At 43.5% G+C, this 144,179-nt stretch overlaps 2 protein-coding genes across 4 annotated transcripts in view; both read right to left on the reverse strand.

The window, feature by feature from the left end:
• GALNT16 (polypeptide N-acetylgalactosaminyltransferase 16) overlaps nt 1-33,960 on the reverse strand; it is a 107,402-nt gene extending 73,442 nt beyond the window's left edge. For 2 of the 3 annotated variants that reach the window (XM_040226208.1, XM_040226206.1), the window contains exon 1: nt 32,973-33,589. In XM_040226208.1, the coding sequence (XP_040082142.1) occupies nt 32,973-33,149 (177 nt within the window). In that variant the 5' untranslated portion in view covers nt 33,150-33,589. Of the gene's footprint in view, nt 1-32,972; nt 33,590-33,613 lie in introns of those variants that run through there. The other variant, XM_040226207.1, reaches the window with a different exon arrangement.
• Nucleotides 33,961-51,133: 17,173 nt separating this feature from the next.
• EXD2 (exonuclease 3'-5' domain containing 2) lies at nt 51,134-111,124 on the reverse strand. The gene is made up of 9 exons (XM_040226212.1): nt 110,931-111,124; nt 89,497-89,879; nt 74,173-74,429; nt 67,212-67,338; nt 61,985-62,316; nt 60,700-60,806; nt 60,309-60,444; nt 58,837-59,193; nt 51,134-54,519 (listed from the first exon to the last, which is right to left on the reverse strand). Exons 2-9 carry the CDS (start codon nt 89,830-89,832, stop codon nt 54,303-54,305), a joined length of 1,869 nt encoding a protein of 622 aa, XP_040082146.1. The 5' UTR covers nt 89,833-89,879; nt 110,931-111,124; the 3' UTR covers nt 51,134-54,302.
• Nucleotides 111,125-144,179: the final 33,055 nt, after the last annotated feature.

Genomic DNA, 144,179 nt, shown 5'->3' on the forward strand with positions numbered 1-144,179 from the left:
GGAATACTAATCATTATCAAAATGCAACGATCAACTGATAAGCAAATTGCAAACTGGATGAACCTCAAAAACATCACACAAAGGGAAAGAAGCCAGACACATGACCACATATAGTATGTGTATACTATATATATATATAGTATAGTATATCTACTGTATAGTATAAAGTATGATTCCATTTCTATGAAATGTTCCCAAAGGGCAAATCCATAGAGACAGAGAGAAGATGAGTGGTTTCCTGGGGCTGGGAGTGAGAAGGTGAAAGTGAAAGTCGCTCAGACTCTTTGCAGTCCCAAGGAACAGCCCATGAAATTCTCCAGGCCAGAATACTGGACTGGGTAGCTGTTCCCTTGTCCAGGGGATCTTCCCAACTCAGGGATCGAACCCAGCAGATTTTTCACCAGCTGAGCCACAAGGGAACTACAGTATTCTTGGGCTTCCCTTGTGGCCCAGCTGGTAAAGAGTCTGCCTTCAATGAGGGAGACCTGGGTTCCATCCCTGGGTTTGGAAGATCCCCTGGAGAAGGGAAAGACCACCCACTCCAGTATTCTGGCCTGGAGAATTCCATGGATTATACAGTCCATGGGGTTGCAAAGAATGGAAAGGGAAATAAATGCAAATGGGCAGAAGGGATCTTTCTGTGATAATAGAGATATTCTAAACTTGATTGTGGTGATCTGTGCAACTCTATACATCAAGGAAAAGTCATTGAATGAATTTCATCGTGTGTAAATTATACCTCATTTAAGCAGCTTTAAAAAGTGAAGGGATTGGGGCTACTAAGGGGTGGTAGTGGTTCGAAGAAAGGGTCCTGGCATTCGACTCACTGGGTTAAAATATCAGCTCTCCCAGTTCAGCTGGGCAAGCTACCTCCTTCCAGTGTCCATACCATAGAGTGGGTCTGTAGTAACTAATGCTTATTATGAATGCCAGGCATTATTCCAAATACTTTACATATGTTTTTCCCATTAATAAGCCTTACAACTCTCCCTCGGTGATCATTTAAATCATTTTACAAGTGAGGAAACTGGGCACAGAGGGGTTAAGTGACTAGCCTGCCCAGTCACACAGCTAACCAGCAGGAGAGCAGGTCACCTGATTTTAAGAATCAAGTGCTCTAACCATCGGACTGCACTACCCCACAATGACACTGCCTAACTCAGCTTCTTATGAGAAATAAATAAAAACAATTAATACAAAGTGCCTGACCTAAATTAAGTGCCCAGTAAATGCTAGCCAGGGAAGAAACCACCATCTAATTGACTCAAATGGTATGGGTTTGTCCAGCTGTATTTTGAAATGTTCAGACAATAAAAAGCCAACCCTCTTTAAGAAGTAGTCTGAAAGGAAAGTGCTAAACCCTACAGAGTAGCCATAAAGAAATCTCTTTTCTATCTGGTTTAGATATTAACGGATGGAGAGAGTAGAGAGAAGCCAGTGCTATTCCTAACGTGTATTTAAGTGCTTGAGTTTCTGGCAAGGCAATGGGACAGTGTGCTGAGGAGTTTGGAGCCCAGTCTTTGGGGCAAAACAGAACCAGTTTGACCTCAGCTCCTCAACAAATTTAGCCATCCAGTGACAAGATATTTAACTTCTATTATGTCTCATCTTCCTCATCTGTAAAACAGGTTTTAAAAAAAAGGTCCAGCTTGGGGGATGTGAGGATTACATACTGTAACATGTATAAAGTGATCAGCCCAAGTTCATGACATGTACTTAGTACTTAGTAAATGGAAGTGCTTGTCTTCCATCTAATTTTCTTATCACCTACAGGTATATTTCTCATTGTAGATCATTAAGGAAGCATCACACTTGTTGTTTGGTCGCTAATCGTGTCTGAGTCTTTGCAACCTCACGGACTGTAGCATACCAGGCTCCATTCTTCGCTACCTCCCAGGGTTTGCTCAAATCCATGCCCACTGAGTTGGTGATGCTATAAAGGAAGATTGACCAAACATCTTGTGCTCCTAGCACTGTGATCTGACCCTCTTCATTGGGACAAGGCTGCTCCGTAGGCCAGTCCTGTCCTTAACCTGCAGGGGAGCCAGGAACTACAGCCAGTCCCCAGGAGGCATCTGCCAGCCTCTCCATAGGGCCTGCAAACCAGATGGGTGATGGGAAGCCAAGCCCTCTAAAGAGCAAAGGAGGAGTGGCTTTAAGTAGGCCTGTGAATTTGGCAGAAGGAAGATTATCATGATTAAGACAGAATAATTCTCCGTCTCCCCAGAGAGCAGAGACAGAGCAGCTGGGTCTAGGCTGGGCCAAGAGGCTGGCCAAGTTAGGCACAAAGAAGGACTTCCTGTGACCTTAATACCAGTGAAGGGTGTGGAAGGAGCTCTGCCTTGGTGTCTTCAGGGGACAGGGGACAGTTGAGGGGAAAATACTCTCCCCTGGGTTCTGGAATGGTGCTCCCACTCTCTGCCCTGCCTGCTTCGGTTTCCGTCTTCCCTCCCAGGAGGAGCAGTGGTGGTGGTTTAGGCGCTAAGTCGTGTCCAACTCTTGCGACCCCATGGACTGTAGCCCGCCAGGCTCCTCTGTCTGTGGGATTCTCCAGGCAAGAATACTGCAGTGGGTTGCCAGGCCCTTCTCCAAGGAGGAGCAGAGGCATGGGCAGTACCATCAAGCAGCTGACCCACTTCTTCCCTCTGTCTTAGGACACAGATCATAATGGGAATCAAAGAGGTGCTCTAGCCAACGGGCTAAGAGCACTACCTTAAGAATGAGATAAGCTGTGTGGGAACCCCAGCTCTGCCACTGACTAAGCTGTGCAGCCTTGGGCAAGTTACTTAATTTCTCTTTTGTTGTTTAGTTGCTCAGTTGTGTCCAAATCTTTAAGACCCATGGACTCAGTCCATCAGGCTTCTCTGTCCATGGGATTTCCCAGGCAAGAATACTGGGGTGAGTTGCCATTTCTTTTTCCAGGGGATCTTCCCAACCCAGGAATCAAACTCCTGCTTTGGCTGCCAGACTCTTTACCACCGAGCCACCAGGGAAGCCCTAACCTCTCTGTAAGCATAATACCTATCCCACAGAGATGCTGGGAGAAGAAAAGGAGATCGTGTGTGTAAAATGCTCAGGCCGGTGCTGGGCACAGGGTTACTGCTCCACAAATAGCTCTGTTATTAAGCTAGTGTTGAGGCTGAGACAAAGGCAATCATGTGTCCCCTTCCCTGTCTTAAAGACGAAGCCGGCAGGATACCATCTGGGCCCTGCCCGGGAGAGCATCCAAACCCCTTCCCAAGTCTGCAGTGCCTGTGGGGTTCCGCCCACCAAACCCACCACAGTGCTGACTCTGGTTCTTTATGCTTTTACAGCACTTGGACAGTTGGTGAAGCCGTTTCATATACACTGTCTCATCTGATAAGCCCATGTATATTATAATTGCAATTCTACAGATTAAAATTGGAGAGATTTAAGGTGTGGGTGGATTCCACAGCCAGTGAAGGGAGACTGAAGCTCAGGGCACTGAACTTGTGTTCCATATCATTCTGGGTCTTCCTGGCAGAGGTGAGGGCTTGTCCTGCCCTGGCATGCATTCCTTCTCCCGCCTGAGCTTCAGGACCCAGTGGTCTGTGAGCTCAGGCCTGGAGGCCAGGGTCAAGGTTAGGGCTTGGTGTATGTCTGTGGGAGGTGTGTTCCCTCTCACTGCCCTGACCAAGAGCAGGAGAGGTGGGGACAGGCCCTGTCTCACTGGGTTGTTTCTCACCAAGCCAGTGGTCCACACAGCTGGTCACCTGGGATCATCCAGTGTAGAGATATGGGAAATGGAGTTGAGTCCTCTCAGGAGATTTGGGGAACAAACCTCAAACATTTCTATGAAAAAAAAAAATTTTTTGGACAGAATTTTAGGTGATTTTTATTTTCCTTATATCGTCTGTATTTTAAACTATTTACAGAGACTATAATTTTTTTTACTGAAGTATATATGATTTACAGTGTTGTTAGTTTCTAGTGTATAGCAAAGTAATTCAGTTTTATATATACATATATATATATTCTTTTTCAGATTCCTTTCCATTGTAAGTTATTGCAAGGTATTGATCTATGTAAATTTTCAAAATATTAAGTCTTATAAAAAAACAACAACAACAACAAAGACCAACCCTTCCTTTAACCACTGAAGTTGAGAATTTAAACATGAAAACAGGGTCACTGAGCCCCCATGGGTCTGGAAGTCCCTCTCTCCCTCCCTGTGGGCACAAGCCCCTCCTCTGAGAATCACAGGTATCCTTGGGCCCCGAGAGCTGCGCAGAGCCTTCCCAGTTGAGGCTTGCATCTCTAACACAGTTTAACTGTCATCAGTAACGGAAGTGGGGGGAGTTCCCTGGTGGTCCAGTGGAAAGGACTCCACACTTCCACGGCATGGGGTTGGATCCCTGGTCAGGAACTAGGATCCTGCATGCCTAGTTCAGCCTAGTACAGCCATAAATAAATGAATAAATAATAACATAAATAATGGTACTGGGATGGAAGGTTTGGGCAATTAATTCTTTCCAGATAGGGCTGAAACAGCATTTTCATCCTCCATCATCATTTACAAGGGCTGGTCATTTTCTGAGACCATCACCTCTGGGGTTGAAATTTTGTTCCCGGCCCAGAGGGAAAGTGTACAGAGAATTGCCCTCCGCAGGTCTGCCTGAAGGCAGGTGCTCTTGGGAGCCACATTCTTAACGTGAATCTTTCAATCACTCTCCACCGCAGCATCTGGAGGTCAATGAGAGCCTTACTATTTTTATAATCTTTTCATTTGGTTCTGTCAGTTGAAAATCATCAACAGTGAAACTAGAGGGTAAAGCCCACGTCAATGTCCGGGCTTCTCTGGGGAAGCACCAAGGACAGATGTTTCTGGGAGCCCGCCCCTGGAGAGCTGTTCCCAGTGCACGTGGCTTGGGTTCAATTCTCATATCTTGAGACAATTTTCTCTTCCCCCGCCTTCCTGTTTGCCTGCAAGGCCATCCAAGATGTTGGCTTCCTGAAGCAAAAGGTCCTTCTCCTGGGAGCACTGAATTCAGTAAAACTGCCTCTCAGGGACCTTGCCAAGATCAAGCAGGATGATGTGGATCAAAGTGCAAACGAGAGTATCTACAGATATGACTTCCGAGGATAAAGATGCACATGCGGGTGCGTAGCCATAGCTAGCACTGTGGCACTGTCTCTTGCTTCTAAGAGTCCTACACTTACATCATTGACGATGACCAACAGCACATATGCTCATATTAAATTAATTAACAAAAACAGCTCAGAACGATTTCTACATCGGGTATGGAAGACAGCTTTTGTTTTGGGAAGCCCAGCATTCATTTCCCCTTCTGAGAATCACTCTGGTTTCCTCTTAGGGAATGGCCTCTTATTTCTGAAGGCAACCTCACTGGGAAGGTAAACTATCCAAGGGTCTCCCCCGACCCACCAACATCACTATGGAGGCAAGAGGGGTCCCTGCAGGCCTCTTTGGAGACATCTCACTTCTTCCCACAAAAGGGCAACCACAGAACTTAAGTGGGCCAACAAGGCCTTTCCAGGCCTCAGGCTTGAGACCAGCATCAGAGAAGTATAAATGGTGGGGGGGAAAAAGTGAAAGTGTTAGTTGCATCTGACTTTGCAATCCCATGAATTGTAGCCCACCAGGCTCCTCTGTCCATGGAATTCTCCAGGCAAGAACACTGGAGTGGGTTGCCATTCCCTTCTCCAGATAAATCTTCCTGATCCAGGGATGGAGCCCAGGTCCCTTGCATCACAGGCGGATTCTTTACCACCTAAGCTACCAGCGAAGTTGTAGATAGTGAGCCTTCTAGCAAAGTAAAGCCTTCAGAGGTTTTGATCACCTGAAGCAGCTGGCTCCCAGCCTCTCAGGTATCATTGTAGTAGTATATTCACCTACAACTGAGGTCCACCATGCTAACAACCAGAAACTCTAAAATGGAGATCCCATCAAAGTGATGACTTCCACATGGGCTTAGCCACTCAGCTTCTCCAAGGCCTCCAGCACCTCAGCATCCCTCAGGTGCTCCAGAGAGAAGATAATTAAGGGCCTCTATCCACTGGCCAAAAACAAAGCCATGTCATTGTCAGACCCGAACATGAGCCTGGACCACATGTACTCTTTCTCTAGGTGCTGACTTCTCCAGACCTTGGGTTGAGTTTTTAAGTTTCTGAGGCTGTGAAGACCAACTGTTTTCCAACCCACAGAGTTCTGGGCTGATGGAAACCTGCTGGAACCTCCTGGTCCTTGAGGATGTACCCTGCCAAAGGCCCATGAATCTCGTCTCCAAGTGATTCCAGGTGGGAAACTAGTGAGGTCTGGGGCCACAATTCTCTAGGCCAGCTAGGTGCTCACTCAGCTTAGGAATAAAGGCAATGCCACTGGCCTCTCTGGGCCTTGGGGACGCACTGGTGCTGGGGTTACTGGTTGGAGCGCTGGGGTCTCTGGGGCCTGACATGATGGTGTAGGAGCAATTTAGTAGCATCTCCACTAAACTTACCCACCACCAATTGCATCAGAGGGTTCTTGACAGCCGGCTATCAACCCATTCAGACTGCTTTCTGGTTCACCCTAATGCAGAACAACTGCCCTGTGGCTTTGAGAAAAGGTAGCATGGTAAAGGCAGTGCGGTGTAGGGTGAAGAGTTGTGGCCAGGAGATTGGAAGCCTGCATCCCAGCCCTCGTCTGCACAAACAAGCTGTGTGGCTTTTAATCAGGGGACACCCTCTCCAACCTTCACTTCCTCCCTGTAAATCAGCGCACCAGGTGGCCTTCCAGGTCCTTTCCTCAGATCTGACTGGCTGTTCTTCTAGGTGTGGCTAGAAAGCAGGTGTGGGGACCCGAGTAAGGCAGTAGCACTTTTCCTAGTTTGTTGTGGACATGCAGGGTCACTGATTCCAAGAAACATTTCGGAGTCTTAGCAACACAGTCTCCCAGGACACAGGAGACTTCAGGGACAATCCAGAGCTCCTGGTGCTATGGAGGCTTTTCTGTGAGTCCTCAGATTTATCTTGGAAGGAAAGCTATGACAAACCTAGACAGTGTATTAAAAAGCAAAGACATCACTTTGCCAATAAAGGTCAGTATAGTCAAAGCTATGGTCTTTCCAGTGGTCATGTACAGATGTGAGAGCTGGACCATAAAGAAGGCTGAGTGCCAAGGAATTGATGCTTTCAAATGGTGGTGCTGGAGAAGACTCTTGAGAGTCCCTTGGATAGCAAGGAGATCAAACCAGTCAATCCTAAAGGAAATCAACCCAGAAAATTCACTGGAAGGACTGATGCCAAAGCTGAAGCTCCAATACTTTGACCACCTGATGTGAAAAACTGACTCATTGGAAAAGACCCTGATGCTGGTAAAGACTGAAGGCAGAAGGGGAAGAGGGTAACAGAGGATGAGATGGTTGGATGGCATCACCAATTCAATGGACATGAACTTGGGCAAATTCCCAGAGATGGTGACGGACAGGGAGGCCTGGCGTGCTATAGTCCATGGGGTCGCAAAGAGTCGGACACAACTTGGTGACTGAACAACAACCCAGAAGAGGATCAAGTGGAGAATTTTCTACCGTATTTGGACCCTACAATTAGGATTTTCAGTTAGTGTATCTCACTTAGAGTTGCATCATTTCCAAGCTATAGTTTCGCTTCTGTCCGAACACAAGAGGCAGTGTGATCCAAGAGAAAGAACTGTGGCAGCAGAAAAGGCCGGGTCTGTGTGTCAGCTCTGCCACCCAGTAGATTGCTGTTTGCCTTCAGACAAGTCACTTCACCTCTCTGAGTTGTTTCCCTCGACAGCAAAATGAAAGAATTGGACTTGACTTTATTCATTTATTTATTATGTATTCCCTATAGCACTAGACACAGGAAAACAAAAACTCAGGGGCTGTAAAAGGGAGGAAGCAAGTCACTTTCCTGCTCCTGGTTCGGGAACAGTTGTCATTACTATGCTAAATTTCTAGCTGAAACAAAAGGGAAGTACTGTGCACTGCTTCATTCTCAGTTTGCTTAAAGAAAGCTTACCCATCAGTTAGGAGACACTTCTTTCCTTCACTGAATTCTGCAATTCACTCAGTCTTCCATTTAACCAGTAAACATGTACTGAGCAGCTAGGAGAGGCCTACTGAGCTGGGCCTACAAGAACAAGCACACCTGAGGGGATTTTACCTTGGGGATTCTCCCACAGTGGAAATACAACAATGATGCCAGTGCTGACGGTACCAAAGATGCCAAAAGGGGCTCTATAAAAGTGAGGGTGGGATAGTCACTAAGTCGTGTCTGACTCCTTGCCACCGCATGGATTGTAGCCTGCCAGGCTCCTCTGTCCATGCGATTCTCCAGGCAAGAATACTGGAGTGGGTAGCCCTTTCCTTCTCCAGGGGATCTTCTGGACCCAGCAATCAAACCTGCTTCTCCTGCACTAGCAGACAGATTCTTTACCACTAAGCCACCAGGCGCAGTTGTAATTCTACAAAGATCAAAAGTGAGCAAGATCACAAATCCTGGCCAGGTATACCCCTTCCGGGGGACCTGGCTTGATAAGGGGACTTGATCTCAAAACCAGGAGTGGTGAGCGACTCACACATCCTGGAGACTCTCAATTATTCATCAGTTCATTTCAGCTTTTGACAAGAGTTAGGGGCTGGATAAGAGATGCTCAGCATTCTGTAGCAGCCCCAGGGCACTGGTCTCCTGTGTCTCTGACTGGAGAGAAAAAATTATGCCAGGCAGAGCCTGCCCGCTCACATACCTTTTCTTTTTTTTATTAAGACTTGCATTTTATTGTAAAATTTTTCAAACATACTGAGAAGTTGAAGGAATTATATAACACTCGGGGAATTATATAGTGAACATTCAGCTCGATTCTACAACATTTTGCTATAGTTGTTTATGTCTAGCCCTCCATCTATCCTTTCATTTGTCAATCAATCCTCCTTAACTTTTTGATATATTTCAAACCAAGCTGTAGACTTCAGTTTACTCCACCCTCTCAACACTTCAGCATGCATATTATTAACTAGAGTTCAAAATATATTTAAGGTTTTGGGTGCAGATGAAAAATGCACAAATCTTAGGCATAACTTAGATAAATTTTGATAAATGCATACACCTGTTCATTCAAATCCCTTACCAAGAAATATAACATCAATACCACTCCAAGAGAGTGCCCTTGTCCACCTCGTTTTTAAGAGACCCACTGCCCACCTCATCCCCGTAGTCCCTGCTGCCCTAACCTATGTAACCTGTGCCCCATGACTCTGGGTGCTTTGCCACAGTCCAGGGTGGGCACTGAGCCCAAGGCAGCCCATCTAAGTGCTAGCTAGTGACCTTTGACCTCTGTGGTCAGGCTCAGGGGGATAAGCTGGGTCAATTTGAGGCTCTCACGGAAGGTAGTAAGGTAGGAGACAACTGGGCTCTTGGGCTGGACAACTAGTGTTTGTCAAGTGGGGTAAAACTGAAGCTTTGTTTTTCCCCAGACACCCCAAGGACAAACGGGTTCTGCTAAAGTGAAGAGGTAAGATGACCACTTCTGAGGTCAAGGAAAACTTCCCTGTCAGCACATGTGCAGGAAGGCTCCTTGGAGATCAAAAACGGAGGGGGCACCACCCCATAATAAGTATGGACATCCCCCTACCGCCTCGAGGGTGGGATCCATCTTAGTAAAAATTTGCATGCATGTATTGGGGAGGGTCCTAGGGAAGGTCAGGTGTAAAAAAAGAAATGAGGTAATTGGTCCAAGGCCAACAAAGACAGCAAAGTCTGTCGTATGTAAGTGATTTAAATCACCTCTTCACTGCAGTCCTCCTCATTAGAGAGGCCGCCCATACCCTTTCTCTCCCAGTGTGTACTTCTGCTTTCTCTTTTAAATAAGCAAACTGCTTCTCTGTGTGTCCTCTCACTTGTTCTACCGTGTCTCTAATAACAAACTTTGTACCTGTTTTTATAGTTTTTGCCTCCTTGAAACATCTTGCTTTCAAACAAGGGGCAAGAGTCAGGGCCATTTTGCTTCTAGTCTCTGGTGGCTCAGTCGGTAAGGAGCCTGGTGGGCTATGGTCCATGGGGTCACAAAGAGTCAGACACAACTGAGTGACTAACACTTTCATTTTCACTTCTAGATCCTAGTGAACTAGTGGCTAGGATTCCTGGTTTTCATCCAGGCTGTGTGTGTGTGTGCTAAGTCACTTCAGTTGTGTCTGACTCCTTGCGATCCCATAGACTGTTAGCCCACCAGGCTCCTCTGTCCATGGGATTCTTTAGGAAAGAATACTGGAGTGGATTGCCATGCCCTCTTCCAGAGGATCTTCCCAACCCAAGGATTGAACCCATATCTCTTATGTCTCCTGCACTGGCAGGTGGCCTCTTTACCACTAGGGCCACCTGGGAAGCCCTCTCATCCAGGCAACCCAGGTCCTAGACAGGGAACTAAGATCCTGCTCCAAGCCACCACTCACTGCAGTCTCTGAGACCAGCGGAACACTGAGAGACCACACTGGTTGGGCAAAGACACTGAGCTGCAGGCCACAAGGCAGATCTGAGGCTGGGTAAGCAGGATCCTGGGCCACATGCCCGTAGAAGTACAGAGAAGCCAGGGCTAGCAAGGAACACAAGTGTGTATCCAGGAGAACAAGCCTCAGTGTGAGGACAACCCAGTCCCTGAGGGAGGAGGAGAGAGAGTGCCTAGCTCCCTTCAGCTGCAGCTGCAATTCCAGGTGTCCAGGGCCTGTGGAACTTGGGGGCCTCTCCTCAACGCAACTACAACAACCCCCCAGGAATGGAAATGCAGACAATGGTGTGTCAGACAGTTAGGAAAATGAAAGGATCTTTCTTACATGAGATCCTGCTTCTGTGTGGGATGGGCTGTAGTCATGACCTAAATGTCCTGGAAAATGATGACAAGAGTAAATGACACCTGCATAATACGTGATAACAAAGCCGAGCCCATACTGCACAGTCTAACGCATCATCTCACCTGATCCCCACAACCGTCTTCTCCTATGTGAAGAAAGCACTTTACTTTCATTGTCCCCATTTTGCAGTAGAGGAGACAGCCGCGAGACAGAGATGTAATCTGCCCAAGGTCACGGTCAACCAAGGAACCTGAGCTGTGGTACAGAGCAGGGGTCCCGGCGTGTGCTCACGTGCCTGCTCAGAGGAGGCCCCTGCATTGTGTGCAAGGCTGGTGGCAAGTTTTCCACCCTGGAGCATTTGTCACGAGCGCACAGGTGTGTAAAGGGCCTCCCTGCTCTAGCTCGCAACCATCCCCTCCTCAGAACACGCCAGACAGGGCGAATCACCTGAAGTGCAGCCCAGGAGCTGACCCAGGGTTTGGGGTTTCTTAGGTATATGCATCCATGTGGCAGCATCCATCTAACCCTGCTCCCTGACAGCTGTGGTCCTCTGTCCTTGCTGACAGTGACAACCTGGGGGACTCTTGAAGCTGGAAGGGGGCAGGATGGCCCACCACCAGCATCAAGAAACTGACTCTGTGTTCCTTGTGGCTGAAGAGGGGGCAGCTCTTCCTAGAGGAACTGCAGTGGGGTTGAGCAGGAGAAGAAAGAGATATAGGTCTCCACAGCCCCTGCCAGCCCTGGGAAGTCAGGATGATTCTAGCCCCAGGAGAGGGTCAGAAAGATATTCAGCAGGGCAGGTGTGAGCGCCCCAAGACAGGAATCTATTTTTCCCAACAGGACGGAGCACAGCTGAGCCGAATCATTCTTCTTAGGTCCATCCTCCCCTGGCATGTCTACGCCTCTGCCAGCATCTATTCTCCCGCCTGCCTGGAAGCACCTTGAGGACAGGGGTCAGGATACCGGTTCACCTTTGATTCCTTGGTACCCTGCACAGTTCCTGATGCATTGTAGGTGCTCAGTGAATATGTACGTGAGCGAAGACACAACACAGTGAAGCGGAGAAAACAGGGGGATAATAATGATAACAGACTTAACATAGCACTTACTAAGTGCCAGGCACCACTCTAAGAGCCCCACTTATAGTAAACAGTCAGATCTTCATGACCAGCCTGTGACAAAGGGACCGAGGCACGACAGGTTAAGTAACCTGCCCAAGATCACACAGCTAATGAGCAGTGAAGCTAGATTTAAGGGCTTCCCTGACAGCTCAGCTGGTTTAGAATTTGCCTGCAATTCTTTACCAAGAGACTTCAGCTCGATTTCTGGATCTGGAAGATCCCCTGGAGAAGGGATAGGCTACCCACTCCAGTATTCATGGGCTTCCCTGGTGGCTCAGACAGTAAATAATCCACCTGTGATGTGGGAGACCTGGGTTCGATCCCTGGCTTGGGCAGATCCCCTGAGGAAGGCATGGCAACCCACTCCCGTATTCTTGCCTGGAGAATCCCCATGGACAGAGGAGCCTGGCGGGCTACAGTCCACGGGGTTGCAAAAAGTCAGACACTACTAAAGAACAAAGCACAGCAGCTAGATTTGAATCCAAGGCAGTTAGACTTCAGGGTCTATGGTCTTAACTCTTTTGATGACCATCACCCTGTCTATCCTATCCTGGAAAAGCTTCCTGGAGTATTATACCAAGCTTCTTAGTGCCTGAGTCCAAGAATCAGGACCTGTAAGAGGCCCGGCGTGAATCTCCCAGACACATCAATTTCCTAACAGCCAAGACATGGGTGATACAGCCCACAAAGGGCCGAGTTGTAAGCAAAGAAACAGCAGCCTTATAAATAATGGTCAGCTTCCCGCTGATTCGGTCAATGTTTACTGGTAGGTTCCAGGCACTCTCTTGCATGATGACACAGACATGCTCTCTCCACTCAAGGATCTCAAGAGAATGATATTAGTGATCCATCATTTGTGATGTGCCTGAGCTTTGCCACGTGTGTATAGTATAGCTCTTTTTAAAAAGTTTTTTAAATTTATTCATTCTTGGTTGTGCCTATTTATAATCAATAATTTATTGTAAGATAATGCTTTGCTCGGGCTTTCTCTAGTTGTGGCCAGCGGGGGCTACTCTTTGCTGCCGTGCATGGGCTTCTCATTGCGGTGGCTTCTTTTGTTGCGGAGCACCGGCTCCAGGGTGCACAGGCTCAGTGGTCATGGTGCACAAGCTTAGTTGCTCCGTGGTATGTGTGCAATCTTCTTGGACCAGGGACTGAACCCGTGTCCCCTGCACTGGTGGGCAGATTCTTATCCACCGCACCACCTGGGAAGTCGGGTGTATCTCTTTTAGTGTAACCCTCCTGACTAATTACACCACTGCACAGATGAAGAAACAGAGAATTAGAGAGGTCCAGTCACCTGCCCCCATGGTAACTACACATATTTACAGGTAGCTGCATGGCAGGCCATACTCTGGTGGTACAAAAGGGGGCTCTCAGGTAAAGAGGATGAGCTGGAGAGCAGGAAAGAACACATAAACAAAACTATTTCCAGGAGTGATAAGTGTGGGGGAGGCAATAAGGCAAGGTAAAAAACCCTGGAGAGAGGAGCTGTCATGGTCAGCTCTGGGCTGGGGATATGGGCTCTAGGCCAAGAGATCACCTGTGCAGGGGACCTGGAGCAAGGCAACTTGACGTGCTAATGCAAAGACAGGAGGGCAGTGTGGCTGTGGCACAGTGAACAGAGGCAACAATAAGAGGTCAGTAAAGTGGAAGGATCAGCCCTGGCATGGCCGACTGCAGGCCTGGGGCATGCTCCAACACGCACCATGTCCAAGTAGATGGTATACAGAGGAACAGTGCAAGGAATCGCCTTCAGAGGACGGGGGGGGGGGCCAGGATCCAAGCCCCTGTGGAGGGTACTGACCTCACTATGCAGCTTGAATTTTCTGCGCGTGAAGTAAAACCCAGCTAGCAAGTGAAAACATCATCTTTGTCAATTCTGACGTCTCTCTGAGGTCCTCTGGGGCAAATCCCCCCACGTAACTTATGGAAAATTAATAGTCCTAACACCTGGTCTTTGACACACTGTGTATGCAAGTGCTCACCAGACCAGCAGGAAGTGATTTCAGAAGGAATATCATTTCTCTAATAACTATCTTGGTGTCTTGGGGTTTAGATGGGCCCTTGGGGACAGGCTCAGCAGCAACACCCGTATGCTGGGACAGAAGACTTGAGTGATGGGGGGCTGAGTTGATGGCTCCCTAGGACTGTGAAGGGCTTCCCTGGTGGCTCAGAGGTTAAAGCGTCTGCCTCCAATGCGGGAGACCCGGGTTCGATCCCTGGGTCGGGAAGATCCCCTGGAGAAGGAAATGGTAACCCACTCCAGTATTCTTGCCTGGAGAATCCCATGGATGGAGAAGCCTGGTAGGCTACAGTCCACGGGGTCGCAGAGTCGGACACGACTGAGCGACTTCACTCACTAGGAGTGTGAAAAATCAAGTCTCAGAAATGCCACAGCAATGCATCCCAGGAGAAGAGAAGGATGTCAGTGTCTTGAGCTGCCAGGGTGCCCCAGGTCACACAAACATGTGGAGCCCAGAAGGATGGAGAGCTAGGCTGGTGTGAAGACCGCACAGCCCTGTTTGCAACAGAGCTTTTCCCACCGCCAGAGCTCACAGAACCCTGCACAGTGGGGAGGGAAGACCAGCAAGGAACTGGGGTCCAACAGCTTTGGAATCACCCCTCTTTTCCTCCCTCTTACTCTAGGGATTTAAGTGGGGGCTTCAGGTGAGACCTCCCAAACCTAACAAGCCTGGAGCTGAAAAGGATTTCCCTTTCCTATATGAGTCCGCCGTGAGAAGCCCAGATGCCTGCTGCAAGTCCCAGTATCGCAAAGGATTGGCTGGAACAGCAAACAGGTCACTCGCTCTCTGAGCCTAGCTTCTTCTTCTGTCAAATGGAGACGCTAACAGTCCCTAGCTCACAGAGTCAAGTCAGAGAACATGAGTCAAGTTCTTTACCCTGGGCCCAGCACCCAGGAGGCCCTGTAGGTTTACAGTGCTCACCATAAGCAGGTGCGATGGAGGTCTGGTACAAATGCTAACCTGGTCCACCCAGGCATGCAGGATCAGCTAAGAAGAAGCAGTCTCTAGCTAGGCTGGGTTGATGACACAGCGGCAGGTTCCCCGGGCACTTGGGGAGTGGGATGGGCATAGGACAAAGGCTCTGAGTTTTTATTAGTCATAAGCAGCCCAAGCTGATTTCTACATTTGCAGACAATTCAAGTTGCATAGTGAGGTCAGCACACTTCAGAGGAGCTTCCCTCGTGGCTCAGTTGGTAAAGAATCCACCTACAATGCGGGAGACCTGGGTTCGATCCCTGGGTTGGGAAGATCTCCTGGAGAAGGGAACGGCTACCCACGCCAGTACCCTGGCCGAAGAATTCCGGGGTCTTAAAGAGCTGGACACGACTGAGCGACTTTCACTTTCAGCCCAAGCTGATGTTTTTCTCCTGATCTTGGGTGATGGAAGCTGGACCTGCCAGCTCCTTTTTTCCTAAGAGTCACAACTATCATTGGGAACTTTGCAAATAATTGGTGCACAGGATTGGGGGTCTCCATAAAGGCCATATCCTCTGCTTCCGCCCCAAAGGGAGGGAAGGGGGAAGACAGGGTGAGACTCCTCCCAGAATGATGAGAGCCAGGCCTCTCAGGAGCAGGAATAGCCTGGAGATAAAGAGCCTTCGGCCTCTGGGTTTGAATTTGTTCTGACCTCACCCTCTCATCACCTCCAGTTGTGGAGCCTGGGGCAAGTCACTCAACCTCAATGAGTCCCATTCAGTCAAGGAGCTTCTCTAGAGGTAGGCAATGTTCTGGGGGCCTCAGCTCTCTTATCTGGTGAAAATAGTAAGAATAGGAGAACAGGATGGCAGTTCTTCAAAATATTAAACATAGAATTACCATATGATCCAGCAATTCCATTTCTGGGTATGTGCATGGAAGAACTGAGGGCAAGGTCTTGAAGAGATATTTGCACACCCATGTTCACCGCTGCGTCTCCATATTCCCCATAGCCCAAAGCTGGGAACAACCCAAGCATCCGTCAATAAATGAATGGAAAAGCAAAATGTGGTATATGCATATAATAGAAAATATTCAGCTTCAAAAAGAAGGGAAATTCTGACATATGCTATAAAATGGAGGAACCTTGAGGAAACTATTTTAAGTGAAATAAGGCAGTCACAAAAAGATAAAGATGGTATGACTCCACATATGAAGAGCTATCTAGAATGGGCACATTCACTGACACAGAAAGTAGAATGGTGGTTTTCCAGGGCTGGGGAAGGAATGGAGATTTAGGGTTTAATGGTGTTGAGTTTAGGATGATGAAAAGGTTCTGGAGATGGATGGTAGCGACAGTTGCGCAACAACGTGAATGTACTTAATGCCACTGGGTACATTTTTAAACGGCTTATATGGTGAAGTTTCTGTTATGTGTATTTTACTACAATTGAACGTAAGAAAATAAGAAGTCAATATAAAAGCATCAGTATTGCCATTATTTGTTAGCTAGGGAAGGCGGCATCCCTGGAAGCACCAGTGGACCATTCCACGCCGGGCGCTCCTGCAGTCAGTGTGGCTTGGGGACAGAATCAATATTTGGCTCAGGGCGGAATCCCAGGGTCTGCCCCCATCCACCCAGTCTCATTCTTGACCTACTCCCCTGCATTCCAGGCTAAAACCTTAGAAAATGACAGAAATGCTGTGCCTTTGCTCAGGCCACACCTCCTGTCTAATGTCCCCTTTCTCTCCATGTCCAGCCAAGACATGCTCATCTTTCAAGTCTCCGCCACCAGAAGCCCTCAATAGACATTTCCCCACAAAAGACACACAGATGGCCAATAGGCATATGAAAGGATGCTCAGCATGGCTAATTATTAGAGAGAGGCAAATCAAAACTACGACAAGGCATCACCTCACACCAGTCAGAATGGCCATCATTAAAAAGTCTACAAATAACAAATGCTGGAAAGGGTGTAGAGAAAAGGGAGCCCTCCTACACTCTTGGTGAGAATGTAAACCGGTGCAGCCACAGTACGGAGGTTCCTCAAAAAAATCCAAAATAGAATTACCGTATGACCCAGCAATCCGGAACATACATCCAGACAAAACTATAATTCAAATAGATACGTGCACCCCTGTGTTCACAGCAGCACTATTCACAGTAGCCAAGACATGGAAACAACCTGAATGTCCATGGACAGATGAATGGGTAGAGATGGGCGTACACATACAATGGAGTACTACCAAGCCATAAAAAGGATGAAATCATGGCATTTGCAGCAACACGGATAGACCTATTATCACCCTAAGTGAAGTAAGTCAGAAAGAAAAAGACAAACACCATATGATATCACCTAGATGTGAAATCTAAAATGTGACACAAGTGAGTCTATGTACTAAGCAGAAAGAGACTCACAGACTTGTGGTTGTCAAGGGTGGAGGGGAGTGGCGAAGAGATGGATTGGGAGTTTGGGATTAGCAGGCACAAACTATTACACATAGAATGGATGAATATACACAGAATGGATAACCCTTGTTTGTCCAAGGTCCTACTGTAGAGCACGGAGATCTTTAACCAATATCTTGTGATAAACCATAATGGAAAAAAATTTTTAAAAGAATGTATATATTTGTAAAAAAATTTTTTTTTCATTGAAATTGTCTTGTGGAAAGAATGAAGCCTTAGCCACATCATCGTACCCTCAGTAAGGGCTGCAGAGACTTTGCTCTGCTTAGTGCATGCCTTGTGATGGCACTCACAACCTTCCCCACCCTCACCATTGTCCTTCCAAGCCCAAGCAACCGGAGGGCAGGAGGTGGGGCTCACTCACTCCTGCACCCTAGATTCTAGCTTTCTGAATGGAATTGGACATAACATCTGCTGAGCTCACTTGCCATGAATGTTGTTTGAGAGGTTTATATGCAGTCACTCATAACAACTCAAAAAGGCAAACATTACTATTATCCAGGGCTGGGATTAAGGTAAGGGAAGTGAGGCACTCAGCCTAGGTGCAAAAAATGTAAAAGGGCACCAAAAAAAAAAAAACAAAACAAAAAACAAACCTTAGGTATCAACATAGATAATATTTTACTGAAACATTTTCTTAATTCAAATATCAAAATTTTAAAGACAGGATATCCCAGCCCTATCTGATTATGTCTTTATTTTCCTATATTTTATTTAACAACTCCATTTCTAGGTATTTATCTAAGGAATTCATCAAGGCTATGTGTAAAGAGTTACCTACAAGGATATTATTCATTGTCATGCTGTTTACAAAAATAAAAAACAGGAGAACATTTGGTTGAACCATATGAGACTGCCAACATTTGATTATTTTGGACCTAAGAAAAACAATTCCATATTGTTCAATCTAATCTAAGTATCTGTCATCTATGAACTGTGATTATATAATCTATGGACCATTAACCCTCTGGAATTTCTAGGCAGCCATTAAAAATATTTGGAAGAAGACAATGACATAGAAAGGTGACAGAGATAAAGTGTTATATGAAAAGAACCAGGTACAAAACAGGATAAAGATGTTTGATTTCACTAAGAAAAAGCCACCAAAAAAGATCTGAATTGATTATTCACCAAAATGTTGATAGTGGCAAGCCTGAACGATGGGTTTGGGGGTGATTTCCATGTCCTTTCTGATTTCCCATCTCTTGTATATTAAACATGTACCATGTCCAAAGGGAGAAAAAAGAACAATAAAAAATAATCTGAAGGTCTTTGATCTCATACTTTTCTCTCAAAAGAATTTGTCATCCCCTCACCCTGAGAGAGGGGTAGGCACATCCATTTTTATTTATTTATTATTTATTTTGGCTGCTTTGGGTCTTCGTTGCTTTGCACTGGCTTTCTCTAATCTTCCTAGACCAGAAATCAAACCCACGTCTCCTGCATTGGCAGGTGGATTCTTATCTGCTAGGTAGGCCACCAGGGAAGTCCGACACATACATTGTTACTATTCCTGTCCTTTCACAGATGGGACTCCCAGTTTCTAGCATCTGATCCTTTGCTGACCCTTCTTTTCCTCCAGTCCATTGCAAACCAAAACTTAGATCTTGCTGAAGAAAGTGCTTTCTCTACCACCGCCGTCTCCCACTCAGCACCCCCACCCCCAGCCCCCACCCTCCAGATCCCCATGCCTGTCTTGGGGCTGGTCTTCAGGTACAGCATCCATCACAGAGAATGGAGAATCACTTTGCTGCCCCCCAAGACAAGTGAAAACAGTGCTGTGTGGGTGACAGGCTTCGGTGGTGGTGGGGAGGAGGAAGTCTTGCCGTCCACCACCCTCCTTCTCCATCTTCATGCAGTTGAGACCCATCAGTCCTGAGGTGCCAGTTTTTCCTTCTCCTTTTAAAATGTTTTTAGAATTAAGAGGGGTTATTTAATTCCAAAACATACAAAGATTAAGAATCACCTACATCGCCCCCCAAATTAACAACTCAACATATTATCAGATTGGCTTTAAGTTTCTCTCTCTAAGTTAATTTTTATTGGAGTATAGTTGCTTTACAATGTTGTGTTAATTTCTGCTGTATACAGCAAAATGAATCAGCTATATGTTTACATATATCCCAGCTTTTTTGGATTTCCTTCCCATTTAAGTCACCACAGAGCACTGAATAGAGTTCCTATGCTCTACAGTAGGTTCTCACTAGTTATCTGTCTCACACATGGTATCAACAGTGTATATATGTCAATAACAATCTCCCAACTCATCCCACCACCCACTCTTTCCCCCTTGGTGCCCATTTGTTTGTTCTCTATCTCTGTCTCCATTTCTGCTTTGCAAATAAGATCATCTAAGCTTCTCTCTTCTATTAATATTTTAAAAACCTGAAATAACACTACAAAGATAGTCAGAACTCTCTGTTGGTCCCCTCCCCCATCTCCTCCGGGAATGTGCTGTGTATCTTCTTTGGTCCATTGTTATACTTTGAGATATACAGGCATACATACACATACACTTTCAGGAACAATAGGCGGAATTGTTTTATATTACTCAAATTTGCATAAATGTATCATACTATGCCATCTGCAATCTGGTTCTCTTTTCCCTTCTAACATCATATTTTTAAGCCTCTTTCATGCTGATATGTAGTGATCAAGTTCATTTATTTTACTACCACAAGCAGTCCATCCCAGCTGGGTGGGTCTGATGCCTTGGCATGGTACTCTCTGGGGCACAGGTAATACCAAGGCTCTCCCTGACTTCAAAGGTTCTGCTAATTTGGAGAGACTAAGGCAGTCACAGGGAGTCTCCCCAGCCCTCATCTTTCTAGTCCATAAAACCTTTCACACTCGCCCAGCCCCTCGTCTTTTCTCCAGCTCCAACAGATGCCAAGATCACCAGGCCCCATCCCACTCCTCTGTCTGATCTGTATCTCTTGGCCTTCTTAGGTTCCCCATCCTGATTTCAAGAAATGAGGGAATTAAGATGCTTCACAAATTCTGCTTTCCCCTTGAATGCCATGCCGTCAGGCAGTGGGCATCCTGAGAAGTCAGTGTTTCCTCAGGTTTGTGTTGCCAGGCTAACCTGGCCACATCCTGGCTCTGTCGGCCGGTAACCCACCCTCTCCAAGTCAGGTTCCTTGTCTGTAGAATGCGGACAGTAATACTCAGCTCACCAGCCTGCTAAGAGGGGAAATATATGAAACACAATTGGCAGGCTCCTGGCATGTTGAAGGCAGAAGAAAAAAGGTTTCTGTCTCTGCCCTTTTTGTGTCTCTTCTCAGACCAGCAGTCACAGAGGTCTCTCAAAACGTAAGTCAGACCTCATCACTCTGCTGCTTATGTGAATCCCTGGGTTAGGCCAAGAAGGCTTTGCAGTATGCATCTTGGGCTCCTGGTTTGCTTGCTCTGGGGAAAGCCAGACACCACCCCCTGCAGACTCTCAAGCAGCCCTATAGAGAGGCCCACGTGGGGAAAAACTGAGGCCTCCTGCTAACAGCCAGTAGTAACCTCACTGAAAAACCCCAAGCTAGAACCACCCAGGCCAAGCCACTTCCAAATACCTGACCCACAGAGACAGTGAGAGACAATAAATAACTGTTGCTGTCTTAAGTCATTACATTTTATGGTGATTTGTGATGCATGCAGCCTTAAGTAAATAACACAGAAATGAACTTATAATAACTTGTATTGTTAACCTCAGTACTTACTATGTGCTTGACACTAATCCAAACACTTTACGTCTCTGCAATTGAGTGCATATTTTATACTTATAGCACATTTCAGAGCAACCATCTGAAATGGAGACTATGCGTATCCCCATTTTACAGATAAGAAAATAGAGGCACAGAACTTGGCTTAAATAACTTGCTAGGGAACAGCAGGGCTTGGAACATGCAGCTTGACAGTGGGTCCTGTGGCTGTGCCTCACGCTGCATCCCGAACAAAGCCGTAACCAGAACTGTGGTACCAAGCAGCCGGGAGTGTTCTCAGATTCACAGAGCCTGCTTTAAAGGAGGGAAGATGAAGAAGAGAAAAGGAAAAGAGGCAACCCTCTTCTCTTTGCCCAGACTCCCCAGGTTTTACCCTTCTCCAAGATGGTTTTAAACATCTCCAACGCTGCCACTACTATGGTCCGACTCACCTCCACTGAATAAGTGAAAAATGTTACTAAAGTTCTTATCACATCTTCTTAGTTAGGGTTCGAATCCCTGGCGATGACCAGTTTCTCCTCTGCACAAGTATGCAAGCCTCATTCTTGCTTCTTCAAAGTGGCCAATATTTTTAACGCATATCTTTCAAGTGGAGCAAAACTGCTCAAAGAAGGCAGCTTTGTGGATGTAGGATCAGTTAACACAATGCACATTTCTACAGGCCCTTTCCTTGCCCTTTACAGACATGGCTAATCAACTGCCTCTTTCCTACTCAGTCTGGATGCAGCTTCAGAATCCTTCTCCCCACAGTGCTCCAGGATGCCACTTCCACAGGTTCTGAGTTGCCAAGTAGAGCTGAGACCTATTTGTCATTCTGGCTCTAACAGGACAAAGACGAAACACCAAAAGCAACAGACTGGAACTAATCCCTCTGGTTTCCGAAGGAGTGAAAGGCTCCCTGCCTCCACTGCTCTTACCCCGCCTCCGAAACCCATTGTCATCACAGCGAGAGCTCAGAAGGGATTTTTAAAAAGAGAAGACACGGCAAGAAACATTGACCTTGGTTTTAATGATGGTATAAAGACGAGGGTCCAGGCTGGGAGGTGTCCGTGCCCATAGATGATGGTGAATTAGGAACTAAAGACTCAGCAGCAGCTGGACCAGAAGGGACACATCCTGAAGTCAAGGTAAACTAGGAATGTAACCATGTCCTTTACACATAACCTTCTGCTGACAATCTCCTAGCACTTCAGTAAGGAGTCATGAACACATGTAACGAGAAGCGTGGTCCAAAGAAACAGAATACAAGCCACATAAAGTAAAAAGAAACAGGTACAACTAATCTTAATAATATATTTTATTTAGCCCATTATATCCAAATATTAGCATTTCAACACATAATACAAGAAATATGAGTGAGGTATTTTCTTTTTTTTTTTTTTTTTGGTACTAAGTCTCTGAAATACAGTGTGTATGTTACACTTACAGCACATTTCAATTTAGATACTAAACTTTCACCAGAAATACTTTATCTATATTGAGATTTCATAAAATTTACAGCTGAAAATGTAGATTCCCTATACTGAAATGCTTCTAAACACTCTTAGACATTTTCCAATAGCTGACATGAGTGTCTGCTTTTATATTTAGATCAATTAAAATTAAAGAACATTTAAAATCTAATTTTTCCACATTTCGAGCATGCAGTAGCCACATGGCTACTCTAATGGTTAGCCCAGGTCTGCACCCTGCAGGGCTCTCCCTACCTGTGGGCCACTGTCATCTCCCATCAGCACCCCTGTGACCATGCTCAGGGAACTTGGCCTGGCTCTTCTGAATACTCTTGCTCAGGCTGGGCCTCACAACAGGTTTCATTTTCTGATCAGGCCCTTTATTACTCTCTCTGCTTGGCTTGCCAAGCAGCTTTGTCCCCAGGCTTTCAGATCTCCCCAACCTGGCTCTGAACCCTGGCCCAGGTGTGGATCAGGGACCCTGCTTGACTGGAAGGGCTGTCTAGGTGATGCCGTGTTCTCTGCTTTGCAAAAAACCAGGAGTGGGCAATTTGGGGGTATATCCAGGGGCAAGTTCATTTCTGCTCAGTGTTTTAAAAGAAGGCCCTTGTCATTTCCCTGCTCCTATAAAGTGGCACCAAGCCTGTACTAAAGGTTTACTGTAGGCAGCTCTGCTCTCTACCTGGAACCACTCTTGGCTTATGATCCAAAAGGCCCATCGCCTTCCCTGGGCCCTGCAGTATGTGTGCTCTGTCCCTTGGTTCCTTTTCTCCCTGTGGACTCATGGGTTGTTTGGCTGTCGTTCAGTCCTATCACTTTATCCCTTCAAGGCACCAACACCAGAGCAGACATCACTAATCGATCACAGGTTCTTTCTCCCTGAGTCTCAGGCTGGGCTCTACCCCAAACCCTGACATGATGCCTCTAGCCTCCCACACTCCTCCCAGCTTCCCCCAAACACCCAGTAAGGGATTTCACAGGAAGGGGAAAAGATGGCTTCCAAGCCAAGAATCTGGTCACAGACTTGTGAGGTGCCAGAAGCTAAGGGCCTGGAAGTGACTTGGCAACTTTGGAAGGCAACATGCGTTCCCTCTGGCAGTGGCATCAAGGCCAGACTCCCTTGAAATGAAAGACCTTGAAATGTCAGAAGCTCTCCCCAACAGTTTGTTTAAAGAAGCTAAAAGCCAGAGCCACTGTGAGAAGATAAAGGGATGGAAATCTGAAGTCGGAAAAGCAGTGTCTAAATGGACATGACTGACAGGGGTCTCGGACTGTGGGTGACCTGGACCACAAAAACAGAACACCTGCAGGTTGCCGGGCACACGAAGCTGCATCACACCTGGGCACTGGGGAGGCACTGAAATCAGGGCACGCAGCCCCGGGCCCAGGCAGAGCCCACTTCCAGAAAGCAACACCTTCATCCACCTCCTGCCTGGAAAAAAAAACAGCCGTGCAGGCTTGTTGACTCTGCCAGGGCTCAGGTCTCTACCCTCCATGTCTGAGGGAAGGCTCTGGATGCTTCAGCCTCCAGGATCTGTTTGTACAGAAGTGGGCAGGAAAATGCAAGAATTCCAAGTTCCCGCATTGCCAGAAAACATCCTCTCCAGAGTCCCAATGCACCTGAAGAGAACACGATGAACCAGATGAAGAAACAAAGGGGTGTCTGATCAGGTACCACTTCACAGCAGAATTCTCCTTCCCACACAAAACTCTCCCCCAGAGTCCTCCCCCGTCCTCCCCCACTCCAATGTTTCAACAAGGGCCCCATTATCTTTTGTTTTTTAAATCTCTTCAGGCACTAGCACCCTCTGTTCCCCCCAACCAGCCTCACCACGCACACATACGCCCACACACACACACACACACACTCAGGACACACAAGTACCTCACTGATCTCACATTGTAGAGAAACGAAGTGTTCCAGCCACAGCACATCTTTCAAAAAACCTAGGTTTATCTCTTTAAGAACTAACACTTACTAATATATTTGACCACACTGCTGGAAATTTTTCTGAACTGAATGACATAAGCTCCCTGACATCCCAAGCCGGTACACTGAATGTAATTGATCACTTCCTGATGACTCAGGGTCATGTTTCCGAGCCCATCTTTGCCATGGTCTAGAGGGCTTAATGAGCTGGACTTTCACCTTGGGCCACTTTCCCCCTCGCTTACCCTGCAGACATACTGCCCTGGGCTTTGGCTGTCTGGAACACTCACTCCTGAGATGTCTGCCTGGCTTACTCTTTCCATTCATGCTGTAGCTATAGCTCAAACACCATCTTATCCAGCAGGCCCTTCCTGGCCATCGTTCTCTTATCTTTCCATCCCCTTTGCCGCTTTATTTTGTTACAGTATTTCCCATCACCTAACACATAGTAAGGACTTCCCTGGTGGCTCAGATAGTAAAGCGTCTGTCTACAATGCGGGAGACCTGGGTCGGGAAGATTCCCTGGAGAAGGAAATGGCAACCCAACCCACTCCAGTACTCTTGCCTAGAAAATCCCATGGACGGAGGAGGCCGGTGCATGCTACTGTTCATGGGGTCGCAAAGAGTCAGACATGACTGAGTGACTTCACTTTCTTTTCTTTCTTTAACACATAGTATATTTATCTGTTTATGGTCTGTCTCCTCCACTAGGGTGTAAGCTCCTTTAGAGGAGGGACCTTGCCTGTTTTGCTTTTCCCAGAGCCTGTAACCGTCCTGGCACACAGTACGTGCCCAGTAAATAATTGTCCAGTGAAGGAATAAACGATGCCTGCAGCGTTTCTGACCAATGTGAACCTGGTCAGAAGGCGGAAGGGGATGGCTTCATCTTCACACAGCTGGTTGGTCCTTTGCTGTCAACTGTCACTTCTCAGTGTATCAGCAGCTCCTAACAAGGCCCCAGCTTGCTTGCTCTAATCTGCTGTATAGGTAACCTATGAAAAGCTGAAGGTTACCAAGAGACAGACCACCTTCTGAACTCCTTAAACTGATTTTTACAAACAATCTGGGTTTCTAAGGCTGTGGCCAAATTCCAAGCCTGTCTTCTGAATAAAGTCCAAGAGCTTGAAGCTATGAATTCTTCGCTCAGGGGTCTTTGCAGCCTCATTACGCATTGTTGAGAGTCTGAAGTCCTCCTACAGACGTGTCTGTGTGCCTCCCAGAAACACACATGAATAACACAGGCTTCTCCTTCGCAGAAGGCAAGCTGCGCCATCCCATCAGTGTTTTGAGAGAAGAGAACACGATGAGTTTGGTCCAGTTTATTCCTTGTGAGAACTGGTTTCACGCTCTTCTGAACACAAGTGGCCTGGTTTTTGTATGCCTCACCCCCTGGTCTTATTCTTTTTAATGCCAGCACCATCAGATCATGAGTCCTGGCTTGGGGCCATCTCACTCTGGCAGGAACGATCAACAGGGTCAAAGATGGTTTGAGCTGAGAGCGACCTCAGAGATCCCGTAGTCCAAGTCTCATCTGACAGATGAGGAAACTAAGGGCCCAGAGATTGGAAGTGACTCACCTAAGGACACACAGCCCCCTGGGAGCAGAGCTGAGCCTAGGAGAGAAGGTCATCTGTCCTTTATTCTGCATCTTCTCTCCATCCCCTCACCCTCTCATCCCTGGCAGCCAACATCTGCTTCCATCCTGGGCCATCCTGTTCTGCCTGGACCTGACCCAGCTACGGCCCGGGGGAAATCCCACAACAGCAGGGCTCACAATTCTGAGCATGTTAAGAGATGTCCCCTCCTCTCCGAGCTCTGAGACGATGCTGTCCCTGATCTTCATGGAGCCATACCTCACTTTCTGGACTGGCAGGAAAGTGGCACTGGTGCCTTTAAGCTAAACCTGGAGCTCTTCCTAATGGGTCCAGAAAAGCAGAAAGGCTATACCTGAGGCAGACTTGCCTCCGTGTCTCCCCAGACAAGGCCTGAGCCTTATCTTGCCTACAGAGTATAATGATCCCCTAACTGTCCCCAGATGTCCTCGGTCTGCAACGCCTGCGTGTTCTGAAATGTTCACAGAAGTCCTCCCATGGCCTTCCTGTCTCTAACCAGATACTGACAAAGGGTGTGGCTGAAATTCATGGTGAGGGGAGCCAGGCCTCCTCCATAAACATAGCTCAGGGCACTGCCAGCCGGCACCACCCTGGAAAGCAATGGTCAGGGCCCCCAGGGGACAGCCCAGGCCATCTGGAAACTCTCCCCAGGTGGGATGAGGGAAATAGAAGTGGTATATGCGAAGATCAGATTCAAGGGGCCTCAGGTGGGTGGAAAACCTCTGCGGACCTTGTTCTGGGGAGCAGGAAAGATCCTGAAGACCAGCACTTCCGACTCTGTGGCCTTGCCTCTGACCAGCCTCGGCCTCCTTTCCTTTCCTTCTTGGCAACTCCAAAGGGACAGGGAGGGGACAGCACAGTGGCAGTTATGGCTTTCTTTTTGTCACTCTCTTCCCTGGCCTTGGGGGTTCGGCCAGCCCTGCTTCCCTGGGCGCCAGGTCTCTGGTGGTATAATAATTGGGCCCTATTTCCAACTCAGTTACAGAGCCGCCTGACACCTTTGGAGACAGTCAGGACCACGAGCCTTTTTCTCCTCCTCCAACTGCTGCTGGAAGCAAGCACTGACCTGACAACAGGGAGCGTGAAGAGAAACCCTGGCCAGCTTTCAGACTGTTCCAGGGACGGTCAGCTCAACAAGAAAGTTCCTTCTGGTAAAAAGAAATCTCGCTCTCTCTGCAACTTTCACCCACTAGCGTGTTAGCTGCTCAGTCATGTCCAGCTCTTTGCAACCCCATGGACTGTAGCCCACCAGGCTCCTCTGTCCATGGAATTCTCCAGGTAAGAATACTGGAGTGGGCTGCCATTTCCTTCTCCAGAGGATTTTCCTGACCCAGGGATTGAACCCAGGCCTCCTGCACTGCAGGCAGATTCTTTACTGTCTGAGCCACCAGGGAACCCACTAAACCCAGTTCTATTCCTTGGAGGCCTACAGAATAATTCAAATAAGTCTCTAGCCTTTTCTGTTGGCTCAGTGCTAAGCATTGATGTGGGACTCAGAAGCATGAGACGTGGTTAAGAAGTTTACACTTTAATCAAGGAGTCAAGAGTGATTTTATTCAGTCCTTGAATATTTTAAAAATAATTATCTTGATTGGCTTTATCATTATAATGTTAATAGATGTTTATTACAGAAAATGCTGGAGAAAGCCAAAAGTTGGACAGGAAGATCATCCATAATCCTACTTTTCCTCCTGCCAACATTTTGTTCTATATGGCTTTTGCATTTTTTCCCCCAACAAATGTTTATGGAGTGAATGCAAAACAAGGTGCTGACCTAGGTGCTCTCCAGGAAAGACATGCTAATGTATCAGACTTGGATCTTACCCTGAGGATGCTTCAGAGAAAAGACAAGAGCATGGGCTTCAGAGGCAGACACACCTTCAGATCCAGCACTTAACTTGGTGCTAGATCACGGGCAAGTCACCGGCTCCGTCTGAGCTTCAGTTTACTCATGTTAACTGGGCATGATAATGGCGCTGACCTCGTTAGGTTACTGAAGGGATTCTAGGAGGTTCAGGCCTGGAAAACACCTAACACAGCACTGACGTGTCCCACAAATGCCGCCACCAGAAACATAACACAGAGGCAGCAGTGATTACGGAGGCTACGGGCATAGGTCAAAGACTACAGAGTTCAGGGAAGAGAAGCTGAGGCCGGTTCCAAAGCAAGCTGCACACCGCCTGGGGCGGCACCAAGCACGCTGTCTGGCTCAGTGAACCAAACTTCCGCCCTCGTGGACTCATCACTGACCTGAGTCTCACAACTCTGCCCCCTGCTCCTTCCCGAAACCCTTGGGTCTCCTGTCTGTTTAACCTCACTGTGTCTTTGCCCCTCCTGTTCACGTGGTTGGGGGGAGGTGCTTCAGGTCTCTTCAAGAAGGCACAGGGATAGATCTGCAATCTTGTAACTGTAATGAACTGCTCGGCTCCAGGCTCCCCTCTGAGCCCAGGGGGGTTTCTTCCATTACAGCAAGACAGTCCTGGGGCCCAGCCAGGCCCATCAGTGCCCTTGCACGCCCACTTCAATGGCACTTCCAGACCCCAGGGCTTCCTGTGCCCACAGAGATGACAAACACAGTCACCAAAGAGGAAAGCCAGGCCCAACACCCTCAGAGCAGCTGGTGCAGGAACTGCTGTTACAACAGCAGCAGGAGGACGACCAGAACCCTAAAACGGATCCTGTGTCTTCGGCACTCGGGTCTCCCAGGAAAGGGACTCTTGGGCCGTGAGGGCCCTTACCAGTCCTATGGCCTCAGTGTGGTCCCCAGGTCCTACAGACAGGTCTCAACATGATCCAGGCCGGGAGTCCAATAAGAAGAAATTGGGTCCTTTCAATTCAAACATTTTGGCAAAAGGAATTGGGGATTCTCCCTCCCCACCCTCTATCTTGTGTGGTACCTACACAAATTAAATATAACATCATTTTCTGTCATTTAGGCAAATCATAATTCCCACAGTTCTGAAATGCACACATTATAAATAAAATATAAACCTATCCAGACTGAACTGAAGCCTCTGCTCTCAGAGAACAGTGCTGGAAAAGTCATCATCTATATTCCCTTCTGCTAGGTAAGCAGGGATCCCTGTGCAGGCTCTAAGGTTACCAGGGGAACTACTCTGGACAGGGGTAGCCCCTCAGTTAGCCATAAATCTTACAACTTTGTTCAAAAGAACTCCCTTAAAGCCATTTATCTGCTTCTAGAAATGAAACTATCATCAACGTACCCAAGGGTCCACACACATTATATATCATTTCACCCAAATTTATTTATTTAAATAAATCCCAAACATAGAAGGGCTTGTGAGATCTTAGTTCCTGGACCAGGGATCAAACCCATGCCCTTGGTATGGAAAGCACAAAATCTTAACCACTGGGAATTCCCTCACTCAAATTTAACACACAAAATAACTAAGGTCCAGAGATACAAGTTTTTGTCCATGATCACTGAGCAGTACCCCACCGGTAGGATAAAAAACTCCAGCTTGGGAACACTCTTGCCTAAAACTTCCATGGTTTCAAATAGGAGACCTTGCAAAGGAGTACACCTATCCTAAAAACACCCACAATGGACAGTCTTTTAAAAATATGTCTGTAAAGTGAAATTCGTGTAACACCTTAGTATCCCACCCCCCTCTCCATGCCTAATAGAGACTTCACATATGGAAAACCAAACCAATCACAAATGTTCTTCCCGGCTGTGAGGCCCGAAAACTGAAGGCCAGCTGTGTCTGCTCCACCTCCTGCTTTGGCTGCTGTCCAGAGCTAGCGAGCATCAGTGTGGGTTCAAGTAGATATCCTCAAATCCACTGCCTTGCCCATAAAGCACAGCATGAAGAAAATCACAGACCCTGCCATCTCGCAAGCAGCCATTTACTGATGAAGTCAGTATCTCTCTTTCTTTAGTTTGACAGATTCCATAACTAGTTTTGCACATCAAAATTTATGACACATGGGCTGACAGCAGGACAGAATATTAAAAATCAGGACCTCCCCGAGAAATCTGGGCCATCTGGTTGCCATGCCGACACCCCACAATGCCAAACAAGTGTCTCCAAGGTCCAGAAGCAACTTGGCTGGCTTCGGATCACCCAGACACTGTGAAGCCAGAGCTGCCTCCTGGCCCAGGCTGTTATGCAGACCCTCCCTTTCTCAGCTCAGCTCTCTGATCCCCCAGGGGAGGGATGATGACGCCTGTCTGAATTTTCTTAGCCTCTGTCAGCAGAGCTGGCTGCATCATTCCCTAATAATCTGAAAATCCACGTGCGGCACGTTCTGGCCCAACTAGACAGGGGCATGTTTTGAAATGGCAAGAAGACCAGTGAGAGGTTAACCACGGATTTCAGACAGAAAGCAAATCTTCAGCTGCACCTGCCCCTTTTAAGCTAAACAAAGGGTTTATCTCCTGGAGAAGCTGAACATACATTCCCCTAGCTCTCTAGTTAAGAGTCAGGCTGGAGCTGGAATAAAGTATTAGTGGGATATGACACTTGGATCATTGATGGCTCCCAGAGATGAGCAGAAATCCTTCTTCACTCATTTAACAGTACTTCTTAAGTCTTGCTGTGCTCATCAAAGTGGGGTTGCATGAAGCTTCCTGCACAGTCCCTGAGTGATAGCTGCCACTCAATGAAGAGACAGGCCGATAGCTGAGAATCCCAATGAAGTGAAATACCCCAGAAGATGGGAATGCAAGGCTGTGTCAAAGGCAGGGTGTGACTGGGGATCAACGCCCAGGGAACAGACATCCTGGGCTTAAAGCCTAAGAACAGTGAGGGAGCGGGCTATGCCTGGAGTGGCCGGAGAAGGCTCTGCTGCTCACTGCCAGGAACTTCCACTCTCCCTCTCTTCCTGCACCTCTGTTCCTGGCTCCCCGATTCTTCTTCATACTTGAAACCCGGCTTCCAGTTCACAGCCCTCTTCTAATCTGCCGCAAGTCCGACCACAAGGGAACAAGGAGAGGACGTTCACTGCAGCCCCCATGACGTCCAATTTCTACCCCCTCAAAATGAGTGCCACCCACATTCAGCAGTGCCCCCCAAGCCCCCGGCACCCTCGGGGGCTCTCAGTCTGAGTGGCCTGGCCCGGATTTTGAAGCACAGGCACCTGTGATGAGACCAGCCTGGAGCTCTGAGCAGCAGTTAGCTTCTCTGTGCTCTTCCCTTCCATTCCCCCTCATCCCCTCCCTCTCTTCCTTGAGCTCAGACCCTCCTCCCATCACGTCACCACAGAGAAGGACAGAACATCTGGGCAGTCTGCGTCTCCCCTGCCACTCCAGGCCCGCCTACTCTGGACCAGAGCTGGCCCTCTTGGAGAGCAGGAACGCAGCAGCTTGGATGAGTCCTTGCTGTGGAAGCTCCCCCAGGGTCAGTCAGGGGCCGCTCCTGGTTTGCCCAGTTCTGACTCTGATCTATCTGTCCACCCAGATCCCAACTCTCCGGGATCTTGACCCAGGAGGCTTTCTGCCTCATCAGCCTGTCTGTCCAAACGTCCACAAGTGCTTTGGAAACGTTGTGCTAGTGGTAGGCACCGTCAGCCCAGAGCAGAGCGTTTCACCTAATCAGGGCGCAGTCCCAGAGAGCTCCACCAGAGGGGGAGCTGGGATGGGGGAGTGGGGCTGGGGGAAAACCCGGGGGCCCCAAGGTCTCCTCAGGCACAGCCTGGAAATGCTCTGTTGCAGGGGATAGCTACTTCTTTCCTGGTAGGTAACAAGACACGGAATCTGGGACAGGATGGGAACACGAGAGCCCTTCCACACAACGACAACCTCCCTACAGACAACACTCCGTTTTCCTGGGATTCGGCTGCCTTGGCACGAAGACCTCAGATTCTCCTCCACAAAAGCCTTCGCCCTCCTGACCCTGCGCCTCCCTGGGGGGAGGGGGGGCTCCTCAAGGCCAGGCCTTTCAGAATGGCCACGCTCAGCCCCACACTCCGCTCCCCCAGGCGGCCCCGCCCCTTAGCCCAGACCCGAGGGTCGCCCAAGGGTCTCGCCCACCATCCGCCCCCATCGGAAGGACGCGGCCCGCCCGAGCGCGCCTCTCGCGGGTCCCGGAACCTCCCGTCTCAACAGGTGCCCCTGCCACACACAGCTGTCACCCGGGGCCCAGGAGGAGGCGGTGACAGGCACGCCCCAGTCCAGGCCCCCAGAGCGTCGGGAGGGCACCCTTGCACCTCCATCGACTCCCCAGCCATGCCCCGCCGTTCGCACTGACGTCGCGGGGCCAGACACTGCTAGTTCACCCGTGGTGATGGACTGGTGTTGGGGCGAGGGACGCCTTCAGGACGAGACCTTTCCCCGATCCAGAGAACCCTGGGGGTAGCCGTAGGGAGTCCTCATCACAAGCAGGTTCAAGTCGACCGGGTCTGAGAAGGGGGCTCGAAGTCCAGCACAGGCCCTAGTGACCGTGCCTCACCCAGCGTCCTCACCCCACGTCTTTTGCCCCCAAGAGGCTGGAGAGGGGGAGAGCACGGCCACCCACGCGCTTAGCAGCGTGAGGTTCCCACTGCCGGCTCGCCGTGCGCAAGGTCCAGCTGCCTTCGCGGACGCATGAGGCGGGGGTAACCCCTAACCCCCAACTCCCGGCCCCTGCGCCCTGGGCCCCGCGGCGCAGTGCCGAGAGCGCCGCCACGTTCCCAGTCGTGTGCGCACGCCGGGCCCACCAAACTTGCAGTACTTTCTCCCAGCCCCCACCCGCTGTCACCCTCCCTCCATCCCTGCGCCCTGGCCCCGCTAGCCCGACAGAGGTTGCCATAACAACGGACAGGAATGCTCCAACGTATACAAAGCCGGAGGAGCGCGGCGGGCACGCAGCCCCCGGCCCGGCCCCGCGCCCTCTGCAGCCGCGCGGGGCTAGGACGCGCGCCGCGGCTCCCCGGCCGCCCACCCCGCGCGCAGCGCGTACTCACAATGAGCGGGATGGTGCGGTCCTCTCGGAGCTGCTCTGGCCTCCCGCCCGCCCTCTTTGCGCCCCGGCCGCCGGAGGATGCTGCGTGGGCTCGGTTGTCCTGCCATAAGTAGTAGAAAGTGCCCAGGATCCAGGCTACGGTCAGAATGGCGATGGCATTGGCGCGGATCTTCCTCATGGTGGGCGGGCGGACGCCCGGAGTAGGGGCCCGGGCCGGCGTGCTCTCGGGGCCGGGGCAGGGGCCACTCTCAGCCCCAGCTGTTTGTTTTCGCTCGCGCGGGGCTGCTCGGTCCTGCAGAGCAGAAAAAGGAGAGAGGTGGGGGGTGGGGGGGTGATAGGGAGAGACAGGAGCGCGGAGCGATCCTCACGGTCCTAATGCCCTTCAGCCCCAGGCGCGCGCCTCCCCCGGGCGCCCATTCATTCGCTCGCAGAGCCCGCCCAGCGCTCCAGCCCCGGCGGGTTGCCGAGCCGCTGCGCCCCGGGAAAGGAGCGCAGCGGCTGCGAAGCGGCGCGAGAGGAAGGCCAGGCGAGGCAGACGCCCGCGGCGGAATGGCGACGGGCCAGAGCCAGTCTCGACTCCAACTGCTCCGCGACCGAGCTCCCGGCGCCTGCCCCCGCGCGGCCCGGGTCTGTCCCGCCTACCTCCACCCACTCCCGGACCGAGCGGCCCTGAGTCACCGGCTGGAGATGCGCGACCCCGGCCGCGGCCCGCGCCGCGGAGCTGCAGTTCTGGGGCTGCGCTCTGAACAGGGTTTAAGGTGTGTTCGGCGAGTCCTTGGGAAGGGGCAGCTGGGTGCGAGGAGAGTCTGGAGTTTGCACCGGGATCCTCCGCAGCCTAGGATGCCGAGCCGCCAGAGGGCCCGCCCCGAGGAGGGATTGGAAGCCGGTGCACTTGACATTCGAAGAGAGCGAAGGGAAGAGACGCGGCTTCGCAGCCAGTGAAAGGAGATTGTGGGTACAACCACCTCACCTCTTCCGTTGGCCTGGGGCTCCCAGCGTTCACGATGCTTCCCTCCACCCCGCCTCGTTGTCTGCTGGACAACTCTGGGGTATCGTCGTCACCGTTTCATCAGGAAGGGAGGAGGCCAGAGAGGCTGGAAGATTCGCCTGAGGCCACACGACTAATTAGTGGCAGAGCCCAGTCTAGAAACTACCTCTCTGTCTGACACTTAAAGCAAAGTTCAAAACACGGACACAGAAACCAGTGAGATTATGCCCCGGCTCTATGTGAACTACTCTCACTTCCAAGCAGAAAGCAAGGTGGGCTAAGTTAGTTCCAGAAGACCAGCGCAGGATCAGGCATGAAACAGACACTCAGGGAATAGATATTAGATATTAAATAGATATTAAATTAACTAACCAAGCAGAGGTCACAGAGGAAGAAATACTGTACCGCAAGGCAGCCTTAAGGAAAGGCTTTTCAAAGAGAGTGGATAAATTCTTCGAATAAAGTCTTAAGAGGCAGGAAAGGGGAGGACAGGGCAGGGTGTGAGCTCCATGAACAGCCTGAGCAAAGGTCCAGAGGATGAAAGTACTTGATATTTTCAAAGAAGAGAGGTACCTGGTGGTGCTGAGTACCAGGATCTGGAAAGTTCTCAGTGGGAGTTGAGGTTGGCCAGGCTGAGGCAGTCTGGACCCAGGAGGCCCTTGCATGTGAGAGGCAGGGTTGTCAAGGAGTTTGTGTCCTCCTGGTGCTCCTGGACACTGGCTGGTATGAAAGACCACCTCGGGTCCTGACCTCTAAATGAAGCTGGCAGATGGTGAGGTCACAGCTCATGCTTTATCCTACCACCTCCATCAGCACCCCTCCTTCCCTGTTTCTCCAGCAGCAGGACTGAAATGTGCATGTAGTAGAAGCTCCATACATTTCCATTGGAGTGAAGTAAATTGAAGGAAGAAAACCTGAGTGGGTTCTCTGGCTGCAGAAAAGTCATCGTTATAACTGCAATATCCTTTCCTCACTCTGAAGTCTCACCTCAAGGACAAATCCAAAAATGACCCTCGCAAGAATGTGACCCTAAGAAGGGTCATGGACAAAAAAGGATCTCACCAAGAGTTCTGTAAGAGTAGCAGGGAATCTGAGGCAGGAGGAGATGGTAACAGGAGCAATAGAAGAAGGTGTAGGGATTCCTGCCAGCCTTGCTGTCCCCTGTCTGCCTTGCCTGGAGAGTTTAATTAGACTGCAGCAGGGACCAGGATTCGTTTCCACAGACCAAGAAAACCACTGTCCAGCCGCTCTCTGGTTTCTGCAGGAATCATGGGGCAGATCCAGGGGTCATGTTCTGTCTGGGAAGCCAGGGAGACCTTGCTCCTTAGGAATCAGGCCCCACAGGCATCTCCAGACAACGAGAAAATGTAAGGGAACTGCTATCCTGGTGTCCCCACCTCCATACAGGCTCTCAGGTCAGCCAGATGGGAAGACTCGGAAAATGGCCCTCTGTTGCTATAGGCTGCTCCCTCCATCAGCCTGGTCTTTGCATGTCTAGTTGCCTTTGGTCATGAAGAACCGGGTAAGAGGATGTGGAATCCAAAGACATCCCTTCAGCATGGGGGATGAAGCTGGATCAGGCCAAACCGAAATCAGGCTGATGGGTTTCTGATGGCTCCAGAAGGAAGGCTCCATGAGGAGAGGGAGGGAAGGAGGATCTGGAATTTGTCAGGATTTCTGCGAGTCTCACCCTTTATTTCCCAGGGCTCAGTGGGGAGGATGCCATACATCTGCCCCAAATTGTCACTGCCTGTTAACTCTGTCCCGAAGACAAACTTCCCCACTCAGTTCAGTTCAGTTCAGTTGCTCAGTCATATTTGACTCTTTGAGACCCCATGGACTGCAGCACGCCAGGCCTCCCTGTCCATCACCAACTCCCGGAGCTTACTCAAACTCATGCCCATTGAGTCAGTGATGCCATCCAACCATCTCTTCCTCTGTTGTCCCCTTCTCCTCCCGCCTTCAATCTTTCCCAGCATCAGGGTCTTTTCAAATGAGTCAGCTCTTTGCATCAGGTAGCCAAAGTATTGGAGTTTCAGCTTCAACATCAGTCCTTCCAATGAATATTCAGGACTGATTTCCTTTAGGATGGACTGGTTGGATCTCCTTGCAGTCCAAGGGACTCTCAAGAGTCTTCTCCAACACCACAGTTCAAAAACATTAATTGTTCGGCGCTTACCTTTCTTTGTAGTCCTACTCTCACATCCATACATGACTACTGGGAAAACCATAGCCTTGACGAGACAGACCTTTGTTGGCAAAGTAATGTCTCTGCTTTTAATATGCTGTCTAGGTTGGTCCCCACTCACTCCTCACCAAAAAAGAAAAAAAAAAAAAAAACCACAGGAGTGTAGCCGCGCGGCGGGGGGTTAGACTTCACAGGCAGCCCCCCTTCAAAAACAAGCCCCCGACACGCCCCATGGGGCGGGGGGTGGGGCTAAGGGGGCAAGTGATTTCACGCTCATTTGACCCCCAGAAATTTGATATAGACAGAGGTTGAGTGATGAGTTGTTAGTCAGAGGCACACTGGAAGAGTTGGGAACGCGCAGCTGCCACCGTGGCTACAGCGCATGGTCATTCTTCCAGATTCTAATCCCAAATAGATGCAGAACTGAAGCTCAGCCCTCCCTGAGATGGATTTCAGTGTTCAGAGGTGACCGGGAGCATCGTTCCCTCTCTGGGCCTAGCTAGGAATGACTCCAGCAGAACTGTAGAAGCAAAGCAACACCTAAGAGACTTCTTGGTGCCTAGCAGTAGCAGCAGCAGCGGCAGCAGTGAACTTTGAAACCAACAACGGTTATAATAATAGCTATAGTTCGCTGAGTTCCTAGCAGGTGCCAGCTGTCGGGCCGGGATCTCACACGAATTATCTCTAAAGGCCCTGAAACTTGCAGGTGGCTCAGGGAAGCTCTCAACTGCAGAGAGTCACACAACAGGTGGGCGGAGGGGCTGGGTTCAGTCCCATTTTCCATACGAGTGTCTGGGCACCAGTGCCCGGCTTCTGAGGCCACTGGGCAGTCTGCAGGGTGGTCAGAAGTTCTATGTGCAGCGACCTCACTTCCCGCTCTGGGCCTCCATTTTCTTTTCTGGAAAAGAAGGGATGTAAAGAGATGACCTCCAGGTCATCCATTCTGGACTCCAGCTGTGCCATTTTGGACTTGCAGTTCCTTGGGCATTGTTTCTCTTGTGACATTCCTCTTGGACACAGTCCCCTCCTCTTTAAAAGTGCTGAAGCCAGTACTCATGTAAGCTGGGCAAAGTGCCGCATGCTCCTGGCATTCCAAGAGGTCCCAGGGAACTGTCTGCCCCTGTGAATTTGATGCATGGATTTGAGGTGGCGGGGGTGGCGAAGTTGGGGGGCGGACGGTAACAGAGGGCAGAAAGGATATAGGTCAGTGTGAGGCCCTAGCTCTGGAGTTCGACAACATGAATTTAAGCACTGGTCCCGTCACATGTGAGAGTGGTTTGGGCAAATTCTTCCTCCTTCTCTTAGCCATGGTTTCCTCAACTGGAAAATGGGGCAGCGACAGCCCTTAACTTGTAGCATTGTTGGAAAAGGTCGGATGAGATGAAGCAAGTAACACCCAGTGCTTGGGAACCACTGGTCCTCCAAAGGCCCATCCTCACAGGCCCTGCTGCTGACTGCCGGGGTGAGGAGACTCCGGAAGGGCCTGCCAGGCACATGTAGGGGACTGCTCACCAGGGCTGCAAAGAACAGATCCCAGGCAGGCCTCTTCAAGGCCCAACAAGGATGACTGTCCTGCCCCATAGGTACGTGGCTGCCTCTTCCAGGCCCTCTGCTGGCAGAGGGGAGGGGAGAGGCAGCGTGGGGCCCCAGCCTCTGCAGGCGTCCATTCTTGCCAGCACAGCCATTGGCATCCATTCTTGCCAGCCCAGCCATTACCCTAGAGATGCTGGGTCACCTCAGAAGCCTCTTGCCCTGCCTGCAGCTGCAGCAGGGGCCCAGGAGGTGGGTGAATCGGGGAACTGACTAGACTCCCATGTCTGCTCTAAGCAGGAAGGAGGAGGCAGGGATGGTGAACAGAAGGCATGTTACCCTGAAACAGGCACTGTGCTGATAACACGATCTCAGAATGCTCTCGATGACCCTGTGAGGAAGGCGCGACACTCTCCATCTCACAGATGGAGAAACTGAGGCCGGTAGAGGTCACTCAGCCATCAGGCGGCACAGATGGTACCTACTGCCTGCTGTCCCCACTTAACATACCAGCTTGTCCGAGGAAAGGTTATTTATAAGTTAGGTTTCTACAAGCCATTATAGATCAAGGAGGGGACCTGGCTCTTTGAAGGAACTAGAAGTGTTTTTCTTAATTATTTTTATTTTTTTAGTTTGGGCTGCATGGGGTCTTCCCTGCTTCACAGGGCTTTCTCTAGTTGCAGGGAGCGGAGGCCACGCTTTAGTTTTGGTGCATGCGCTTCTCACTGTGGTGGCCCCTCTCGTTGTGGAGCATGGGTTCTAGGTGTGCCGGCTTCAGTAGTTGCAGCTCATGGGCCTAGATGCTCTGCAGAATGTAGAATCTTCCCGGACCAGGGATCAAACCTGTGTCCCCTGGTTTGACAGATGGACCCTCAACCACTGACCACCAAGGATGTTCTCGAAGAGTTCTTTATCGGTGACCATTCTATTTGACTGGAGAAGGAAATGGCAACCCACTCCAGTATTCTTGCCTGGAGAATTCCATGGACAGGGGAGCCTGGTGGACTTCAGTCCATGGGGTCGCAAAGAGTTGGACATGACTGAGCACACAGCACATTCTATTTGACTGAGAACATGGCTTTTTATATCAGTTTCTGCCACTGGAGTGTAAGCTCCCTGAGGGCAGGGGTTCTTGTATGTTTTGTTCACCTGTCTCCCCTGTTGTTGGTATACAGTGCATGTTTGTTGAGTATTTGTTGTTGGAAGAAAGGGGGGAAGAAGATGGGGAGGAGGGTACTCAGTGCTTCTCTGTTAAATCAAGGGCCTGAGAGACTGTGCAGGACTAGAGCCCAGAGAAAGGGCATGAGCCACCTGGGTCAGTGTGGGCTGGTGTAGTGAGTAACCCAGGCTTCCTCACAGGGCTTCTGCAGCAGCAGCTGTCTGCCCCCCAACCACAGGGCCAGGCACTAAGCCCCGCTGCACCAGATGATGGGGTGAGAAAATCCTCTCTGGTCCCACCAGAAGTCAGAGGAGGAATGACCTTGATTTTGGGGAAGAACTGCAGGAACTACGAACATTATTACTGATCATGAGCTGACCCAGCTGCTGCATTTGGGAATAATAGGACTGCAGAGTCTGAGGGCTAATTAGAAATGTGTCAAATGCTTTTTCTTAACAGCAAGGAATTCCTTCAAAGGAGAAGTGCATAAATAAAGCCAGCTAGTCAGCAAGATTGGTTCCGGAGGCAAAGCCCTTTGTAAGCCCTCCGTGACCTCCCCATCTCACTGCCTGTCTCCTTTGCCCTGTCCCCTCCGCCTCAGCCTCTGAGGATCTGAGCGGCACAGGTCCTCAGAGAGGACTAGATGGCCCCAAATGTCAGGCCACTGCCTGTTACATGCCTGTCTCTTGCCTTTGAATGAGCGTTCCTCTGAGCAGGGCCTGGCAGTCTTCTTTTGTGCATCTCCAGTGTCTAGCACAGCGTTGGGCATTGTGGCAGCTCTCACTAAGTATCTGTGCAATGAGTAAGTGAATGAATAAATATCTAGGGTGGCAATCTGCTGCTACTCCTCATTCTGTCCTATTAAAATGTCACCTAGACCACTCTAAAGGTCCATCTAGTCAAGGCTATGGTTTTTCCAGCGGTCATGTATGGATGTGAGCGTTGGACTGTGAAGAAAGCTGAGCACTGAAGAATTGATGCTTTTGAACTGTGGTGTTGGAGATAATAGTAAGCCAATGCCTGTTTGCCCACTAGGGTGGTATTTCCAGTCTTTCTTTCTTTCTTTTTTTTTTTCAATTTAAAAATGGTATTTATTTGTTTGGCTGTGCCAGGACTTTAGTTGTGGCATACGTATTCTTAGTTGCAACATGTGGGATCTAGTTTCCCGACCGGGAATCGAACCCAGGCCTCCTGCATTGGGAGTATGGAGTCTTTTTAGCCACTGCATCACCAGGGATGTCCCTTCCCTTTCCTTCTTGAACACCTACCATGCCAAGCACTTCTAGGTTCCAGGAATACAAGCATGAACAAAAGCTGATTCCAGCTCCTGAGAAGCCCAGTCACCGATAATATGGCAATAGGCACAAATGGTCACCACATGGTATAATAGACTCTATACAAGCACAAAGGGGCCTTCATCATATGGAAGAAGTCATCTGTAAGCTGAGTCTTTTAAAGGGTAAGCAGGTGGAGAAGATAGTGGTCGGTCATTTAGTGTGTATGGGGGAGAGGGTGGTGATGGTAACCAGGTTAGAGATGGGCCAGTTAACAGGCGTCTTGTGTGCTTTTGTAAGTAGTTTGGACTTATTCTGGAGAGCCATGAAGAACCACCCAAGATTTTTTCATAGGGAATGACATGATCAGTTATTAGTTTTAGTGACGAGGCTGAAGATCAGTGGCAGGGGATCACAATGACACTGCAATAATCCAAGCAAGCAACGCTGTGGGCCTGGGTTAGGGCAGAAACGCTGGAGCAGAAGAGGAGAAGGGTAGACTCAAAGGATTTGGTGACCAGTTAGAGGCGGAGGTGAGAGAAACGATTTGAGGATAACATGTCCATTTCTTGGGAGGAGACAAGTGCTTTGGTTTAAGGTAACCACTAACTGAAATAGAGAGCACAGGAGGAGAAGCAGATTTAGGAGACGTGTTCTACTGAACTTGAGTTCTCTGTGATCCACCCAGGGAAGGGAGTTTTAAATCCAGGTCTGGTGCTCAGGAGAAGAGTGGAAGAGGTCAGTTAGGCAGAGAAAACCATAACACAACTGGCGCAGAAACAGCTGGGAGGCCACCTGTACCCAGCACCTAGGAACGGGGGCGATGGCGCGTGCACCAGAAATCAGGACCTCTGGATCCCTTGTGTGAAGACAAAGAGACAGAATTAGCTTTTTCCCCTGTCAGATGCCCTGTTTCAAGACTCTGGACCCAGGTTCTTAGAAATACTCATCTTTTTATCAAGGACCTCATCATTTGGTACATGTTAGGACAGACCTTTCCACCTAGGTCTGGAACAAAATTTGGCTCAAAAACAGGTCAGTGATAAGACCAGAGAGCATCTGAATTGAAAAGAGGCCTTAGGCCCGCATTTCCTTCCATCTAATGGTGCCTATAATTGAAACCTCCATTTTCCTTGAGAACTAGGAAGTGGAAATTAAGGGAATGTTCCCAGGATTGGTATATATTTTGAAGCTTTCAGCAGGCTGAAAATACCCGTCGATATATTTTGAAGTGTAATTTCCACTCCCTTACCAGCCAAAATAATTGAGCAGGAAGAAAAAGCTGTTAATGCAGGAGGCATATGACATCAGATCCACATTGCCTGCAGATTTACCATTTCAAAGCAATTGAGGGTTTTTACAGCCAATGTTTACAGTCATACATGTCCCCGCTCACTGAAGCCACCCTCTGAAGCCATCAAAGGGCCCATCAATCTGGCTTGGACACTGAAATTGTTCACAGTGTCTGGAGCTGATGTCAAAGCAGAGAGAATTTTTTAAACTTATGATGCTATTTTCTCAGTACATAAATCTTAGGGTGTTTCGGCCTGGTAGGTGGTATAAACCGTTGGGGCTGCCAGTACTCATGGAGCCAGTGGAGGCAGGGCTCCATGATGGCCTGGCCAGGCCCAGCTTCCTCTCTCACTTGGTATCCCTGACCCCAGGTTCCTGCACAGATTGTCCTCTTACTCCAGTCTGAAGTGATTTTTGCCTCCTGCCCAACCAAAAATGCCTGCCTCTGCCTCCAGCCCCGCAACAGTGGATCCAAGGGGTGTAGATTCTTCAGCAGAGCAGAGGGTCATGCCACTTCTCACAGTCTCTGCTGGGTTTGGCAGGAGAGAAAGACAATAGACTTTATAAGTGTTCATCTTCTGTCTGCTGCCAATGCCTCTGCGTGTGTGTGTGCACACACATGCTATTTTTCAGGTCTTCAACTTCAGATCTTTCCTGGAATTAATTACTGATTTCTTTCACTGTATTTGTGTCCAAAGGAAATTTCTAAACCCATGTCCAAGCATTTGCCTTTCTTTCCATTTCATCACTTATCTTTCCAAAGGCCTTTACCTACAGACAGAGCATCTAGTATGTTCTTGGACACTTGGAATGATTAGGAGGTGAGGAGCTGGGGTTTTAGTCCTAGTTGTGCCATAAGCCAGCTTAGTGATCCTGAAAAAGTCCGAACTTATCCGAATTTCTTTCTCATGTTTAAAATGAGGGGTTTGGTACAATAAGACTCAGCAGGTCCTTTCTAGTGCTAGCATCTTATTATTCTGTTTACTTATTTTAATTTTTTAAAACCATTCTGTGCTCCAGCAAGAATTATTGGCAATGAACTGAGATGCAATTTTCTTCATTATCACTGGGTCCCCTGGCACATATTACATATATACATATGCATCCAAACAATTGCAGATGGTCCATTGCCTGAAGAATCTGAAAATTTCCAGGATACAGAGACCTAAAAAGGAGATATTGGAAGAATGTGTAAGAGATTGTTACATCCAGGGATACCTCTGAGGAGGGGACCTTGAGGTGAACAGGAGCAGGAGATTTCACTGTATATTCATTGTTTTATACCTTTGGGATGTTTTGCCACATGCACTCATCACCTCTTCAGTGTAAAACTTTTTTAAAGCAAGAGTGTTTTCGTTTCTCTTTCTTTTACCGCGGGCCCCTCTGCAGCTCAGCTGCTAGCCAGGGAGGAGGAGCCCCTGGTGGGGCTGGCGTCAGCCTCTGGAAGCTGCCCCTCAGCCCAAGTCCTCGCTGGCCAACAGCCCAGCTCCCCCGGCGCCTGGAGGGGGTCTGCAGATGCACAGTGCTTCCGGCTGCCCTTGCTGGTGGCTCTCTGGCTGGGCTGTCAGAGCTGGTACAGGACCCCCATTCAAGGGCCAGCCCTGATGACTCCAGCAGCCAGACAGAGGCAGAGGGACACACGAATTCAGCAGAGAGGGAAGTGCATCCAGCCTTCAATCCACCAGAGCTGGCCATTCCCTTCAAAGACAGACGGCCTTTTGTGGTGTGGTGTTTTCTGCTGCTAATACAACATGAAGACAGAAACATAAAAGGGCCAGAGCTGAGTGGCGAGAAAGGGTCTCTAAGGTGCCGCCTTCTCCCCACACTGCCCGCCTCTGCTGGGCAGAGCCGGGCTGTGGTCCCACGTCCCTGGTTTCCCAGCCCCGCACCCCAGCTCCTCCTCATGGCATCCACCCAGCCTTCCTCTTCACCTCCTCTCCTGACTGTCCCCTTCAGTGGGTGCTGGGCCCTCCATCCCTCCTGTTCATCTCCTCCTCCTCCTCCGGCTTGCCTCCTGCACTGCCACTCTGCCCAGCAACAGCTGCCGCGGCTAAGGCCCATTTCCTAAGACGAAGGCTGCTACCTGCCCCCCCACGTGGGATTGCTCAAGGTAGGTTCCTCCAAGCCTCCATTCTTTCCAGGGTCAGTAAAGCCCGGGTGAGGGCAGGAGGACGATTGAGACGTGGAGACAGACAAGGAGCCGCAGATGGAGACGCACCCCTGGGAGAGATGAGAAGATACAGGGCGTGAGGAAAAGCAGCCTCGGGGAAAGAAAAGGCAGAGAGCAAAAACCAACAAAAGTGTAATAAATACGAAAACCAGAAGGGCCTGAAGAGAAGCCGTCCAGAGAGAAGGGGAGTGAAGTCAGAAGGGAGAAGCAGGAGGGGTGGGGATGGAGGCTGAGGAATGGCGCAACAGAAATCTCTCAGGAAGGGTCACTCACCTCCCAGAGCTGTCGGGCTTGTTGGCTGCAGCGAGCCGAATCTATTTAAAAACACACCAGGCATTTTGCCTCGGTCCGTTTCCCTGCCCAGAAAGGGCTGGAGCCAGAGGCTCAGGGAACCGTTCCAGCCTTAGGACCCTGCACGGGCCACAGGGCTGAAGATCCGCTTGCCCTTTCTGGGAATCACCCGCCTTCGCTTGCACATGTGAGTTGTGGGGCCACTCAATGCACAGCATCCTGACGGCAGTCCTGAAGGTTATTGGTGTCATCCGCTTCCCACAGGGAAAGACTCGACCACGTCCTTCATTCTGTCTTCAAGCTTGTTGGAAAGCAGATGCTGCTCAAGGGTGACAGCTTCTCTAAAGGGATGCTCCAAGAGAGCTCCCTGACCCGTGGGAATATACTTAAGATGACTGGAGGGGCTTGGGGTGGATTGGATCACAGCAAGACAAAGCAGAGAATGGGAAAGGACATCAAGGACAAAATGGCCCTAGGGAAACCATCTGGGACTTGAATGGGAAAAATCTGTGCCTCTTTTGGAAAGCTCTGACCTGGAGATGACCTGACTCCTCATCCACCTGGCACAGAGGGGTACAAAATTAGAAGTGGCTAGGAGTGGTGGCCAAGGAAAGCCATCCATGCAGACTTTGTTTTCTCCCCTGCCGAGAGGGTGGATCTGAGAGGTTCTTCCTTCCCTGGCTCTTGAGCCCATTATATTGTGTAAAATACTTTTCAAGGCTGAATATAAGTCCTCTGCTCTGCATGAGATTTACATTCTTGAGAAACTTAGTGTACAAATCACACCAAATTTTGCTTGCCACAGGAGTTGGCTTTTCAAAATAAATTTGAGGTCAGCCCTATGTTTAAAAAGAAGGATGGCTTTTGAAGGTGAATAATCATCCTGGTTCATGTTTGTAACTCTGGAATTTTAAATGTCGATTTGGGTGGTCATGGTTGCGGGGGAGGCGATGGGGTGAGGGGGACTGCCTAGAGATCCATCTACAGTCTCCTTTTAAGTTGCAGTGAAACATGACTTTAAAACAAACCCCAAACCTAAGTAGATAAGTGTGTTGCAGGAGCTGCTGCTGAAGAAATAAGACATTAAAAAAAAAATTTATTACAGAAAATTTAAAATATATTTTAAAAGAAGTAGAAAGCCTAATGTAAAAAATACCCAGCCTAGACACTTAACAATTCATGGCCAACCCTATGAGAAACATGGACTTTGGAGCCAGATGACAGATCCAGAGTAGGAACTTTGCATTAGTGTAAGACAAATAGGTTAGTTCTACTGAGGCTGCAGGATCCAGATTTCTATACAAATGCCCTAGACTAGAGCCTAGAAGACTAGAGCTTAGAGTAGGAGGGGAAGGACAGAGAAATTCTTACTTGACTTAAAAACAAACCCACACACATTCACATTCCATTTCTGCCCCTCTGAAGGATGCCCAATGCACGAGTAATAGTAACAGTGGTTACTGTCACGAAGGGAAAGAACTGGGGAGGAGGTTCCTTTTTCATTATACGTTTAAAAACAAATTTTGTCCTATGTGCACGTACTATTTCTTCTTAAAAGTAACTTGTTAAAAACAAACATCATGAAGCTTCGCTGTACCCAGTTCCCCTGGGAATGACAAAAAACAAACTGCCTGGACTCAGACCACCAAGTTCAATTCAGTTCAGTCGCTCAGTCATGTCCGACTCTTTGTGACCCCATGAATCGCAGCATGCCAGGCCTCCCTGTCCATCACCAACTCCCAGAGTTCACTCAGATTCATGTCCATCGAGTCAGTGATGCCATCCAGCCATCTCATCCTCTGTCGTCCCCTTCTCCTCCTGCCCCCAATCCCTCCCAGCATCAGAGTCTTTTCCAATGAGTCAACTCTTCACATGAGGTGGCTAAAGTACTGGAGTTTCAGCTTTCGCATCATTCCTTCCAAAGAAATCCCAGGGCTGATCTCCTTCAGAATGGACTGGTTGGATTTCCTTGCAGTCCAAGGGACTCTCAAGAGTCTTCTCCAACACCACAGTTCAAAAGCATCAATTCTTGGGCGCTCAGCCTTCTTCACAGTCCAACTCTCACATCCATACATGACTACTGGGAAAACCATAGCCTTGACTAGATGGACCTTAGTCGGCAAAGTAATGTCTCTGCTTTTGAATATGCTATCTAGGTTGGTCATAACTTTTCCAAACATCATCACATTTTGACCTGGATTTGCTGTTACAGTAATCTGCTCAGCCACCTGAATGTACAACGTCCCAACCCCAAGCTGTACATCATCAGGATGTATGTTTCATGTAATACAAAAAAACTCCAGCCCTTCATGATTACATGAATTAGTCGCTATGTTTGACCCCAGGGGACTAGAGCCCACTAGGCTCCTCTCTGTTCATGGGATTTCCTAGGCAGGAATACTGGAGTGGGTTGACATATCCTTCTCCAGGGGATCTCCTCAGCTTAGGGATCAAATCCATGTCTCCTGCATTGACATGTGGATTTTTTACCACTAAGCCACCAGGGAAGTCTCCTAATGACATAGGTATATATATACATTCGTCAAAATTCACTGAGGTATACTTGTAAGATTTGTACGCTTTATTGTATTTTCACTGTGTTGCACTCCAATAAAGTATTATTAACAGCGCAAAAATTTCAGCTCTTGTGTACAAATAAACCAAAGAATCACCATTTGGGGGTTTTCTGGGTTGGTGGTTCAGAGAAAACAGTTGTTTTGAGAAATCAACATGATGTGGACTTTCTGCAAAAATTTGCTCCTTGGAAGCTACCACGAGAGCATGTGCTTTTGGTTAAGCATTCCATAGCTGAAACGCAACTCGATGCTGAAATGCCGAGAGGATGAGGCAAAATCTTGGCCAAGGTCAAGCTCTACTGATGGTTTGAGAGGGGGATGGCAGCCAACTCTCTGCACTTGAACATTTAAAAAAGAAAAACTAACCCCAAGTCATCCTCTGTTCCTTTTCAGAGCCAACTTTAGTCTTGCTCATTGTATCCAAGAACTCAGAGGAAGCCATATGGGCTACAGCTCAGGCTGACCAAACCTCCAGGGCCAAACATACAGATCTTGATTAGAAAGGAACCGAGCCAACTGACTGGGGCTCCAATTGGCGCTGTGAGATATAACAAAGTGAAGTGAAAGTCGCTCAGTCATGTCCGACTCTTTGCGACCCCATGGACTGTCCATGGAATTCTCTAGGCCAGAACACTGGAGTGGGTAGCCTATCCCTCCTCCAGTGGATCTTCCAACCCAGGAATCGAACCGGGGTCTCCTGCATTGCAGGCAGATTCTTTACTAACGGAGCTATCTGGGAAGCCCGAGATATAACAAAAGATGTCTACGTTTTAGGAGAGGGGAGAGAGATTTACTTTAGCCTCCTTTTTGGCAATCTGGTTGTTAATCCAGAACAACAACAAAATGACCCCAATATGGTAGAGAAAGGGAAAAATCATGTCTACATTGACGTGATTATTGTGAAAAGAGCTTCAAGTTTAGCATACGTGCTACAAAGAAATTTATGCAATGCAAAGCCAATACACCATAACCTCTTTGGGACTGAAATGAAGAACAACAATGGACTGGAATGTGTATCTTTTGCCAGGTCACAGAGAATGGATACACAGAGGGGAAAATGTCTCTTGGTAGCTTATAAAATACAATCTTTGCATTTTGCACGTGTCTGTCTCTCTGGTGGCCAGAAAGGTAAGGGGGACAAAGGCCCAGGCAGGTCAGGGTTATAGAAAGGCAGGCCCTAGAGACTTCTCAAGTCTCCCTGGCAGTTAATTATCTTAGGACGCACGGATGGAGAACAACGTAACACAGTGGACCCCTCAAATTTTCTTAGGTAGTCCTGACAGCATAAAAAAAGAATATTAACCTACTGATTTAACGTTTTCCTTTCCAAGTGCCCAGGTCTATTCAATTCTCTATGGCACAGCCTCAGCATCTCTGATCTTTAAATGAGAAACCTTGTTTTTTCCTCCCCAACATCCTCCCATTTACAACACTTGGCAAAGATGCCTCATTTCTCCCCCATGCTGATTTCTTATTAAGCCTTACGGCACTGGCAATGTGGGTGAAGATAAAGATTTCTCTTCTTTACTGTCAAATAGTGAACGGAATAGAAATGTGAGTTCCCTAAGGCCACACACAGTACATCTCTGGCGAGAAGAGTATTTTGACCCCAGGTGGAGCTCTGGATGGAGGCAGCAGGCTCGGCCCTAGTCAGCTGGCTGGGAGGACACGGCGTGGCATCCTGCCTTCCTCACGCCGCTTCCCTTCACGCACAGCCTCGTTCCCAGGGCTGGGGTGGGGTGAGAATGTGAAACCAAGCAGAAAGCACACAGCACCCACGGGAAAGTGCCACACCAAACAGCAGTGGGGTGCATTACAGAATGCCTCCCTAGCAGGCCCCTTTCGGCACATCTAATTCAAACTCCTAGTTTTATCGGGACAGAAAGGAATCCAAAAAAGTTAAGCGATTGGTCCAAAGACACAGAGCTGATGGCCAGAACCAGACACTATCACCAAGGCCTCTTGATCCTCCAATACACTACACAATTGAGTTTGAAGTGAAATGAAAGTCACTCAGTTGTGTCTGACTCTTTGGACTACAGTCCATGGAATTCTCCAGGCCAGAATACTGGAATGGGTAGCCTTTCCCTTCTCCAGGGGATCTTCCCAACCCAGGGATCAAACCGAGGTCTCCCACATTGCAGGCAGATTCTTTACCAGCTGAGCCACAAGAAGCAAAATATAAAGGTAAGTCCAAAAAAGAATACATTTGAATCAGTTCTAATGAGGTGGATGAAACTGGAGCCTATTATACAGAGTGAAGTAAGCCAGAAAGAAAAACACCAATACAGTATACTAATGCATATATATGGAATTTAGAAAGATGGTAACGATAACCCTGTACGCGAGACAGCAAAAGAGACATATATAGAGAACGGTCTTTCGGACTCTGTGGGAGAGGGAGAGGGTGGGATGATTTGGGAGAATGGCATTGAAACATGAATAATATCATATGTGAAACGAATTGCCAGTCCAGGTTTGATGCATGATACAGGGTGCTCGGCGCTGGTGCACTGGGATGACCCAGAGGGATGGTATGGGGAGGGAGGTGGGAGGGGGGTTCAGGATGCAGAACACGTGTACAACCGTGGCGGATTCATGTTGATGTATGACTAATACAGTATTGTAAAGTAATTAGCCTCTAATTAAAATAAATTTATATTTTAAAAAAACGGTAAGTCCATGGACTCTGCTCCCATCCTCCCCCACTAACCAAATAAATGTACCTTCTTTAAAACTGCCCATGTCTCAATCTATTTCTTTCCACCCCCACCAACTCACTAAGCTCAAATTTTGGATTCTCATCCAGTACTTAACAGATACCCTGGTGGTCTGAGCAGTCAGAATCCCAACTCTGCCCCAGCATGTTGCAGCCTGAGAAGAGAGATCTTTGGGAAGCAGGTGTAGCGTGTAAGTAGCCTCTACAACTCGGGAATATCTGGACCACACATCACGTTGATAATAATGCTGACTGTAAACTCAGCGGCTCTTGAAGCTTATGCTGGCAGAAAGGCAACAGGCTACCCATCAGGCAAGAGAGAAAAATTCAAGAATTAAAAGCAAATAAGGAAGTTGCAAGGAGGGCAAATGCCTTGAGTTCGGTCTGGAGGATATGAGATTAATTATCTCCACTCAGTCAGACAGTGTGACCTTCTAAGGCAGCAAGTACCACTGCCTTAGAGGAGGGAACACCCTCTTCTAAGGGTGGATAGGGCTTCCAACATTCCCTCTTCCCATGCACAGGAAGTCAGCTCCTGCTTATCTCCCAAGGGACTGCCCATTTGGTCCAGTACCCACAGTGACTGGGGGGTGCCAACAACCAGAGTAGGCCACAGACGAGGCTAGCGAGGAAATAATGGTCTAATGTACTTCCCACTTTCCCAAATAACACGTTGCTAGTTAAGTAAGGACCGTGGTGCCACAGGCAAAGGCACCTCCCTGGTAGAGTGGGTGGAACAGGCACTTTTGAACAAGTGGAACAATCGTTTGGCTGCATGTCAGCCCAGCTCCAACACCTGATGCAAAACTGCCCCAGGACTGGGGACAGACGGAAGGTATCTGGCTCCAGCATGAGGGGGCAACTTGGGGAATACCTAAAAAGAGTAAGTCAGTTCCAAAAAAAGTATTTTGAGGATTATGTATAATTTTTACATTATTCAATCAAGAGTCAACTATACGAGAATTGGGGCTTCCCCGGTGGCTCAGTGGTGAAGAATCCACCTGCCGGTGCAGGAGATGGGGGTTTGATCCCTTAGTGGAGAACATCTCCTGGAGGAGGAAATGGCAAAACACTCCAGTATTCTTGCCTGGGAAATCCCATGGACAGAGGAGCCTGGAGGGCTACAGTCCATGCATGCTTGCTAAGTTGCTTCGGTCGTGTCTAACTCCTTGGAAATCTATGGACCGTGGCCTACTAGACTCCTCTGTTCACGGGATTCTTCTGGTAAGAATATTGGAGTGGGTTGCCACGCCCTCCGCCAGGGGATCTTCCCAACCAAGGGATCAAACCTACATCTCTTAAGTCTCCTGCACTGGGAGGCAGCCTCTTTACCACTAGTGACACCTAGGGAGCCCCGGCTATAATCCATGGAGGGTGGTAAAAACATCAGACATGATTTAGTAACTAAACAAAAACAATACAAGAATCATTCTTACACCCTCTTATAGTTTATCTCATCCAAGAAAAATTGATTCTCAACTGCATTCCTGAGGGATGAGGTACTCTAAAAATGACCACGTAAAGAACAGAAAAGACAAGACCAAAGAAGAATCCTTTTAAAATACGTAATAATTAGCAAACTAGTAACCTGAGAAACTATGGTACCTCTTAGAGGATGAGACATAATGAATTTAAAAAAAAAAGATGAATGAATGAATGAAAAACTCAGAGAGGCAAGGTAACAAAGAATTTAAATAATAGTCAAATGTTAGGGCCCCGAACATTAGAACAGGAAGCAGAACAAAAGCTCTTTCTGTCTGCTGGGCTCCTGAGAGTCTAAAATGAGGGATTAAAATGGCTTTATTTCAACAGAACACGTTTTGTCATCTGATCTCTGTCTGTGACATGGATAAGAATAAGTAACTTATGGCTGCACTCTTAAGAGGGAAACAAATCCCTGAATATCATGCTTTGTTCGCTTTAGGATGGCAAATCATTAATTGCTTATCGGGGGGGAAAAAGAGGCCATAACCTTTATTTTAAAATAAATTTTTTTATTTTTAATTAATTTCTTTTTTACAATTTTCTTTTAAAACAAACAGTATTTCCAAAAATCACTGCTGCAAGGAGGAATGAGGCAAGGATGGGAGCAGAAGGGAAGAAGAAAAAAAGACTCTGAGGCTGCAATCGTAATGCTCAGGCACATCAGAGAGGCCTTTGCTGTGACACTGTCCTCTCACTGCTGCTCACAGAGGAGGAAACTCAGCGAATGCCCTAGGACGTGAGGGAAAGGGTCAAAGGCAAACATTCCCATCACAGAAACCCCTAAAAATGGATATCAATTTGTACTCACTCCAGCAATGTGCCTCCCCCTTCTTGCAATCCAATTTCTAAGGTTCTAACCTAAATAAGTTAGCAAAGTTATAGTCAAAGATTTACATACACAAAAGTTCATCGCATACATCATTGATATTAACAAAGGATCCAAAGCAACCAAAAATTTCAACAGTGTGGGCATGGATAATAAAGTAAGGTAGAGTTACTGGAAATCTACTTTCAAAGATTTAAAGAGATAAGAAATTACTTATGATACCATGTTAAATGAAGGAAAAATAGGATACCAAGCTATATATATATGACTCTCAAGCCTGTTTAAATACTACACACGATATATGCATTTTTAAATACTGAAAGGAAATTCATAAACATACCTGCAGAGATTAGGTTTGTTCTACATGGAGGGATGATGGATTTTCATTCTTTCTTCTCTAACAAGCATACACATGACTTTTATATAAGAAAAAAAATTATTTTAAAATATGCCTACCCTAAAATAACTCATTTGAGATAGTAATTGTCAGTCTTAGGGACAGGCTGCTAAAGTCCAAGGTCGATTTAAAAAATTTGAAAAGATTCAAATCCAAACAGCGTGTGTTCTAAAAAGGACAGAGATTGCGTGTGCCATAGTCCAGATTTTTCCTCTATCTCGGCTGCTGGCTCTGTGATATTAAGCTCTGCAGGGAACTCTACTGGAGAACCCATTCCTTCTACCTGCAGCAACCACAGCACCTTAAACAACCTCTTAGGACAGGATTCTCACCTCTCAGTGTGAGAATACAGGGAAAGAGAAAGGAAGAGCCCTAGTCTCTTAAGAGAAAGAGGTTTTTCTTATAAAACTTATCAAAGTGACTCAAAACCAGATATACACAATCTGAAATATAAGTCGTGAGTTATGTTCAAGGACCGGGTATAAAAGCCACTTATTTCTCAAAAATGCATATAAAGCAAGAGCTACAGACGCCCCCTTGTGGCAAGCCTGACTACTACGACGAGGGCCCATCCGTTTCCTGGTCCTCTGCCGCCGGCTCCAGTGCAGTTACAGCCCCATAACAACCTAGTGTGCTGAACATACGGCACCCAAAGCAGCTGGTACTATTTGTTTTCAAGACTTTTTGATTTAGACCCCAGAAACACCTATTTGAGGATGAGTGGGAAGGGAAGAGGAAAAAAATGCAAGATGTGCATGGGTGGTGGGCTGCTGTCCAGGGGTCAAAGCTAGGGGTGGGGGTGGGAGGCAGGGTAGGGTGGGGTGGGATGGGGTAGGGGAGTCTGTGCATACATACCATGGGCTTCCCACGTGGCGCTAGTGGTAAAGAACCTGCACGCCAATGCAGGTTAGACATATGAGATGTGGGTTCAATTCCTGGGTGGGGAAGATCCCCTGGAAAGGAATGGCAACTCACTCAAGCATTCTTGCTTGGAGAATCCCACAGTCAGAGGTGCCTGGCAGGCTACAGTCCATAGGGTAGCACAGAGCTGGACACAACTGAAGCGACTTAGCACACACCATGGGCTGCCACACGGCAGGGACCTACAGTCCCTCCCCAAGAGTATTCACTGATTTTACAAAGTTATAAAGCAAAAAGTTTTACTTTTACAATTCGTGAACTTTGTGCTTAGAAGTTGTTTTACTTATCAGTGTTAGAGCAGCTATCACCAACTCAGGCACAGTTCCAAAACAGAGTTCCTGTTGAATTCTGGCCATAAATTTTTTTTTTTAAAGCTTGTTAAAATCTTGTAAGGTAAGAAAGTTTTTGTTATACTTTAAAAAAGATACTAATCACTAATAAGTTGATTTCATGCTAAAAGTGGTGGCCTCACATTTAGAAAGATGAGAAACACCACCATTTTGAACATAAAAATGGATTAATTAATCCCAGTGTCCCAGGCAAGATGGGAGATGGAGAAATCCTCTCACTGCAACCTGACCAAATGGCTCTTGGAGAGAATTAAAGAGCTTAAAAGAGGTCAGTATTGCAAATCGGATAGAACACAGAACACTGAAGGGACCAGATACTGATTCTGAGAAAAGATAATCTTCCTCTGAGAAAGGGATTAGCTAAAAACCTTGACGTTCTGGGCAGGAGGATTGCAACAAACAGCCAAAAGCTGAGCAAATCATCCCATTTCTCTAGGGAGACGGTGCTTGTGCTTCTCTGTGGCCCACCCAGGCCTCTTTCCAGAAAAGAATCCCCTCCAGTGCTAGGGTGAAAACACATGGCAGGAAAGTGCTGCCTTGGTCCTGAATGAGTAAAGGGGAGCATTATCAAGGATGTGTAATAAACCGAAGCATTCCAGCTGGGCCAGGTCCCCATCCAGGTGAGCTCCAGCATAGCATCAAGCCAAAGAACTTCTAATCATGAGGCTGAACTGGGAATATGAATCCAACCCCTTTCCACCTCTCCAACCTCTAGAAGAACGTTTTATTTTTCTCTCCCTCCTAACTGGATGGGATTGAAATACTTGACAGCTCCTGTTTGAGATAAACCAACACACTGGACAGGGAAGAAAAAATATTAAAACCTTGAGAGTTTTAACAAGACACTTCAGGAAGAATCCTTCATGGGTCGCCTGTACAGGGAAAGCATTATAGGGAGAGGGGAAAAATATGAAGGCCAAGGTTCCCATTTGTCCAGAAAAAGGCGGAATAGAGAATTCTCACTCTGTCCAGCTGAAATTCAAAACCGGGAGCACCCCTGAAAGCACAGCCTTGCTCCACCAGAAGCATCCTGGGATGATCACGACAGGTTAGTATTGTGAGTTGTGTCACCAGAGTTTGACAATGACATTAAAATAGGAAGAGGTGACTTGGCACCCCCCGCTCCAGCTTCCCAGGTGTCCTAACCCAGAAGGGAGGCAGCGATCACGACAGCTTGATGGGCAGGTCCTCCCCGTATTTCCGGAGCAGCTTCTGATGGTTGTGGTCCACCGACCACTGCTGGGGCAGGTGCCTGGGCTGCATGGAGTCCAGGAAGTGCTGCCGCCAGCGGCTCTCCAGCTGCATGAGGGAGCGCAGCCCGCCCTGGGTGTGGCGCTGCACCACCTTCAGCCCGTGAGGAACGTAGTTTTCATTGGAAATCCTGCCAAGATACAAAGGACAAGGGTCTGAGGAAAGCAAGCACAGGACAGCATCTCAACGTCTCCAGGTGCTGTGGGCCAAGGGGCCGCTATGGAGTACACGGAGAGGCTGCGGAGTCTTGAGGGGTGGCTACTTTGATGCTTTTAAAAACATCTTTCCCATAACTGACTTTTAAAAAATAGTTCGAACATACTAAGCACCATCAATCCCAGAGAAGGCATCTGGGGATTCTGAGCTATACTTGTGGGAAAGCCACTGCGTAACGCTCAACCCTACTATCGGGGGCCCCACTGCCTAGCAGATGATGGGTGGAGAACAGAGGTCTTTCATTTACTCAAGGGTTTCCTTCCTATCGGCTCACCCTTCTTTTTTTTTTAATATTTATTTATTTGACTGTGCTGAGTCTTGGTTGCAGCACGGAGGATCGTCAATCTTTGCTGCAGTATGCGGAATCTTTAGCTGTGGCCTGTGGGATCTAGGGCTTCCCGGTGGCTTAGATGGTGAAGGACCCACCTGCAGTGCAGGAGACTCGAGTTCAGATCTAGTTCTATCAGATCCAGGGGAAGAACCTAGGCCCCCAGCACTGGGAGCGCAAAGTCTTCGCCACTGGACCACCACGGAAGTCCCTCGCCCTTCTTTTAAGCTACGCATTCTGATCGATACTTAGTCTTTATATGAGCTCTTCAATCAGCCCACGTGTTCCGGGTTTTGATCACAGTGTAATACCTGAATGTAAAATAAAGGCGGCATATTTCTTTGGTGCCTTCATTCTCATACAAAGAAATGCCAAGCCACATCCACAAGACGTGTTTGGGTCACAATGAAATGCTACCGTGGTTGCTCAGTTGCACAGCTCGTGCTGTTTAATGAGAAGATGAAGCCCTGCCTCCTTTCTCACTAAGATGCCTTGTGAACGGTGCCGTCAGCTCCTGTGAATGAAAGGATTTCCCTGTCTGGGATTCAGTTCCTCTCCCTGTGTCCACACCCCACTCTCAATCCTCCCTGTCTAGCCTGTTCGTGTCCTCCGGGTATTTGTGGGGCATTTTCTTATTTAGCTCACAAGCATACCATTAACTTGCCTAACTTCCCCCAAATGGCTGTTCTTCTTGGTCCTAGACATCCAAGCCCAGCACCCTCCCATCCAAGGCAGCAAGATGAATTTACTAGATAGGCTGGTCACCGAAAGGGGAAATGTAGCTGTTTTAGGAAATACTTTTGAGAACTGGTTAAAGGAGCCAGTCTCCTTAATTTGTAATATAACCTTAACCTTAATTTTGAGGTATCTAAAATAAAGTTTGGAAAATAGTCTTAAGCATAATTTTTAAATCTTGAAAGATTTTTAAAAAATACAGGATACGATGTTAGCAGAAATCAATAAGAAATCTAAATCCTACCTCACAGGGTTTTTATAAGAAATAATTAAGGCAATTAATATAAAGTTTATTAACTGGGCTAAACAGATTAGCATATCTATAAAAATTTGTTCAATAAATATCAGTTGCTATAATTGTTTATGGGTTTGTTTTTTAATAACAAAACACTATAGGCAACCAGCAGCACTATCAGGATTTGTGAACTTATCAATTACGTCAATCCCTGGAAAGAACTGACAAGTTGGGAAGCAAACTATAATAGGCAGCCCAGAGTTTTTATCATCTGGGCCAAGTTGCCAGTCATTTCTCAGGACTATAAAATGCCTCTCATCTAGGGACACTGAGTTAAATGATATGAATTCAATGAATTCAACTAGGTACTCAGGGGGAAAGAGAGAGAAAGCAAGCAAGGAAACAAAAACTAAAAAGTAATTTAAATACTAACAGCAATCCTGGCCAGCATGCCATTCAGCAGGCCAATACCCTGGAGGGCAGGTTAGAGGCAGGAAATAAGAATCCCTGTGTCGCAATTCCCACCAACCTGGATACGGGAAAAGATGCAAAACCACACACATTGTTCAGTGCTGACCGGAAGATTTCCTTCTGCAGAGAATGCATAAGGTTCAACTCCAGTGCCTTTGAACTCTCCTGCTCATTATGAAAATGGCTGGACATACGGATATGATCTTAAAAGGTCAAGGACGGAAGGCAAGTCTCCTCTAGATTAATCAGCAAATAGATTGCTCTGTCCCACCTGCCTGGTTATCTTGAGCCACACAGATTACGTGGGGTGAGCCCGAGGCTGCCGCAGGGCACCTGCTTCTGCCCTCAGTTCAGTTCAGTTCAGTCGCTCAGTCATGTCCGACTCTCTGCGACCCCATGAATCGCAGCACGCCAGGCCTCCCTGTCCATCACCAACTCCCGGAGTTCACTCAGACTCACGTCCATCGAGTCAGTGATGCCATCCAGCCATCTCATCCTTGGTCGTCCCCTTCTCCTCCTGCCCCCAAGCCCTCCCAGCATCAGAGTCTTTTCCAATGAGTCAACTCTTCGCATGAGGTGGCCAAAGTACTGGAGTTTCAGCTTTAGCATCATTCCTTCCAAAGAATACCCAGGACTGATCTCCTTCAAAATGGACTGGTTGGATCTCCTTGCAGTCCAAGGGACTCTCAAGAGTCTTCTCCAACACCACAGTTCAAAAGCATCAATCTTTCAGCGCTCAGCCTTCTTCACAGTCCAACTCTCACATCCACACATGACCACAGGAAAAACCATAGCCTTGACTAGATGGACTTTAGTCGGCAAAGTAATGTCTCTGCTTTTCGATATGCTGTCTAGGTTGCTCATAACTTTTCTTCCAAGGAGTAAGCGTCTTTTAATTTCATGGCTGCAGTCACCATTTGCAGTGATTTTGGAGCCCAAAAAAATAAAGTCTAACACTGTTTCCACTGTTTCCCCATCTATTTCCCATGAAGTGATGGGACCAGATGCCATGATCTTCGTTTTCTGAGTGTTGAGCTTTAAGCCAACTTTTTCGCTCTCCTCTTTCACTTCCATCAAGAGGCTTTTTAGCTCCTCTTCACTTTCTGCCATAAGGGTGGTGTCATCTGCATATCTGAGGTGATTGATATTTCTCCCGGCAATCTTGATTCCAGCTTGTGTTTCTTCCAGCCCAGCGTTTCTCATGATGTACTCTGCATAGAAGTTAAATAAGTAGGGTGACAATATACAGCCTTGATGTACTCCTTTTCCTGTTTGGAACCAGTCTGTTGTTCCATGTCCAGTTCTAACTGTTTCTTCCTGACCTGCATACAGATTTCTCAACAGGCAGGTTAGGTAGTCTGGTATTCCCATCTGTTTCAGAATTTTCTACAGTTTATTGTGATCCACAGTCAAATGCTTTGGCATAGTCAATAAAGCAGAAATAGGTCTTTTTCTGGAACTCTCTTGCTTTTTCCATGATCCAGCAGATATTGGCAATTTGATCTCTGGTTCCTCTGCCTTTTCGAAAACCAGCTTGAACATCTAGAAGTTCATGGTTCATGTATTGCTGAAGCCTGGCTTGGAGAATTTTGAGCATTACTTTACTAGCATGTGAGATGAGTGCAATTGTGCGGTAGTTTGAGCATTCTTAGGCATTGCCTTTCTTTGGGACTGGAATGAAAACTGACCTTTTCCAGTCCTGTGACCACTGCTGAGTTTTCCAAATTTGCTGGCATATTGTGGGCAGCACTTTCAAAGCATCATCTTTCAGGATTTGAAACAGCTCAACTGGAATTCCATCCCCTCCACTAGCTTTGTTTGTAGTGATGCTTTCTAAGGCCCACTTGACTTCACATTCCAGGATGTCTGGCTCTAGATGAGTGATCACATCATCATGATTATCTGAGTCGTGAAGATCTTTTTTGTACAGTTCTTCCGTGTATTCCTGCCACCTCTTCTTAATATCTTCTGCTTCTGTTAGGTCCATACCATTTCTGTCCTTTATCGAGCCCATCTTTGCATGAAATGTTCCCTTGGTATCTCTAATTTTCTTGAAGAGATCTCTAGTCTTTCCCATTCTGTTCTTTTCCTCTATTTCTTTGCATTGATCACTGAAGAAGGCTTTCTTATCTCTTCTTGCTATTCTTTGGAACTCGGCATTCAGACGCTTATATCTTTCCTTTTCGCCTTTGCTTTTCGCCTCTCTTCTTTTCACAGCTATTTGTAAGGCCTCTCCAGACAGCCATTTTGCTTTTTTGCATTTCTTTTCCATGGGGATGGTCTTGATCCCTGTCTCCTGTACAATGTCACGAACCTCATTCCATAGTTCATCAGGCACTCTATCAGATCTAGGCCCTTAAATCTATTTCTCACTTCCACTGTATAATCACTCAAACCGAGCAGCAGGCGTAAAGACACTGGCCCAGTCCTCACTCCCCTCTGAGCAGGACCGCAGATCATACCTGGTCTCCAGGCTGGCTGCCTCCTGAAGCATCTCCTCCGTGACCGTGTCTGTGCGATAAAACTCTCGCAGCGCCTGCAGCAGCTCCTCCTTCCGGTGCGCAGGCAGGCTCTCGGCGTTGAGCAGGGCCCTGGCCCCCGAACGCACCTGCCGGCGCTCAGGATCCTCCAGCAGGCGCAAGCCCTCCTCGGAGCCAATGGGGGCCTGGAACTCCCTGGCCAGCTGCTGCTTCAGGTGGTTGTCATAGTAGTTGGAGATGGCGTGGCAGGAGGTGCAGAGCAGCAGTACATCGTGGGAGTTGTGGTCCTTCATCTCGATGGGGAAGTGCTTCCGGTACTCGTGCGGGATCACGTTCTTCCTAAGGGAGCCGGCACAAGGCAGCGCGCATTAGCCGACGACACAGACTGAACACGGAGTCGGCAGGCGTCCTACTGGGATTCCGATCTGGGCCTAAACACGACTGAGGAGCTGGGGCCCCGCAACCCAACAGCCATGACATAAAGGCCCGACTACCTATTCTAGTCTCCACCCACCTGCCTGTGGCCCTTGGGTCCCCCTCTCCTTGAAGTGAGTGCAGACCACTGGCTGCCCGACTCCTCTGGCGAGCCAGGGGTAGGAAAGGGCTAATAACCACCTCTGGGAAGGCTGTGCTCCCCAATGGAAAAGTATCTGAGAAATGAAAAGAAATTCTAATGGCCTTTAACATCTGGAAAATAACTCTCTCAAAGCACACAGCAGGTAACTGCTACTCCCAAAATTTTGGAAGCCTGGTGACCTGTGAGAGCCCGTTTCCTTCATCTGAAGACTCCCTTACTCTCAAATTATTTCCCTGGTTATTCATCAAAGTCCATCATTGTCTTCTAAGGAGAACTAAGCTCTCAGGGAAAAGTCCTGCCCGCCACAACTATTTGTCTCACTTTGCAAGAAGAGATAGGAGCCAAGTGAGTTACCACACTTCAGTAGCCAGGGAGAAAGCCCAGGTGTCTGGGTACCCGGGCCCAGTGGTAACGTCACCTTCATTGCCTGGGAACACTGACGCATAATAATCTCAGACTATTCCAGAGGGGGCCTTCAGGTCACCTGGATACTGATGTACCCAGGGTCACAAAGCCTGTGAGCCACTCAGGGGAGGATCAGAAGGACACAGAAAGGCAGCTTCTGAAGGAACTGGTCTCCGTTCCTTCATGAGCAAAAAGGAATGACTCTCATGGCAAACTGTTTTGACAAGAGTGTTTCATTCCAGTAACCAAAAACTGGCTCCGGTGGGGGGCAGGGGGTCGTGGCAAGCACCTCTACAGCAAGGCCAGGCAGAATGTTGAAGCTCTCAGGGATCCTGGGATGCCCCCAGGGGACAAGTCTCTAAGCCAAAGGGGGCAGACTCAACCAAGCCCGCCGAGGGCCCTGCATGTAGCCTGGAGGGCAATTTCTGTCAGAGGCAGACAAGAGGGCAGCCCCAGCCCGCTGGACACTCACCGAATGTACGAGTCTTTCTTGCCACACACCACACACAGGTTCTCTTTAACCATCAAGTAGTAGTCTCCTGGGGATTCGGGTCTGCCCGCAGGTTCAAACTGCAGCTTGACCACAAAAGGCTCTTCACTCACCAGCTCTTAGAGGAAAGAGGCAGCGTTAGCACATGACCACCCGCCCACCTCTCCCTGAGGGAAGAAGCACCACCTCAGTGGTTCTCGGCTGTATCCTGGGCAGGGATCACTATTTCTGGGCTTTGAACAGCTCCATCCCGCGTGTGTCTAGGGCTCTCTGCCTTCTACGCCTCGCAACCCTCTCCCTTATCTTAAGCCCACTCCAGTCAGTACCCGCATGCACCTAATTATAAATCAAGTATGACGGCTGAATCTCAAACCTCCGATGCCTTTGTCCAGGTACCACTGAGCCTTTCTTCGATCACAAGTGCAGAGGGGCTGTCCATCAGGAGCGTGGAGAAAGCAGTTATCGTAGAGAGGTGATTTTCTGGGGGGAAGGGAGAGAGAAATCTAAAATTTGGAGCAAACTATTGATCAAGGTATCAGCTACCTTCCTATATTCTGAGTGACCCAAGCCATTCAACACTAGGGTCATATGTTACATTTATGGGGGACAAAAAAACATGGGGAGAAACCATGTTTATTCCTCCATCTACAATGGGCTAGGAAAGAGAAATTAAAGTGAATTAGTTTATACCATTAGTTTTTATATTTATAGATTGGGAGATTAGGGAGTAAGTTGGGTAGTGTTTACATGGTTCTACCATGAAAGCAAGCAGGCACAGAACATGAAGAAACTTCCCTGTAATCACTGGATTAAACCAAGTCAATTAAAATTCAAGCTAAAGTAATGAGTGCCTTGTGGATTTATTTCTGGCTCATATGCAATACTCGCTTCAATTTAATCATCCAATTCCTAAAGGCATTTTGCTTAGAGGAACCAAACTTCCACTTCAAAGTATTTATTAGTCATCATTCTTCAATAGAGACATAAGCTGTACAGGAAAATTCTCATTGACTAGAAAATAACATAAGTTTAGGGCCTGGATACCATTCTAAACAATCAAATATCAAATGAGTAAGAAATCAGATGATTCATTTCTCCTGAAAAGTCTGAGGCACTTCATGTTACTTTGCTCTCCTGAGGCAAGCAAGGAATAATAATTATACCCCCTGGTGGCTCAGATGGTAAAGAATCTGCCTGCAATGCAGAGGATCCAGGTTCAATCCCCGGGTCAGGAAGATCCCCTGGAGAAGGGAAATGGCAACCCACTTCACTATTCCTGCCTGGAGAATCCCATGGACGGAGAGGCCTGGAGGGCTACAGTCCACGGGGTTCACAACCGAGGGACTACACTTTCACTTTTCTCATCTATAGTAGAAATACAGATCTAAGGTGGTATCAAGGTCAGTGGCAAAGCTAGGTTAAGCACTCCTCATTTCCACTTCCACTGCTCAAAAATAAAACAGTAGAAGGGTAAAAGGGAAAAGTACACAAATAAAGGCTAGTTCCAAATGTCCTTAAAGGAAAGGAAAAATAAAAATCCTTGGAGAGCCTCTGCCATCTTACCACACAAGCCTTCTTCCCAGACCCAGGGTAAAGCATCACGCCTTTTGCTGCAGGCTGGGCCACTGAACCTACTAGATACAGAACGACTCAGTTACCTGGCAGAATAGCCCACTCCCAGGGGCTTTCTTTTATGTTTTCTGGGGTCTCTCCCTTGGTGGTTGCCTGGCATCGTTCCATCAGCTTTGGACTTCTTATTTCTTGTCTTCTGCAGAGATTCTGTTGCTTCCCCATTAACCTCTTCTCCTGATCGGCTAAGCCCTTTGCTTCGGAATGGGATATCTACCACATCCTGACATTTCTCTAAGATTTTTCTCCAGACAATGTGGTCATCGTTTTCTTCTAGAGTCGAATTCCTAGAGAAAGGGTATCCAAGAAGATGGAGAAAGAGAGCCACTGAAATCTGGGCATCCCTGGCAGCATAAATTACCTGAAGAGAAAAGTCAGAGATCAGTAGAATCCAGAAGGCAAACCAGAGAGAGAGCAAGTTCAAAGTCAGTCACAAAGATAAGAGACCGCTTCCAGGTTCTAACTCAAGATGCACAGTAACTCAGGTACCATCTACTCCTTAAAACCTTTTCATTACAAAAAAAATCAAACTAGACAAAAATAATCAAATGGTATAATGAATCCTCATGTAACATAGATAGAATAATGACTTATTAGAATAAGTCACACTTGAAATTCCTAATCTATATAAATCAGTGAAGTTTCCTTCTATCTGCTATCTGTCTTCTGTCTTCTATGTATTCTATCTTCTATCTGTCCAAACCTGCTGGACAGATTTTCTTCCAGCTTGGGGTTGGGTACTTATCACAGGTCTGACAGCTAGTACATGAATTTCACTCTGGAAATGGTCATCGTCTAGGACAACTGACACCAAGATTTATTAAGAGGCCTGTGTGACTACTGATCAGAAGCAAACTGCTGTACACACTAATATGATGTGTAAAACAAGAAAAACAGCTTCAAACATGGACCTCAGATCAAAAGTCACAAGGGTCCATTTCTGGAATTTATGTATTTAACAATAGTAAGTCATTCTCTCAAGCAACTAGGCACAGGCAAGCCGGTCATAAATAAAAGTAGTCAAAACTATTAATTTTATTAATAGCTCTTCCTAACAAAGCATGTAAGGACTTTAATTAAAATTCCTTTAATTCACCTTTAATAAGCAAGCCTGGTAAATAACACTATTAGTATGGATCTTTTTTCTGCGTGTTCTTTCAGAACAACAAAAAAAGAACAGAATACTAGAAAAAGAAATTTGGATAAAATTTTCCACATAGACTCAACCATCTACATGTCTGTCAGCAAGCAGTCTTCCACAGGAAAAAGAAGGTGTTTGAATGTGAAGAGTGCAGAATACTTTTTTAATAAATTGTTTTCAAATGATAAGGAATCCAAGGCACTTTCAACAAATGGTGCTGGAATAGCTGGGTATCTACATGCAAAAGGATAAATGTGGACTCCTATTTCAGACCGCACACAAAAATTAACTCAAAATGAATTATGAACCTAGGTGTAAGAGCTAAAACATATGATTTTTGAAGAAAACGTAAGATTAAGTGTAAGATTTAGGTCAGGCAACAATTTCTTAGATATGACAGCAAAGGCATCAGGAATAAAAGAAAAAAACAGATAACTAGACCTCATCAAAATTAAAACTTTCATGCTTCAGATGATCCCATCAAAGAAGTGAAAGGAAAATTTGCAGAAAATGGGAGAAAGTATTTATAAATTATATATCTGATAAGAGATTAGCATCCAAAATATATAAAGAATATATATGCATACACACACATATATCTGTTAAAACTCAACAATTTAAAAACAAGCAACATAATTAAAATGTGAACAAAGGATCTGAATAGACATTTCTCCAAAGAGGATATAACGTTAGCCAATAAGCACATGAAAGATGCTGAGCATCACTGGTCACTAGGGAAATATAAATTAAAACCAAGTCAAACACAGTATGGAAAATTGGAACCCTCATACATTGCTGGTGGGTTACTTTGGAAAATAGTTTGGCAATTCCTGAAACAGTTAAACATAAAGCTACCATATGACTCAGCAATTCCATTGTAGGCTGTTTACCCAAAAGAACTGAAGATGTATGTCCACATAAAAACTTATACACAGATATTCAGAGTGGCATTATTCATAACAGCCTAAAAAAAGGAAAGCAACTCAAAACTCTACCAAATGATGAACAAATGTGGTCTATCTATACAATGAAGTATATTTAGCAATGAAAAAAAATGAAGTACCAGGTCACATGAGTTACTGCAATAAACTCATATTATTACTGCTTTGTTTTACTCAGTGTACAGAGTTTGGGTTTTGACAAGTGTAAGTTATATAGTGGCTAAATCACGGAGGATCTGGACCTGTAATATCAGGGGTGGCAGAGGTTGGGGGCAAAGTGTCATCAGGCAAAAGAGGGATTATGGGAAAATCTACATATTAAATAATGAGATAACCAGCACCACCTCTTCCACTCAGCTACCAGAATATAGGCTGTAGGCTTATACTTCTTGGGTAGAAGACTAGAAGATTCTAGTGGCCTGAGAGAGAAGACTGACAATTACCAACATTTGATTATAGTTTATAGTTACTGATAATAAAACCCACTAGTCAAAAAAATTTGGCCATATGTGCTATGCTCTCATTCCATTTCTTTAAATGTCAAGTTTAAATATTATTTTCTATATTTTTACAAAATCTCATTAAGCATTACACTTATCATTAAAAAAAACAATAAATATTTTGAATGAATAAGAGTCTTTGGAAATTCTGAATTTTCGTAACAATATGGATCACAAATCTGGTTTCAAATTTGGTGGCAATTAACCTTTTCTCCCCAATGTTTTATTTTGAAAGTTCCAAACCTACAGAAAAGAATGACAACTGACATTCACAACTGTCAACATGTGCTTTATCTCTTTATAATACATACACCAAATACTTCTCTTTTGGCTGAACACATTTCAGTATTAAGTTGCAGCTACTATGATACTTCCTCCTTAAATACTTTAGTGCATATCTTCTAAGAACAAGGACATTCTCCTACATAGCCACACCACAGTCGCACCCACTTTAACACTGATAAAATACAATAATACTCGGTTGCCTTCTAATGCCTCCAACTGTTCCAAATATGTCTTTTAGAGATGCTGCATGACTCAGGATTTTTCGTATATTTACAGAGTTGTGCAACCTTTATCATATCAATTTTAGAACATTTTCATCCGCCCAGTGAAAAATCTTATATCCTTTAGCAGTCATCCCCTACTTATTCCAGTCCTAAGCAACCACTAATCTGTTTTCTGTCTCTACACATCTGCCTGCTCTGAACACTTCATATAAATGGACTCATACAATATGTGATCTTGTGTAACTGGCTTCTTTCACTTTTTAGCATAATGTTTTCAAGACTCATCCATGTTGTAGCATGTATGCTTTTAAGTGTTGAATAATATTCTATTCTATGGCTATACTGTATTTTATTATTCATTCATCAATTGGCACTTGATTCAGTTGGCCAGTAGATTCAATTGGTGCTTTAATGTCTCCTTCATAAATAAAAATGGATAGGCAAGGATCTAAACATTTGAAAAAAAAATCTTTAATATGAAAGACAAAGGCCAAATCAAACATTTAAAATTAGAAATTCAGAGGAAAAGGAGGCAATGCAGGAAGGAAAAAAAAAAACTTCAGAACCTTCAATACTCTAAGATAATAGAAGATATTATTAAACAAAAATGAAAAGTTATTTTAAAGGTGAATATTCAGAGAAGACCAGGAGCTCTTATAACAACAGGAATAATTAAAAATGTGAGTGACATATTGAAAGATAAACTTGAAATTTCCCGGAAGATAAAACAAAAAATATAGAGATGGAAAATCAAAGAGAAAACATTTTACTAAGACAATGAGAAGATTAATTCAAGGGATCCAATACACATACAATACGAATTCTAGAAACAAAAGAAAGGGAAATTTCCTAAGAAATGTTATGAGAATGATACCCTGAACTGAAAGACATGAGCTTCCAGATCGAAAGGGTCCACTGAATTCTAAGACTATAGGGGAAAATGTCTCACACTAATATATATCATCATGAATTTTAAAACTAAGAATAAAGAAGAAAAAACGAGTCACATACTCAACATCAAGCGTGGAAGCCACAAGCAGCACTGTCTTCAGAGTTCTGAAGGAAAATGATTTCCACCCTAAAATGCTATCCTCAGCCAAAGTATCAGTTAATAGAGAGGAAACAAGTATCTTTTCAGACATGCAGGATGTCATAAATTAACTTCTTATTCTCCTTTTCTCAGGAAGCTATTTTCAATGAACTCCACCGGGACAAGAAAGTAAAAAGACACAAGATTTGTAAAACAGAGGACCTGCTATAGCAGAGAGGTGAAGAGAATTCCCACTCTGACACAAACAGAATGTGAGTAGCAGGGCTACAGAGCAACCAGTCCTGAAAGTATCAGGAAGACCAAGGACTCCATGAGGGCTAGCTCCAAGGGAAACTTAAACGACTAAGTTACCTGACTGTGTCTGAACCAGCAGATAGGAGAGTCTGCAGTAGACACAGTTAACAGGTATACAGAAAACTAAGCGAACGAAAATATAAATTACTACTCCTGGGAAAGAGTTGTATAAGAAAAATACTTAACTGCAATTGACTATGTGGAGCAGCTATAAATAATACCAATATAAGTAGATATTAATCTGATAAAAATGACAACTTACCTCTGTTGGGAGCATGGGGGAGGGAATAAGTATCTGTCTGGGGATACAGCAATTGCAAGAGCACTAAATTTTGCTGTTTTCCACAGCAAGAAGTCAAAAGGCAATATGTAGAAAAGGAAAGAGTGATATATGCATGCAATTTTACAATAGAATGATAATTACCAGAAAAAAAACGGAATTGGTTGCCTCTGAAAAGAAGGAAGAGCAATTAAGAATGAGGGAGGAAGGCAGGAGAACTACTTGCTGTTCCTTATAATAAGTCTTACAACACTGTTTTTCTAAAGTATGCATTTTTATTCGTGATAAAAATTTTACATTTTTCTGAAATCCCTGGCATATAGTAAATGCTCCAAAAAAAAAAAAAAATAGAACAGGGAGTCTTACCATTTTATTCAAGTGGCATGTACATTATTATAGAGCATTTATCTTGAGTATCATCAAGGAGGCTATTTTAAGGCATCTCCACGCAATATATATCATTTTGAGGCTTAGAGTTTTTAATTATACTTTACAAGCAATGACTCTTCCACTCTTCAACTACTCTGATAAGAGAAGTACCTGGTCCTCAGAAAGATTCTCAGCATCCCAGTTGCTGCAGCGAAGCAGAAGGGACTTGTCAAGAGGAAAGTTCAAAACAGTCTCAGAGAGTGATTTCAGGCTAAGCCCATTAGAGAGCAAATTGTTTCTACAATAAATAAATAAAATCATGTGTCAAAAATGGGCAAGGGACAAGAACAGGACAATCAAAAAAAGGCACATAAATGGCCAATAAACAAATGACAGATACTCAATCTCACTACATCAAATAAAACAAAAAGTATATACAATTTTAACCTCTATCAGATTATGAAGATCTTTAAAAAACAACTACATCTAGTATTGTGGAACATGAAGAATTAAATTACAGTCTATTCTAAAATTTGTGAGCTGAACATCTGTTCAATCTTTATGAAAAAGTTTGTCAATAAATGTTGTTTGTTGTTCAGTTGCTAAGTCGTGTCCAACTCTTTGTGACTCCATGAATTGCAGCATGCCAGGCTTCCCTATCCTTCACCATCTCCCAGAGTTTGCTCAAACTCATGTGCATTGAGTCAGTGATCATATCCAACCATCTCATTCTCTGTCTCCTTCTCCTGCCTTCAATCTTTCCCAGCATCAGGGTCTTTTCCAGTGAGTCAGCTCTTCCCATCAGGTGGCCTAAGTATTGGAGCTTCACCTTCAGCATCAGTCTTGCCAATAACATTCAGGGTTGATTTTCTTTAGGATTGACTGGTTTGATCTCCTTGCTGTCCAAGGAACTCTCAAGAGTCTTCTCCAGCACCACAGTTTGAAAGCATCAATTCTTCAGCACTCAGCCTTCTTTATGGTCCAGCTCTTACATCTATACATGACTACTGGTAAAACCATAGGTTTGACAGTACAGATCTTTGTCAGCAAAGTGATGTCTCTGCTTTTCAATATGCTGTCTAGGTTTGTCATAAACCTAGGAATGTCTAGGTTTCCCCATTCTTCCAAGGAGCAAGCAATCTTTTAATTTCATGGTTGCACCCATCATCCACAGTGATTTTGGAGCTCAGGAAAATAAAGCATGTCACTCTTTCTATTTTCCCCTCATCTATTTGCCATGAAGTGATAAAACCAGATGCCATGATCTTTGTTTTTTGAATGCTGAGTTTTAAGCCAGCTTTTTCACTCTCCTCCTTTTACCTTCATCAAGAGGCTCTTAAGTTCCTCTTCACTTTCTGCCATTAGGGTGGTATCATCTGCATATCTGAGGTTGATATTTCTCCCAGGAACCTTGACTCCAGCTTGTGATTCATCCAGCCCAGCATTTCACATGATGTAGTCTGCATATAAATTAAATAAGCAGGGTGACAATATACAGTCTTGACTCCTTTCCCAATTTTGAACCAGCCTGTTGCTCCATGTCCAGTTCTAACTGTCACTTCTTGACCTGCATACAGATTTCTCAGGAGGCCGGTAAGGTGGTCTGGTATTCCCATCTCTTTAAGGATTTTCCACAGTTTGTTGTGATCCACACAGTCAAGGCTTTTTCAGCTATCAAAATTTTGAACAGGAATATTCTGTGATTTGATAATTCTACTTCTAGTAAATTATCCTCAGGCAAATGTACATAAAACAATCTTCATTACAGCACTATTTACAGTAGCAAAGAACTGGAAATAATCTAACAACCCTCAATAGAAGACTAGTTAAATATCCATGCAATTAGCTGTTAAAAATAAGGATGTGGATCTATATTGATGTGAAAAGATATCCATGACATATTAGCGAAGTAAAAAGCGATTATAAAAGAAAACATATGTTATGAACTCTTTGTATTAATATATATACAGTACACAATAAATGTGTGTATGTGACTCTAGGTATGTGAGAGAGAAGAAGCACAAAGAGTTAAGTAGAAAAATATTAATCAAATGTTAGTGATGCTATCTCTAGGTGTAGGGTTTGGGGTGATCAGAAATCCTTACATTTTTTATATCTGAATTGGCTACTGTTTGTGCACTACTTTTCAAATTTGAAAAATATGATAAGGCTATCTTCACTGAGGGAGTGAAGATACCATAAAATCAAATAATCCTCTACTCTTTTAACACTTTCTAATTAAAATAGCTGCAGGGAGGTGAAAAAAATTAACTTAGCCAAAGATTGGAGAGTTCAAATAAAGGTTAATGTAAAATTAAGAATATATCAGTCCAACAATAAAAAGAACAAATCAGTCTACCCAAGTGAGGCTGACTTCCTGGTTACCAGGTGAGAGCTTAGAAGTTTTAGAGGAAGCTAGGAGATGAGGTTCCTGTCAGTGTTAGATACACAGGACTCCCTCAGTTACTCTGAAAAATGAAATCATTGTAATGATAAAGAAAAGGAAGTCTTTCCTTACAAAAACAAGCAGTAACTTGATGGATTTCATCACCCCCAAACGGCAGCACTGACTAAAAAGTTAAAAAAAAAAAAAGTCCAGATATACTTATGTGAAATATATAAGGTCAGGGTCCAATTGATGGAAATGAATACTTTGGGGTAAACAAAGTACTTTCTCTTTAAAATCTTTTCATGTTTTCCTTTATAATAGTAATTATAAAAGAAATGAATGCTTATTGTTAAAAATGCAGACAACAGAGAAGAGTAATCCTCCACCCCCTCACTTCCACTCCTCAAGAATAATGACCCTTATGAGTTATGCTGTGGCCCTTCCAGACACTTTCTACAGATAAGCAAAGAGGTGGCTAGATGGAGGAGCAGATATAGTTTTTTCGGAAACTTGCTCTATCACTTAATGCATCGGGGACCTCCTTCCATGACAGTAAATACTTACTTTATCCTTTTTTATTTATTTTTTAAATTTTACTTCCAGCTGCATGGATCTTGGTTGCTGCGCACGGGCTTTCTCAGGGGCTGCCCTCTAGCAGCAGTGTGCAGGCTTCGAACTGCAGCGGCTCCTCTTGTTGGGGAGCACAGGCTCTATGCACGTGGGCATCAGCAGTTGTGGGCTACAGGCTTAGTTCCTCTGTGGCATGCGGGATCTTCCAGGACCAGGGATTGAACCTGGGTTCCCTGCATTGGCAGGCAGATTCCTGCCACTGGACCACCAGGAAAATCCTTATTTCAATCTTTTTAACATCTATCCAATTTATCAAGCCTTGGTATTTTGTAATTTTTGAAATCATTACCCTCATTGAAAGACAGCACTTGGTTTTTATTAATTCAATTCCATTTAGGTCATCAATCTTTTTTTTTAAATGTCATATTTGGGCAAGCTTCACATTTTTTGAGGATGAATTAAAAACAAGAGGCCATCTTTGCCACTTCAAAGTTTCACTAGGAAACATTCCAGAATCATACACAAGTTTCAATAATTGCCTGGAAAATCCTATGGATGGAGGAGCCTGGTAGGCTGCAGTCCACAGGGTGTGAAGAGTTGGACACGACTGAGCGACTTCACTTTTGCTTTTCACTTTCATGCACTGGAGAAGGCAATGGCAACCCACTCCAGTGTTCCTGCCTGGAGAATCCCAGGGACGGGGAGCCTGGTGGGCTGCCGTCTGTGGGGTCGCACAGAGTCAGACACGACTGAAGTGACTTAGCAGCAGCAACATATAATAAAAATAGAGAGAGCATGAAGAAAAGAGAACAGCGTTACCAAGAAAATTTTTGTTCCTTTCCAAAGTCAAATGAAAGTATCAATCTCTTACAGCCAACATCAGGGACAACCTATAGCTAAAAGTGTTAAGTATAATGTCAAATTTCTTCTACTATAATGTCAAAAATTTTAAATTTTACTACTAAAGTATTCAATAATAAAATAAAGAATGTTTAAAATTAGATTTCATTAAAAATTAAAAAGCTGAATGCTTCGTTCTTATATCTAGGAAAGTTTACAGTAATATTCCACTTTGGCCACCTTTTTGTTTTGACACTTGGCCATTCTGCACTTAGCCGTGTAAGCCAGGGCACCTATAACTTCTATACACTCACAGTGCATGGGGGTGTGCTCAGTTGCTCAGTCGTGTCTGACCCTTTTGCGACCCCATGGACTGCAGCCCTCCAGGCTCCTCTGTCCATGGGATTTTTCAGGCAAGAATACCTGGAGTGGGTTGCCATTTCCTTCTCCAGGGGACCTTCCTGACCCAGGGATTGAACCCGGGTCTTCTGCATTGCAGGCAGTTTCTTTACCGCTGAGCCATCAGGGAAGCCCATATACTCACAAAGAGGGCTGTAATTGGATAGAAAGTGATCTGGAAGGACAAATCAATCAAATGATCATGGTGCTGAAGGTAGTAGTAATGATGAGGATGATGGCTGAAATTTACACAGCACTCTGACTATATGTCAAACACTATTTCTAAGTTCTTTACATAGTTTAACCCATTCAATCCTCACACCAATCCTATGAGATGGGAATATTGTTATTTCTACTTTTTACAGACAAGGGAACTGAGAAACAGTGGGGCTCAGGAACTTGCCAAAGGTAACACAGCTGTTAAGAGGAAGATGGGGACTCCCACCCACATAATCCGCTCCAGAGTCAATTCCTGGCCACTATACACACGTCCTCTAATAGCAGTAACTGGGCACTATGGTGATCCAAGAACAAAAGAGCAGATAAAACTAAGGAGGGTCTTGGAAAGCAGGAATGGAAAAATCAGACCCTTATTGCCTTTCCCTTCCCCATGAGGTAATTATTAATGGAGCAGTATAACCTGTCTTCCCTCCTACCCCATAGGGAGGAGGTATTTGCCTTACTCTTCCCCAACCCAGCATACATGCCTCATCCAATTGGCAAATGACCCGCAAGACACCTATCCCACTCCTTGTACCCTGGGTATAAAAGTGGATTAAGGATCCCCGTTCAACGTCAGTTCCCTTGAGCTGGTCCACTAATAGCGTCTCCCAGTCTAATAAACTTTATTTCCTCTCATTCTGTCTCATGTTTGGAAATTCTTTTCCAACCCACACCCGGACCATGACAGGCACCTCTGGGAAGCCAGTGCTAGGGGGAGGAAGGCCTGATGGAAAGTGGCTTTTGCTAGTAAACTCCAAATACTTTTACTGAGCTAAAAAATTTATATAGTAAATATTTTAATATATTACTAGAAAAAATTGACACTTTATGAGTTTTATTTACTAAGCCAAAATAGAATTTCATTTAATACTAAAAAATTATGATAAACATAGATTTTAATCAGGCTTTCTCTTGATTTATCAAATCAGCCAAACTTTTAGTATCAGTGTCATGGAGAAAGTCAGGGATAAAGGCTGTTTCAGTTCACACTATTAAAACGTGGACCACAAATATACATGAAAACATAGCTTTAAAAAAAGGTAGAATTTCCCTAATAATAGAATGCCAACGGAAAGGACAATCTCTTCCTCTCAGTGAAGCATTAGGTTTCATTATTTTTGGCCTAAAGCATGGTTTGTACATTCAAATGTTTTTCAGGATGAGTCAGGGGTTACAGCAGGAGAGGTGGGGACTCTGGCAAATTGAAGAGGACAGCGCTACCCGCCAACTGTTACCACCCAGAACTGACTTCATGTAGTCAAATCACCTAAGAGAAGCTAGAAATACAGATTTTTACATTAAATCTTCTGGACTTATACTAAAATTCCCCCAAATATCATCAGTTCAGTTCAGTTCAGTTCAGTCACTCAGTCGTGTCCGACTCTTTGCGACCCCATGAATCGCAGCACGCCAGGCCTCCCTGTCCATCACCAACTCCAGGAGTTCACTCAAACTCACATCCATCGAGTCAGTGATGCCATCCAGCCATCTCATCCTCGGTTGTCCCCTTCTCCTCCTGCCCCCAATCCCTCCCAGCATCAGAGTCTTTTCCAATGAGTCAACTCTTTGCATGAGGTAGCCAAAGTACTGGAGCTTCAGCTTTAGCATCATTCCTTCCAAAGTAATCCCAGGGTTGATCTCCTTCAGAATGGACTGGTTGGATCTCCTTGCAGTCCAAGGGACTCTCAAAAGTCTTCTCCAACACCACAAAAGCATCAATTCTTTGGCACTCAGCTTTCTTCACAGTCCAACTCTCACATCCATACATGACCACTGGAAAAACCATAGCCTTGACTAGATGGACCTTTGTTGGCAAAGTAATGTCTCTGCTTTTGAATATGCTATCTAGGTTGGTCATAACTTTCCTTCCAAGGAGTAAGCGTCTTTTAATTTCATGGCTGCAATCACTATCTGCAGTGATTTTGGAGCCCCCAAAAATGAAGTCTGACACTGTTTCCACTGTTTCCCCATCTATTTCCCATGAAGTGATGGGACCAGATGCCATGATCTTCGTTTTCTGAATGTTGTGCTTTAAGCCAACTTTTTCACTCTCCTCTTTCACTTTCATCAGTAGGCTTTTTAGTTCCTCTTCACTTTCTGCCATCAGAGTGGTGTCATCTGCACATCTGAGGTCAGATGACACCACCAGGCCAAAAAAAAAAAAAATCTGCAACTCTAATTTGCCCAAGGAGTTCATCAGTTTACAACCTGTAGCTTATAGAGACATCTTATTAATGTTTCACTAAAAAGACCAGTTCTAGGTAGCTAAAGTTTTCTCAGAAGGTGGAAAATTTCCTCACAAATTCAATAGGCATCTCGGATGCCTCTAAGCTTCTAAAGTATTTTAGAGGCTTCATTATTGAATCTCAGTAAAAGGCAATGGCACCCCACTCCAGTACTCTTGCCTGGAAAATCCCATGGACGGAGGAGCCTGGTAGGCTGCAGTCCATGGGGTCACTAAGAGTCGGACATGACTGAGCGACTTCACTTTCACTTTTCACTTTCATGCATTGGAGAAGGAAATGGCAACCCACTCCAGTGTTCTTGCCTGGAGAATCCCAAGGACGGGGGAGCCTGGTGGGCTGCCATCTCTGGGGTCACACAGAGTGGGACATGACTGAAGTGACTTAGCAGCAGTAGCAGCAACCTACAACTTTTGCTAAAATATTCGCCCCACAGCTACAGGAATCCAAGTGTTCATACAAACCATACCTCTGCCTCATGGCTAGGTATCGCAGGTCCAGGCACCCCTTAACGATGAGGCCATAATCCTGCAGAAGCTTGCTGGCATCTTCTGAACACCCTACTCCGACTTTTAAAATTGTGCCGTCTGCCAAAATGTCCAGTAATGTTTTTGGTAGTGTTTTTCCTCCACAGATCAGCTTGGGCAAGCGAACCAAGACACAGAAGCCACTTGGAGAGGCCATCTGAAGGAGTGACAGAGGACTGGCTTTGCCTTCCGAATTCACCTGCAACAGAGGAAAACAGGGCCACAGCTCACACTCCAGAACAGCACCAAGAACAACGTGACACTGTGACAAAAATGTCTGAGAGGTACTCCCTTGACTTCCCAAAGAGAAGAGCTGACCAGTTTGGCTCAAACCTAAGGATGAGCCTTTGCTAACAAATGCAATGGACTCCGAATCAACAGCCTAAACAGGTTACTGAGGGCCCAAATATGAGCCTGAAATATGAGCAGGCCATAAATAGTGACCAGCTGACCTGGAGGAGCACTGGGACACACACACTGGCAGAGTCATGTGAGACACATTGGTTTTAAAAAGCTAAGGAAATGAGTGCCAAATGCGAATACATTCTTCATTTTCTAGACTCTCTAATGTGCATGCTTATAAACTGACTCATTTATAGGGCATCACTGGCTGTAGGTCTGATTTTCACAAAGAGGCAGGAAATACAAAACTAACAATAAGTGGGTACCTGCCAATATAATAAATCTTTGTAGCACAAAGTGCTTTCTCAGCATTTTATGTTCATAAGCTGTTCATAAAAATGTATACTGAGCATAAGTTAGGATTCTTATATCTTAAGAGATGAAAATAACTTTACATATTAACTGGTTTAGTTTTAATCTTTTTTGAAGTAATAGATAAATTGGAGAAAATGCTTACAGCTAAGGAAATTATTCCTAGAAAAATTTACATACAAACTTCACATTAATTCAAGGTCCCCTAAAGCTATCCACGGAAGCCAAGTTAAGCATTCAGTAAATTTCAATCCTTCTCATTTTTCAGGAGAAGAAATGTAAGGGCTACAAATGAAGTAAATTGCCTAAACGTGGAGAAATTGGGGCAAAGTCAGAACTGGAACCTGAATTTCCCAATCTGTAGAATGTAGAAGAAATAGTCTAGACCAGGAATCATAAAATTAGGAGGGACTGCATCTTCAACTTCTACTTCTATGCTAAGTAAAACCATGGTTTGACTCACAAAAGCTTTAGGAGTTCCCTTCTCAGGCACTGCTTTATCAGTGAGGGCTATTCCATATCCTCAAATGAAAGCAGGTCAGTTTGATCCCCAATATGTCTGTTTCTGGGGGCTCAGCCAAAGCCTAAAAGATCCAGAAGAAATTAAACTACTGGTTCCTGTTCTAAAATATTCACCTGGATGTGGCCAAATCACTTTTTTAATTAGTACATAATTCCCTCAATATATAATATCAGGTTTCTCCAAGAAAAAGTAGAAAATCTCCACTTCTAATATTTAGCACTGCTGCTGCTGCTGCTAAGTCGCTTTAGTTGTGTCCGACACTGTGCGACCCCAGAGACGGCAGCCCACCAGGCTCCCCTGTCCCTGGGATTCTCCAGGCAAGAACACTGGAGTGGGTTGCCATTTCCTTCTCCAATGCATGAAAGTGAAAAGTGAAAGTTAAGTCGTTCAGTCGTGTCTGACTGCTAGCGACCCCATGGACTGCAGCCTACCAGGCTCCTCTGTCCATGGGATTTGCTAGGCAAGAGTACTGGAGTGGGTTGCCATTGCCTTCTCCGTTAGTACTGCTAATTTGATATAATACTCACTGCTAATTCCTAAGGCCAGGGATCTTTGAAAACCTTTTCAATCAAGTTCCACTGTCTAAAATACATTAAATAAACAGATAGATAAGTTATCTTTTTAGTACTGTTTCTGGATTGTGCTTAAGATCTACTGAATGATAATTAAGGTTTTTCCACTAGGAATCCAAATGTTTATGATTTCAATAGGTACCCAATTTATACTGAATGTATAATTGGAAGAATAATGCTTCTAGCAGAATCAATTGGACATAAATAATAAGCTATCTAGTTTTAATTTCTTATATTTCATCCTCTGCCAACATCTTTTTCCCGACATCACTTACTACCCATGGTAAACAATAAAATTTTTGGTTTACCAATGCTATATTTAATAGGAAAAAAAAACATATTTTAATTTTGTTAGTCTTATGCAATCCAGTGGTCACTGTCTTTTTTCTTCTTTTTAGATTAGTCAACTCATAAAAAATATTTGGGACATACACAATAAATACACACATGCATTTTAAATCGTATAAATGTGGTACTATACTAACGATATAGATGTTATTAAATACACACAAGAGAAAAATTTTAAATAGATGATGCCATCAATCATTGTAAACAAAATTTCTAACACTTTATCTATATGTCAGTGATTCACTTAGAGAGAATTGGTTTAGAGATTATGGAAAAGTCTATGATTCTTTAAATGACCCCACGATGGCAGCAGGGAGCAAAGAAAAATCTGAAACCGTATCTATAGGCTGAAACAAAGTTAACTAGCAGTAAAGAATCTGCCTACAATACAGGAGCCGCAGGTTCAATAACTGGGTTGGGAAGATCCTCTGGAGAAGGGCATGGCAACCCACTCCGGTATTCTTGCCTGAAGAATCCAGGGACAGAAGAGCCTGCTGGGCTACAGTCCATAGGGTCGCAAAGAGGACACGACTGAAGCGACTTAGCGTGCATACACACTGAGCACCGCCTCTGTGGAGTTAATGAATCAGTTAAATTAGACCATGGCTTTGAGACAGGAATGAGCTTGTCCATTTGGGCAACAGAATGAAGGCCCAATGAGGCTGGAAAGTAGTAAGAAAGAGGATGGAAAGAGAATAGGAGACAAAATGAGAGATGCTGAGAGAGGCGAAAGAATGTGAGTCAGTAAGAACACATAATTAAGACACCTTAGTTTTATAAAATGCAGTGGAGGCTTTTAGGCAGGGAACTGAGGTGATGAGGTGTGCATTTTTAAAAGATCACTTTGCTACCTCTATGGAGAAGGGATCGTAGGTATATAAGAGTCCAAGTAGGGAGGCCAGTCAGGAGGCATTGCAAAGGTGCAGTTCATCGCTCAGTTGTGTCTGACTCTCTGCGACCCCATGAATCGCAGCATGCCAGGCCTCCCTGTCCATCACCAACTCCCGGAGTTCACTCAGACTCACATCCATCGAGTCAGTGATGCCATCCAGCCATCTCATCCTCGGTTGTCCCCTTCTTCTCCTGCCCCCAATCCCTCCCAGCATCAGAGTCTTTTCCAATGAGTCACCTCTTCGCATGAGGTGGCCAAAGTAGTAGAGCTTCAGCTTTAGCATCATTCCTTCCAAAGAAATCCCAGGGCTGATCTCCTTCAGAATGGACTGGTTGGATCTCCTTGCAGTCCAAGGGACTCTCAAGAGTCTTCTCCAACACCACAGTTCAAAAGCATCAATTCTTCGGCGCTCAGCCTTCTTCACAGTCCAACTCACATCCATACATGACCACAGGAAAAACCATAGCCTTGACTAGATGGACCTTAGTCGGCAAAGTAATGTCTGCTTTTCAATATGCTGTCTAGGTTGCTCATAACTTTTCTTCCAAGGAGTAAGCGTCTTTTAATTTCATGGCTGCAGTCACCATCTGCAGTGATTTTGGAGCCCCTAAAAATAAAGTCTGACACTGTTTCCACTGTTTCCCCATCTATTTCCCATGAAGTGATGGGACCAGATGCCATGATCTTCGTTTTCTGAATGTTGTGCTTTAAGCCAACTTTTTCACTCTCCTCTTTCACTTCCATCAAGAGGCTTTTTTAGTTCCTCTTCACTTTCTGCCATAAGAGTGGTGTCATCTGCATATCTGAGGTGATTGATATTTCTCCCGGCAATCTTGATTCCAGCTTGTGTTTCTTCCAGCCCAGCATTTCTCATGATGTACTCTGCAGATAAGTTAAATAAGCAGGGTGACAATATACAGCCTTGACATACTCCTTTTCCTATTTGGAACCAGTCTGTTGTTCCATGTCCAGTTCGAACTGTTGCTTCCTGACCTGCATATAGATTTCTCAAGAGGCAGGTCAGGTGGTCTGGTATTCCCATCTCTCTCAGAATTTTCCACAGTTTATTGTGATCCACACAGTCAAAGGCTTTGGCTTAGTCAAGAAAGCAGAAATAGGTCTTTTTCTGGAATTCTCCTGCTTTTTCCATGATCCAGCAGATGTTGGCAATTTGATCTCTGGTTCCTCTGCCTTTTCTAAAACCAGCTTGAACCTCTGGAAGTTCACGGTTCACGTATTGCTGAAGTCTGGCTTGGAGAATTTTAAGCATTACTTCACTGCACGTGAGATGAGTGCAATTGTGCGGTAGTTTGAGCATTCTTTGGCATTGCCTTTCTTTGGGACTGGAATGAAAACTGATCTTTTCCAGTCCTGTGGCCACTGCTGAGTTTTCCAAATTTGCTGGCATATTGTGGGCAGCACTTTCACAGCATCATCTTTCAGGATTGAAATAGCTCAACTGGAATTCCATCACCTCCACTAGCTTTGTTTGTAGTGATGCTTTCTAAGGCCCACTTGACTTCACATTCCAGGATGTCTGGCTCTAGATGAGTGATCACAGCATCGTGATTATCTGGGTCGTGAAGATCTTTTTTGTACAGTTCTTCCGTGTATTCTTGCCACCTCTTCTTAATATCTTCTGCTTCTGTTAGGTCCATACCATTTCTGTCCTTTATCGAGCCCATCTTTGCATGAAATGTTCCCTTGGTATCTCTAATTTTCTTGAAGAGATCTCTAGTCTTTCCCATTCTGTTCTTTTCCTCTATTTCTTTGCATTGATCGCTGAAGAAGGCTTTCTTATCTCTTCTTGCTATTCTTTGGAACTCGGCATTCAGATGCTTATATCTTTCTTTTTCTCCTTTGTTTTTCGCCTCTCTTCTTTGCACAGCTATTTGTAAGGCCTCCCCAGACAGCCATTTTGCTTTTTTGCATTTCTTTTCCATGGGGATGGTCTTGATCCCTGTCTCCTGTACAATGTCACGAACCTCATTCCATAGTTCATCAGGCACTCTATCTATCAGATCTAGGCTCTTAAATCTATTTCTCACTTCCACTGTATAATCATAAGGGATTTGATTTAGGTCATACCTGAATGGTCTAGCGGTTTTCCTTACTTTCTTCAATTTAAGTCTGAATTTGGTAATAAGGAGTTCATGATCTGAGCCACAGTCAGCTCCTGTCTTGTTTTTGTTGACTGTATAGAGCTTCTCCATCTTTGGCTGCAAAGAATATAATCAATCTGATTTCGGTGTTGAACATCTGGTGATGTCCATGTGTAGAGTCTTCTCTTGTGTTGTTGTAAGTGGGTGTTTGCTATGACCAGTGCATTTTCTTGGAAAAACTCTATTAGTCTTTGCCCTGCTTCATTCTGCACTCCAAGGCCAAATTTGCCTGTTACTCCAGGTGTTTCTTGACTTCCTACTTTTGCATTCCAGTCCCCTATAATGAAAAGGACATCTTTTTTGGGTGTTAGTTCTAAAAGGTCTTGTAGGTCTTCATAGAACCGTTCAACTTCAGCTTCTTTAGCATTACTGTTTGGGGCATAGACTTGGATTACTGTGATATTGAATGGTTTGCCTTGGAAACGAACAGAGATCATTCTGTCATTTTTGAGATTGCATCCAAGTACTGCATTTCGGACTCTTTTGTTGACCACGATGGCTACTCCATTTCTTCTGAGGGATTCCTTCCTGCAGTAGTAGATATAATGGTCATCTGAGTTAAATTCACCCATTCCAGTCCATTTTAGTTCGCTGATTCCCAGAATGTTGACGTTCACTCTTGCCATCTCTTGTTTGACCATTTCCAATGTGCCTTGATTCATGGACCTGACATTCCAAATTCCTATGCAATATTGCTCTTTACAGCATCGGACCTTGCTTCTATCACCAGTCACCTCCACAGCTGGGTATTGTTTTTGCTTTGGTTCCATCCCTTCATTCTTTCTGGAGTTATTTCTCCACTGACCTCCAGTAGCGTGTTGGGCACCTACTGACCTGGGGAGTTCCTCTTTCAGTATCTTATCATTTTGCCTTTTCATACTGTTCATGGGTTCTCAAAGGTGCAGATAAGAAATACTTGAGGCTTGGACTAGGAAGGAAATAGAGGAGATGTAAAGATGTAGACGATGCAAAATCTATTTCATAGCTAGCATAGGTAATACTTCCTAAATGGAAGGGAAGGGTTAATAGTAAGGAAAAGGGAGATGACTTCAGGCAAGCCTGAAGCCTAGGCCTGCAGAGGGATGCTCTTGGGAAAATGACCTTCACTTCATTCAGTCTTTATTACACTAATTATTTGCATCTGTTAAGCAAGGTTGTCTATAGCCAGAGACTCCAGAAAAAATCAGGCAGGAGTCAGGGGTCAGAAAGATATTTAACATCTCCATCCCCTGCCTCCAGGAGAAAGGCAATAATAGCTTCTAAAGCATGGAAGAATCCTCATTTTGTACAGGATTTATCCAGAGTTGCACATCACCATGGGTAACTCGGGGGAATCTGGAAACACATACCTCTATCTGGGAGAATGCTGTGTTATTTCCTGCTTTCTATAACTGCTTCTTTGAATTTCCATATATTTTGCCAATAAAGAAACTTAACATTCTATAACTGCCTGTTTGTGTCTGACTTTCAATCATATCACTTCTGTTAGACAACCTGAAAGGGGGAGGATGTCTCTCTGATTTTAATCTTAAAGGTGGAGAAGACTGGGGATAATACAAGTGTGGGAAGAAAACTCAAGAGCTCTGTTAGGAACATATTAAGTCTGAGATGACTATTAGACATTCAAGGGAGGATTCAAGTAGATAGATGGATATAAAGAGCTGGAGTTCTAATTTTTAAAGTCTTCAGCTTATCATGACATTTAAAGCCACAAAATTCCATGAGATCCCTTAGAAAAAGAATATAGAGGACACAAGTTAGAGATGCTGACCCACAGATATGTTTAATATTATTTTTTTGGTCTCCACATTTTAAAAACAGTGTCAGCACTTTTAAATTAGTGGAGCTCACATTTTTTAAAATCTATTATGTTAAGTTTCTTTTTAAAGAACTGGACAATCTGGCAACACTTGGCTTGAACTGCACAGCAGCTTCTTCATTTACATAAAGCACAAATTCTGTAATTCACCATAATGTCTTCTCAATACTGAAGCCAACTGTCATTTCCCATTTATCATTGTAGCTGTAAACCACTGTTTCTCCAATACAGAGAAATGTTTCTCAGTCCATGTCCCTATCAAAACTAGGAAAATGGAAAATAGATCATAGACCTTGTGTTTAAAGAAAAAAGGAAGGGAACATATTTCTTTATGAAATTGAAAACTATTCCTATGCCTTCAAAAGTGCAAAACAATCACTCTGCATCATTCACTGACATTTCCTATCTGGACCTTGTAGGCATCTGAGTTTGAACTGGGGTGGGTACAGAAGAGACCAAGCATAAGTCATCTCAATTTTTAGATATGAGGTAGAAGGGGGATCAGAAAAGGAAAAAGAAGAAGACCAGGGGCTTTCCTGGTGGCTTAGTGGTAAAGAATCCGCCTGCCAATGCAGGAGACATGGGTTCGATCCCTAGTCCAGGAAGATCCCACATGTCTTGCAGCAGCTAAGCCCGTGAACTATTAAGCCTGTGCTCTGAAGCCTGGAAGCTGCAACTACTGAGCCCATGTGCCTCAATTATTGGAGAAGGAAATGGCAACCCACTCCAGTGTTCTTGCCTGGAGAATTCCAGGGACGGGGGAGCCTGGTGGGCTGCCATCTCTGGGGTCGCACAGAGTCGGACATGACTGAAACGACTTAGCAGCAGCAGCATGCACTCTGGAGCCCGTGCTCCGCAGCAGGAGAAGCCACCGCAATGAGAAGCCCTACACGGCAGCTAGAGAAAACCCTCGCAGCAGCAAAGACTCAGCATAGCCAAAAATAAAAATAAATTAAACTAATTTTTTTTTTAAAAAAAGAGCAAAGACCAGTAAGATAGGAAATAGGAGAGTGTGATGGCATGAAAGCTAGAGAGAATGTCTCGTGCAGGAATTACACAGATGCTCTGGAGAGCTAGCATAACATAAGTCCAAATAAGTGTCCACTGGATTGGAAAACAAGAAAGCCATCAACTTCATCACTTTCAGTGCATCACTTTCAGATGTCAGATTAGAGTAGGTTGAAGAATAGATGAAGAATAGCAAATTATACTCAGGCAAGTAGAAGAAAAGAAATAATGAAGAGCACAAATTGGTGTAATAGAACACAAATAAACAATAAAGACCAACAACGCCAGAGCTGATTTTTTGAAAAGATTAACAACATTGATAAACACATGGAAGGAGTAATCAAGAAAAAAGAGAGAAGCAAATAAGCAATGTCAAAAATGAAAAAGAAGCCATCCTTACATATCCATCTGATAGGGAAAAAAAATTGTTAGAGGATATTATAAACAAGTATATGTCTGTAATTTAAAATTTTAAAAAAAGACAGATTTAGATGAAAAATACAATTTATCAAAACAGACATGAAGAAATAGGAAATATGAATAGCCTCCAAACTATCTTAATATTGTATTCATAATTCAGAAACCTCCCTTAAAAGAAAATTCCAGATGGTTTCACCAGTAGATTTTAATCAAACATTTAAGGAAAAAAGAATTGACAATCTTACACAAACTTTTCCAGCGAACACAAAAATAATGAACAGCCCTAACCTATTGTATGAAGCCAGCCTCATACTTTAATCAAAATCTGACAAGGAAAAAAAAAAATCTGACAAGGTCATTTCTAGAAAGTAGAATTATAAGCCAGTATCACTCATGAATATAGATTTTTTAAAAAAAAAACACTAGCAAAATGAAGTCAGCAATGTATAAGGAGAATAAGACATCATGACCAAGTTGGGTTTATTCCAGGAATTTAAAAATTAATGTATTTCATCACAACAACAGACTAACAGAGAAAAACCACATACTCATCTCAAGAAATGCAGAAAAGGCACTTGATAAAATTCAACAACTACTCATGATTTTAAAAAAACTTTTAAAAAGCTGAAATATAATTGATTTATAAAATTGTTAGTTTCAGGTGTAGGGCAAAGTGATTCAGTTATATATATATTTCAGATTAATTTCCATTATAGGTTATTATAAGATATATAATAAACCTTTGTTGTTTATCTATTTTATGTATAACATGTATCTGTTAATCCCACACTTCTAATTTATCCCTCCTCCACCCCCTTTTCCCTTTTTTAAACAGAAAACAGTTTGTTTTCTATGTCTGTGAATCTATTTCTGTTTTGTATATAGATTCATTTGTATCATATTAGATGATATCCTAGAATATCTGTCTTTGTCTGACTTAGTATCCTCTGGATCCATCTATGTTGCTCCAACAACAATATTTCATTCTTCAAAAAAAAAAAAACCTCTAGTGAATTCCCTGGTAGTCTGGCGATTAGGACTCCATGCTTTCACTGCCAAGGGTCTGGGTTCACTTCCTGGTTAGGGAACTAAGATCACACAAGCAACCAGAAAAACAAAACAACACAAAAGCTCTTAAGAATCAAGAGTAGGGACTTCCCCAGTGGTCCCATGGTTAAGCCTCTGTGCTCCCAATGCAGGGGGCCCAGGTGTGATCCCTGGTCAGGGAACTAGATCTCACATGCTGCAAGGAAGATCCTGAGTGCTACAACTAAGACCCAGCACAGCCAAATAAATTAAAAAGAAAAAGAAACCAAGAATAGAATTGAATATATTTAATCTGTAAACAAACCTTACTGCAGATAACATTTGTTGTGTTCAGTTGCTAAGTCATCTGACTATTTGCGACCCCATGGACGGCAGAACGCCAGGCTTCCCTGTCCTTCACTATCTCCCAGAGTTTGCCCAGACTAATGTCCACTGAGTCGATGATGCTATGCAACCAACATACTCAATGTGAAAATGTTGAAAGCTGTCATTCTACTATAGGGAATGAATCAAGGATGCCTACTATCACCACTCATACTGAGCACTCTATTACGATCCTGGCCAGAACAGTAAGGCAGGAAAAAAAATACAAAGTGTAAGGACTGGAAAGAAAATTCTCACTTCACAGATGACATAACAGTTTACACAGAAATCCAAAAGAATCTACAAGTAATTAGAATTAATAAGTGGGTTTAGTTAAGTTCTTTAATAAAATGACATTTCTATCTATCAGAAACAACATCTTTTAAGATTTCACTTGTAATAGAATTTATTAAATCTCATAAAACTACAAATACATTACTAAGAGAAGTTAATGATCTAAATAAATATTTTTATATTAGAAACCTCAATATTAGAATAAGGTCAATTCCTCACAAACTGATCTATTAGATCCAATGCAATCAAAATATCAAGAATTTTTCTTTGGTAGAACTTGAAAAGTCGATTCTAAAATATTTAAGGAAATGCAAAGGACTGAGAATATCTAAGACCTTCTGGGAAAACAACAAGATAGAAAGTCTTGCTGGGACTTCCTTGGAGGTCCAGTGGTTAAGACTCTGTGCTTCCACTGCAGGGGGGCACAGGTTCAATCTCTGGTCAGAGAACTTAAGATCAGGCCAAAAAAAAAAGAGGAAGTTTTGCTGTCACATCTATCAAGAGTCATTATGAAGCAACCATAACTAAGATAGTTTGTGACCACCGGTGTAAGAATAGAAAATTAGATTACTAGAGTGTCCAGAAATAGATCAACTCATATACAGATGCTTGTTTTATAGTAAAGTAGCATTGCACAGTAGTGAGAAAAATTTTTATCTTTTCAACCAATGGTGCTAGGATAATTGAATATCCATGAGGGTAAAAAATGAAACTCAACTATACCTCACATCATACACACACACACACACACACACACACACACACACTCAATTCCAGATAGAGTATAAAATCTAAATATGCAAGGTTAAAACTATAAAACTCCAAGAAAATAATATAGAAGAGTATACTCATGACTCTAGAGAGATAAGGTAAGGTTTGTTATACAGCACTATATAGATTTTCTGGTCATCAAGCTTTAAAAGAATGTAAAGGCAATCCACAGAATGGGGGAAGACATTTACAACACATTTAACTCACAAAGCGTTCATAACTATAATATAAAAGAACGCCTATAAATCAGTAAGAAAAAGAAAACTTGATTTTAAAAAAAAAGGAGGCAAATGACTTAAACAGGTACTCCATTAAAAAAAGATATCCAAATGATCAATAAAAATTTTTTAAAAAGATGCTCACTCTCAGGGCTAATCAGGGATATGCAAATTAAATCCACAATGAAATATTACTACACATCCATTAGAAGAGCTAAAATTTTTAAATCTGACAGTACCAGATGTGGACAAGGATATTGGACAAAGGCAATTTTCATACAGTCTTAGTGAGAAGTTAAATTTTTAGAACCACTTCTGAAAATGGCTGAAAACAACGGGTACACTCATTACTACGGATGAGGGTAAACTAGTTAAAAACATCTTGGAATACAATTTAGCATTATTTATAAGAGTTAAAGATATACATAAAACTCCAAGACCTAGGACTCCACTCATAAATACTGTACAGCCAATAATAAGTGCATTTGTTCACTTCAGCATTCTTCGTAACAGCCCCGAACCGTGAACAACCCAAAAGTTCATCAACATTAAAATGGATGAATAAATCATGATACATTCACACAATGGACATATGGTAATGAAATCACAGTCACACACAACATGGGTAAACATTACAAGCATAATGTTGGAACAAAGGAAGCCAGACACAAAATACATACTAGATATTTTCATTTACATTAAATTTTAAAAGCAGACAAAACTTAACTATAGTGTCTAGGGATGCATGTTTAAGCAGTAAAAGTTTAAAGAAAGACAAGAAAGTAAATACCATAAAATCAAGATAATAGTAACCCTGGTGGGGGGGGGGACAATGATTACAAGGGGCCACAAGGGGAGCTTCTGGGGTGCTAGTAAATACTGTTTCTTGACTTAGTTTCCAGTTACACACTGTTCTCTTTGATAAACTATCTAGCTATTATATTAATATTTTTGTTTCAGGCACTTTTCTTGATGTGTTTTATTTCACAATAAAAAAAGGTTTAAAAAAAGATTCAAGGAGTAAGTTAAATAGCAGATTAGACAAAATGAAAGAAATAAAAAGGGAACTGAAAAATAGACCTGAAGAAATTGTGCAGAATAAATCCAGAGATTAAGACATGTTTAATATAAAAGAGATTACAAGACACGTTGGAGAGCAAAAACGTTCAGAATACAGCTGATCAAATTTCAACAAGAAAAAGGAGGTGAAAGAGGAGGGGTGAGAAGAGGAGGAAGAGAAGAAAAAATAGGGAAGGCAGCCTTCAAAGAGAATTTAGAACTGATGTACAACACCAGTCACTATATCCAGATATCTCTCTGAATCCCAAGCAGGAAATACAGAAAGATGACAACACTTAGTCTCTCTTAGATTATTAATGAATCTTCAGAATCAGCAATTCAAAAAGAAGATCTTAAAAGTGTCTACAAAAAATCTGAGTACGAATAAAGAATCAACATTTAGACAGTTACTTGCAACAGCAACAATGGAAGCCAGAAGACAGTGGAAAGTGACCCTGAAACTGATAAGCTGCTAAACTAGAATTTTGTATCCAGTGAAAATATCTTCAAAGATCAAAAGCAAAATAAGGACACTTTCAGAACAATGGGGTTCCTTGATGGCACAGACAGTAAAGAATCCACCTGCAATGCAAGAGACCCAGGTTCAATCCCTGGGTCTGAAGATCCCTCGGAGAAGGGAATGGCAACCCACTCCAATATTCTTGCCTGGAGAATCCCAAGTTCAGAGGAGCCTGGGCGGGCTACAGTCTATGGGGTCACCAAGCGTCAGATACGACTGAGCAACTAATACTTTCACAGAATAATAATAAATTTACTATCAATGAGCCCTCAAAAAGTGAACTTCTAAACAACAGACTTAAAGAGGATGATACCAGAAAGTTCTGAGATACAAGGAAAGATGAGCAAAGAAAAAGGTAAACACTGGTAAATCTAAACAAATACTGACTGTATAAAACAAGGACAAAAATAATAGCTAAGCAAATATATAAAAGCAAACAAAAGAGAAAGGGAATCAGAGATGGAAGAATGGAAAGGAGGATGGATGAAGGTTTTTCTGTGGCAGCAATCAGGGAAATGCAATCACACCCGAAGGGAGGTGTGGCATCAGCGGAAGTTCAATACACTGAAAGCTAAAATGAAGGGGGTTTTGGATTATTTGCCACTTTAACTTACTCTGCTATAGTAAACATATCACTATTAAATCAATAGCTGCTACTAACTATTCACTTCATCCTACCCTATTGTTTCTGCAGTTATACTTCATTTGGTTGGAATAATCAAGGTGTTTGACAAATGAGATTTTTCCCAATCTACTAAAGCTCAGTGTTTACTAATGCTTTATTCTACTGCTGTTGGTGTAAACATTTCTAAAATAACATATGTTAATATTTCTAAAATGACATAATTCTTATACACATTCAACTAAAAATCCCTAATCCTTTCCTGATGGCCCAAGGTCACTGACATAAACTACTACTCAACTATTGCTGATATAAAGAAATACCCTCAGTAGCTCTGTAAGGCCTTCTGTGAATACTAAGCTTTCCCCACAGCATCAGGTGTTCTCTTCTTGGTCATCACTGTGTTGGCATCTTTAGTTCCTCCTACCAACCTGTGATCTGATTTGGTGGCAGCTATTACTTCCCTGGTGGCTCAGACGGTAAAGTGTCTGTCTACAATGCAGGAGAACTGGGTTCAATCCCTGGGTCGGGAAGATCCCCTGGAGAAGGAAATGGCAATCCACTCCAGTACTATTGCCTTGCAAATCCCATGGACAGAGGAGCCAGGTAGGCTACAGTCCACGGGGTCGCAAAGGGTCGGACACGACTGAGCAACTTCACATTCTGCTTGGGGCCTCCTTTGATTACATTTCCTGGCTCCTAAAACTGTATTCCAGATATCCAGAACACAGAGATAACAGAATCTTGGTAAGGTATTATGCTGAATTAATAAGAGATGTGGAAAATTCTTAAAGAGATGGGAATACCAGACCACCTGACCTGCCTCCTGAGAAATCTGTATGCAGGTCAGGAAGCAGCAGTTAGAACCGGACATGGAACAACAGACTGGTTCCAAATAGGAAAAGGAGTACATCAAGGCTGTACATTGTCACCCCGCTTATTAAACTTCTATGCAGAGTACATCATGAGAAACGCTGGGCTGGAGGAAGCACTCGCTGGAATCAAGATTGCCAGGAAAAATATTAATAACCTCAGATATGATGATGACACCACCCTTATGGTAGAAAGGGAAGAACTAAAGAGCCTCTTGATGAAAATGAAAGTAGAGAGTGAAAAAGTTGGCTTAAAGCTCAACATTCAGAAAACAAAGATCATGGCATCTGGTCCCATCACTTCATGGCAAATAGATGGGAAACACTGGAAAGAGTGACAGATTTTATTTTGGGGGGCTCCAAAATCAATGAAGATGGTGACTGCAGACATGAAATTAAAAGATGCTTACTCCTTGGAAGAAAAGTTATGACCAACCTAGATAGCATATTCAAAAGCAGAGACATTACTTTGCCAACAAAGGTCCGTCTAGTCAAGGCTACGGTTTTTCCAGTAGTTATATATGGATGTTGAGAGTTGGACTACAAAGAAAGCTGAGTGCAGAAGAACTGATGCTTTTGAACTGTGGTGTTGGAGAAGACTCTTGAGAGTCCCTTGGACTGCAAGGAGACCCAACCGGTCCATCCTAAAGGAAATCAGTCCTGAATATTCATTGGAAGGACTGATGTTGAAGCTGAAACTCCAATACTTTGGCCACTTGATGTGAAGAGCTGACTCATTTGAAAAGACCCTGATGCTGGGAGGGATTGGGGGCAGGAGGAGAAGGGGACGACAGAGGATGAGATGGTTGGATGGCATCACCGACTCAATAGACATGAGTTTGAGTAAACTCCAGGAGTTGGAGATGGACAGGGAGGCCTGGCATTTTGTCCATGGGGTCGCAAAGAGTCGGACATGACTAAGCGACTGAACTGAACTGAATTAAGAACAAGCTAATTCTCCTTTAATCTTATCCTCTATTTGACTATTCAAGATCTCTGGAAAAGCAGAAAATACTTGTTTCAGTTTTGCTTTTTAACTTACCCACTCACAGTCGATACCAAGCACTGGAAAATCTTCTATCTCACTCCTAAGTGAGGGCTCAATTTGATCCCACTCTGCCTCTTGAGACACAGTCATCACCTTTGCTCCGAGGATCCTCTCTTCCCATGAGGCTCTGGGGGCAATGGAGTGCGGCTGGTCCTCTCCTGGAGCGGGCAGCTCTCTCCCACCTGGCACTTGCTGCTGCTGCGACAGCCGCCGCCGGGTCACCAGGCTCGATTTACTCCTCCGGCGCTGGAAGCCCTTCCATAGGACAAACCCTCCGACAGCCACACCAAGAAGGGTGGTGACTGTCAAGGCCACTAAGTGTTTAGACATCTTCAACTTTCCTGCTGTTTAGGAAAGCATATCACTAACCCCGCAATCTGCAAAACAAATGGCAACACTATATTTACAAACAGAATTTGAAGCTACACGGAAACAAGTACCCCCTCCACCCCGCAAAAAAATAAAAAGTTCCATTCACAATCTATGTAACCACAAACTTAAACAATGGCTACAAATTTCCACATGAAACAGTGGTATTTTAATTTTTTCCCCCTTTGGTATGTCTTGTACTCTACTTCTGGGCTTCCCAGATGGCTCAGTGGTAAAGAATCCGTCTGTCATTGCAGGAAAATGCAGGAGACGAGGGTTCAATCCCTGGGTAGGGAAGATAAGCTGGAGAAGGAAATGGCAACCCACTCTAGTATTCTTACCCGGAGAATCCCATGGACAGAGGAGCCTGGAGGGCTACAGTCCACAGCGTCACAAAGGACTGAGCGATTGAGCACATATGCACGTACTCATACCTGTATCTCCATCCTAATCCAAGGAAACAACCCTGCCCTCTATCAGTTGCCCAGGGCTCTCTTAATCCTACAAAATCAAAATAGAAAAATCTAGACTCTTCCTTCCACTTGTTGATGTAATGTGAGTAAATTTTAGTTAATGGGTCTTCCTTGGGGTGTTTGTGCTTAAACCCTCAATTTCTAACAGTTGAACAGAAACATCTGCTTTGCAATTTGAAAAATCTAATCACCAGCGAGGTGGTGGGGAGACTTTTACTTTTTAGAAGGTGTGAGCTATAGGGGATGGAACACACAGGCCTGAGTAAATGTGGACTTTCTGTTGTTTCAGAAGTTCTCAGTAGTTCTCCCATAGAAACACACTCAATTACCGAGGTTAAACTAGGGCAATGCAAAAGAGAAGACAGACTAGAAATGAAAAAGGGCAGAACTTAGAGAGCCAAGCTGCTAAGTCGCTTCAGTCGTGTCCGACTCTGTGCGACCCCAGAGACAGCAGCCCACCAGGCTCCCCTGTCCCTGGGATTCTCCAGGCAAGAACACTGGAGTGGGTTGCCATTTCCTTCTCCAATACATGAAAGTAAAAAGTGAAAGTGAAGTCGCTCAGTCGTGTCTGACTCCTAGGGACCCCATGGACTGCAGCCCACCAGGCTCCTCCGTCCATGGGATTTTCCAGGCAAGAGTACTGGAGTCAGGTGCCATTGCCTTATCTGTGAGAGCGAAGAGGGGGCTGCAATTTGAAATGTTCACAAGGTCAAAACAGGATAACATAAATAAGTGAAGCAAGCCAAGTGCAAGAAAAAATTGACACAAATGTCCTATTAAATATGTAGGCACTGTCTTCCTTTCTATCACAAAATAGTTTCTTTTACATTTTTCATATGTGAAATAAAAGTCATTATTTTAGGGCAAGACAAGAAAAACAAAAAATTTTTTCTGTCCTTTGGCCTCCTCTCTCTTCCCACTGTGCATTACGTATCTGCATTATGCATTAACCTAAACTTCCCCATCGGCAGAAATACCTGCTCAGTCATAAAGAGCAATATTCTCCTAGCATCAATAAGACAACTCCTCAGAGATAACATTCCTTCTTGATCTCACAAGGGGTCACATGGCACTTGGATCTCGGTAATATAAACCGGCAGTAACACAACATCTGACGTACAGCCCTTGGTCCCAAAAATCTTTTATAACTGTGCCTTGACTTCTCAGTGATGGAACAATTCTCAGAGCTTTCTGAGATGTTCTTCCCAGGTTACCATCCTCCAATTTGGCTCAAATAAAATCTTTCATTTCTTCCTTGGATTAACTGATTAACTTTTTTACCGATACTTACAATATGGTTTTTGACCACCTATCTTTTTTTTCCCCTATTTTTGATAGAAAACATAGGTATATACTACTATTTCTGTACTATTTTTAAAACAACAGTAAAAGTGTAACGATAGGGAATGGCTATCCACTCCAGTATTCTTGTCTGGAGAATTCCAAGAACGGAGCCTGGCAGGCTACAGTCCATGGGGTCGAAAGAGTAGGACACGGCTGAGTGACTAACACTTTCGCTTTCACAAGGGTAACAAGAAATGGCAAGTGGCCTTTGGCCTCTAATGGAGGGAAAACGAGGGAGAGCAACCATCGAGCACCAGCTGCTGTGCTCTTCCTCACCTATTTGTGAAGTAGCCCCAGTATGTTCAGATTATCCTGATGACTTAAGAGAAGTTGGATACCTGAATTTCATGTGAAATGTCACCATTTTCAAGTGTCAGCAACAAATCTAGTTTCTGAAACACTGTGCCAGCGAAATAAAAAAGTGTGAGGTTTCAATAAATTTTAGGGCTACCCACCTGTAGTCTCTGACCTAAAATCTATACTGTTCAAAGACACAGCAATTTGCTAGACCTCACCTATACTTTTCAAATAGCCATGTATGGATGTGAGAGTTGGACCATAAAGAAGGCTGCTGTGCTTAGTTGCTCAGTCATGTCCAACTCTGCAAATCCATGTACCATAGCCCATGAGGCTCCTCTGTCCATGGGGATTCTCCAAGACAAGAATACTGGAGTGGGTTGCCCTGCCCTCCTCCAGGGGATCTTCCCAACCCAGGGATCGAACTCCGGTCTCCCACATTGCAGGCGATTCTTTACCTTCTGAGCCACCAAAGTAGCCCAAAGAAGGCTGAGCACCGAAGAATTAATGTTTTCAAATTGTGGTGCTGGAGAAGATTCTTGAGAGTCCCTTGGACAGCAAGGAGATCAAACCAGTCAATCTCAAAGGAAATCAGCCCTGAATTGGAAGGTTTGATGCTGAAGCTGAAGCTTCAGATCTTTGGCCACCTGATGCAAAGAGCCGACTCACTGGAAAAGACCCTGATGCTGGGAAAGATTGAGTTTGAGCAAACTCTAGGAGATAGTGAAGGACAGGGAAGCCTGGCGTGCTGCAGTCCATGGGGTCGCAGAGTCGAAGAGGACTTAGCAACTGAACAACAAAACTGCTCTGTGACTCTTAGTTTCCATTCAATGTGTACTTTACTTTGTTTCAGCCACACCACATGGCTTTTGGGATCTCAGCTCCAGACCACAGATTGAACCCAGGCCACCAAAGAAAGCCCAGGATCCTAACCGAAAAGCCACCAAGGAACTCCCAATGTGTACTGTTTTTATCAATTTTTAAAAGTTTCAACTGTTGCAGGAAGGGGGACCCCTTCCAGGGCCAGAAACTGGGCTCTTGTCTAACACTTGGAAATGAATTGTCCAAGGAGACACATGTGCTGACAAAGCAAGAGATTTTGTTGGGAAAGGGCACCCAAGTGGAGAGCAGTAGGGTAAGGGAACCCAGGAGAACTGCTCTGCTGCATGGCTCACAATGTCGGGTTTTATGGTGATGGGATTAGTTTCCGGGTGGTCATTGGCCAATCATTCTAATTCAGTCTTTCCTGGTGGCACACACATCACTCAGCCAAGATAGATGCTAGCGAGAGGGATTCTGGGAAGTGGACGGACACGCGGTGTCTCCTTTCAACCTTTCCCAAATTCTTCCGGTTGGTGGTGGCTTATTAGTTCTGTATTCCTTATCAGGATCTCCTGTCATAAAACAACTCATGCAAATGGTTACTATGGTGCCTGGCCAGGATGGGCAGTTTCAATCAGTGTGCTTCCCCTAACACAACAACAAATTTTTTAAATACTTTAATATTTACAACAACTGATCATTATGCCTACAGAGATATTCAGCACTGAATGGAATCACAGTTATTACAGTACTAATGAAAACAATAAAATGGCTATGCTGCTTTTAAAATACTTTTTTGCAGAAACTATGCTTCAGTATTCATGTGTATGTTCTCCAGTACTTTTCCTGAAGAAGAAATTGAGACTTAATGAGATTAAAGAAACTTGCATAGCCTTTAATACACAGTTAAAAAGAAGACAAGTGTCAGAAATGGAAGAAGGGAACCTTTAGTGGGTAGGAGGTAAAGTTGGGCAGAGACCAGAACACACAGCAGCCCCAGTGCAGGGGTATATCGCCAGCCCAGGGACAGAAGTCTAGGCCACAGGCCCAGAGCACAGCAGAGATGCAGGAAAGTGTTGCCTTGTTCAATAAAAGAACCTCTAAGTGTTCACCCACCATAGCCTAGGTAAGTCACCCACCCAAGGGTGAGAATATGAACAGTTCCTTGGAGATCGACCAAGATGGTAGAATAGAAAGACCCTGAGTTCACCTCCTCTCACAAGCACACCAAAACCACACTTATCTACAGAACAACCATCTACGAAAAAAGACCAAAACCTCCTGAAAAGATCCTCTACAGCTAAAAGACACAAAGAAGGAACCACAAGATGGGCAGGAGGGGCTGAGTCATGATATAAAGGCCTGTACTCGCAGGGGGGTGACACACAAACTGGAGAATAATTACACTGCAGAGGTTCTCCCACAGGAGTGAGAGTTCTGAGTCCCACACTGGGTTCCCCATCCCGGAGATCCTGCACCAGGAAGACTAGCCCCCAGACCATTTGGCTTTGAATGCCAGCAGGGCTTAATTTCGGGAGCCCCAAAGGATTGTGGGAAATACAGACTCCACTCTTGAATGACACACACAAGATCTTACAAGCACTGAGGCTCAGGCCAAAAGCTGTAATTTGATAGGAGACTGGGTCAGACCTACCTGCTGGCTTTGGAGAGGTTGGGGGTGGCTGCAGCTGGCAACAGTTATATTTGGGAGCTCAATCAGTCATATAAAGATCTTTGCAGATCTTTGCTCCTCCCTCTAGTTCATTAGCACCTGTGGCCCTACCCAATAGCTTGTAGGCACCAATGTTGGGATGCCTCAGGCCAAACAACTAACTGAGTGGTGACACAGCCCCACCCATAAGCTGTCAGGCTGCCTAAAGACTTCCTGAGCCAACAGCCTCCTCCAGACGCTCAGAGGCAACTAAGAATTTGCATATGTGCTCAGTGGCTTCAGTCATGTCTGATTCTGTGTGACTCTATGGACTGTAACTCACCAGGCTCCTCTGTCCATGGAATTCTCCACACAAGAATACTGGAGCGGGTTGCCACGGCCTCCTCCAGGGTATCTTCCCACCCCAGGAATCAAACCTGCATCTCTTAAGTCTCCTGCACTGTCGGGCAAGTTCTTTACCACTAGTACCACTTGGGAAGCCCATGAGTTTGCATGCCCCAACTAAAGGTCAAGCATGCCACCACAACGAAGAAGACTGAAGATCCCACGTGGCACAACTAAGATCTGGCACAGCCAAATAAATAAAAATATTTTAAAATTAATTTTTAAAAATTTAATTCCCTGAAAAGGGTGGGGGTGGGGTGCATCCCTGGTGGTCCACTGGTTAAGAGTCTGCCTACCAATGCAGGAGACATGGGTTCAATCCTTGCTCCAGGAAGATTCTACATGCTGCAGGGCAACTAAGCTGGTGTGCCACAACTACTGGGCCTGCGTGCCTAGAGCCCACGGTCTGCATTAAGAAGCCACTGGAATGAGAAGCCCAGGCACCACAATGAAGAATAGCCCCTGCTCACCACAATTAGAGCAAGCCTCAGCAACGAAGACCCAGCAGAGCCAAAAATAAATAGGCAAAAACAAATAAATCTGGAAAAAAAAGAACTACCATATGACCCAGCAATTCCACTCCTGAGTGTATACTCCCAAAAAACTAAAACACTAATTTGAAAAGATACATGTATCCCATGGTCAGTGAAGCAGTATTTATAATAGCCAAGACATGGAAGCAACCTAAATGTCCATCACCAGACGAATAAAGATGGGGTATATATACACAATGGAGTATTATTTGGCCATAAGAAAGAATAAAATAATGCCACCTGCAACAACACGGATGGACCTGGAGATTACCATACTAAGTGAAGTCAGACAGAAAGACAAATATCATATGATATCACTTCAATGTGAAATCTAACAAAATGAAACAAGTGAACTTATTGGCAAAACAGAAACAGACTCACAAAGAAAACAAACATGATTCCCAAAGAGGAGGGGGAGCAGGGATAAAACAGGAGTTTGGATTAACATACACATATTGCTGCTGCTGCTGCTGCTAAGTCGCTTCAGTCGTGTCCGACTCTGTATGACCCCATGACGGCAGCCCACCAGGCTCCCCCGTCCCTGGGATTCTCCAGGCAAGAACACTGGAGTGGGTTGCCATTTCCTTCTCCAATGCATGAAAGTGGAAAGCGAAAGTGAAGTCGCTCAGTCGTGCCCGACTCTTAGCGACCCCATGGACTGTAGCCCACCAGGCTCCTCCGTCCATGGAATTTTCCAGGCAAGAGTACTGGAGTGGGGTGCCATTGCCTTCTCCGATACACAAATTACTATACATAAAATAGATAACTAATAAGGATCTACTGTATAGTATAGTACATAAAATATACTAAATATTTTCTCATAATCTATAAGGAAAAAGCTGTATATATCTGAATATAAGTATAAAACTTTTGAAAACTGTAAAGTACTATAGAATATAAAGAATCTTTCATTCAATTTAAGAAAAGAGAAAATGAACAGAGTTCCCCCTAAGAGGACAACCCCTCAAATCTGCACTCTGGACTGATAACAGAGGCTGAGTTCACGTTATACTTACAAAAGGAAACTCTTAGCTGAGAAATTAAAACTAAAGATGAGTTCTGTTAGAAAAAGACAGAGCTGATCATAAAACTGTTTCCACCATGTAAGAAACATACAGGATTGCCATGGAAGATCACTCCCTACAAGAGTGTTCACCAATGAAAGAAAACAACACAAGATCCCAAACCCTAAAACCAATAAAAATAGCTCACAGAACCAGCAAAAAAAAAAAAAAAAAAGAAGAAAATCATATCTGAGATCTGAAAGAGACTTCAAAGTAACAATCAGGGAAATTCATGAAAATAAAATCTAAAGCATGAACAGGAGACAACAGAAAGTAGAATTTCTAGATACGAAAAACATTTGTTAAAATTTTTTTTAAAAACTCAATACTCAACAGTGGATCAGACAGAGAGAGAGGAAGAGTTACTGAACTGAAGATAAATCTGAGGAAGTCACTCAGAATGCATCACAAAGATAAAGAGATAAAAAAATATAAGAACAGACACAAAGGATGGACTGAGAAACTCAATATCCACAAAAGGAAGATTTGGAAGATGAAGGAGGTCAGATTTGGTACAGTTCTCTGAGTCCAAGTTGGATAAATTAAATATATCCACGAAAAGACTTGTATAAGCATATTCATAACAGCTTTATTAATAATAGACCCAAACTGGAAACAGCCCAAGTGGTACATCCATACAATGCAATGTTAATCAAGAATAAAAAGGAACTTATTACTAACACATGCAACCGGGATGAATCTCAAATAACCTTAGGCTGAGTGAAGGAAGACAGATATAAAAGAGATACCGTATAGTTCTATTTATATATAAAGAACATCTATTTATATATATTTCAGTTCAGTTCGGTCGCTCAATCGTGTCCGACTCTTTGCGACCCCATGAATCGCAGCACGCCACGCCTCCCTGTCCATCACCATCTCCAGGAGTTCACTCAGACTCACGTCCATTGAGTCCGTGATGCCATCCAGCCATCTCATCCTCTGTCGTCCCCTTCTCCTCCTGCCCCCAATCCCTCCCAGCATCAGAGTCTTTTCCAATGAGTCAACTCTTCACATGAGGTGGCCAAAGTACGGAGTTTCAGCTTTAGCATTCCTTCCAAAGAAATCCCAGGGTTGATCTCCTTCAGAATGGACTGGATGGATCTCCTTGCAGTCCAAGGGACTCTCAAGAGTCTTCTCCAAGATGATATGGGGTGGGAGGTGGGAGGGGAGTTCAGGATTGGGAACTCATGTACACCTGTGGCAGATTCATGTCAATGTATGGCAAAACCAATACAGTATTGTAAAGTAAAATAAAGTAAAAAAAAAGTCTTCTCCACCACCACAGTTCAAAAGCATCAATTCTTCGGCAGGCCTTCACAGTCCAACTCTCACATCCATACATGACCACTGGAAAAACCACAGCCTTGACTAGATGGACCTTAGTCGGCAAAGTAATGTCTCTGCTTTTGAATATACTATCTAGGTTGGTCATAACTTTTCTTCCAAGGAGTAAATGTCTTTTAATTTCATGGCTGCAGTCACCATCTGCAGTGATTTTGGAGCCCCCAAAAATAAAGTCTGATACTGTTTCCCCATTTATTTCTCATGAAGTGATGGGACCAGATGCCATGATCTTAGTTTTCTGAATGTTGAGCTTTAAGCCAACTTTTTCGCTCTCCACTTTCAGTTTCATCAAGAGGCTTTTTAGCTCCTCTTCACTTTCTGCCATAAGGGTGGTGTTATCTGCATATCTGAGGTGATTGATATTTCTCCCGGCAATCTTGATTCCAGCTTGTGTTTCTTCCAGTCCAGCGTTTCTCATGATGTACTCTGCATAGAAGTTAAATAAGCAGGGTGACAATATACAGCCTTGACGTACTCCTTTTCCTATTTGGAACCAGTCTGTTGTTCCATGTCCAGTTCGAACTGTTGCTTCCTGACCTGCAAACAGATTTCTCAAGAGGCAGGTCAGGTGGTCTGGTATTCCCATCTCTCTCAGAATTTTCCACAGTTTATTGTGATCCACACAGTCAAAGGCTTTGGCTTAGTCAAGAAAGCAGAAATAGATGTTTTTCTGGAACTCTCTTGCTTTTTCCATGATCCAGCGGATGCTGGCAATTTGATCTCTGGTTCCTCTGCCTTTTCTAAAACCAGTTTGAACATCAGGGATCACGGTTCACGTATTGCTGAAGCCTGGCTTGGAGAATTTTGAGCATGACTTTACTAGCACGTGAGATGAGTGCAATTGTGCGGTAGTTTGAGCATTCTTTTGCATTGCCTTTCTTTGGGATTGGAATGAAAACTGAGCTTTTCCAGTCCTGTGGCCACTGCTGAGTTTTCCAAATTTGCTGGCATATTGAGTGTAGCACTTTCACAGCATTATCTTTCAGGATTTGAAATAGCTTAACTGGAATTCCATCACCTCCACTAGCTTTGTTTGTAGTGATGCTTTCTAAGGCCCACTTGACTTCACATTCCAAGATGTCTGGCTCTAGATTAGTGATCAATTTAGAACAGCTAAAACTAATCTATGGTAGAAAAAAAATCTGAAAAATAGTTGCCTCTGAGAGAGGTGGGTACAGGGAAGAGACATTTAAGCTGTGCACTGAATGACAAAAATCGAGCCAGTTATGCCCAATTCCAGGGAAAAGCATTTCAGATATGAAGGAAATTTCTGAAATTGTGGTAAAGTTCTATATGTTGATGGAGGTGTGGGTTATAGAAGTGTATTCAATTTTTTAAACTTAGGGATATTTCTGATTTTTCTCCTGTTGGCTTGACTTATAAATTAATGACTGCTGGTTCATTCACTGTCTTATCTTTCCCACCAGAATGTAAACCCCATGAAAATAGGGACCTCAAATGCTCTTCACCTTAACTGGCTTCTTCATTTATATATAACTATCTCCAGCAATTAGTACAGAGCTGATAACAATAAATATTTACTGGATGAATAAAACAATTCAAGGTATTATACGCTAACATTTTAGGATGCTAAGTCACTTCAGTCGTGTCTGACTCTGTATGACCCCATAGACAGCAGCCCGCCAGGCTCCCCCATCCCTGGGATTCTCCAGGCAAGAACACTGGAGTGGGTTGCCATTTCCTTCTCCAATGCATGAAAGTGAAAAGTGAAAGTGAAGTCGCTCAGTCATGTCCGACTCTTAGCAACTCCATGGACTGCAGCCCACCAGGCTCCTCCATCCATGGGATTTTCCAGGCAAGAGTACTGGAGTGGGGTGCCATTGCCTTCTCTGTTGTTTTCTACAGAACTGGTCTAATTGTAAAACAATATTATACTTGAGACCAAAGATAGATATTTCTAATTCAATTATCAGACTACAAAACTGTTTATCCACATGAAACTAAAAAAAATGTCTTCCCTGATTGAGCTGTGATACTATAAACAAGCAGTATGGTTCAACACTGGGCTAGGAGTGAGAAAAATCAAATCTTGGGTTATAAATGGAATGTCTGTGTCCCTCTGAAATTCATGAGAAATCTCAAACTCCAACTGATGGTATTAGGAAGTAGGGCCTTCTGGAAGGTAAGTAGGATCAGATGAGGTCATGAGGGTGGAGCCCTAGTGAATAGGATTAGTGCCCGGAAAAAGAGACCTTGTTTCTCTCTGATCTCTGCCACTATGGATACAATAAGAAGTTGTTACCAGCCTGCAGCCCAGAAGACTCAACCATGCTGGCAATCTGATCTTGGACTTCCAGACTCCAAAACTGCCACCCAGTCTGTGGTATTCTATAAATTCAGACTAAGACACATCACTAAGGACTGGCTCTGGGATCCAAAGCTTTCAATGCTTCACCATCTTCAGTGACAAAGGATCTGCCATTCTTTTTAAAAAAACTGTATTAAAAATTATATAAAATAATTGCATAAAATAACTGTTATAAAACTGACAACAATGGTTACCTAAGGCAGTAGGGTTAAAATAGTTTTGATTTTTCAAATTCTGTACGAGTATGTATATATTCATAATTTTGTTGTCGTTGCTTTAGTCCCTAAATCACGTCCGACTCTTTTCCAACTCCAATTGGAAACACGTTTTTTTAAGTGGTGCTTTTTAGAGATAGGTTTCCCTGGTGGCTCAGACTGTAAAAATATCTGCCTGCAAAGAAGACTTGGGTCCAATCTCTGAGTTGGGAAGATCCTCTGGAGAAGGGCATGGCAACCCACACCAGCATTCTTGCCTGGAGACGTCCATGGACAGAGGAGACTGTCAGGCTACAGTCCACAGCATCGCAAAGAGCTGGGCATGACAGAGCGACTAACACTTCATTTTCACTTTTAGAGGCAGGCAAAGTAACTTTCCCACTTGACACTTAAGACTTATGACTATATTCCTGAAAGAAAGCTCATTTTAATGAATTAAACAATAAGTTAAAGGGTTCAGAGAGTAGCATAAGGTAGTGGATAAAAACATAAGCCCCAGAGTCAAACACCCTGGGCCTCTGCCACTTGCTAGCTATACTGTTGTTGTTGTTTTACTCAGTTGTGTCTGACTCTTTTGTGATCCCATGGACTGCCAGACTCCTCTGTACAAGGGATTTTTCAGGCAAGAATCCTGGAGAGTAGGTTTCCTTCTCCAGGAGGTCTTTCTGACCCAGGAATTGACCCCTCGCCTCCTGCATTAGCAGGCGGATTCTTTACCAGTGAGCTACCATGGAAGCCCCGGGGGCTACATAAACGGGCAATTGACTGAACTTCTCTAAGTCTCAGTTGCCTTATTAGTAAAATGAGAAGGACAGTACCTACCATGTCGGATTATTGTAAGGCTTAAGTAAGATGACAAAATAGCTTGACTCAGCATATTGGCTAGCACTTTAGAAGAAGTGAAGTGAAGTCGCTCAGTCGTGCCCGACTCTTTGCGACCCCATGGACAGTAGCTTGCACCAAGATCCTCCATCCATGGGATTTTCCAGGCAAGAGTACTGGAGTGGGTTGCCATTTCCTTCTCCAGGCTAGCACTTTAGAGTTCAATAAATGTTCAATATGACTACTACTGGGTTCTATAAACGACAGTAGTCTTATTAAAGGGAAACAAAGAACTATAGAGTTAAAATCTAAAAGCCAAATTCACACAGTTGAAGATTTCTTTCCTTCACAATCCTGACAGATCATGACCTGATCTCTACCTGAATACTTCCAGAAACAGAGTTCATTACCTTAAGAGGCAGTTTTTGTTGAAACATACTTGCATTCTGTAAAAGTTGCCTACATGGAAATTTTTCTCTTTGATGTTCAGTCTGGCCTCTGAAAATGACAAAAGTGTTTACTCTTTCCTAAGAGCTTGTGAATTATGTGAAGACAGCTCTTACAACTTCCCTTGGTACCTTCTACTTAATCCAATCAGTCTTCCTGTGACCTAGTTTACAGACCACTCGCCATTACGGCTAGATCCTTCTGAACAGCTCCAAGCTTGCCAATGTCTCTCTTAAAATGTGGCACCCAGGTCTGTATTCAATACTTCAGACATGGTCTAACTGGTGTCGACTACATTGGTACTATTACTTCCCAGGCTCTGGGCCCTATATTTTATTTATGCTGGATGAAATGATAGGTGTTTGAACAGCAGAATCACACTGATGATTCATACAGAGTTTGTGGTAAATAAAGTTCACTGAAATCATATTGAATTCCCCATTTTATATACTTGTATACTTCGCACTTAAATTCAAAATTTTACATTTCTTTCTTCTAAATTTCTTCTTGTATGTTTCAACCAAACATTTTATCCTTTGAGATTAATTTGGATTTAAAAATATATATATTTGTTCATTCATTTCTTGCACAAGGGCTTTCTCTAGTTGTTGAGAACAGGGGGAGAGTTGGGGCTACTCTCTTGTTGTGCAGCACAGGCTCTAGGGCATGGGGGCTTCAGAAGTTGTGGCCCACTGACTTAGCTGCCCAAGAGGGATCTTCCTGGAGCAGGGATCAAACCTGTGTCCCCTGCATTGGTAGGTAGATCCTTAACCACATATCCACCAGGGAAGCCCCTCAACTTGCATCTTGATTGTGCCTTCCCCTACAACTTACAAGTTTTTGCATAGAAAAGTGAATTTTTGTTTTCTGTGAAAATAACATCTTCTAACGTGTTTTTATTACTTAATTTTTCAAATGTATTTTTGTATTTCATACTACCTCCACGGTTAATAACGCTGAAATCAGGTTACATTAAAGCAGAATACTTAAAAAAAAAAAAAAAGAGCATTACTGATTTGCTTCCATTGAGAAGGGCTCCCTCAGACCTGGAATTCCCAAGGAGCCAGGCTCCCACTTATTTACCATCATGTGGAAAAGAAAATTCTAATAGGGAAACTGAAGGAGCAAGTAGGGTACCTCCATACGAAGGGACTCTTGGCAACATTCAAAACAGTTATTAATTCATTTTTATATGGAGAAATTTTGTAGGGTATTTTTCCCCCCCAGTCAAGGGATTCATTCAGTAAACATGTACACAACCCTTTCAATAAACCAAACACTGTGCCAGACTCTGGGTAAAAAGAGTTAAAAGGCCAATCTGCTTCCAAAAATGCAGGATTCAGAAAAGGAGACATGGGTATACTGAACAATTTGCAATATAGTGAGGTAACACAAACCACAGAAGCGCACACGAGTACAGGATGGCCAAGAAGAGGAGTGGGAATTATTAAGAGAAACACTTGCTGAGAGGGGTGAGACTGGTACTGGTGTTAAAAAAACAGCAAACCGGGGACTTTCCTGGGGTTCCAGTGGTTAAGAACACACCTTCCAATCCCAGGTCCTGGGACTCAGACCCCACATGCCTCAGGGCAACTAAGCCCTCACACCCAACTAGAGAAGTCTGCACGCTGCAACGGAGACCCAGCACAGCCAAAAAGAATAATAATAAATAAATATATTTCAAAAATTAAATTTTTTTTAAGTTTTATTAGTTTTATTTATGCTTATCTGTTTATGTATCCACCTGTGATACATTCATACACTCTAATGTCAAAGTGAAAGTGAAGTCGCTCAGTCGTGTCCGACTCTTTGCAACCCCGTGGACTGTAGCCTATCAGGCTCCTCCGTCCATGGGATTTTCCAGGCAAGAGTGCTGGAGTGGATTGCCATTTCCTTCTCCCCCGAAAAAAAAAATTTTAATGAGCTAGCACCCTCTAGGTGCACCAGGCAGAGAGAAGGGTACTCCAGGCAGAGGGAACAACAGCTCGTGCAAATCATGTTTGGGAACGCATGTACACCTGTGGTGGATTCATGTCAATCTATGCCAAAACCAATACAGAATTGTAAAGTAAAAATTAAAAATAAATTAAAAAAAAAAAAAACAGCTCGTGCAAAGATATGAAAGGCACGAAGCGTCATGGCACAAGTGGAAAAGTTCAAGCAAACAACATGCATAAGCACAAAATTCTGAATTTTAAAGACTGACTCTAAAAAAAAAAAAAAAAAGAAAGAAACTATCTTATTGATAATTTCCATATTGATTTTTTAAAAATATTTCTTTTTGGCCGTGCTGGGGCTAAGCTGCTGCACAGGCTTTTCTCTAGCTGTGTCGAGCAGGGGCTACTCTTCAATGCGGTGCGAGGGTTTCTCATCTCGGTGGCTTCTCTTGTTGCGGGGTACAGGCTCCAGGGCATTTGAGCTTCAGTAGTTGCAGCTCCTGGGTTCTAGAGCACAGGCTCCAAAGTTATGGCACACAGGCCTAGCTGCTCTGCAGCATGTAGGATCTTCCCGGACCAGGGATCGAACCCGTGTCTCCTCCACTGGCAGGTGGATTCTTCACCACTGAGCCACCAGGGAAGTTCCATATTGATTTTTAAGGTGACCTTTTATTTCATTGTAGTAAAACATACATAACACAAAATTTACATTTTAACATTTTTAAGAGTATCATTAAGTGGCATAACTGCATCCACAAGGTTATGCAATCATCACCACTATCCATTTCTTTCTCTTTTTTTTAAATTATTTATTTATTTGGCTGCATCACGTCTTAGTTGTGGCACATGGGCTTAGTGGCCCAGCAGCTTATGGGATCTTAGTTCCCCCACCAGGGATAAAACCTGTGTCCCCTGCATTGGCAGGCAGATTCCCAACCACTGAGCCACCAGGGAAGTAACATCCCTTTTTATTTCTAGAACTACTTCATCATCCCAAACAAACTCTGTACCATTAAACAGTAACTTCCCATTCCTCCCTCCCCAACCCTCGGTAACCTCTATTATATTTCCTGTCTCAAGTAATTCCATACTGTTTTTTTATATCTCACGTTGAAATGATAGTTTGGATCTACTGGGTTAAACAATACCTGTTAAAATTAAGTTCACCTGTTTCTTTTTATACTCTTACTGTGGCTAGTAGAAACCTTTAAATTATGTCTGGGGCTCACATGATATTTCAACTGGACAGCACTGTGCTAGAGCATAATGTATAAGTAAGGAGACAGAGAGGAATGATGCTAGAAGGAGGAGATACAGGTCAAGTCATCAGAAGCCCTATATTACCTGGTAAGATAAAACCTTATAGGTAATGGAGAGCGAATAACAGACTTAAAATCGCAGTGACAAGTTTAGGCTCATATTTCAAAGAACACTATGGTCACTGTGTATGTGCTAGATTGGATGAGGGCAAGGCCAGAGGCAGGCAGACCCATTAGATTAAGACTCACAATAGCAGAGCCAAGATGGGAAGAAGATTCAAATCAGGGCAGAAGAAGGCAGAATGGAAAAGAACACCAGTCCCTAACAGAACGCTGGGGTCGGAATAACCTGGATTAGTAAACAAGTCACAACTTTTACAACTTAGAATTTTGAAAGTGTGATGAATAGACAACTAATAGCTTCCTAAACCCATTATAAAAATATGAAGAAAATCTCATTCATAATAGAAATATACACTATTTTAAAACTACAAGCCACATGTTTTTAAATAAACATACACACACAAACATAAGTATAAACTCAACAAGAAATATGTAAGATCAACTGAACTGATCTGAACTGAATACGAAGAAACAAAGAAAACTTTACTGAAGATACAGAAGACTGGAAGAGCAGGGATATAACAGGTGTCACTTATAGAGCACGTTATCAAGTGCCAGGCTCTTTACACACATATGCCTATATATTTATGAATACATTACTCATCTAATCCTTTTTAACAATCCTCTACAGAAGGTACTATAATTACTGTATTTTTCTTTAATAAAGAAGAGAAGGTGTTTTATAGAAATACTCCAAATGTGCTCTAGAGCCCACACGCCACAACTAGAGAAGCCTGCATGTTGTAATGAAGACCCAACGCAGCCAAAACAAAAAAATAATTAATGTTGAAAAAAGAAATACTCAGAATAATGTAAATTAAATGCAAACTTAATTTAAAAAAATTTTTTAATGAATTGACTATCAAGAAAGTGAAAAAAAGCCACAGGATGGGAGAAAATATATTTGCATCATCAATCTCCTGAGGGCGTGTATCTAGAAGATATAAAAAACTGTTACACTTCAATAAAAAAAGAACAACCAATTTAAAACAGGCAAAGATATGAATAGACATTTCTTCAAAGAACATATACAAATGGCCAATAAACCCATGAAAAGATGCTCAACATCATTAGCTGTTAGGGAAATGCAAATCAAAACCACAATGAGATACCACTTCATACCCACTAGGATGGCTTTAATTAAAAAGACAGCTAATAAGTGCTGGTAATAATGTGGAGAAATTAGAATCCTCATATACTGTTGATGTTGACATAAAATGGTACAGCTGTTTGGAAAATAATCTGGCAGTTGCCCAAATGATTAAACATAGCATTGCCATATGACCCAGCAACTCCACTTCTAGGTATATATCCAAGAGGAATGAAAACACATGTCCACACAACAGGTCATAGCAGCATTATTCATAACAGCCAAAAGTGGAAACAACTCAAATGTCCATCAGCTGATGAACAGATAAATAAAATGGGGCATATCCATAATGTTATGTGATTCCCCCAAAAGATATGTTAATGTCCTAACTCCCACTACCTATGAAGGTGACTTTATTTGGAAATGGCCTCTGCATACCTAATTAAGTTAAAACAGGGTCCTGCTGGAGTGGAGTGGGCCTTTAATTCAATAACTGGTGTCCTTATACGAAGAGGAGAAAAGACTAAGACGGACTTTCACAAAGAGAGTTACAACGTGAAGATAGACACTCCGGGATGAAGGCCAGGTGAAGACAGAGGCAGGAGTTGGGAGTTACGCAGCTGCAAGCTAAGGAATGCCAAACAATGCCAAGGACTGCTGGCAATGTCAGAAGCTAGAAAGAGGCAGGAAAGGATTCCCCCGTAGAGACCTGAGAGAATGCACTCCTGCTGACAACTTGATTTTGGACTTTATAGCCTCCAGGGCTGTGAGAGAATATATCTGTTATTTTAAGCCATCCAGTTTTTTGTTATTTCAATACTGTAGCCCTAGGAGACAAATACACCACAGAATGGAATTTTATTCAGATAAAAAGGAATGGGTACTGACACATGTTGCCACATGGATGAACCTTGAAAACATTGTACCAAGTGAAAGAAGCCAATCACAAAATCGTACAAAAATTGTACAATTCCACTTATACAAGATACTTAGATCTATGAAGGCAGAAAGATTAGTGACTGTCTGCGGCTAGGGCTAGCAGCTTCCCTGATGGCTCAGATGGTAAAGAATCTGCCAGCAATGCAGAAGACCTGGGTTCGATCCCTGGGTCAGGAAGATCCCCTGGAGGAGGAAATGTCAACCCACTTCAGTATTCTTGTCTGGAGAATGCCATGGACAGAGGAGCCTGGTAGGCTACGGTCCATAGGGGCTGCAAAGAGTCGGACACAACTGAAGCGACTTAGCATGCACAGGGCTAGGATATTGGGGAATGGGCATTGATAACAGGTATGGGTTTCTTTGGGCTTCCCAGGTGGGTCAGTAAAGAGTCCACCTGCGATGAAGGAGCTGCAGAAGACATGGGTTTGATCTCTGGGTGGGAAACATCCCTCAAGAAGGGAATGGCAACCCACTCCAGTATTCTTGCCAGGATAATCCCATGGACAGAGGAGCCTGGCAGGCGCAACTGTCTTTGGGGGATGATAATGATGTCCAAAAATCAGGCTGTAGGGACTTCCCTGGTGGTCTAGTAGCTAACACTCTGCACTCTCAATGCAGGGGGCCATGGGTTGATCCCTGGTTGGGAAACTAGATACCACATGCTGCAACTAAGCCTGGCACAGCCAAATAAATAAACTTTTAAAAATAAAATAGGGTTATAGCAACAGCTGCTTAACTGGAAATATACTAAAAAATCACTGAATTGTGTACTTTAAAAAACAAATTATGTGAATTACATTTCAATAAGACCATCTTATTTTTTAAATGCAATTATTTTTGTATTAATTTTTATTGGAGTACAGGTGCTTTACAATGTGTTAGTTTCTTGTTGTAGAGCAAAGTGTATGTATGTATACATATGCCCACTCTTTCTTAAATTTCCTTTCCATTTTGTTGCAATCACCAAGTCATGTCTGACTTTTTTGGGACCCCATGAACTGTAGCCCGCCAGGCTCCTCTGTCCATGGGGTTTCCCACGCAAGAATACTGGAGCGGGTAGACATTTCCTTCTCCGGGGGATCTTCCCAATCTAGGAATCAAACCCAAGTCTCCTGCATTGGCAGGCTGATTTTTTACCACTGAGCCACCAGGGAAGCCCCCTCCTCCGCGCCCCACCACCGCTTCCCATTTAGGTCACCACAGTAAACTCACTTAAAAAAAGAAAAAACTACTTGACAAGCTGATTCTAAAATTAATCTGGGAAAGAAACTGTAAGACTACCCCCAAAACACTGATTAAATAATGAGTACATGAGCTGATAAAGTATGACTTCCAATAAAATAACAATAAAAAGAGTCATGAGAGACTACTTACCCTACTGCTGCTGCTGCTGCTAAGTCACTTTAGTCGTGTCCGACTCTTCCGACTCTATGTGACCCCATAGATGCCAGCCCACCAGGCTCCCCCGTCCCTGGGATTCTCCAGGCAAGAACACTGGAGTGGGTTGCCATTTCCTTCTCCAATGTATAAAAGTGAAAAGTGAAAGTGAAGTTGCTCAGTAGTGTCCACCCTTAGCGACCCCATGGACTGCAGCCCACCAGGCTCCTTCGTCCATGGGATTTTCCAGGCAAGAGTACTGGAGTGGGGTGCCATAGACTTACCCTACTAGATACCAAAGTATAATATATATTTAATGTAGAATGCTATGGCATTGGCCCAGCAAAATAGAAAATTCGGACATAGGACAGAAGAGCTTACAGAAAATACACTGTGTGGGTGAGACATTAGTACGTGATAAATGTGGTATTTTAGATTAACAGGTCAAGGATGGACTGATATTCAGAGTGACACTGCTTGGAAAACAAGAAAAAGGCACACACCATTATTCTCTCTCTCTCTCTCTCTGACACACACAGAAAGGAATTAGAGAAAAAGTCTTAACATGTAACAAATTACAGGAGAAAACATGGTGGTAAGAGAAAACATGGCCTCAGGGTAGCACAGGGTTTTTCAACCTCAGCACTACTGACATTTTAGGCCAGAAAAATTCTTTGCTTAAGGGCTTTCCTGAGCACTGAAGGGTGTTTAGCAGCATCCCTGGCTTCTACCCACTGGATGACAACCAAAAATGTCATACATCTCATGACATTGCCAAGTGGCTCCCAGAAAGCAAAACAGCTCCCATTTGAGAACCACTGAGATTAGGAATGAAAGCCCACTAAATACACAAAGTAAAAGACTGATACATTTAAACACAGAATTTACAACTTTGATTCTACAAAGATGCCACATGGTTAAGAGATAAGAAACAACTTCAAAATGTTGGGAATAAATATTTCAAATGTATATGAATGACAAAAGATTAATATATAAAACATTACCATATATAACCAGACAACCCAAAGGAAATGAGGCATTTCTCAAAAGAGGAAGGAATACAAATAGTCAACGATCATGAAAAGATGCTCAATCTCACCAATAACCAGGGAAGTACAAATTAAAACACCAAATTAGAGTCATTTCCCACACATCAGATTGGCAAAAGCAAAAAAGGCGGACACCATCAAATGTTTAAAAGAGCTGGGAAAGCAGAGATTATTATACACTGCTGGTGGGCAGTTTGGCATTAAATATCCACACCCTCCCACCCAGCAATTCCACCTGCAGGTTTCTATCTTTGAGAAATGCTCACTCAAGCTCACAGACGCTGTGGGAGGATGTTCTCTGCCGCACTGTGCCTAAGACGGAAAAACTAAGCAACCTATGGAATCTCACATATTATGGGATTGTAACATGTTCTGGAATTTACAGAGCGAGAACAAATATGGCAGATGTCTACATATTAAGCAAGAAAAAGTTCCAAGACCCATTTTTAAGCACAAGTTTAGTTGTTGAAGAGGTACAATATACCACGTTGGTAAAAGTTCAACCCAAAATTTTACACACCTATCTGTACAAACACATATCAATAAATGTAAACAAAAAAAAAATAGAAAAAACATGCCAAACTGATAACAGTTTTTACCTTGGGGAAAAGATTAAAAAAGAAAAGATGGAGATGGAAAGCAGTCAAAGAGGATCTATTTTGTGTAAATGACATGGGCTACATGATACGGGCTACAGCTAAAATAAATATAAAAGAATAAATACATTTTTTAAAAGCAAACTCAACTTGGCCAAAATTCATAATTCCTTCCCTTCTCTTAAGTAACTCTTTTTCTCTCAAACTTCGCAACTTTGATATTACAAAACCTTTCAGTGCAGTTCTACGGTGTTAGTGTTTTCAAAAAATGAGTGCCTAAGGGAGTTTGTGTCCATTAATATATCAAAAGCTTGTAAAAGTTTATGTTTCGTTTATATTTTAACAAGCATGTATCAATTCTGTAATAAATCAACATTACGGTTCTAGTCCTGATCTATATTCCAGGGTTGCGAAAAGAAAAAGAGGTGCCTCCCAACAAGGTCCATAGCAGCGGGTGTGGTCTGGGAAGAAAGAGGTGGTAACAATGGGGGCGGGCGTAGGTCCCCACGAATCGAGGGCACGAAACTCTTATCTGTGGACGCGTGCAACACGCAGCGCCTAAGGAGCTGCCAGATGTTGCGAGCGGTGCTTCCTTTGTAGCTAAATGGGTCAAGAAGCCAGGAAGGTTTGGTAGGTACTCCTTAAGGAGAGCAGCCGCGGGTCCGAGGAGGCGGCCCCAGAAGCCACCGGGAGCCAGCGATCGAGGTGGCAGCCCCCGCGGCGCGCCTAGGTGCTGAACTGCCCCCGCCACCGGCGAGGAAGGCGGGGAGAGGGGCAGGGCCAAGTCGCTCGGGGACAACGAGGTCCCCGCAATCATTCGCCCCCGCGCACGGTGACCTCGCCAGCAATCTTGAGCCCCCTCCTCAGTCCGCACGGAAAACCGCCTCCACCATTCCACAGACCCGGAGAGCAGCTTCGCCGGCCGCCGAGCCTCACTTACCTGCGGCCCTGGACCCGACCCGAACACCTGCGGCACCCCACGCTGAAGATCTGGAACCTCTGTGACCACCTGCGCGCACCCACCCGAATCCTCTAGGACGGAAACCACTTCCGGTTCCGTGACGTAATCCGAGCAGGGGTGTACAAGTGGGCGACGCCATCTTGTACGGAAGCTGCTGGGGCCGCTGGGGCCTTACCAGTTTCTCCAGTGCTGAACAAAAGCTCTGTTAAAATCGGAAAAGCGCCCTCAGTATCCCCCCCCCAAAAAATCGGAAAAGCTTAACATCTTTTCGGATAAGTGGTGCCTTTCTTTTTTTTCTGGGTGATATTTTTGTTTGTCTTGGTTTTAAGGAAAGAAGCCTCTGTAACCGTCACAAATGCAATATGGGATTTGTAACTAACTGTCCTTACTAATTGGAGAAGGCAATGGCACCCCACTCCAGTACTCTTGCCTGGAAAATCCCATGGACAGAGGAGCCTGGTGGGCTGCCGTCTATGGGGTCGCACAGAGTCGGACACAACTGAAGCGACTTAGCAGCAGCAGCAGCAGTCCTTACTAATTAGCTAGGGTGGTGTTTCTCCACCGCACTGATTTTCTTCGTTGTTAAATGAGGAAGGTAAACAGAAGAGACACTTGTTTAAATAATACATTCCTCATTCAGTTCAGTTCAGTCGCTCATGAATCACAGCATGCCGGGCCTCCCTGTTCATCACCAACTCCCGGAATTCACTCAGACTTGCGTCCATCGAGTCAGTGATGCCATCCAGCCATCTCATCCTCTGTCGTCCCCTTCTCCTCCTGCCCTCAAGCCCTCCCAGCATCAGAGTCTTTTCCAATGAGTCAACTCTTCGCACGAGGTGGCCAAAGTACTGGAGATTCAGCTTTAGCATCTTTCCTTCCAAAGAAATCCCAGGGCTGATCTCCTTCAGAATGGACTGGTCGGATCTCCTTGCAGTCCAAGGGACTCTCAAGAAGTCTTCTCCAACACCACAGTTCAAAAGCATCAATTCTTTGGTTGCTCAGCTTTCTTCACAGTCCAACTCTCACATCCATACATGACCACAGGAAAAACCACAGTCTTGACTAGACGGACCTTAGTCAGCAAAGTAATGTCTCTGCTTTTCAATATGCTATCTAGGTTGATCATAACTTTTTTCCAAGGAGTAAGCGTCTTAATTTCATGCCTGCAGTCACCTTCAGTGATTTTGGAGCCCCCAAAGTCTGACACTGTTTCTACTGTTTTCCCATCTATTTCCCATGAAGTGATGGGACCGGATGCCATGATCTTTGTTTTCTGAATGTTGAGCTTTAAGCCAATTTTTTCGCTCTCCTCTTTCACTTTCATCAGGAGGCTTTTTAGCTCCTCTTCACTTTCTGCCATAAGGGTGGTGTCATTTGCATATCTGAGGTGATTGATATTTCTCCCGGCAATCTTGATTCCAGCTTGTGTTTCTTCCAGCCCAGCGTTTCTCATGATGTACTCTGCATATAAGTTAAATAAGCAGGGTGACAATATACAGCCCTGATGTACTCCTTTTCCTATTTGGAACCAGTCTGTTGTTCCATTAGAAGTGCCTTTTATACTATATCCATTATAATACCTATGCCATCTTTTATAACAAGAACAATACCTTCCGTTTGTATTTAAAAACTTTCATCCAGTCTTTATCAGTAACTGTCGTTTATGAGGCACCTTATGTGTGCTATGTGCTGTTGCTTTGTCCTAGACTGTGTAAAATAGAAATGAGATGTGCATAAGCAATGTAAGGGATAATAATAGCTGCCATTTGGGGACTCTGTGCTAATAGTATGCTAGGAACTTTGCAAAACGTTTTACATATTTTATCTCATTTAATCCTCATAATCTCATGAGACAGTACTATTATTAGTGCCATTTTACATAATGTAGAGAAAGGTTAAATAAATTTCTCAAGATAATTCAGCAAGTAAGAATTGGAGCTGGGAATCAAAACAGTATATCTGATTGCAAAGCTTGTTGCCCTCATCGCTACATCGTTTGGCTTCCAGCACAGGAGAAAAGGTGCTAAGTTCCATTAGGTAATTATCCATTAAGGGAAATCTTCTGGCAGATATACAGCATTAACCCTCTGCATTTTCATCTGCTCCATCCTAAAACACCTAAAAAACAAAAAAGTAAAGGGGAAATGCAAATTAAAACCTCAGAGAAGGACTTCTTGGGTGGTTCAGTGATTAGGAATCTGTATTGCAATTCAAGGGTTGTGGTCCACCCAGTTTTGGGGACTAAGATCCCACATGCCATGGAGCAAGCCCTCGCACCACAACTAGAGCCCACATGCCACAATGAAAGATCTGGCATGTGGCGACAAAGATCCCACAAATAACATATTTTTTAAAAAACCTCAGTGAGACACTGTTATGCACCCACATACATGCATGCATACTCAGCCATTCAGTTGTGTCTGTTTGTGACCCCCATGACCTGTAGCCCGCCAGGCTCCTCTGACCGTGGGGTTCTCCGGGCAAGAAAACTGGAGTGGGTTGCCCTACACTCCTCCCGGGGATCGTCCCCACCAGGAATTGAACCCATGTTTATTAAGTCTCCTGCTTTGACAGGTGGGTTCTTTACCACTAGCACCACCTGGGAAGCCCTTACATACCCACCAGAAAGGGTAAAATGAAAAAGAGAGAAAATACAAAGGACTGGCAAGACTGTGGAGCAACCAGAACTCTCAGGCTACTGCTGCTGCTAAGTCGCTTCAGTCGTGTCCAACTCTGTGTGACCCCATAGACGGCAGCCCACCAGGCTCCCCTGTCCCTGGGATTCTCCAGGCAAGAACACTGGAGTGGGTTGCCATTTCCTTCTCCAGTGCATGAAAGTGAAAAGTGAAAGTGAAGTCGCTCAGTCGTGTCCGACTCTTAGCGATCCCATGGACTGCAACATACCAGGCTCCTCCACCCATGGGATTTTCCAGGCAAGAGTACTGGAGTGGGGTGCCATTGCCTTCTCTCTCAGGCTACTGAAGGGAACATAAATTGGCCCAATCATTTTGTTAAACTCTTTGGCAGGATCAGCGAAAGCTGAAGCTATGCATAGCCAAAGATGTGTACATATGTTCACTTAAAGGACATGGACAAAAAAAGCTTATGCTTATACTTAGTAATAGCACTAAATTGGAAACTATGCAAATATCCATGCTGTTAGAAGTCAATGTGTAACCAAAGCAGGACCTTATTGGGCCTTCCAAGGACAGACCTCTTGTTCCCCATGTTCTCCGCCTGCCTCTGGTCTGTAGAAAAACTTTAGCCTTCTACACTTTACCTGAATTCTAAAGAATAAAATTAATCAGAAGTGAGAAAATGCAGAAAGAAGGGGAAACACTCAAGCAAGACAAACTAATAATAGTTTAGCCATTAAACAAAGTCAAGGACCTTTAGTTACTCCTCAAGGGAGGAGGAGAAGGGGGCGACAGAGGGTGAGATGGTTGGATGGCATCACTGACTCAATAGACATGAGTCTGGGCAAACTCCAAGAGATAGTGAAGGTCTCAGAAGCCTGGCGTGCTGCGGTCAATGGGGTCTCAAAGAGTCGGACATGACTTAGAAACTGGACAACAAAGGTTATAGATAATATTCTAAGCTATGTCCTTTGGGCTATTTTGCAGATACCAAAACCCTAGCAGGTAAAGAAGTTAACTATATGCTGTTATAAGCATTAGATCCCAGACCAGTTGTAAAAGAAGGTTGATAATGTTGACTCCTGATTACGTCATCACGAAGCAATCAAAAGAATGTCCACGAGATGATCATGCACCGCCCCCCGCAACCTCTCTCCCTCATCCCCGTCTTTAAAAACTCTTCTCTGAAAGCCATCGGAGTTCAGATCTTCTGAGTCCTAGCTGCCTAGATTCCTTGGCTTGGGGCGCTGCGCTTGGCTCCTCTACAAGCCTGTGTCAGCACATTCACTTTACCGTGCACAGGCGAGTGGACAGAAGTTTCTTTTGGTAACAAATGTAGCAATTACTCTTAGTGGAGTAACGACTCTGGAAGAGAACCTGGGAGCTTCTTGCTAATAACGTTCTGTTTCTTAATCTGAGTGCTGATTTACATGTGTGTTCAGGTTGCATGTTTGTGGACACTTTTCTGAAGGCATTTATACTTCAATAAAAAGTGGGGCTTTTGTGTGGGGGGGGCGGGGGGCTTTTATTTAGAATGAAGGTAAAGGAATGAAAAGTTTTTAAGACTGAAGAAGAAAAAGAACAGGAGAGCAGAAAAATATCGGTATAATTTTAAAAGACAGAAATTAGAATGGAAGGATACATCATTTGAAGGATCCCATAATAAGCTATCTATATCCATAAGCAATCACCTTACATTTAAGGTCCAGTCAACAAGCTCCATCTGTGCATAAATAATTTCCAATCAACTTGTTAGTATCTCACTCTTTGTTTTAGTTCCTTTGGACTGTAATTAAAAATTAACTATTGACTGTGCTAAGTTGCTTCAGTTGTGTCTGACTCTTTGCCCCTCTACTGACCCCAGACTCCTCTGTCCAAGGGATTCTCCAGGCAAGAATACTGGAGTGAGTTGCCATTTCCTCCTCCAGGGGATCTTCCTGACTCAGGGATTGAACCCAGGTCTCCTGCATTGCAGGCAATTCTTTACTGTCTGAGCCACCAAGGAAGCACCTATTGGATGGGCAGCTTATAAACAACAGAAATTTACTTCTCACAGTTCCGGAGGCTGAAAAGTCCATGATCGAGGTGACAACAGATTTATTGTCTGGTGAATGCCTACTTCCTGTTTTATAGACCAGGACCAGACTGTGTCCTCACTTGGCCTAAGAGATAAGGAGCTCTCTTGGGTCTCCCTTATTAGGTACTAATCCTACTGATGGTGACTCCACCCTATGTTCTAGTCATTTCCCAAAGGCCTCCCCTTCCTGATACCATTACGTTGGGAGATAGTTTTCAACATATGAATTTTCAAAGGACACAAAACATTCAGCCTACAGCACACTTAAATATGAAAAAACATCTAAGACACACAGTAATTGCAGGCAGATTCTTCATTGTCTGAGCCACCAGGAAAAGGAATATGTATAGAACTCTTGCACCCAGCATTTTGAGAGAGCACATACTTTAAAAACAAAGAAGATTTAAGAAAATTAATTTTGATTTAGGTCATTGAACAGCTTTATACATATTGAAAAAAATGCTGTAAAGAATCTTTTAGTAAAATATTTTTAAAATTCTCCAAATATATGGAGTTTTAAAAATAATCATTTTTGTATTGTTTTTAACTTAATTATAATGTGGTCGGAGAATACAGCTCTCATTCTCTGACCACAGAGAAAAATGCTGTAAAAAATCTTTTAGTAAGATTTTTATTTTATTTTTTTATTTTTTATTTTTTTAGTAAGATTTTTTAAAAATTCTCCAAATATGTGCTAGTGCTAGGCCACTTCAGTCATGTCTGACTCTTTGCAACCCCATGGACAATAGCCTGCCAGGCTTCCTATGTCCATAGAATTTTCCAGGAAAGAATACTGGAGTGGGTAGCCATTCCCTTTTCCAGAGGATCTTCCAGACCCAGAGATTGAACCTAGGTCTCCCATGTTGCAGGCAGATTCTTTACTGTCTGAGATTCCCTGACCACATCACACTTAAGTTAAAAATCAATAGTAAAATAATTATTTTTAAAAACTCCATATATTTGGAGAATTTTTTAGAAACCTTAAAGTTATAAGAAGAAATCCCAATTAAAAATATATAATATTAGATTTGAGAAGTAAAAAAAATGCTCTACATATTTAGAAAATTTACACAATACATGTAAACAGATAACATGCTTTTTACACTAGAAAATAAGAAATACTGAAAATCAATTATATAAGTGACCAGCTAATACATTAGAAAGAAACAAGAGAATAAATTCAAAGTACTAGAAGGAAGAGGATAACAAAATCAGAGAATAAATTAGTAAAATAGAAAAAGACGGGATTCATATGGCCAACAAAACTAAGATTAGATCTTTGAAAGTGAAAGTCACTCAGTTGTGTCTGACTTTTTGTGACCCCATGGACTATACAGTCCCTGGAATTCTCCGGGCCAGAATACTGGAGTGGGTTGCCTTTCCTTTCTCCAGGGGATCTTCCCAACCCAGGGATCAAACCCAGGTCTCGCGTATTGCGAGGAAGATTCTTTACCAGCTGAGCCACAAGGGAAGCCCAGATCTTTGAAAACACTAGCGAAAAAAGTTCTGTGAGTCTGATCCAGATAAAAGAGAAATAGCAACAAATAAATAATGTTAGGACTAGAAGGGGAAACATAACAAAGTACAACAGAGATACAAGAAATTAGAAAATATAATGAACTTTATTTCAAAAATGTTTTAGACAAGAGAATGAAAAGACAAGTCACAGACTTGGAGGAAATCTCAGCAAAATACATGTTTAATAAAGGACTGTTATCCAGAATATAGAGAGAACTTTTGAAATCCAATAACCCAGTTAAAAAGTGAGCAAAAGATCTAAATAGACATCTCAAAGAAGTTATATGATGTCCAAGTAAACATATGAAAAGATTATCAACTTTACCTGTTGTTTGGGAATTGTAAATTGAAACAACAATGAGATACCAGTACTTCATTGAATCACTAAATTATATTAGAATGGCTAAAATCCAAACACTACAACAGCAAGTAATTTTGAGGATACCCAGCAACAGTAACTCTCATTCATTGCCGGCTGGAATGCAAAATAGTACAGTTCCTTCTGAAGATAATTAGTCAGTTTCTTAACAAAGTTAAACATAGTTTTGCCACTCAGTCCAGCAATCATGCTCCTAGGTATTCACACAAATGAGTTGAAAACTTAATCCACACAAAACTTGCACATAAATGTTTACAACAGCTTTCGTCTTAAATTAAAACCAACCAAGATGTTCTTCAACAGGTGAATGGGTAACCAAACTGTGTTACATCCATACAATGGAGTATTATTCAATGACAAAAAGAAAATAACTATCAACCCACAAGAAGGAATCTTAAATACACGTTGCTAAGTGAAAGAAGCCAATCTGAGCAGGGTACATACTGTGTGATTCCAACTACTGTACATGACATTCTGGAAAAGGCAAAAGTATGGTGACAGTAAAAAGATCAGTGGTGGCCAGAGGCCTACCCAGTGGTGGGGAAGAAGAGAGGGTGCATAGGTGGAGGGAGCAATGAGGATTTTTAGGGCAGTGAAACTATTCTGTATGGTACTGAATGACATGGTGCACCTGTCAAAACCCATAGGATTGTGCAACACGGGAAAATCCTAAACTATGAACTTAAGTTAGTAATAATGTAAATATTGGTTCATCAGTTGTAACAAACATACCACACCAGTGGAAAATGTTAATATTATAATAGGGAAGCTGTGTGGGGTGGGCTTAAAACTCAACGTTCAAAAAACTAAGATCGTGGCATCTGGTCCCATCACTTTATGGCAAATAGGGAAAAAATGGAAACAGTGAGAGACTATTTTTGGGTGGGCTCCAAAATCACTGCAGATGGTGACCGCAGCCATGAAATTAAAAGATGCTTGCTCCTTGGAAGAAAAGCTATGAAAAAAAAAAAAGAAAAGAAAAGCTATGGCCAACATAAACAGCATATTAAAAAGCAGAGACATTGCTTTACCGACAAAGGTCCATCTAGTCAAAGCTATGATTTTTCCAGTAGTCATGTGTGGATGTGAGAGTTGGACTATAAAGAAAGCTGAGTGCCAAAGAATTGATGTTTATGAACTATGGTGCTGGAGAAGACTCTTGAGAGTCCCCTGGACTGCAAGGAGATCAAATCAGTCGATCCTAAAGGAAATCAGTCCTGAATATTCATTGGAAGAACTGATGCTGAAGCTGAAACTCCAATACTTTGGCCACCTGATGCGAAGAACTGACTCATTGGAAAAAAACCTGATGCTGGGAAAGATTGAGGGCAGGAGGAAAAGGGGATGACAGAGGATGAGATGGTTGGATGGCATCACCGACTCGATGGACATGAGTTTGATCAAGCTCCAGGAGTTGGTGATGGACAGGGAAGCCTCGAGTGCTGTGGTCCATGGGGTCGCAAAGAGTCGGACACGACTGAATGACTAAACTGAACTGTAGGGGTTGGGGGAAGGCATATAGGAACTCTGTACTTTCTATTAGAATTTTCTCTGAATCTAAAACTGCTCTATAAATAAAGTCAATTAGTTACACAAGAGAGAGTGATCATGCTGTGAACTGCTTGATTTATCTGAAATATAATTAATTGATTCCAAGGACAACTTAATGCCAAGCACAGGGATGTCATGTACAGAAAATTCAAGAGGAACTGTGGCAAAAGTGCTAGTGGCCTACCCAGTATCCATTCTCCTCTCTACTTAGTAACAGTAGTCAGTGTATTACATGCATTAAACAATACATTTTTCTGTCTCCATTGTGATTAGGTATGGTGGCCATGTGACTAAGTTCTGGCCAATGAGGTATAAACAAGTTATAAATAAGTTTTTGCACTTGACTTTGGGTAAAGTTATTTAAAAGGTCCTTTTTGGTGGTGGGGGGTGCTCTTTATCATTATGCTTCTTTCTTGCTGAGACTAAAACCTGATGGCTAGAGCTCCACTGGCACCTTGAAGATGGAAGCCAGATGCCTAGAAAGGGGGAGTGGAGAGGTTGAAGAAGCCTGGATTTCTGATGTCTTCTGCAGTTTCTGTGCTAACCCTAAGTTTAGGTTACTTCTGGACTTCTTTTACACGAGAAAACTAATTTTTTTAAGTCATGCAGTCATCTTTGCTACTATCAATAGGACCCAATCCCTAAGTGATACAGGAAATGAAAGATACTAATAATGAATGCATATCACACAGGTCAACTAAAATCTGCTGAATACAGTGCCCAGTAGATGTACATACAATAAAGGTGAAAACCATTTATTCGATTTGTTTAGCGTGTTGAAGATAAAGGTCAAAACTTAGAGGGAACCACTAAATAGGCTTATTCAATATCCTGTTTCCTTCCTTTGAAATTCTGTCATTCCTTTCTGCCCACTGATCCCTTCTATAAACTTTTTTAATATTTTAGGTATTATACAGATTATAAAAATATGCAGCTATGCACTCAAGAAACTTACAAGCTAGCTGGGGACGCAAAAAAAGACTTTACCGTCAGCAAGTGAGAAAAGGCATCCTTTCTTGGTGGTTTAGAGACTCAGAACTCTTTTTTCTCCTAAGGAAGTGGAATGAGACTATCTCTTGGGGAAAATGCCCATATTCATTTAGAAGAAATTCATGAAGGCCCCTTAGAGTAAGGGTGAGATACATACACCCCCACAATGAGACAAGTTCATCTAACAACAGGGGTTGAAAGCTGAATCTTCCTGGAAGAAAGACATCTGGGAGGAGAGACTGTGGGAGAGAAAGTGTTTAAAATGTTCGGAGATGGGATTTTAAGTTCCTTATGAGAAGTGTGTGCATATTATGCAACCTCATCTTCTCTTCCTCGTAGGTAGGTGTCCATAACGTCTGTATCATTCTCTAATGCTTTTGTTCCAGGAGATTCATTAGAAGAATTTGAATAGGTATTGAATTTTGCATCCAGGTTTGCAGGAGGAAAAGACAAACATTATTTGGGGCTTTTTGGAGCTGAGGGTAAAGAGTAGGGTAGACTCTAACATCTAGGTCACAAAGAAAAGAGCACAGAAACAGACCTCCAGTTAAATGATGGATTGAGCCATATGTAACTCCGCTTCCTCCTGAAATCTCTCTTTAAAAATGGGAAAACACAAACCTTCAAGGTAAAAAGATATAGAAAAAAAGAAAACCCCCTAAATGAGAAAAAAACAGAAGCTATTTATTCAGAACTTGCTATAGGAGGGAGTCAGCCACCATCACTTGTGTTTGGCAAAGACTCAAAGGCAGGCAGAGAATTGGGGAATCTTTATAATGAAAAAACAAGAAGGCTTTAGATCTATTCTAAATGGAGGTCATTGTCCTGGGGAAGTTCAGTTCAGTTCAGTTCAGTCTCTCAGTTGTGTCTGACTCTTTGCAACCCCATGAACCACAGCATGCCAGGCCTCCCTGTCCATCACCAGCTTCCCAGAGTCTACCCAAACTCATGTCCATTGAGTCGGTGATGCCATCCAACCATCTCATCCTCTGTCATCCCCTTCTCTTCCTGCCCTCAATCTTTCCCAGCATCAGGGTCTTTTCAAATGAGTCAGCTCTTTGCATCAGGTGGCCAAAGTATTGGAGTTTCAGCTTCAGCATCAGTCCTTCCAATGAACACCCAGGACTGATCTTCTTTAGGATGGACTGGTTGGATATCCTTGCAGTCCAAGGGACTCTCAAGAGTATTCTCCAACACCACAGTTCAAAAGCATCAATTCTTCGGCACTCAGCTTTCTTTATAGTTCAACTCTCACATCCATACATGACTACTGGAAAAACCATAGCCTTGACTAGACAGACCTTTGTTGGCAAAGTGATGTCTCTGCTTTTTAATATGTCTACATTGGTCATAACTTTCCTTCCAAGGAGTAAGCGTCTTTTAATTTCATGGCTGCAATCACCATCTGCAGTGATTTTGGAAGGGAAGTTAGGGATGGCCTAACTGGAAGCCAGGATTCTTATGTGATTGATTTAGCTTTCTCTGTTTGGTCCTGTATTGGAAGTGGGGGCCAGGTATAAGGAAGCTGACTCATTGATAAATTCTGACCATTCTCATGCCAGTTAGATACTAACCACCTGGCTTCCTAGGCCAGTTGCTGTGGAGGTTCTGGGTCAGTGTTCTCTTGTCATACATGGAATGGCTATTTGTCCATTCATATGGTTGATTTTTCACAGAAAAGGAGATGAAATCACTAACATTTTGGAAGCTGGAAAGCAGAAGAATGGTGGGAACTGACTTAGCAAACTCATCATCTATCAACGGACAGGCCAAGAGAAAGCCCCATTTGCCCCCAAAGAACCACTGAAAGACTTGTTAACGGGCAGCAACAGGTACCTCAAAAACAGGGGTAGGGGCTTCCTGGTGGCTCAGTGGTGGGGAATCTGTCTGCCAATGCAGACGTCCCCAATGCAGGGGACACGGGTTTGATTCCTGATCTCGGGAGATCCCACATGCTGCAGAGCAACTGGGCCCAGGCACCACAACTATTGAGCTATGTTCTAGAACTGCAGCTGCTGAAGCTTGTGTACCCTGGAACCCGTGCTCTGCAGCGGGAGAGGCCATGGCAATGAGAAGCCCACGCGCTGCAAGGGGGAGTGACCCCTGCTCGCCGCAACTAGAGAAAAGCCTGAGCAGCAACAAAGACCCAGCACAGCCAAAAATAAATTTAAAAAAAAAAAAAAAGAAGAAGTAGGGGTAAAGTTGGGACTAAAAGCACAATAATTGGTTAAAAGTGTACTTCAGAACCAGACACCAGACTTCCTCCCTTACTCCCAAGTTACTCCCCTCCTGGCCCCTGCAGAAGGCTTAGGCTTGATTCCCTGGAGAGGGTAGAGGTGACCCTATCTAGTTAAGGATAGGGGTGCCATACTAATGAGAATTCAGTGAAAAATCACTGAGACTCCTGCACTACTCTCCCGCATCAGCAACCAGTGTTAGAAGTCAAGTGCTAAAGAAAACTTCAGATAATTTTGATATGAGGACATATCAAATTTTCATTTTCATCTTGCAATGAGGAAGAAACTTTGTAGTAGGATATAGGGAAAAGTGTGAAATACTTTTAAATGGACAGAAAGATTACTGAGAAATTGGAGACTATGCATTGTTTTAAACAGTCTGGTAAGTGGAGACTTCCTACTTATCAGATTCTATGGGGTTTATACTTTTTTCTATCTTTGAACTACTTCACATCTCTGAGGAGATATAAGCTAATTTGTTAAAAACTGATAATAATGCAATTAATTATTGTCTTTAGATTTGCAAAAAAAATCCTGTTAGGTAAAGCTTCTACTGACATCACTGTCCCCCTACATCCTCCAATAAGCTGGCTTTACAAATACTAAGAAAATTGGTTTCAACAATTCTGATAGGCTTAGATACTTGGTCTGGCCTTTGGATTTTCCTTTGAACTGATTGGAACATCTTTTCCAGTTCCCTCAATAATTAATAAGTTAAATCTTTGACACATTCATTTCATATTTGCATCTGAGTCTTTTTTTTAAACAATAATCCATTAAGAAATCAAATTCAAAGGTCTACTTTTAGTAGAGATATTTGAGAGGAATAGATTGGTTAGAAAATCATTTAAAATTAGATACAGAAATGAAAAAATATTTGGTAAAAATCACTATACTCTTAACTGAAAAGTGGGTGGATAACTGGTTTCTCAAAAGTTTTAATCCCATTAGTTGTGAGTATTTAATCAGAAATTCTAATTTCTTCCTGGAAAGAGGCTGTATGTAAATTACCTCATGCAAAAAATTGCATCCTGGTCCTAGTTAGGACTTTTTTTACAGATGATTATTCCCAAAACTCCAGTCCAAAGCTGTGCCTCTAAATACTTGTCGTATCAGTGCTACACAAGATGCTGGTCTGAAATGAGAAATCAACCTTGCTCCAGAATGTAAATCAGCATTCTGCTTCCTTCACTGAAAAATCTTCCTGCAAAAAAAAGTAAAGGGTGATTAACACGGTGCTTGCTACCAGAGTTTATACTCTAGCAAAAGGTTTCATCATGTTAAGGACTGGTAAATACAGATTACACAAAATGGTGGTTCAGTTCAGTTCAGTTCAGTTCAGTTCAGTTGCTCAGTCGTGTCTGACTCTTTGCAACCCCATGAACGACAGCATGCCAGGCCTCCCTGTCCATCACCAACTACCGGAGTCTACCCAAACCCATGTCACTGAGTCGGTGATGCCATCCAACCATCTCATCCTCTGTCGTCCCCTTCTCCTCCTGCCCTCAATCTTTCTCAGCATCAGGGTCTTTTCCAATAACTCAGCTCTTTGCATCAGGTGGCCAAAGTATTGGAGTTTCAGCTTCCAATGAAGGACTGATATTCTTTAGGATGGACTGGTTGGATATCCTTGCAGTCCAAGGGACTCTCAAGAGTCTTCTCCAACACCACAGTTCAAAAGCATCAATTCTTCGGCGCTCAGCTTTCTTTATAGTTCAACTCTCACATCCATACATGACTACTGGAAAAACCATAGCCTTGACTAGACAGAACTTTGTTGGCAAAGTAATGTCTGTGCTTTTTAATATGCTGTCTACGTTGGTCATAACTTTCCTTCCAAGGAGTAAGTATCTTTTCATTTCATGGCTGCAATCACCATCTGCAGTGATTTTGGAGCCCATAAAAATAAAGTCGGCCACTGTTTCCACTGTTTCCCCATCTATTTGCCATTAAGTGATGGGACCAGATGCCATGATCTTAGTTTTCTGAATGTTTCTTAGTTTTCTGGCTTTAAGCCAACTTTTTCACTCTCCTCTTTGACTTTCATCAAGAGGCTCTTTAGTTCTTCCTCACTTTCTGCCATAAGGGTGGTATCATCTGCATATCTGAGGTTATTGATATTTCTCCCAGCAATCTTGATTTTTGAAGCCTGTGCCTCATCCAGCCCAGCGTTTCTCATAATGGTGGTACGTACCCAAAATGGAATATTATTTAACCTTAAAAAGGAATGAAATTATAATACATGATACAACATGGATGAAGCTTGAATATATACCATGCTAAGTGAATAAGCCAAACACAAAAGGACAAATAGTATATGAGTTCACTTATATGAGGTAGCTAGAATAGTCAAATTCATGGAGTAGAATGGTGGTAGCCAGGGGCTGGGGGGAAGGCATGGGGAGTCGTTGCTTAATGGTAGACAGTTTCAGTTTGAGATGATGGAAAAGTTCTGGAGATAGTGATCATAGTTGCAAAGCAATATGAATGTAATTAATGCCACAGAACTGTACACTCACAAATGATTAAAATGGGGACTTCTCTAGTGGTACGCTGGATAAAAATTCACCTGCCAATGCAGGGGACACAGGCTCAATCTCTGGTCCAGGAAAATTCCACCTGCCGAGGAGCAACTAAGCCCTTGTACCACAACTACTGAGCCTGCATATTATAACCACTGAAGCCCTCAGGCGCCGAGACAGTGCTCTGCAGCAAGAGAAGCTACCACAGTGAGAAGCCTGTGCACCGAGAAGAGTTGCCCCTGCTCACCACAGCTAGAGAAAGCCTGTGCACAGCAAGGAAGACCCAGCCCAACCAAAAATTAATTAAGTAATTAAATTTAAAAAGAAAAATTTGTTAATGGTTACAACAGTTCAATTTTAAGATATTTATTTGTGAACAGCATTGAAACATGTATATTACCATATGTGAAATAGATCACCAGTCCAAGTTTGATGCATGAATCAGGGCACTCAAAGCTGGTGTACTGGGACAACTTTGAGGATGGGATGGGATGGGAGGGGGGTTCAGGATGGGGAACACATGTACACCCATGGCTGATTCATGTCAGTGTATGGCAAAAAAACACTACAATACTGTAAAGCAGTTAGCCTTCAACTACAATAAATAATTTTTTTAAAAAGATTTTTATTTGCCTCATAATTTAAAATAGGATTAAAATGATAAAGTTTATCTTATGTGTATTTTGCCACAATTTTTAAAATTATCTATTTATTTATTCATTTATTTAATTTTACATTTGGCTGTGCTGTCTTTTTTGCTGCATGGGTTTTTCTCTAGTTACAGTGAGTGGAGGCCACTCTCTAGTTGCAGTGCATAGGTTTCTCATTGAGGTGGCTTGTCTTGTGTACATCGTGGTCTCTAGGCACACGGGCTTCAGTAGCTGCAGCGTATGGGCTCAATAGTTTTGGCTCACAGGCTGTAGCGCACAGGATGAGTTGTGGCATACCAGCTTAGTCGCCCCTTGGCGTATGGGATTTTCCTGGATCAGGGATCAAACCCACATTTCCTGTGTCTCCTGTATTGGCAGGCAGATTCTTTACCCCTGAGCCACCAGGGAAACCCTGCCACAATTTTTAAAATTGCATACTAGCTAGACCAGAGACACTTTGAATTATATTATACTAGATTCCAGGTTTCTCAAACTAAATTTATCAACCCAACAGATTTTTTTCACACACTATAAACTACCTCCTCTCTACTCCTCACTCCACATCTTTTTCCACTACTCACTTGGTTACTAATACTAGAAACCTGTGAAATGGTCTAGAACCCTTCCTTTCCCTCATCTTTGTGTATGTTATCTAATCCTGGTTATCTAACTGTGCTGGTTGTAAAGAAATTGTTCCTCAGCTTCAAACCCTCCCACCTCTACTCTATTTTTTGATGCTGGATTAGGTCTCTGCAGTTCACATATTTCCTTTGCCAGTCTGGCTCTCCGTTAGCTTCTGCCAATAGTGGGAGATCTGAGGCAGGAATGATAGAAAAGGGACTTGCTCCTTCCTGTTCACTTCCTGTTTCTATCAGTGTCATCCAGGCAACAGTTGTCTGTGCCAGCAGTAACAGTTGGTTCCATCTTTGGACTTCTTTCCACATTCCCAGAAGGAGCTTCATCACATTCCTCAGAGATACCAGTACTAGCCAGCCAGCCACCCTCCTCAGAGGTCTGAGTCCTGAAATGCAGGCCCTCCTCTGAGCCACTGAGTTACCAGAATAAGTCAGTATAAGACAGCGTGTTCTCCTCAAGGTCTGGATTCCACCTCTCCAAGGTCCCTCCTTCAAGTGTTTGGTCCCAATATTCCCAACCTTGACCTTTATTTCTCCATCTACTCTTCGCAACGACTGCTTTCCTGTTTCATTTTCCTTTCTCAATTCTCCAATACCCGTGATAGCGCTAATAACTCTCTGTGTTAGTTTCCTCAGTTAAATAACTGCTGTGGTTTCTGTTTCCTCATTGAATCCTGACTAATAAGAAAATAGTCCTAAGTGTGGTTCTAGGAAAGAGACTTTCAAATATAGGATTTGGGGTTGATTTGATCATACCCTTACATTCAAACTCAGTGTTGAGCAGTTCATCAATGGGAAATGAGATGCAGTAACATCATAGATAATCAACTTATCACCTGAAGTGCCCACTAAAACAAATGCTTTGGAGCCATGCTTGACTATTTGATGGTAGAGGTGATCGTCATGGGGCCTCAGCGGTATTATCAGGTGGCTCAGTGGTAAAGAATCAGTCTGCCAATTCAAGAGACATGAGTTCAATCCCTGGGTCAGGAAGATCCCCTGGAGTAGGAAATGGCAATTCGCTCCAGTGTTCTTGCCTGGAAAATTCCATAGACAGAGGAGCCTGGCAGGCTACAGTCCAAGGGGTTGCAAAGAGTCAGACATGACTGGGTGATTGAGCAGGCATGCACACGTGCACGGTGACTATAACAACTATAGGTTGGGAGTGACTTTATTTTCACGCACTGAAGAACTTACATAAAGAAATGGAAAGTCCAAGTCATTAAACATTTGGTTCAAGGTACCACAAAAGCTTCTACGGAAGCCCTAAAAGAACCCCTTCCTTTTTGTACCTGAATGCTAAAACAAACAAAAGTTTAATTGTTCAGTTTTCAGAATAACAACAGAAGTTATCTCATAGCCTTGCCAAAACTCTCTAGTGAAAGACAGAGCATTACTTGGGAAGAATACGACACTGAAACTTGGAATGGGGACATTAGGACTGACTCAAAGCTAAGATTCTAGAATGCTCAACTCTCTCCAGTATCAGTGGAAACAGCCCTCATCCCTTGCTTAAAGTCCTGTAATTATATCATCTGAAGGATGCCTATTTTTCTTCAGTTTCACTCCCACCACTCACTGTTAACTGTAGGGTTTCTCAGTGCCTGTGGATAATTCTTTGTTATGAGATGATGTCCTGTGCACTGTAATATATTTAGCAGCATTCTTGACCTCTACTTAGTATGTTCAGTAGCACCTTCTCCAGCCTGAGTTGTGACAACCAAAATTATATCCAGACATTTCCAAGTGCACCCCAGGGGGAAAAATCATACCAGGTGAGGACCACTACTCTAGATTCAAAACTAGGGTCAGATCTCAACATATTCCACAGATTGACTAGGACAAAATCATTTGTGCTTAATATTGCAATACTTTGCTGATTTATATTTGCAGAAACTTGGAGAATGTGTGAAACAATGGATCCTTCCTTTCCAAGAAGGAAATAAAGAAAATAGAATGTAATATTAGATTTGGTTGAATTGTTGATGTGGGCACACTTATCACCATTCTAGATTTAATGTGTTAACTGTGCAGCTGGAAATGGCTCTGATAGTTGGTTGAATGAAACTTCATTTTCATGGTGGCCTATATTCAATAAAATTGAGATGCAAAACCTTCTGGCATAACTTAGAAGGAATCCAAAGTCTTAAGGAGACAGGAAGGTTGGAGTGGCTCTATCATGTATGAACTGCCACCCCATCACTATTGCATCTGAGAAATCCCAGAGGACATTCCCTTCTCTAATGCATTGAGAAATATATCAGTGAATGGGTACCAGTATGCCTGTTAACTGTTTGGTGACTGTTTTCTCTAGACAGGTTTGGCAGAGGGAGAAGGTATAGTTGAGATGGGTTTCTGGATTTCAGTGGAGAGAACAGATGGGATCCTGGAGTAACAGAGGTCAAGTCAGTGTGAGTGAAGAGACAATGTGTGGACTTTCTTCCAAAGAGTATAGTAGGGAACAAGGAGGAAAAAAGAGTCACTTTACAGTGCAAAATCTTGACAAACACTACCTCATTGAGGTAATCAAGGCAGTAAGTCATGATGACAGTACATACTTGCCTAAATAAACTAGGGCTGCCATAACAAAGCAGCTTAGATTGGACCATCTAAAGAACAGAAATCTACTTATAGCGCTGAAGGCTCTGTTTCTGCTGAGACCCCTTTTCCTGGCTCGTGAATGGCTACCTTCTCACTGCATCCTCACATCATGGAGACTGAAAGCTGTCTGGTATCGCTTCTTATAAGGACATTAATCTTATTGGGTCAGGGCCCCTCCCTCATTACTTCATGTCAAACATTAATTACTTCTGATAGGCCCTATGTCCCAAAACAGTCAAATTGGAGCTTATGGCTTCAACCTATGAATTTGGGGAGAGTAGACCCGGGAAGAAACAATTCAGTCCATATAATACCCTTGATATAGTTTGGTGAATATGTCACTTTCCCTCTGTGCTCTTTGTCCCCAAAACATATAACCCCAGTCAAATTATGAGGTAAACATCAAACGAATCCCAGTTGAATGATGTTCTACAAAATATTTAACAAATATTCTTCAAAACTACTAAGGTCACCCATGTACTAATGGTCAATTAATCTATGACCAAGGAGGCAAGACTATACAATAGAGAAAAGACAGGCTTTTCAATAAGTGGTACTGGGAAAACTGGACAGCTATATGTAAAAACAATGAAATTAGAACATTCCCTAACACCATACACAAAAATAAACTCAAGATGGATCAAAGACCTAAATGTGAGGCTGGACTTTATAAAACTCTTAGAAGAAAACATAGGCAGAACACTCTTTGACATAAATTGCCACAATATCTTCTTTGAACCACCCCTTAAAGTAATGAAAATAAAAACACAGATAAACAAATATTTGTTTATTATTTATTTATTATTATTAATTTGACCTAATTAAACTTAAAGGTTTTTGGAGAGTGCCCTGGTGGCCTAGTGGTTAGGATTCCAGCTTTCACTGCCAAGAGCCTGGGTTCAATCCCTGGTTGGGGAACTAAGATCCCACAAGCTATGTGGCATGACCAAAAATATAGTCCCTAAAAAAAACAAAAAAATAGCACTACCATATTATCCAGCAATCCCACTCGGGCATATATTTGGAGGAAATCATAATTTGAAAAGATACACACACTCCAATTGTAGCTTCCCTGGTGGCTTAAACAGTATCTGTCTGCAATGCAAGAGACCTGGATTTGATCCCTGGGTCAGGAAGATCCCCTGGAGAAGGAAATGACTACACACTCCAGTATTCTTGACTGGAGAATTCCATGAACAGAGGAGCCTGGTGGGCTACAGTCCATGGGGTTGCAAAGAGTCAGGCATGGCTGAGAGATTGACAGTATTCATTGAAGCACTATTTCCAGTAGCCAAGATATGGAGGCAACCTAAATGTCCATTGACAGAGAAATGGATAAAGAATATGTGGTACAAATACACGATGGATTATTACCAGCCATTAAAAAAACAAAATGAGTGAAGTAAGAAAGAGAAAGACAAATATCATATGATATCACTCTTATGTGGAATTTAATTTTAAAAATGAACTTATTTACAAAACAGAAACAGACTTAACAAATATTGAAAACAAATTTCTGGTTACTGAAGGGGAAACGTGGGCGGGGGGGATAAATCAGGAGCTTGCGACTGACACACACACACTATTATATATAAGAGATACAACCAGCAAGGACCTACTGTATAGTACAGGGAACTATATTCATTATTGTGTGATAACCTACATGAGAAAAGAATCTGAACAAGAATGAATATGTATATATATATATTATATATATATATAACTGAATCACATTGCTGTACACCTGAAACTAACACAACATTGTAAATGAACTATACTTCAATAAAATTTTTAAAAAATAACTGCCAAGATCATCAAAAACAAGGAAAAGTCTGAGAAACTGTCACAACCAAGAATAGCATAAGAAGACATGTCAACTGAATGTATAGTGGATCCCCTGATGAGATCCTGGAACAGAAAAGTAATCTGATGCATGGGTTTTAACAATTATGTACTGATATGGTTTATTAGTTATGAAAATGTGGACTTCCTTAGTGGTCCAGTGATTAAGAATCTGTCTTCCAGTGCAGGAGACACAGGCTCCATCCCTGGTCTGGGAAGATACCTTATGCCGTGGAGCAACCAAGCCCATGTGCCACAAGTACTGAACCCAACTGGCTTAGAGCAGGTGCTCCACAACAAGAGAAGCCACCACAGTAAGAAACTGCAGCTAGAGAGTAGCCCCCACTTGTCGCAACTAGAGAAAGCCCGCACGCAGCAACAAAGACCCAGCACAGCCAAATATAAATAAATAAATAAAATTTAGGAATAAAAGAAAAATGTGTTATACTACTAAAAAAATATGACAAATGTACCATACTAAGATACATGTTAATAATAGGGGAAATTGGATATGACATATATAGGAACTCTCTATCTTCACAAGTTTTCTGTAATCTAAATCTGTTCTACAGTAAAAAATTTACTTAAAAAAAAAAGACAATGTGGGAAGAATTATCATAATGAGCAGCAGGAATGAAATTTGATATGCAAGAATTTGGGGCAGTGACTGATTGATCCTGGTGTCCCAAGTTAAATGGACAGCTTAATAAAATGTTACTGGAATTCCACTTATGGTATGTCCTAGCAAGACCCTGTGCTGGACCTGACAAGGACTCTGAACAAAATACACACAAACCAACTCTGAAGGCACTGGAGAGCGATTAAAAAAAAAAAAAAGCAGATAGATTTTGACAGGGGGTCAACACCTAAAATATAGCAAGCAATAGCATGGGTTGAATTTTCTATCTTTATAGTCTTGAACCTGAAGGCAGGCTTCATCCAGGGCTACTTACTTCAAGTGCTAAAACTCTGATAGAAAATTCACAGTCTTTCTGGCCCGAAAGACCAGAGGAGAGAACTGGGTGGGGGAAACCACAACTGTTGGACAGTGAGAGGAGAATGCAAGAAAGGAGAGAACCAGAGAGAGTGAGCCACATAATTCGTGTTTAAACACTGTTCAACTCCTGGTGAACTCCTGAATTGTATATTTTGAGGGCAAACTGCAAACAGCCCAATCAAAGATAAAACAACAGAACTGAAATTTGTGCTGCAGCCCAAAAACAGAATTTGCAATTTGAATCATCCATAATGGTAAGCTAAAACAACTGCCACAACAAAACTGACACTCTTTAAGAAAAACAGCTATCAGACATCTTGTAGAGACTAGACAGGATATAGTCTCCACAACAATTCAAAATTGCTCGATGTATGAAGAAACAAGACCATGTATCACATCTTCCCAAGAAAAAAGACAATCAACAGAGGTGGATACCAATATAATACAGTTGATGCAATTAGCAAAGATTTTAAAGCAGAGATTATAGCCACTTTAAATGATATAAAGGGAAAATGCCCATAATCTACAGGAAAATAGGACATCTCAGCAGACAAACTGAAATGATAGAAAAGAACCAAATGGGAATTTTGGAAAAGGAAAAAATATTCTGAAATAAGAAATTTTCACTGGGTAAGTGTAATAACAGAGTAGAGATGATGAAAGAGTCAGTGTCTTAACTTGAAGACAGGTTAATAGGAATGATCCAATATGACAAACTGAAATGAAAAATCATTGGAAGGAAAATGAACAGAGCTTCAGAGGTCACTGACAATATAGAAGAAAAACCTAATGTATATTAAACTAGAGTCCCAGACAGACAGGAGAGAAAAAGAGGCAGAAAACAATATTTGAAGATACAATGATCAAATGATCAAAAATTTCCCAAATTTGTTGATAGACATACATTTACAGACCCCAAGATCTCAGTAAATGCCAAGTTGTATAAATTCAAAGAACACCATGCCTAGGCATAGAATATTCAAACTGTTGAAAACCAAAGGGCATATTCTGAAAGTAACAAGATAAAAATGACTCATTACACACAAGAGAATAAGGAGTCAAAAAACTACTAATTTGGGGGCTTCCCTGGTGGTCCAATGGTTAAGAATCTTCCTTGCAATGTAATAAACATCAGTTTGATCCCTGGTCCAGAAAGACCCCACATGCCATGGAACAGCTAAGCCTGTGTGCCCTCACTTACCAAGCCCATGCACTGCAAGTACCCAAGCCTGTATGCCTACAGCCTGTGCTCTGCAACAAGAGAAGCCACTGCAATGAGAAGCCTGCACACAGCAACTAGAGAATAGCCCTCCTTGCTGCAACTAGAGAAAGCCCAAGTGTAGCAACAAAGACCCACCACAGTCGATGTACAATAAACAAATAAATACATCTTAAAAAAAAAAAAAAAACAGCCTACTACTTTTCACTAGAAACGACGGAGGACAGAAGACAGTGGTCGTGCCATGCAGCTTGTGGAATCTTAGTTCCACAACAATTTCAGTGAATTCTCTACAATTTAATCCTTGGTTTCAATATATGCAGGGAGGACCTTGAACTGAATGTGAGAGGTAAATAACACTGCCTACAGATAGATATTCTAACTATAACTCCATGGCAACCATTCTTCCTGCCTCAGGACATTTGCACTTGCTATTTCCTCTGTTTGCTAGGCTCTTCCCCCAGATATCCCTGAGGGTTTCTCCTTTACCTCCTTTTAATCTTTATTCAAATGTTACTTTTCTTGGTGATGCTTTCTCTTTCCATCTTATTTAAATCTCAAAGTAGTTATCATCATACAACATATAATATACTTTACCTTATTGACTTTTTGTGCCCTTTGGAAAGTAAAGCAGGGAAGGACAGAGAATATTATCTAACTTGTTCAATGCTATACCCTCAGTGCATAGAACAAATAGATACTCAAGAGATATTTACTAGCCATAAAACACTATGCAATGCAGAAATTTTAAATAATGGGGTAGAGTTAAACTGTTATTCATGGTTTCCTCCCAGACATTGTGGAAGAGCAGAAATACAGATTTTAACTTATTATCTTGGTTTACAACTTTTTTTCAGTTTACAAGTTCTTTTCAGTGTTGGGAGACACTTGAACATATTTGCCAACTTAGGGGGAAAAGCCAATAGAATTGATGGGGTTAACATATACGAGAAAGAGAGGATATTTAATGAAACAAGGTACATGAGGAGATAACATGAGATGGTTCTAGAGCACAGGGAAAGCACTGTGCTTGGGTAAGAGGAGCTTTGCCATGAAAAGACCTGAAATTGAAGGAGTTGTCAACCAATGGCCTCCATGATCCTGGTGAAGTGGATGGAGAGGCCAAGGCTAAGGGCAAGGACTTGAGGAGTGTGCTCAGTTTACGAGGGCTTAGGAAAGGTGGAATGGTTGTATTAACAATATTTTATTTAATCCTCCCATCAGTTCTATGAGGAGTTATTATCTCCACTTTACAATACTATTCCATTTTACAGATACAGGTACAGAAGCCCAGAGATTATATAACTTGCACAAGACTGCACAGCTGGTGAATGATGGAGCTATTTTAGGAAGCTCTAACCCAGGTCTTTCTGACTTCAGTCTGCACCTGTCTTCACTTCATTCATCTCAGCAAAGAAATAGGAATGGTCTCCAGCTACCCCATCCTCTAGTGTAATGGTCCCCACAGTGGAGTCGAATGGGCGCATCCAGGGTGTGTGATGGTCTATGGGATGTTAACAGAAAATGCTAGATTTATATTTATACTTTTTAAATCTAAAAAAAAAAAGAGAAAATTCGGCTTTGCTACTATTTAATATACAAATAGACTCTGGCGTCCTTATTTGGTCTAGATGCCAGCTGGCTATGGGTCATCTCAGTATCTTCAGGGAGACATAGGAGCTCCACAGTGCAAACAGATTGATAGTGCTCACCATATTCTATTTTTTGTGTTTAAGCGATGACATCAGTGTGCTCAGTTTTGTAGAACCAAGACCTTGATGTAGCAGAGTCTTTATAATTCATTCTTTCTTTATTCACTTATGGCTGTGCTGGATCTTCGTTGCGGCCTGCAGGCTCTTCATTACTGCTCGTGAGCTTTCTCTAGTTGTGGGGGTTACTCTCCAGTTGTGGTGCACGGGCCTCTCATTGCGGCGGCTTCTCTTGCTGTGCAGCACAGGCTCCAGGCAAGTGGCCTACAGTAGTTGCAGCGCATTGGGCTTAGCTGGCCCATGGTGTTGGGATCTCAGTTCCTGGGCCAGAGACCGGCTCTTTTCCCTGCTTTGGCAGGTGATAGAATCTTTATGATCCAGTGGTTTACGGTGAAAGGGGGATTGATGACAAAGATATTTGGCTTCACTCAGATTTGCTGAGTGTTTGTTGCTAGAGTATTAAAATAGTTGTCAGAACCTATAAATAACTCACATTTCTTTTTCTTTTTTCCTGCTGGGGAAGACAGTGGTGACAGATAACATACTTTTCTTTTTACAAAAAAATAAGCATTCAAATTTGCTAACTTTTTCGATGATGATAGTAGTATGCAGCAGTATAGATGTGAAAAAATGATGTTTTAAATGCTCTTCCTTCAAGAGAAACTTGATAGTGTAATGAACGACAAATAAGTGCTTTTTGAAAGCTATTGTAAACAAATATTTTGAAAAATGATATTTAGAAGTGTTTCTATTTTTCTTGCCAAAAAACATAGAAGAATGTCACTTATAAAATGTTCATATTCACATGCATAAAACCTTGGAAATAGTTTTCTACTGTGTTTAAGAAATCTTCCAAATAAAAGAGATTCAGTGAATTTTAAATATATTTGCTAAAAACACAACATCTATTGATTAATTTGCAAATGCAACTGATTGATATCACAGAAGAAAAGACTTAACTAGATGAATTTCAATAAAATTCAATGGGACTGAAAAATGTTTTATGTTTGAATAAGCCCAACCAAATATTTTTTCATTTGGATCCTTTATATATTTTGGTGAATTTCATTTCCATTAAAGCCAAGTAGTAGTCAGATCATAGAGACAAACTTTCGAAATCATAACATCATAGTGTTAAACCACCATTTCAAAAGCAAAGCAATCAGATTGCCCTTGATTTAAAAAATAATGTTCATGGGAGTAAAAAGGATTTTTTGTATAGATAATAAACAAAATTTTATATTTTACAACAGTGTGTTTATTTCAGTTTCATATCCTTTTGCTTTTTTGGTTGCACTGGATCTGTGTTGCTGCGAATGGTCTCTCTCTAGTTGTGGCGAGTGGGGACTTATTGAGACAGATTCTCTTGCTGTGGAGCATGGGCTGTTAGGCGCTTGGGCTTCGGCAGCTGTGGCTCAAGGGCTCTAGCTAGAGTCTGGGCTCAGTAGCTGTGGTACACAGGTTTAGTTGCTCCTCAGCATGTGGAATCTTCCTGGACCAGGGATTGAATCCATGTCCTCTGCATTGGCAGGTGGATTCTTATTCACTCTACAACAGGGAAGTCCTCATTCTTTAGTTTTTAAATTTTAATATTTTTTGTGATTGTACATAATATACTAGGACAGTATAACATTGACAAACATTCCCTTAGGGTTGCCAGATTTAGCAAAATAAAAACAGCATGACATACTTGTTTTTTAAAACCTCTATTCTTCGTGTTTTAAACTTTTATTTTGTACTGGGGTACAGCTGATTAACAATGCTGATTGTTTCAGGTGAACAGCAAAGGAACTCAGCCATACGTATACATGCATCCGTTCTCCCCCAAATGCCCCTCCCATCCAGGCTGCCACATAACATTGAGCAGAATTCCATGTGCTATATAGCAGGCCCTTGTTGGTCATCCATTTTAAATATAGCAGGGATCCATTTTATATATTCCCAGGACTCTATCCCTTCCTTCAACTCTTTGCCACTCCTCCCTGGCAACCATAGGCTCCTTTAAGAAGTCTGTGAGTCTGTTTCTGTTTTGGAAGTTCATTTGTATCATTTCTTTTTAGATTTCATATATAAGGTATGTCATATGATATTTCTCCTTCTCTGTCTGATTTACTTCACTCAGTATGACACTCTCTAGGTACATCCATGTTGTGGCAAATGGCATTACTTCATTCTTTTTAATGACTAATATTTCATTGTATATGTGTACCACATGCTTCTTTATCCATTCCTTTGTCAATGGACATTTAGGTTGCTTCCATGTCTTGGTTATTGTAAACAGTGCTGCAATGAATACTGGGGAGCAGGTATCTTTTTGGATCATTAAACTTCTATTCTTATTTGAAATTCAAAAATTAACTGCTGGTGTTTTATCTGACAAGCTTAGGTGTGGAGGGCAACCCCCTTCCTCACTGAGAATCAATGTGCTAATGTATTATTATGCCTATATTACTCTCTACATCCTTGCCTTTCTCTCAGCCTCACCCTACCTTCCAAACTCTTCCACTGTGCCCTCTGGAACTTATTGTCCACAACCTGCAAAAGCCCCCGTGTTGTCAAAATTTCTCTTCAATTTTTTATCATTATTAAAATCTGTCTCTCCCTTGAGGACACTATTTTCCTGCTGTCCCACCCAAATGGTGCTGCTTATATCAGGTCCCACAAACCTATGGGGTGACGAATGTACTGAAATCTGAAATAAGCAAAAAATACAACTGATGTTTTCAATGGAAAGCTACACTTTCTTCAGAGCAGACCTTTCCAGGTTATCTGATTCTAGCCTTTTATGGCTTTGAGGTATTTTATGACTTAGGTAAACTGTATCTAACTGATAACAAGGCAAGATAAATTCTTTCCAGTGGAAGTTCAATTGACTTGCCTGAGAAAATAGGAACTATCACATGGGCATTTCCCATCTTCTTACTACTAAACTTAGAGTCCTGCTTTCACCTGTATCCATTCTGTTTTCCTTCCCTTCTGTTGTAATAGAAAGCTGTCTTTCCTCTTAATTAGAGCCAAATTCTTTGCCTGTGCTTTGGATTCCTTCCACCCTGTCTTCTGAGGACACTCTCCTGAAGACTATAGTCTGGTTTCATCTATATATCTTTTTCAAATTTTTTCCCTCTGGATCCTTCTCAATAGTTTTAAACAATCTCAATTTTTTTTTTTCTGTTAAAGAAAACAAAACCCTTCCTAGATCCTAGGTTCCCTTCTAGCTGCTCCTCTAACTGCCTTCATTTCCTTCCCTTCCACTCACCGTTCAGCTAGTTCTCTGCAGCCCCACACTATCACACCCCTGAAGAAACTCTGATTAAGGTCATTTCTGTCTCACTGATAAAATCTTGGTGTCAACAAACCCAACATTTTCCAGCTACCTTAACGACTTTCCAACAACTGACACAACTGATCACTATTCTTTCTTGAGATGCTGTCTTCTCCCAGCTTCCAGGACAATACTCTCCCAGTTTTTTTCTTAAACTTCTGATCACTTCTTCTGACTCCTTATAAGCATATCCTCCTCTACTCAAGCATTAACTTCAAGCATCTCTCAAAGCTTGGCTCTTGGCCTTCTATTCTTTTCTTTCTGCTTAATATTTCTGAATATTCTTGTCCATGCCTAGAACTTTACCACCACCTCTATATTAATGACCTCAGCCTTGACCATGCATCTGAGTTCTAATTACTTGTCATTGCTTCTTGGAAGTCTCAGAGGGATCTCAAATTCAATGTATGTATAATTGAACCCATGATTTTCTTCCTCAAAACCTGGCCTTCTCTATGAATTTTATTTCAGGGAATAATACAAAAACCTAGGCATTTCCCTGATGTTTTGTCCCTCAACCCCTAATCTCTCTAATCCATTAACAAATTCTATCTTTTTATATTAAACCTAGTTACTTCTAACTCTACTTTCATTCAGTTCAGTTCAGTTCAGTTCAGTCGCTCAGTCGTGTCCAACTCTTTGCGACCCCATGAATCGCACAGCACGCCAGGCCTCCCTGTCCATCACCAACTCCCGGAGTTCACTCAGACTCATGTCCATCGAGTCGGTGATGCCATCCAGCCATCTCATCCTCTGTCGTCCCCTTCTCCTCCTGCCCCCAATCCCTCCCAGCATCAGAGTCTTTTCCAATGAGTCAACTCTTCGCATGAGGTGGCCAAAGTACTGGAGTTTCAGCTTCAGCATCATTCCCTCCTAAGAAATCCCAGGGCTGATCTCCTTCAGAATGGACTGGCTGGATCTCCTTGCAGTCCCAGGGACTCTCAAGAGTCTTCTCCAACACCACAGTTCAAAAGCATCAATTCTTTGGTGCTCAGCTTTCTTCACAGTCCAACTCTCACATCCATACATGACCACTGGAAAAACCATAGCCTTGACTAGACGGACAGACTTGTCTAAGTTACCATCTTCTCTCCCCCGTACTACTGGAAAATCTTCCTAACATCTACTTTAATCCACTCTTAGCCTCCTCTAATCCTTCCTCCTCTTCGTAGCCAAAATAATCATATAAAATGCATATCTGATCATATAAGCTCCTGTTAAAACCCCCTCAGTGACTTTTACATAAAAACTAAAATCTTCAACACAGCCGGGCTCCTGCAGAATCTAGCAGCTTTTCAGCTGCACCCTCATCTAATATCATGCTCCCCATCCCCTCTGTGCTTCAATCACAGTGGCTGCCTTCTAGGTCTCCCTCACCCCCACTCTCTGTTCTCCCCTCCCCCTGGCCTTTGCATGTGCTGCTGCCTTTGCTTGGAAAACAGCCATCCAACCACTCACTTGGCCTCATTCACACCTGCCTCTCCTTCAGATCATAGCTCCTAGTTAAATGTCTCTAACAGGATTCTCCCAAGAGGATTTTAATCTCTCACCATCATAATAGCTAATACTCAGACATGTCTACTACAAGTTAGTCACTGATCTAAGGACTCTACCAATAAGAATTTGTTACATGTGGATACTGAGTTATTATACACTTATGTGCCATAACTGTAATTTTCCTCATGTGCAATAGAGAATAATAGTACTTTGTTCATAGGGTGATTAAGAACATAAAATGAGGTTATTATCAGTAAAGGATTTGGAACAGTGCCAGCCACATAATAAATGCTCAAAAAATGTTAGCAACTGTTAGTATTGTTGTAATCTTACACTTGCATGATTATCTGATTAAAGTTTGTCTCTCTCCAGTAAGTACCATGAACATTGGTCAAGGTCTTCTTTTTTTAACTCACTATGATTTCCCTTGTGTCTCCCTAGAGCATTGGCACATTGTAAATACTCCAAACACATTACTCGAGTGGAAAAATTGTAATTCTGGCCAACCACACAGGATTGTTATATTAAAAAAAAATATGTGAGGTACTTTTTAAAACTACATGGAGATACTGAAATATTAAACATTTAAATGGTAAACTATGATGCTAACTGTAACCATAATAGAAATCTTAGGAAAGGAAAACTAATGTGGCCTAAAGTTGTCGGAAAAGGGGCTCATGGAAGAAATGGATCTCAGAATATATACAGGATTTTGATGGATGAAGTGGACCTCAGAGTATGTATAGGACTTGGTAGAGTAGTGTGAACATATGGGTATGTAGGGAAAATGGGCTACCAGCCTACTTGGTGGGTGTATGATGAGGAGTAACAGGCAATCTAATTATAGATACGGTGGAGACAAATCATGGAGGGACTTGATAGGCAGATAAAGGAGTCTTGACCTGAAATGACAGAGAAAAGAGAATCCTGAGCAGAGACGTTTCAGGAAGATTCTTTCACCCAACAACTAGTGAGCCAGGATCTCTTGTTGATGCTATTGATTTAATAGTGGTCAAAATAAACCATGAATGGTGAAGGGATCTGACCAGCTGATTTCTGAGATCCAATCGGCTTTACCATTTTGTGATTTGAACAATGATTATTTTCTAGCAAGTTCACTGATAGCCAGGTACTTGACCAGTACTTGACCAGCTTCAACTTAAGTGAGATCTGTAGTCGAGAATACTGATTATATTTACATCCTGAGTTCATGTGGTTTGTTCAGAAGAGAGGGGAAACAAGTTTATAAACACATGCTGTGGTCAGTTCATTTTCTAGGAGCCTGTTCTCAGTTACCACTGAACCCATAATGACAATTTATATTTGACCTCTTTATCAAAGAATTTTCTTGCTTCCCCTTGATCATATTTTACTTTGGGGAAGGGGCATTGCCCAATTTTATTTTCTAAATGGTATTTAGCAGACTGAAGATGCTCAATAAATCTTAATATATCTATGGAACTATTTCTGGAAAAGAAATTTTGGCTATGTGACTACATATCCAGTGCAATAAACAATAACTGTTTAAACAGTTTCTCATACCATTCACCGGGGGTTATTCATGTGGAAACCTAAAATTTTAAATAAGTAAAAACAGCTGGTTCATGATAATTTCATCAAGAAAACTTCAAATATACAAAACCCAGATAGTTGGCCTTGAATAGCACAGAAGATACCACTGAGTAAATATCGAATGAATAATCCTGCCCATTGAGGATTTCTGTTCACTTTCACTCCATTAATGGTTATTTCAAACTGAATTTCTTCATTCATCGTGAAGAATTATGCATGGAAAACTTGAACCAAATGTCTGGAGAGTAAGTTGGATGTGATTTGCAAATTCTAGTAACAAATGTTATTCTGACTTTAATTACTGAATTCAATTACTTCACAAGCTAGAAACTCACTTCAAAACCTGTGAAAAAATGCCCCCTTTAAAAAATGTATTAGAAATCAATAACAGAAAGAATTTTAGGAAGTTCACAATATGTGGAAGTTAAGCAATACACTCTTAAATTACTAATGGGCCAGGGAAGAAATCACAAGGAAAATTAAACATCACCTTGCGGTGAATGAAAACACACAACACACAGAAACTTATGGGATGCAGCTAAAACAGTGCTTAGAAAGAAATTAATAGCTGTAAATATCTATATTTAAAAAGGAAGATTTCAAATCAGTTAACAAAACTTCTACCTTAACATATTAGAAAAAGAAGACCAAACCCAAAGCAAGCAGAAGGAAGGAAATAATAAAGACTAGAGCAGAAATAAATAAAGTAAACAAACAAAAGGGCCAACAAAGGTCTGTCTAGTCAAGGGTATGGTTTTACCAGTAGTCATTTATGGATATGAGAGTTGGACTATAAAGAAAGCTGAGTGCCAAAGAATTGATGCTTTTGAACAGTGGTGTTGCAGAAGACTCTTGAGAGTCCCTTGGACTGCAAGCAGATCCAACCAGTCCCTCCTAAAGGAAATCAGTCCTGAATGTTCATTGTAAGGACTGATATTGAAGCTGAAACTCCAATACTTTGGCCACCTAAAGCGAAGAACTGACTCACTGGAAAAGACCCTGATGCTGGGAAAGATTGAAGGCAGGAGGAGAAGGGGATGACAGAGGATGAGATGGTTGGATGGCATCACTGACTCAATGTACATGAGTTTGAGTAAACTCCAGGAGTTGGTGATGGACAGGGAGGCCTGGCATGTTGCAGTCCATGGGTCGCAAAGAGTCGGACACAGCTGAGCGACTGAACTGAACTGAACTGAAACAAATAAAAAACAATAGATAGAATAAACAAAAAACCAAAACTTTGTTCTTTGAAAATATCAACAAAATTGACAAGTCAGCTGAACTGACAAAGAAAAAAGAGATAAGATTCACATTACTAAAATCAGGAATGAGATGCTATTATAATCTTACAGAAATAGAATTAAAAGGGAATACTATCAACATGCCAACAAATTAGACAACCAAGATGATTCCTAGAAATACCCAAACTACCAAAATTGAATGAAGAAGAAACAGAAAATCTGGATAGAATTCTAACAAGAGATTGAATCGGTAATCGAAATCTTCCTACAAAGAAAAGCCTGGGCCAGATGACTTCCCTAGGGAATCCTACCAACTGTTTAAAAAAGAATTAGCACTAATCCTTCACAAACGCTTCCAGAAAATAGTTGCTGGACTGCCATCTCATTTTGTAAGGCCAGTATTTCCCTGACACCAAAACCAGACAAAAACATCACCAGAAAAATAAAAACCAACATCTCTATGAGTATAGTTAAAAAAAAAAAAACTCAACAAAATACTAGTAAAGTGAATCCAGCAATATATAAAAAAGATTAAACACCATGACTGAGTAGGATTTATTGCAGAAATGAAAGATTGATTTAATGTATGAAAATCATATTAGTAGAATAAAGGACAAAAACCATATTATCATCTCAACATACAAAGAAAAAACATTTGATATAATCTACCATCTTTTCATAATAAAAACATTATAGGAATAAAAAGAAAGTTCTGCAACCTGATAAGGGAATCTTATAAAACTCACAGTTAACATAGTATTTAATGGTGACTAATATTGGGAACAGGCTTCCCAGTGGTTCAGTGGGTGAATAATCTGCCAGCAATGCAGGAGATGTGGGAGATGGGTTTGATCCCTAAGTCGGGAAGATCCCCTGGAGGAAGACATGGCAATCCATTCTCATTTGTGCCTGTAGAATCCCATGGACAGAGGAGCCTGGCAGGCTACAGTCTATAGGGTCTCAGAGTCAGATCCAGACTGAAGCAACTGAGCACACAAGCAATATTAGGAACAAGACAAGCTGTCTCCTTTTACTACTTCTATTCAACATTGTGTTCGAGGTTCTAGCCAAGGCAATTAGGTAAAAAAAGAAATAAAAGGCATGTGGATTGAAAAGGAAGAAATAAAACTACTTTAGCCCATGACATGATTTAGTACTTAGAACTTTTAAGAAACTTACCAAAAAACTATTTGAGGTAATAAACAAGTTAAGCAAATTTCCAGGATACAAGGTCAACATACAAAAATCTATTGTGCTTCCATATATTAGCAATTCAATGGAAGAAAAGAATTGTCTTTTTTAAAAATGGTGCTGAGATGACTAGATGTTCACATGCAAATGAATAAAGTAGGAACCGTAATTCATACCATACACAAAACTTGGGCTTCCCAGGTGGCACAGTGGTAAAGAATCTGCCTGCAATGCAAGAGAAGCAAGAGACATGGTTCAATCACTGAGTCAGGAAGATCCCCTGGAGTAGGAAATGGCAACCCACTGCAGTATCCTTGCCTGGAAAATTTCAGACAAAAGAGCCTGGCAGGGTTGAGCATACACACATATATAAAACTTAATTTAAAACGGATAATAAACCTAAATGTAAGAGTTTAAGACTATAAAATTCTTACAATTAATACAGGAGGAGTAAATCTTTGTAACTTTGGATTGCTGCTGCTGCTAAGTCGCTTCAGTCGTGTCAGACTCTGTGCGACACCATATACAGCAGCCCACCAGTTTCCCCTCGTCCCTGGGATTCTCCAGGCGACAACACTGGAGTGGGTTGCCATTTCCTTCTCCAATGCATGAAAGTGAAAAGTGAAAGTAAAGTCGCTCAGTCATGTCCAACTCTTAGTGACCCCATGGACTGCAACCTACCAGGCTCCTCCATCCATGGGATTTTCCAGGCAAGAGTACTGGAGTGGGTTGCCATTGCCTTCTCCAACTTTGGATTAGGAGTGGTTTTTCAGAAATGGCACCAAAGAAACAAGTAACCCAAGAAAAAATAGGTAATTAGACCACATCAGAATTTTAAAATT

Source organism: Oryx dammah, unplaced genomic scaffold (assembly GCF_014754425.2).
Source record: "Oryx dammah isolate SB20612 unplaced genomic scaffold, SCBI_Odam_1.1 HiC_scaffold_26, whole genome shotgun sequence".
NCBI classification, from domain to species: Eukaryota; Metazoa; Chordata; class Mammalia; order Artiodactyla; family Bovidae; genus Oryx; species Oryx dammah.

Coding starts and splice junctions, on each gene's coding strand:
- EXD2 (XM_040226212.1), bottom strand. CDS start 89,832: ATGTCTAAACACTTAGTGGCCTTGACAGTCACCACCCTTCTTGGTGTG. Junction 60,807..61,984: donor GGAGTGGGCTATTCTGCCAG/GTAACTGAGTCG, acceptor CCTTCCCCCCAG/AAAATCACCTCTCTACGATA. Junction 54,520..58,836: donor GCAGCCAGCCTGGAGACCAG/GTATGATCTGCG, acceptor GTATCTTGGCAG/GATTTCCAATGAAAACTACG.